We start from the raw sequence: 142,225 nt of genomic DNA on the forward strand, positions 1-142,225 counted from the left end.
TAACAAATTCTGCGAAGTTGCAAACATTCCTAACCAACTATCAAAAAAGCAAAAGAGAAATTGAATTGATATCTTTTTTTTATCTTTTTCCAGGAAGGAAACAAATCTTTCAAAGAATTGAGGCGGATCCTTCCAAGAAGGAAAACATTCTTCAATGATAAGCACTTGGAAAATAAATAAATAAAAAGAGAAAACATTACGCTATTAATAACATATAGTATGTATTTTTTTTTTAATTTTTTTTTTATATATGAAAATGTAAATATGACAAGTGGCGTTTTGCTGCATCTTGGATCAGGGTTAGGTAACCCCGGACGTGAAGTTGGGGCCAACTGGTTGGAAAATGTACACACCATACGGCCCTCGTCAACTATCAAACACCAACAAAATTAGAACAGTGATGCATCATGTCTGCACTACACGTTGAATTGATACACATATTTATTAAGAAGAAGCTTTTACAGATTCCATTCGACCGATCTAATATATATAATAATTAATTTTTCTGTATACATATATTGAATAATTCTATCATTCGAATGGTTTGAATGCGGACTAAAGAAAAAACGATGTTTTTTAAAAAAAAATCACCGTCAATACTATTTCTATGTGAAAAAAAAAATGATAATTTTTTCAAAAACTGTTATCTTTTTTCTTGGTCTGCATCCGGATTTTTCGGATGATAGTCGGATTCTATATATATATATATATATATTATATAAATATACAAAATTTATTTCTTGTTAATTATCTCCTTGATTTAGGAGACATGGTGACATCGATGCTAAAAATTGCACACTTCATAGCAATTTTATTCTTTACCTTTATGAGTTTACTTTCCAATAGTAGATGTTAAATTAAGAAAATAAAAAAATGATAAGATTAATTGTAAAATTAAATGAATTAGTGAATGTGGATTCTAAATTTATTGTCCACATTACCATATGTTCTATATCCAGTTGGAAGATATTTTTAATGTGATCAATAACATATATATATATATATATATATATAGTTTTCATTTTCTAAAGTCATTTTCTATCAAGACTTTTTTTATCAACCATTAAATTACTTTAAAAGTTGATATTTCAAAATATATTAGTAGATTATTTTAACCGATATAGTTTTTAGTATTTTATTAAATATATATAACCTACCAATATATTTTTAAATCTTAATTTAAAAAATAATTCAATTACTAATAAAAGATATCCAAATGATTTTAGGATCCTGGTATCCTAATAGAAGAATGGGTGTATATATATGTGTTGAGAAGTCAAGCTCTAAGTCGAAGATAGTTTTACCATAAAAATTTCCTATATAAATTATTAGGTTGCTTGAATGACTTAGATCAAACAATGCATTAATGATTTATTTGGGTCTAATGGTCTATATATATGGATAGAGTGAATCGTGCATGAACACATATATGCCACTTATGTATTTTTTAAATCTTACATCTTGAAACAAAAAAAAAAAAAAAGAAAAAATGTTAAAAGAAGTTTTCATGAATTTTATCATCAGAATAACATGATTTGATCCCAATTGTATGTATGAATACATCCATCCATACATACATGTATATATATATATAGGTATAAATATATAACAATCATAATTTGATATTTGAGACCTTTTTTTTTATAATATTCTTTAAGAACCTTTTGACATGATAAGTGTTATCTAACAAATTAATAGTTTTAAATTATTAATTAAGTTAACATTATTTAAGCATCTTTAATGACTTTATGGATTACTATCTATGTGGTATAGAGGTTGGAAGGGCTTTGAGTCTTATATGGCATGAACGTTCACTTGATAGACACTCAATCCAAAAATCAATCTTCAATAGTTCTCCAATTAATTAATAATATATATATATTAAAAAAATAATAATAATAATTGATAATGATATATATATTCTTCATAATAATTGTTTTACTAAGTCACGTTGTCTAACAAAACCTCTTCAAATAGAAAGCCTCATTACAATTTTTTTTTTCTCACCCCCCCCCCCCCCCCCAAGTTAGCTAGACAGAATTGTAGAGAAAGTCAAAATTTCTAATGTAGTTAAAAAAAAAAAAAAAAAAAAAGCAATCTACAAGCCATTAAAGATGCTCTTAGTATATTTGCATCTATAGAATTTTTAGATACCATATCAATTTGACAAAATCTGTAAGCAAAAGCAATATTTCTAATATGATAAAAAAAAAATTTACAATCTATAAAGTCATTAAAGATGCTTTTAACATATTTGCATCTTATATTCTCAACATATCATATCCTATATTTTTGAGTGCATAAGAAACAAGCAGCGAGCAAGATAGGAGATATAAATAACCTATATAAATAGTGGTATCTTCATCATCATCGTTGTCGTTTATAGCCAACATATTGAACATTATCTTGGCCACTTTTTACCGAAGAATGAAAGTATAGCTGCTCCTTATTGTGTTCGGTAATTATTCACCATGCATCATTCTTTATATATTTCAACATTCCTCTAAAGGACTTTTTAATTTCATCTTTACTTTTTTTGAAAAAAAACAAAGGTGTATATATATATAAAATTCGATGAAGGTAGTAAATAATTAACAAGGAGAATATATTGATACATTTTGAGGATTAGTGTTTTTTTTATTTATTTTTTGGTCATATGTTTAACGTGCATGGGAAAAAAAATTTATATCCCTTTTATTCTAAACAAAAAAAATTGGTCAAAGTTCTCACAAGCAAAAGGGTCCCCTATTGGAAACGACAGCGTTGGGCCCCATATTTTAGAATGAACGTTGATGCAATACTTGATCCCTTGAATCTTGACTTCCAAGCGTACCAATTTTTATTTTTACTTTTTATTTTTGTTTTATATTATTATTTTGTCCCAAGCCTACCAATTTCAACAAATTCTTGCTAGCAGCTAGCTAGGGTTTCCCTTTTTTTCTTGCACATTGAATTTGGTGGGAGTGTAGTGTTGAACACGGCAGCACAAATAAATACACATAGAGAAAGAGAGAGAGAGAGAGAGAGATATACACACACACATATATATATATATGGTCCAAAAGTAGGCACCGTCTTTTATTGACATGAAAGAGATAGCTTTTGGTTTGTTTAATTTAAATCTTTACCTTGACTTCTTTGGCTTTGCTTTGCCATATATATTTGTGCCTCATTATCCAAAGTTACAAGGCCATATAGCCAAAAAGTTAAACCACAAAAAATTAAAAAAAAGAAGAAGCATGTCCTAGGAATTTGCACACGTTTCACATATAAATGTATTAGTTTACGTCTAAAAGTTAAATCTAATAATTATGCTAAAAACTTAATATGCTTGACATTATATTTTTGACTTGGGATATAACTATGTAGTTTGGAAAAAAAAAAAAAATATATATATATATATATATATATATATATGGTTCTTCCTCGTTTAGAGAACAATCAAAGATTAATATGCCTTCTTTTCCTCTTTTTTGGGTTTAAATTAAGTTTTCTCTTCCTTAGAGGAATGCTCCACATTTAGAACATATATTAAAAAAATATGTTGGAAATATTCCAATTCTTTGATTTTCAATGATAAAATGAATGAAGAATCTTTATTAAAATCGCTCTGTTTCTTCTTTGGGTGATAATTATTCCTATAATCCATGTTTTCTGAATCATTCTTGTGTTTATATGTTTACTTAAATTTAAAAAGTAATAAAATTATTTCATGATGACATCATGTCCTTTGATTTTCAAACTGCTTTAAATTAATCAGTTCCTTTCACCAATTAATAAAGGAGTTTATCATCTTGACTTGTTCTACACATAAAATTAATTCCCAAATCTATAAATATGATTTAATTAAGTTTATATTTATATATAATTTTTCCTTCTATTAATTATCAAAATAAAATTGTATATATTTTTTTTCTGCTAACTAATATCAAAATTTTCTGAGACTGGCAAAATAGGAAAACCTTATATAGTACATATGCCACTTTCATTAATTTGTCATAGAAATTCTTTCTTTCAAAAAATGAAATGAGTACATATAGTATAGCCGATGAAGGAAAAGTCAAAAAGATAATATTAAGCAATAAAGTGATATCATAATAGAAAGGAACATAAGGATAGAAAAGCACAAAAAAAGAACTTGGAAGAAATTCCCATATACATGCAAGCCAATCATAGTATGATTGAATTCCTCAAAACATTATTGCGGCTTGTATAAAATACCAGTCTGATGGTGTTCCAAATTCCGCTTTGTAAATCTAAGACTATACCTTTTCATTTTGAAACAGCTTCTATGAAAATGTTTGATATATTGATATTAATTTTCTACTTTCTAAGCTGTGAACAACATATAATTATAAACAAATTCAACTTTTTTTTTTTTTTTTTAAATCTGCAGGAGAACAAATTCAACTTCAAAAGAGATTGTTCTATCATAACATAAAACTTACTATATACATATATATATGGAGAGTCATATAGATCCTCATCCATTCGATTTGGCTAAAATTATATTAAGTAATCAATATCTAAATATTTCACCAATGGAATTCTTGTAAATCATGTCAGAACATGTAATAAGCTTATATTATGATCGGACAGTCCATCTATATAAATAATAACTAATAATTAATCCTATGGTCTATAAATTAATTCTGAATTTTTATCTGATGATAAGTTTTTAAGAGAAAAAAACCCAAATCAGATGCCAACAGACAGCAGCATATCATATTATACAAAGCAAACAAATAGTAACTAGTGCAGGTTACAGGAAGAAAAAGTCTAACAAATATAATATAAATTCTTCACAAGGGAAAAATATCTGAACCAAGTATGTATTCGTGAACTTGATTCTTCATTAGTGCTTCGTGTGTTATTTTATTCCTAAATTATCATTAATCTGACCAAAACAAAGAAGGAGTACTATACAATAATGAAATAATGAAAAATGAAAAGTATGTTTTAACAGTCCCTTTTACACGGTTACCAAAAAACCAAAAAACAAAAAAAAAGGAAAAAGAAAAAGAAAAAGAAAACGCTTTTTACATACATAAATACAAATATATATACATATACACACACACACAAAAACTTATTGTCTCAAAAGTCTATGGTCTTAGACTCATCAACATTTGCAGGGTTTGCTGCTGGCATATTCACATTGATGAGAACAAGAGGGTAGAATCGTGTCTGCCTGAAATCTAGTGAGAAAGATCAAAAGTCTGAAGTCCCTCTCAGTTTTGCATGATCAACATCGTCGTCATCATCATCATCATCATCAGCAGCAACAACAACAAAATTACAAAATGAAAACTTCTCAGAGAATTGGGGTCAGACAATATAACAAATCTGAGTTTCCACGCTTGCGGTGGACGCCTCAACTTCACCAACTCTTCGTCGAAGCTGTTGAAGGTCTTGGTGGAAAAAATAGTAAGTTTTCCATTTTTATTCTTTGCTGTTCTCAAAACCAAAGTTAACTTGATTGGAAGAATTTGAAGATTTTGTGCAATAAAAAAAAAAAAAAAAAAAAACGAAAAGTTCAGATAATAAGGAATATCTATGCCCTAAATATATGTATTTTGCATATTTTTTTTTTTCACTCACTGCTTTTTGAAAGATCAAGGGAATTAATCCATCATAATTTTTTATTGGATTAATCCAGAAATGTAAGTTTGTTTTAATCAAAAAAAAAAAAAAATGTAATTAAGCATCTGTTTTGCAGAAGCAACTCCAAAACGAATCTTGCAGACAATGAGTGTGAAGGGTCTGAAAATTTCTCATGTCAAAAGCCATCTGCAGGTACACAAATTGATATCTGTTATGAACATCTTCATGTGCTTCTGCCCGAAAGCTTAAATCACTTTTTTTTTTAAAATTTTTTTTTTTCTATCTTCTTTTGCCAAGTCAGATTAGACAAAAAGAAACAACTGAAATAAACCCAAAATCATCCAAAGGAACACAGAACATACACCAAAACAGCATCCTTGTGAACTTCTTTCCCATCAAAATCTATTCACTGAAAATTATACACCATTTTCGAATCTCAGAACGAATTAAAAAAGGTTAAAGAGATTAATCCGTAATTCAAAATTGAAATGGATGTTAAATCACAAATTAACCATTAAAAGTTATACTGTATATAATTTTAAAAGAATTAGAAAAAACTTGAACGGATTCAAGCTTATTTTTTAGAAAAAGGATTCAAGCTTATTTTTCAGCAAAATGATTCAAGCTTATTTTTCAGAAAAAAACAAAGAGGGAGAGAGACAAAAAAAAAAAAAAAAAAAAAAAAGGAAAAAGGAATTAAAAAGAAGACTATATGGTATATTCAAGATGAGGTCCTCCAAAAAGCAGTTTTGCCTTTAAAATGATTATTAATTTTAGTAATAATAATTCTTAATCTTCTCCCTTAAGTTATATCCATGATTAAAACTTATAAATCTGATTTCATCATCAATATTCCTAATTGACTTTCACATATGCGAAATTGCTTTAATACTGCTCTTATAGATCATATAAAATGGAAAATGTATTTGGGGCGGTTCTAACAGACATGCATAAATAATTAATAAATTCTTTATCATATTATCAGTAATCATTACTTTACTTAGCAGTAAACTCTTTACTGTTCTTAAATGGATTTGGGTGTAACACCATTTGTCAGTTTTTGATCATGGATTTGGGTTTAACACCATTTGTCAGTTTTTGTCCATCAATAATATATATTCAACTAGATTAGAGGTTTCAGTTATCGAGATTAGATTTTTGATTAAGTCAAACAGTTTCAAAATACGATAATTTTGTTAAATTACATCTAAAACAGTGGTAAATTAATACATAGTATTACAGTCCAAAATCTTAGACATGTAGATTCAATTCATATTAGTACTCATTAGAAAGAATTAACACTTTTTTTATAACAAAAATAGTTAAAACTTGTAAAGACCAAACTGTCCAATAAATGAAGAAAAGAAAAAATGACATAGCTTTAAATATATATCTATATTATAGTTATATATATATATATATATATTAGTTAATTATTAGGAATGCATGCAGTATATGTGAAAGGAAATACCAATATTAATTATTTGTATATATAGTATATCAGTTTGCAGATAAGAATGGAATGAAGTTCCTGTACTTACAGTACCATAAACAATGTCCCAAGGAGACAAGGTTTTGAGATCCAATCTCTATTTTCAATCTATATATACAAACCAATTTACACCCATTTTTATGTTGATAATGATTAATTGTATGTTAGTTTGTGTAAAATTACTATCATTACTTAAAATTTAAATTCATAGAAAGTGAATTTAATATTCACATAAAATATCAATGGTCAGCCATTATTATATCTATTTTTTTTATCAGTTTAAAATTTTAAAATAGATATTAATTTAATATAATATCATAATTCACTAAACTATGACAATATATATATGTTTAAGTTTATGCACTTTACACATGAGGAATGTCGATCGCCACACTATTTATATACTTTTTTAGTCTTACTCTCTGTTCTTCTCATTTTGCCATGACGGCTCTTGGTTTTTAATTTTTGGTATATGGTCCGAAATTGATTTTAATTTAGATTGTTAAATCTCCTTTTCTTTTTTTCCCTGAATGTAGATTTTTTAAAATTAATAAGTCTGGTTTTTGATGCCGAATATCATAGGCATGAAATTAATTAATTTGTTACAAATTAATCTGTTCCTAGCTGTACAGTAGGCTTGGCTAACCAGCCTCTGTGGCCTGTATACATAGGATGGGCATCTGCTTTTCTAACTAGGGTTAGGGTTAGGATATTGTACCAAAATTAAAGGACGACAAACAAGGCATATTGTTATTAAAAGTAGAAAAAGGGAATTGGCTTTGTAACTTTTGCGAGCGAAAGTGTTATATGGTTAACCATCTAAATTAAGCAAACCTGCCATTTTGCTTCTATATTCATTTCTTATTTTTTGTTTTTATCAAAAAAGTGCTTTTCAGTTTTTGGGCAAGTGCTTTTCAATTAGGCAACACTTTATTGGAGCTCCGAACAGTAAACAGTCTTTTCTGAATGATGATGTATCTACTTTTCTTTCTTAAGGAAGTTTATTTCGAGAAAAAAAAAAAGAAGTTGTTATTAGTCAACTTCAAATATATCCCATTGATCCTCTAAATTAAACTCCATTTTGTTTTCATAATGAATTATCCTTTGTTTTGAAAAAAAAAAAAAGAAAAAAAGAAAGAAAACAAAAAAGAAGCTGCCACATTTTGTTTCGATATTGGTGTTTGGATAATATATATCTTCTTCAAATGAATTTATAATTAAGAACATGATATCCTTTTCGATGACCATGACCATTAGTAATGAACATTAATAATTAGTAATAACCCTTTATATTTAACGTATTTAATTATAGAGTTTGTTATATTTGTGATAATTTGAGTTCTAATTTTTTTGTTATTTATTTTATTTTTTGATGTTTTAGATGTATAGAAGCGGGAAAGATCATGATCAGAATGATGTTCTTGTACCCACAAAGCATTTCTCCAGGAAACACTTGCATCACATACATTTTGCAGATAATCTTGGAGTCCTCTCCAATATTTTCTCCCCTCTAAGGTATGGATCACCATTAGAAGTTCTACTCGTGCTGCTTCTCTCTCTCTCTCTCTCTCTCTCTCTCTCTCTCTCTCTCTCTAATAATATACATATATAATAAGTATTTTTTTCATTTTTGTTTTAAGTTTTCTTTAATTTATTTCTTTGACATGCATGGATATATAATATATCATAATATATCACCATATATAAAACATGTAGACGCTACAAAATAAGTTATTATTTATTAATTTGGCTATTATATATGGTGACATATTATATAAACTGCCAATATGGTACAACGGTTGTAGCAAACGATTTTTCTTTTCTTTGATTAATGAAAGTATTTTAAGCTTGATTTATTTAAATATTTACCATTAACAACTAGGCATATCTCTCTCTTACTCTCTTCCCCCGGGCCTCTATGCTTCTCCTTCAATCTCCTAATATATATTTAGATGAATAATACTACAGATATACCAACTTTGTTTGCCAATTTATCAACAATATTCTGATCATCCTTGAGTCCAGCTTATGACTATTAATTGCAACTTCAAATTCAAGTTCGTGTTGATTCTTGACCAGATATAGAAATACACTGATAAAGAGTATCATATTTTATCCAGAGGGACCAATACACTCATTGTAATTATTATAATTTAGTTCATTAATTTATGTAAAAATGGCATTATTCTTTAATTTAATTGCAGGCTACAAGAAAATGGGCTAGTATGTCAAAGAAGTGACGCTTTGGAACATGAACATGAGATTCTGCAAACAAAGGAGGAAACCAGCTGTGAGCAGCATCAAGCACTAGTATTTCTTGAGGTTAATTTATATTTCTACAGTTTATACCACCAAGTGTGATATACTGATTCCTTACGAAATTTTCCTTTTGGGAGATTCCGAATCACAACCAATAAAATAACAAGGAAAATTTTATTTATTTTTAATTTTCTGGGAACTATTTTCTAGATTATACATAGTTTATTTATTTACTTTTTGGATGATCATATATTCCTTATAATTAATATTTTCAATTTGCAGGAAAGTACGTCCTTAGGTAATAGAATGGCTACGGAAGAAGAAACTTCCGGTGCTGGCCCGCTAAATGAATTTTGTGAGCTCTCACTGTCATTCAATACTCCACCACTGACGCAATGTGTAGAAGAAAGAGAGTTTTGGGTTTCAAATGACAATCACAGTACTTCTCAATCAAGTTCAACTGATAACTTTAGCAGCTCAGATTTCCACTCTCATCAGAGAAGAAATCACATAATAAACTTGGACTTAACCATCTAAACATATTGTGACCGTTTGTTGATTACCTAAAAATAGAAATATTGTTACTGAGATTCAGATTTATATATGAATTCTCGGATTTATTTTTATTTTTGTAGAAAATTAAATTAGTTAAGTCTTTGAGTTGTCCTTATTGATTAAGAAAACAAAAGATTAGATTCTACTGTAATATCAACCTCTAAATGTTTAACCAAGTAAATACCTTCAAACCAAAAACTTGTTTAGTAAGAAAGTACAGTGCTACTGTATGTGATATATATATATATATATATATATACGGTTTTGTTTATGGAATTATGTAATATTTTTTGGTTCCTTTTCATGTACCAGTAAAATTGTTGTTGTTTATAGGACATGTGTCAGTCTCTCAGTCTTTCATTCGGTTGGTTTCTCTCTTTTGGACTTTTCGTTTTTTAACTGAGAAGCTTCTCTCTTTTGGACTTTTGATTTCTCAAACGTACGTCCTACATAGATTGGAGATAGCCTAAAACTCAGGTATAACATGGGTCTAAGAATTTAGGGACACGTTAAAATTGTTCACGGACCTAGGTTTCCCTTTTCTTTTCTTTGCTTTTTTTCTTTTAATTTTATGAATAATCTGGGCTAGATAAAATCTTGAATTAATGATCTTATATTATTAAACGTGGCTGATGATAAGTGATAAAAACAACATATATTACCTAGATGATGATGACTTTTGGTGTTTAACCTTAAGATATACCCATTTTTTGGGACTATAAAAACTTGTATATAATGATGGTGCCACATCATCCTTTTTCATTTTTATTAATCCTGTGTCATATAAATTTAATTATTTATAATTATACATAATAATACAATTAAAAAATAAAATATGTGAATCCTACAAAATATTTATTAAATATTTGCTTATAAGCGGTTCATTGAACCACATCACCCATATAATGATTGTATATCAGTTTTTACCCTTTGCGATAGCTTAAATGATGACATATGATAACCCTTTATAACCTTCTTGGATTATATTTGAGTGTTATAAAAAAAAATAAATAAACCCTTGATAAATTGATTTTATCAGGCATTTGATCGCAATCCATCTTCTCCAACTCCAGGTATGTCCGGTTTTGTTGGCTTAATTTTTCTCCATTTTTCTCTTTTTTGTAGAGTTTCTATAATTTTGTTTTAAGTGCAGTGAAGTCAAGGTTTCCATGGAAGCGTATATGAGAACAGAAAAATGAACGACACATTTCATGATTAATTTGCAGGTAAAACGTTGTAGCTTACTAATAAATATATAGTGTTATATTTTTTGGGATAAGTAAAATATCCATACCATATAATTTTCGAGATATATAGTGCTTAAATTACATATAAATTACATAATTACTATTGTCAAGATATTCGTTCTATGTTCATTAGTTTATAAGCTCTGAAATAGTAGGCCAATCATAACCAAGAATATGAATGTCAAATATGGATTCTCTCAATTCATGGTTTAATAATTGAGCCATTGGAGATGGCGTGCATGTGCGTACAGACAAGACATATAAATATATATATATATATAAAATTAGATATTGACCAAAAATATAGAACATGCTTATTATTAGATAAGCTACTAGTCAATTTTTGAAAATTTCTAGCCACATCTTGGGATATGTGGCTCAAGTGTGCTAAAAAGGTCGGCTAACTAGGACAGAGGAAAAATAAATTCCTACTAGCATGAGATTTTGATTTCAGGCGTGGCATAAGGATTGAGAAAAAATGTCAGTATCAGTCAATTCGTTCGGTGAACCAATCTAATGAATCCAATCTAATCCAATTAAACCCACATGCAAACACGGATGACCGAAAGTTATACAAATGTATATGAAATTTATTTAACAGCAACTGGTGATCACATCGAAATTTCCTAATTTATTTTCAAACAAAATTAATAAATCAGTGGTGTTAAGGTACTAAAGTTTTTATTAAAAAATGACATGCTAGTTTTATTGACAGATATATATATACATATATATATAATATATATGTAATGAATATTTAACGGATAAATCATACTCTAAACAAGGAAACAAAACAATTATTGTTTATTTTGCCCATCAGTTAGTAAACAATTTGTAATTATATATATATATATATATATACATATATATAAATAAAAGGTTCTAATTATTATTTTGCTTTTTTCAAAATCCCTTAGCATTATTGATTATTATGTTAATATATACATATATATATATATATATATATATGTATATCACATGTAACGTCAACTACATATAGGACACATGGGAAATTCACAGTAATATCTCATAGATAAATCTGGGTAGGGAATAGGAAGATCTTGCTTAAAAGTCCGCAATCATATTAATTTATAAGACAAATTATAATACTGTTACAATACTGTTTTCTTTTTTGTCTTCCACTAAGATAAGATTCTCAAATTCATTGAACTCCTTTTTTACTAAACCAGCCATTAAAGCTTGTCTCAATGAATGCACACCAAACTTTTGATCATATAAATATTTGATTTGTGATTTAAAACAGTTTTAATATGACTTTTGAAAGGACATAATAAAGAAATATATTACATTATTTAGAGGAGAGAAAATTTTGTTGAAACAACAAAAGGAGATCGAGATAATAAAAAAAATAAAAAAAGTACATATATATATATATATATATACATATGAAGTAATTCTTCAAGGTGGACTGCTCGCACGCAAAACTACATAAAAAATCGATGCTTTTTAAAAAAAAAACATCGACATACAGTGTATACATACACACATACACAGTAAAATTGACATTTTTTTTCATCGGATTTGATGCAAATCTGCATGTGAATGGTGCAGAAAAAAATATCAGCTTTGGTGCGGATCCACATGCAGACGATCCACACTATAGAATATCTTTATATATATATATATAGTCTTTCTACAGTAAAGTCTGTCCAGATGGAATTGCATGCGGACTCATAAAAAAAATACAAAAAAAAAAAAAAATGTTGACTTTTTTTTCAGGAAAAAAGCAGACACTACACAAAAAAAATATCTGACTTTTCTAAAAAATGCTGATTTTGCATCGATTTTGCTTCTGGTTCGCATGATACTCCATCCGATCAGTCCTGACTATAAAATCTATATATATATATATATACATTTACATATAGGACGATTCTATTATCAGCACCCTCTGAATAGAATTATGTGCGGACCAGAAGCAAAACCTATGCAAAATCGATGTTTTTAAAAAAAATCGATATTTTTTTTTATGTAGCATCTGTTTTTATCCTAAGAAAAAAGCCAACGTTTTTTTCTTATATAGCGTCTGCTTTTTGCGGATCCACACGCAATTCTATCCGGACTGTCTTGACTGTAAAAGGACTCTATATATATATATATATTTTTTTTTTTCAGAAGAAAAATTCAAATCTAAACCAAACAGACTACGATACAGTATGTTGTCAGGAACAAGGAACCTTACTCATAAGAAAATTATAATTCATCCCATAGTTTCATAATCTAATGTACATAGCACAGTTGTTGTAGAACAGACTTCCTCAAACTTCTATATTTAATATTCACAGTAAAATCAAAGATTATGTTCATGTAAACATTAACTGATCTATATTTAACTCTATGCCAACTACCCAAAAAAAAAAAAAAAAAAAAAGGTGGGTGAGCGGATTTACTTTTTACACTTGGTTTTCTACCGACATGTCCTTTCATTGTCTCTTTGCTAATGTCTTTTTCAATCCCTTGAAGATCCTCCAAAACCACATCAAGTTCATCACAGATAATAGCAATGGAACCACAATTACTAAAAGTAACCCATATGTGTGCATCTGCTTAACCTGTTGCGCGATAGAAAAACAGAAGTCATATAGTGGTAACTTAGTAAGTAACGATTTCCACAAGAAAACAGGAAAAACCTCCTAGAAATCAAAATTTTCATTTGACAAGCCTTGCAACACATTTATTATGCTGCTAGAATTTCATATTCAATGTCTTCCAGTTATAATGTTAGACAAACAAACATAATTTGATTTTCCAATATATCCGTAACCACATAATGACCATTTTTGATCTAAAACTTAGCTTTCCACTTTTTCCTGATACATTTGTACAACCAGCTTTCAAATTGAGGGAAAAACTGTTCTTGAAGAAGCGTGACCATCCAGTTGAATCTCGTTACCCTCCTGTGTGGTTATGGGGGACGTATGAGGCTATACTACATTATTTAGGTTCCTTAAAAGTGGAACACTTATACATGTAAAAGTGTAAAGCTAACCTTGTGGAAAATTATTAAGCATTCATCTATACAAAGTTTTGCAAGAATTTATAAAGAGAATCACAGGCATATGTTATTACCTCATCATAATGCAGGTAGACATGATAAAACAGGTATATGAACAAGAGTATTCTGGCAACCTGTACAAAGTTTTAAAAGTATGTTTAAGAATTATGCTGAAAAGTTAAGCCACAAGCCGAAATCAACTTGATAAAGGTATCCCATGACAGAATAAAAAGTAAAAAAGTATGGGAGCCTCTGAAAGTTGTGAACATATATAGACCCACCAGCCAAGAAAAGAATATTACAACCCCATTTATGACATAAGCTCTAGACCGCTTCATACCAGCTGTGTCAAGATACCTTCACAAGCACATTATTAATGTTATATGCAAAGGAAAATATGAAACGATGCAGAATTTTAAAGTGATTTTAGGAATAGTACATACCATCTTAAGTTGATCCCAGGGGTGGTTGTCTCAGAAATAAGAACCATGTACGTATAGAGCTGTCCCTCCCCAGTCAACATTGCATACGTTAATGCTGCTACAGAAAGAAGATGATGAACCACCTGAAATATTAATGCCATTACCATTAAAACTTTATTATTATATGCTTCAAGAACAGCAATGAAGAAAGGCTTGGACTAGGTTGTGTTGTCGCTGTTGTCATCATAATGGTTCAATTTTAAATCGTATTTAAGAAAAACAAAATGCACTTACATACTCCAACCCACCAAGAGCAGGATAAAACCAAAAGATCATGCCAATGTCCGCTAGAAAATAACCAATTGAAACCTGTCACTTACGGGAAAGAACAAAATGAAAGATTCATTTATAAGATAAATATCAGTTACAGGAAAGAACAACATGTAAGATTTATTTATAAGATAAACACGGCAATAGGTGATACAGATCACATGAAACCATCAGAAAACAAAAGTAAAGATGCTATATATAAAACACTGCAGACCACTTTCGCACTTCAACAATGAATATATATATATATATATAATAATGCCAAAAAACCAAAAAAATAAAAAATAAAAAAATAAAAAAAAATAAAAAAAAAAAGAAAGAAAGAAAGAAAAGAAAAAAGGAAAGCAGTGTAGCACGTTTCAGCATCAAGAACTCACTTCCTCTTGCATATGTATGTCTGGTAAAAGGAGAATGTTTGTAAGTTAAATGAACCTTTTTATATAAGTTAGATTTAAGGAAAAATACAAGTACTACAAACACAAGGTTTCTCACACTGTTTTACCTATAAGTAGGGCTGGAAAAGTATATTTGTATCAACCTGTGTCCACCCATTTGGATGCAATAAATAAAATGACGTTTCACTTGCCAGATTGCTGAGAAATGGTACAGCATTATAGGAGTAGCATACATTTTCTAAGAAATTTATTATTACACTGTTATTTTGTAATTTCTATACCATTTGGTTCTCATTCTTGGAAAACGAAGAAACAAAAATAGCTAATCAATATACTTACCATCATAGTTTCACAAAAAACACATATCATCAGGCAGCCACCTGCTTAATTCTCTAGTGGTTGTCATGTCTGACAGGATATGTCCATATTTTGGAACACAGCGTTCATGAGTGATTATTCTATCCCTATTTTTCATGGTCATCTTAGAATATCCATGTTCACATCCACCGGTAATGAACCATATGAAAGTTTGTTTTCTTTCAATGGAAAAACTTGAAATCCATGATACAAGGAACAAGAAATAAGCACTTTAAAAGAGCTTCAAAAAGTCCTAAAATAATATATATATATATATATGTATTTATGGAAGCAGAAGCAAGTTATGTATCCTTACCCCCAATACAAACGTAGATAGTGGAGAAGTTCGCAATGTAACAAGGCCACCAAGTTGATAGTCAGAAAAGAGATCCGACCAAAAGACAAAATACAATGACAAGACTGTGATAAAAACAGCATGAATAGTTGATATGGCCCTGTTTGGAAAAACAACAAGGTAAACACTAATGGTAAATGAAGGGAATAGGGATTAAATGATAACTTGTTACATACTAGATCACCTGTTATTCCACTCAACACCTTGCATTCTTGAAAGGTTAGAGTAGCTCTTGAAGTAAATAGAACTAATCAATTGAGTAAGATCATAGACCTGAATAAGGAGTAAAAATCCTTAGAATAAGAAGTAGAGAATAAAATAGTAGCTTTTACTGTAGAACGAAGATATGAGGAGAACATGATGAACATCATGTAGTAACTTTAATTTTTAACATATATGAAAATACAATTTAAATGGACACCCTAACAAAATTATCCCACATGTCAAAATGAATCCACTGGAAGCAATGCTGTAAACATACCATTTTGCAAGCAAGTATGCCACCAACTACAGAAATGTACGGCACAAAAGAGTCTGCTAGGACATATTCCTTTAGTAGCTGTTCAGCCTGATCTTGGTAAGCTTTGATTGCCATGGTTGATTGTTCAGAAACCAACATTACGCATCTATTGATAGGGCTTTCAGGACTCCCTTTCTTTTGCAGCTTAATTATGTTCTCTTTTTTTCTGTAAGTTCCCTGTTTACCTTTTCTGAGAATAAATAAGGTGAAAGAGTACACAAATAACAATAAATATTAGATAAATTGTCAACCACGAGGGAAAGAGAGAGCAAACACTAAAGACAATGTAAGCACAAAATTGCTGAGTTCCAAAAGTAGTCATGTGACATATAATTGGTAATATGCATAATTTCAAAATTTTTTCTATAAATTTACTTATCACAATATTAAACCTCCGATGAGAAAAACTTGAGAATCTGGTAATTTTGAACCAAAAGGTTTATACACCTTATAGCCATTACCTTCTCCAACAGCAAATTCAATTTTTATAAAACCCAATGAATCTCACCAAGGCTTCACAGCTAATTATGTCTGTTCAAACTCTAATTTATAGGTGATGGTACTTGGTTTGCATGCATGGATCAATTTTAAAAACCTTATTGAACAAAGCTATTTCTTACCTCCATAGGCCTACTTTATGATAGAAAATATATCTATTTCCATCATTGGATTTTCACAATAAGAAAACTTATCCTGACAGCTAGTTACTTAAGTTTGTTATTCTGAAAATTCAAATTCATCACAAAATTTGATGAAAAATGGAAAAATACTGCTTACTTTCAGCCTTAGGCCTATAACAACATGATATACAATCAATGTTCTAGAATTACAAGACTAAAACCAAATGTATTCACTTGATACAGTTATCCAAAAAAAAACTCCAAGTAAGCATACGCAGAGAGATTAATTTAGTCTTGTTAGGAGAGAAAACATTCCTATAAAAATTAACCACAGCTTATGCTGGAAATGAAAGCCACTACAAATTCCAATAAATGGACCAATAATTTCTTCAAGCCAATCCAGCCAAACTTCTAAATTAAATTACAGAGGACGTCAAACATTTACCCATTCAACAAGGAACACCAATGTTCCAAATGGGAGACTTAATTCAAAAACAATCCAACAAATACCATCAAAACACCCACTGCCTTAAAAGTTTCTATCAATGCTTCACTGGGCTAGAACCTTATCCCGTTTTTTATTTTCTTTTTCTTATTTGTCCTTTTCCAATTATTTCTTCTTCCATTACACGAAAGCTTCAATTATTACTTAAAAAAAGATGGAAACAAGATAACATCAACCTCAATAACTCTCATATTTATTTAAGTTACACATTTCACAATAATAATAATAATAATAATCAGTTTTCAGAGCACAAACCCATTTTTGCTTACATAAGCTAATAAAACCTAACTACTTGAGCTGAAACCAAATTTTTTCAAACAAACAAAAACACATAAACATATAATTCGAAATTCGCAGACTCATTCTCCATCGACTTTTTTTTTTTTTTTTCGTTGCAAAAGCAGAGCAGTGTGCCGAAACCTCTGAATACAACATCTTTCAGAATCACAAACTGCGAAATTATTCGGTATTGAATAATAAGAAAACATTCACTAAAGCACCGGGAAAAAAAAAAAAAAAAAGAGAGAGGAAAAATGCTAATTTCCTTTTCGTTTTCCAAGAAAATGCTTCAAAAGCAATCCAAACTTGAAAAAATTGATCATGCAAACGCTAATGCAAAACCAGAGTCTGTTATATCCATAAAAATTCAAATAGGAAAAAAAAATGATTAAGCAAAACAATACAATACAACTAAAAGATTATGAACCAAAAAAAAAAAACACAGAGCGAGAAAATAAAGGAAGAAAACAGAAAATGCTAGAAAACAGAAAATCGTAAAGGAGAAGATCAGAAAAAACAAGACGAGAAATAAAAATGAATAATAAAAATTAAAAACAACAAAGGCGGAGGAGAAAGGGTTGGATTGGGAATTTTACCGGAAATGGTGAATAGAGCTGGCCGGAAGTTTCAGGAAACAGATGAAATCCAAAGTTACGGAAAGCTAAAAACACAGTAATATATATATATATATATATTATAGTGATATTAATTAAGAGAGAGAGAGAGATGGGCAGTTATAGATAAATAAATAAATGTAATAGAAGCAAAAACACATAAATAATTGAAATAGAAACATAAAATGGTGTTGTGATGGGGAAGCGAAAGGTGACAGAAACGCAAAAGACTAGGCATATATTTATATATATATATATATATATGAGGCAAAAATGAAATAATTAAAAAAATAAAATAAAATTCAGATGATCTCGTAATCATTTATTTTTACATTGCTTTCGATAAATTCTTAATAGGTTATTAAAAAAATAATTAATATAATTTTAAAATATTTAATATTTGATTTTTTTATTGCATTAAAAAAATTTTAATAAAAAAATCATATAAAAATATTATCGCATTGGAATGGGCAATTGGGGGCAGTGTGCAAATATAGACAAGTGTGACGTGTGCTTACCCTTCAGGCTTCTATTGGTCAATATTCCTTGCGCTGCTTCTCCCTTGAACCTTCTAGACCTACAAGTAACGCACCATTTTATTTTATTTTATTTTATTTTTATTTTATTTTTTATTTTTAGAAATTTTTATTTTTTATTTTTTAAAAAAAAGTATTAAGTTATGGTTTTTACAATTTTTATCTATCATGGTCATCGGTCACCAGAACTTATTAGCAATTTAGCATTCCCTTGTTTCCCTATCGAAATACTTGTTATTTTTTTAATATTTAGCATTGAGATTAGCTTTTCATCATAAATGCTAATATGAATGTTAAATTTTTAGGATTGATATTTCAATAAAAAATAATAATAATAATAATAATAATGGCAATATCAAATTATTATTATTTTTTATTAGATTGTGAAAAGGTCCACTTTTTACTAACCAAATATAAAATAATAATAATATTAATTAATTAATTAAAAAGATTATGGGAATCATATTCTTTATTGTCATGGGACGTAATGCCAAATTTGGATCAAAATTTACCATCCCCATTGGAGATACCAAATAGAAGAACAATGCTATATTGTGGCCATACCAGTTTCTAATGATTGGAGACGCTGTTATAGATACATTTTAGCACTTGAATTTCTAATGATTATTATCATATTCATATATATATATATATATATATATATATATATCCCTAGAGAAAAAAAATTTGTTATCATGTCGATGCCAAATTGTTGCATTATGTTACCTTTGGACTTGTTTCAATTACTGGCCCCAGATTGTAACTTGTTGGTTACTTTTAGTAGGAAAAGATTCCTACTTGGGCTCCAAGGAAAGTCCTAAATATCACAATCTTTTTTTTTTTTTTTAATAAATTAAATATCACAATTTGTTATCTCTGCGTTGTACCGTTAAAAATTTAATAATAATAATAATACAAAAAGTTTAATCTAAGTGTAATAGTTAAGGTATAGGATTCAGTTCTAAGTAAACACCATTAACAACATTTCCTTAAACAGATACCATTCACAACTAAAGTATACAAGAATCTATTCACCAAAAAAATATATATATATTACATAAAAATCTATTTCCTTTTAGCTTGAACTTTGAACATGATATAAAATTGCAGAAAAATCACTAAAAAAAAAAAAAAAAAAAAAAAAAGGGAAGAAGTTGCAGTAAGATCACTGTGTTACTTTAAAAGCCAGGCGCTATAGCCCACGCATACGCGTTGGGCATTTAAACAAAGGAAAGGTATCCCCCTTTTTTTTCTCTTTCTTTTTTTTTTTTCTTTTTTTTTTGTTTTTTTTTACTCTTTTGGGTACACAACTTATTTGTGTATTTGTCCCACTTATTATTTGAGTTTGTCTTTTTTTTTTTTTAAACATTTTTGTGGTCTTTTAATCTTTTTTTTTTTTTTTGTTGGGCATTTTAATCCCCATACATATTTTTTTTTGATAACTTGAATCGTTAAATTATTTTTAATCTAATTATATTTTATTATTTTTGATGACTTGAATCCTTAAATTATTTTTAATTTAATTTTTAGGAACTTTAAAACATACAATACATTTAAACAACAAAATCACAATATTAAAGAACTTCACAAGACTCCTACATATTTCATCAACCATACCATACATCTTAAAACTATTAAAAATTTGACCAAAAATTGTGTTAAGGACAAAAATGCATTAAAAACTAAAGTTTAAGAATAAAAGTGAAATATATATATATATATATATATTCAAACAACAAAGTACAACTATGGAAATGATTTAGGGACTAATAAAGCTAACAACCCTTTCTTTTTTTATATGAAAGCAAGAATGGAAGCTTCATACTAAGAATTTATTGTTTTAAAAAATAATATTTATGTTATGTCCATTTAAAAATTAAAATTATCAAATAGTTTGATTAAGCAGAAAATTAGTATCTTAAGAATTTATTGTTTTAAAAAATAATATTTATGTTATGTCCATTTAAAAATTTAAATTATCAAATAGTTTGATTAAGCAGAAAATTAGTATCTACAATATATTTATTTGCATTTAGTATTTTAGGCTTTGTTTGACATAGCTTTTGTTTCTGCTTGCTTAAAAATATATTATGAAAAAGCCATATTTTACTGATTTTGATTATCAATACTTTTAGATGTCATAAAAACTTTCCAAAACTATTCAAACACTTCATAGACAGCTTTTGAATATTGAACCCTGCCCAACATAGCCTTATTCAACGTTGAGCATAGATATATCATCAATTTTTTTTTTATTATTATTATTATTAATGGAGAAGAAGGAATTTGAACTTAGATTTTGTCCAATAAAATATTAAATCTAATAAAATAGTAGGTCTACCATTACATTAACAAAACAAAAAAGAAAAATTATTATTAATATTAAACGGGCCAACAAGCCTTACAAAATGGGAGAAGAAACACCTGCTTGTTTATAGGTATTTATTGGTTCAACCTTTTTTTCCCCCCTAATTAAATGGATTGGTGTGGTAACAACTAACTAGTTTAATTAAATAAAAAGCAGTTCATAAAGCTGATATTTCACAAGTTAAAACCATAAAAGAGCAAAATATGTTTCCAAATTTATCAGTTGTACAATTGACATTGCGTACACTCATCTTCACATAAATAGTTAAAAGCAGAGCAACAACAAAACAGCTACCAAAGACCAACTACTAGCATGACAACATTTGAACGGCTTCACATCCCTGGCCATAAGATGCTGACAATCTTTTCACAAATTTTTATAATTTTCTTTCTGGCGGAAAATTTGAACTGAGAGAGCTTTTTTTTTTTTTTTTTTTTTTTTTTTTTTTTTTTTTAATGAGAAAAATAAAGGTTTTATCATTGAATTATAACATAGGAGACAATATACATTAAGTTTCAAACAACTTAAACTTGCATGAAAGAAACCCAATCTGGTTTATGAGATTCTTATCAATTTTGGAGGGTGGAAAGAAATATATATACATATATATATATATATATATATATATATGTATATTATATAAATATATAATTAAAAGAAAAGCATAAATGCATGTTTTCTAAGGTGTTTGGATTGTGTTTTCTTAAGCTTAACATCCTATTCCCATGAGTATCCCAAAACTTAATGTATTTACCTCCTCTGTTGTATCTAAAATTCTATCTTTTTGGTTTTTGCATTAAATTACAGGCCAATATATAAAATGATATAAAATAACAGTGTAGTTCATTACATCTTTGCTGTTTCACAGAAAAGCCAGAATAACAGTGTAGTTCATTACATCTTTGCTGTTTCACAGAAAAGCCAGAATAACAGTGTAGTTCATTACATCTTTGCTATTTCACAGAAAAGCCAGAATAACAGTGTAGTTCATTACATCTTTGCTAGTCTCCGGACCCTGTAATTGACACCCTCCTTTGGAGAAGAGGTGCATGAGGAGGAGGAGGTGGTAGACAATCCTGACCAGTTCTTCTCAGCCATGTCCTTGTAGAATGCCTTCTGCACATCTTCTTTGAGTTCCATGTACCGCATTTTCTTCAACCTTTGCTCGTCCGGAGTTCCCTTTTCGAGGAAGTAAACATCAGGCATATCATCATCGTCCAAAAATTTATCAAGCACTTCTGAGCAATGGGGGAAATATCGCCGGCCCTTTTCCACTGCCACCACAATTAGTAGCTTCATAAATATTGCTCATATAGAATAATCTCGATCAAAGTACAAGTTTCCTAAGCTAGTTCCAGTTGAATTCCAGTCGTATAGTGTTTAATTAAAAGAGTTATAATCTCATAATACTCCTCAATGGTGGGACAGAAAGAAATAAGAGTAAATGGCTAACATAATATTTAGTACTCTAAACCCGCCGTGCTACTAATTGAAGGGGTAAAAAAAAGAAAAAAGAAAAAGGAAAAAGGATGCACAACTTCAAACATATTATTTTCAATTTAAATTAGGTTCAGCACATAAGTTCCCTTCAACATTCACCAAAACTGTTTTCATGTTTGTTTCCATTTTCGGGACTATTATAAAAATTTCAATAATAATAATAAGAATAATTGCATAGTTTCAGATAAATAGAGAGAACCTGTTTTCATCAGGGCTTGTACTCGTTCTTGGAGTTTTTTCTTCTGTACGGAAGGTGTTTCGTTCAAATCAACCTCTGTTAAGTTTTCATTCAATCCTTTCAATTCTGAGAGGCCAGTGTACGTTGAGGTGGAATGAGCATCTGCCTCCATAACTATCCTGGCTTCGGCCGGAAACAACAGCCTTGCATAGGCCACTGCCACATTTTATACATAAAATGTCATTTAGAGGAGCTGACCACTACTCAAAATGTATCTTTTAAGAACATTACTGGTCCTCCTTTCAATATCCGAAAATTTCTACACTATGGAACTCACAGGTATGAACAAGATGACTAGCATAAAAGGATGATCGAGACGGGTCAGTACACTCAACTTTATGCATAGGGAACGTAAGAAAAATGATTCTTCAGGAAATATAAAGAAACCTTACAAAGATAGCATAAGATGTATGTCAAACATAAAGTCTTTCAAAACAACACAAATGGCTGAAGAGATGAAAGCTCGGTGCACTTGTTATTGGTAAGATAAATCAGAAAAAAACAGGAACATGTACAAAAGGATCAAAATGACAAAATCTGATTCTTGAACAGAGATATATACTTGAAAACGTTATGAAAGCATGCAATTTGGTGAGATAGATGCCAGAAACAGACGCTGATAATTAAAATAAGTGAAGCAGAAGATAGAGATAGATGGTAGATCCATACTAGTATTGAAATTGAACCCTTAAGGCAATTTTTTTTTCGAAAAATCACAATACTGTAGTTTGATAAAATGTAAACACTTTTAATTACACTCCATTTAAGCTACGGTAAGCATCTGACACAATCCTGACAATATCATCCAAAAAGATAACCATAAAATGTAGCCAATCTTAGGTGAATTCAAAATTACAGTACAGAAAAAGAGTAACACCAAAGGGAGGACCTTGAAATTACTCTATAATTATGGTGGAAATGGAAGACATTGGTTTATTTCTTATCGGGAAAGAAAAAGAAAAAAAAAAAAAAAAAGTGACATAAACATACAGCCTAAAGTTAATTATACCTTAAATGGATTATTCTAATTGATGTCCATAAATAAATAGTAAAGTTAATAGGTAATCTCACCTCTATCTTCCAGGAGGTTCAGCATCACATGCAAATCATCAGCCATTACCTGTGATTTCATTATCATATTACTTGAGCTTAAATCTCAATTTTCAAATCAGTTTGCGATATCCACAAAAATTTCCAAGCGAAAATAATTATAATAATAATAGTAAGCAAAACAGTAGAATAAAAAAAAGGGAGAAAATGCAGGAAGAAAAAGAAAATGCTAGAAAACCGAAAATCGTTAAGGAGATGATCAGAAAAACATGAAGAGAAAACTACAAAAAGAAAACGGAGGAGAAGAGGTGGTTTACGAATTTACCGGAAACGGAGAATAGAGGCGGACTAGGTTTCATGAAAAAATTGAAATCCAAAGACACGGAAGCTAAAGCACAATAATTATATTAATAATAATATTAATTTAAGAGAGAGAGGGGGGGGGGGGGGGGGGGGGGGGAGAGAGAGAGAGAGAGAGAGAGAGGTTGTATTATTATTATTATTATTTTGTTTTTTTTTTTCTGGGGGTCTAAAGAGAGGGGTAGTGAAGTGTCCTTATCCTCAGCCAATTGGTCAACATTTCTTACACTACTTCTCCCCTTAGTCTTCTAAGCCAGATTAAGCCAGCAAGCAATGCACCATTTTTCATTTTACTTTTATAAATTTTATAAATTTCCCTTTTTTATATATATTATATATAAATATATTTTATCAATATAAAACTCATTATAATTATAATTAGAGAAGATTAAATGGTATATGGAGAAATTTTATTCTTGAATTTGACTTATAAATTTTTGACCATTTTATACTGAATTAAACCTATAAATACTTTATATATTATAAATTTCTATTTTTTTATACAATTAAAAAAACAACTTTTATCTGCTAAATTTCTATTTTTTTATACAATTTGTTTGAATTTTTCAACTCCTTTTAAAATTATTCTTTTTGCAATAATCTTTTTAATATACGGATTTCATAAAATATTGACCATATATGATTTATGACACATTTTTCATCACAAATCAGAAACACGCTAACTTGACATATATTCTCAAAAAATAAAAAATAAAAAATAAAAAATTACATATGTTATAATTGGCATATCACTTTTTTTCTTTTTGGCACTCAAACACATCACAAAATTGTCTAAGTGTAAATGCGAAAAATTATTGTATTATATTAATTATGAGCTTATTATAATTTATAAATATCAAATGATGTTAATTTAATGGTTATACCACTCCATCGAAAAATTTTGGATTCAAAATACGAGGTATGGAAAAGTTGTTATAAATAATAAAAAAATAAAAGTAATGCATGCATATGGACAAAAAAGAGGCTTGAAAGAGATTGACCATGGTAAACCTTTTCGGAATTCATTTTGTGATTTAATTACTTGTAGTAGAAAAAAGATTCCTATTTGGGATCCAAGGCCTAAGAATACTCTTGCTTTCTTATCAGGCCATCCTAAAATAACTTTAAAAATTAAAATTATCACAAAATAATTTATAAAATAACTTTAAAAATTAAAATTATCACAAAATAATTTATAAAAAAGGAAGAGAATAAGATATCTCAAATTCACAATTTTATATTGTAAGTGTAAAAGATATGCCAACTAAATTAATCTTAGTTTAACAACTATCTTATATTGATAGTTGAATATGGATGAAATCTCATCATCTAAAATTATTATAACAATTATTAATTTTTAAAATGTTAGAAATGAGGGAATTGAAACTTAAATTTTATTCAGAAAATAGTAGCTTTACCAATATACCGTCTTCATGAGACCCAAAAATACGAAATTTAACATTGTTAAAAAGGCTAACAATCTTTAAGGGAGAAGAAATACCTGTTCGTTTATGGAGTTACTTGTTGGTTGTTCAACAACATTTTTTTATTTTTAATAAAGCTGCCATTTCACAAAGCATTAAAACCATAGAAGAGCAAAATATGGTTCCAATTTTCTCAGTTGTATAGTTGACATTGCGTACAATCATCTTCACATATATAGTTAAAAAGCAGAATAACAACGAAGTTGCTACCATAAGACAAACAACTATTACGACGATATTTGAATGGCTTCGCATCACTGCCATAAAATGCTGACAATCTTTTCACAAATTTTTATAATTTTATTTCTTTACCAGCGGAAAATTCCAACTCTGAGATTTTTTTTTTTTTTTTTTTTTGCATGAGAAAAACATCCACTTTATCATTGAATTATGACATAGGAGACCATATTAAATTTTGCTTCAAACGACTTAAAATTGCATGTGTAAGAAACCCAATTTGGTTTATGAGAAAATATGATACATTCATACCAAATATGAAGTGCGGAAAAAAAAAAAAAAAAGAATATGTAAGGAAAAGCCTATTTGCATGTTTTTAAGGTGTTTTGGTTTGTGTTTTCTTAAGCTTAACATCCTATTCCCATGAGTTACAGCATGTATTTAGGATTTTAATTTTTTTTTCTAATTGTATCTCTTTTTGGTTTTTTTCATTAATTTATGGAAATTTTTTTTTCTTTCTATTGTATCTCTTTTTGTTATTCATTAATTTACACGCCAAATATATGATGATATAACATAGCATGCATTGTAGTTTGTTATATCTTTGCTATTATACAGAAAAGCCAGAATATAGGCTCTTAAGAATTACTCCTGGTGGAAATAGACCCCAAAAAAAAAAAAGAAACATGAAATCCTAAACACTTTTATATAAAACTCATCAGGCATATCATCATCTTCCAAAAACTTATCAAACATTTCTGAACAATGCTCTTGTCCACTGCCACCACAATAAGTAGCTTCATAAATATTGCTCATATAGAATAATCTCAATCAAAGTACAAGTTTCCTAAGCTAGTTCCGGTTGAATTCCAGTCGTATAGTGTTTAATTAAAGCAGTTGAATCGTATAATACTCCTCAATGGTGGGAGCAAAAGAGATAGAGTAAATGGCTAACATAATATTTAGTACTCTAAACCCGCCGTGCTACCAATTGAAGGGGAAAAAAAAATGCACAACTTCGAACTTTATTATTTTCAATTTAAATTAGGTTCAGCACATAAGTTCCCTTCAACATTCACCAAAACTGTTTTCATGTTTGTTTCCATTTTCGGGACTATTATAAAAATTTCAATAATAATGGGAAGAAAAATTGCATGGCTTCAGATAAATAGACAGAACCTGTTTTCATCAGGGCTTGTATTCGTTTTTGGAATTTCTTTTCTTCTGTACGGATGGTGTTTCCTTTGGTCTTAAGCCTTATTTGGCATAGTTTTTGCTTCTATTTATTCAAACGTGCATCATGAAGAAGTCAGACTTCATTGACTTTGATTATCAATGCTTTTAGAGGCCATAAACACTCCCTGAAAACTATCCAAATACTTCATTAACAATTTTTGAATGTTGAACCAGGGCCTTATTGAATATTGAATATAGATACATCATCTATTATTATTATTGTTCTCATCATCATCATCATCATTGGAGAAGAAGGAATTCCAACGTAGATATTATCCACTTAAATATTAAATCCAATAAAATAAAAAGGAAAATTATTATTAATATAAAACGGGCCAATAATCCTTACAAAATGGGAGAAGAAATACCTGTTCATTTATAGGTATTTATTGGTTCAACAACCTGTTTTGTTTTTCGCTAATTAAATGGATTGGTGTGGTAACAACTAATTAGTTTAATTAAATAAAAAGCAGTTCATAAAGCTGACATTTCACAAGGCATTAAAACCATAAAAGAGGAAAATATGTTTCCAAATTTCTCAGTTGTAGAATTGACATTGCGTACACTCATCTTCACATAAATGGTTAAAAGCAAGAGCAACAACAAAACAGCCACCAAAGACCAACTGCTATCATGACAACATTTGAACGGCTTCACATCCCTGGCCATAAGATGCTGACATTCTTTTCACAAATTTTTATAATTTTCTTTCTGGCGGAAAATTTGAACACAGAGAGATTTTTTTTATTATTATTTTTTCATGAGAAAAATAAAGGTTTTATAATTGAATTATAACATGGGAGACAATATGCATTAAGTTTCAAACGACATAAATTTGCATGAAAGAAACCCAATCTGGTTTATGAGATGTATACCAATTTTGGAGGGTGGAAACAAATATATACATATATATATATATATATATAATTAAAAAAAAAGCATAAATGCCTATTTTTAAGGGTTTTGGATTGTGTTTTCTTAAGCTTAACATCCTATTCCCATGAGTATCCCAAAATGTCATGTGTTTACTTCCTCTGTTGTGTCTAAAAATCTATCTTTTTGGTTTTTGCATTCAATTACAGGCCACATATTTAATGATATTATATAAAATAACAGTGTATCATTACATCTGTGCTATTTTCCAGAATAGCGGTGCAGTTCATTACATCTTTACTATTTTCCTGACCCTGTAATTCACACCCTCCTTTGAGTTCCATGAACAGCATTCTCTTCAACCTTTGTTATTCTAGAGTTCCCTTTTCGACCAAGTAAATATCAAGTATATCATGATCCAAAAACTTATCAAGCACTTCCGAGTGCTGTGGTTCTCTGACCACTTTAGAGAAGAAATATGAGAAGAAAAATAAAAAGAATTCTATTACTCTCTTGAAAATAGAATACAAAAAATAAAAACTTCTCTCGTGGAGGATTCTCACGTGAAACCTCTCTCTACATTGTCAAATTCTCTCTGGAATTGCTCACTCTTCTCTCAAGCTCTCTCTGGAACTTAAATACTCTCTCTCTCGGAGTTTACTCTCAATACTCCTCACTTGGGATGATATTGAGCTTGCTCTCTTGGCTTGGCTTGCATGTAACAGGATGGAGCCTATTTATAGGCTTACAAAGTCGGTTGCATGGCCACAATCTTCAACAGCTTCTGACTGTAGCCCACAATTGTTGAGCAAGTTGGAGTTCGGTGTTAAATGCAGCAATGGCCATTGTCAAAGATGGTGGCTGAGCAGTCTTCACACTGTCGGTACAGTGGTGGTGCGGCTGGACTTCACAATTCTCCCCCTCCAGCCGCATTTAAACTGATGGTCATCTGCCATCCATCCAGCTATGTCTCTGCATAGCTTCAACTTCTCTTGAGCAACAATTTTTGTTAGCATATCTGCTGGATTCTCTTTTGTGTGGATCTTATCAGTTTCAGCAACTGTTGATCTATTACTTCGCGTATCCAATGATAACGGATGTCAATGTGCTTTATACAGGAATGATACATTGAGTTTTTGCTCAATTCCACGGCACTTTGGCTATCACAATGTATCTTGTAGTCTTCTTGCTTGATGCCCAATTCTGTGAGAAAACGCTTCAACCACAACATTTCCTTACCCGCTTCTGCTGCGGCAATGTACTCTGCTTCAGTAATGGATAAAGCAACACACTTCTGCAATCTTGACTGCCATGACACAGCTCCCCCCGCAAAAGTGTAGAGATAACCTGATGTAGACTTTCTATTATCAGGGTCTCCGGCCATATCTGCATCTGTATAGCCTTCTAAGATTGGATCACCTCCTCCGTAGCACAAGCACAGCTTCGATGTACCTTTAAGATACCTGAGAATCCATTTGACTGCTTCCCAGTGTTTCTTTCCAGGATTTGAAAGAAATCTGCTCACAACACCTACTGCATGAGCAATGTCTGGTCTGGTACACACCATTGCAGACATCAGACTTCCTACCGCTGAAGAATATGGTACTGAAGCCATCTCCTCTATCTCTTCTTTGGATGAGGGGCACATTCTCTTGCTCAACTTGAAATGATTTGCAAGTGGAATGCTGATCGGTTTAGCTTTGTCCATGATGAATCTCTTTATCACCCATTCAACATACTTCTCTTGAGATAGCCATAACCTTCTATTTTTCCTGTCTCGGATTATTTGCATTCCCAAAATTTGTTGAGCTGGTCCTAAGTCTTTCATATCAAAGGACTTAGACAATTCTTTCTTCAGTTGACTAACTTCATTGCATCTTGTCCAATGATCAACATGTCGTCCACATATAGCAAAAGTGCAATGAAGTTTCCACCTGAAAATTTTTGAATATAAACACACTGGTCTGCTGCAGTCCTTTTATAACCTTGACTCACCATAAACGAGTCAAACTTCTTGTACCATTGTCTTGGTGCTTGCTTAAGGCCATACAAGCTCTTATTCAGCTTGCATACGAGGTTTTCTTTCCCTGAAACCTCAAATTCTTCTTGCTGCTCCATGTAGATTTCTTCATGTAAATCACCGTGAAGAAATGCTGTCTTCACATTCATCTGTTCAAGCTCTAGGTTTAGACTTGCTACTAAACCAAAAATGACTCGAATTGAAATCATTTTTACCACTGGTGAAAAAATCTCATCAAAGTCAATTCCTTTCTTCTGAAGAAATCCTTTAACCACCAATCGAGCTTTGTGTTTCACCACCTTTCTACTGCCATCTTTCTTAAGCTTGAACACCCATTTATTTTTTAGTGCCTTCTTTCCTGTTGGAAGCTCAACCAACTCATAAGTATGATTTTTCTGCAAGGATTCCATCTCATCTTGCATTGTTTGTAGCCATTTTTCCTTCTCTTGATGAGAAACAGCTTCCTGGAAACTCTCTGGCTCCCCTTCTTCAGTAAGCATAATATACTCAGATTCTGAAAATCTCTTTTATGGAATTCGGCCTCACTCAGATCTCCGAACTTGTAAACCACTGGTTTCAAGAGGTGTACCATCATCTGACCGCTGTGATGGCCATGTAGCTACTTGAGAGGATTGAGTCTCCCCCTGCTCAATATCCCCTTTTTCCTCCTGGTCTGCTTCTGGTATATCTTCATGCACCTCATTATCCTCTGTGGCTATTTTTGCTGGTGCTGGATTAGAACTAAAATTCTCGGCACTAGAACTACAATTAGGAGACATTCTGGGCTTTTCAATGTCTTCTATTGTCTGGTTTTCATGGAATACTACATCCCTGCTTCTAATAACCTTCTTTGTTTTCGGGTCCCATAACCTGTATCCGAATTCTTCATCTCCATATCTTATAAAGATACATGAAGTAGATCTTGCATCGAGCTTCTGGCTGAGCTCCTTGGATACATGTACATAAACTAAACAACCAAACACTCTTAAATGAGAGTAAGAGGGAATCTTACCCGCCCATATTTTCTCCGGAATTTCAAAATTCAACGGTACTGATGGTGATCTGTTGATTAAATAGCAAGCGGCACAAACAGCTTCTCCTCAGAATGGCTTTGGCAGCTTAGCCATACTGATCATACTTCTGACCTTTTTCCATAATGGTTCGGTTCATTCTTTCAGCTATTCCATTATGTTGTGGGGTGCGAGGGACCGTCTTTTCATGTCGAATGTCGTGTCTTCTGCAGTAGGCATCGAACTCCTTGGAAGTATACTCGCCTCCATTATCTGAGCGAAGACATTTCAACTTCTTTCCTGTTTCACGCTCTACCATGGTATGAAACAGTTTGAAGTAATCTAATACCTGGTCCTTTGTCTTCAAGAAATATACACACACCTTCAGAGAAGCATCATCAATGAAGGTCAGGAAATACTTGTTGCCACCTAATGATTCCACCTCCATGGGACCACAAACATCAGAGTGCACCAGACTAAGCAACTCTGATCTTCTCAATGCAGAGAAACTGAAGGAGACTCTATGTTGCTTACCAAACAAGCAGTGATTATAAGGATCTAGCGCAGCATCCTTGCAAACAGTGATAAGCTTCTTCCTTGCCAAAGTGGACAATCCTTTTTCACTCATGTGACCGAGTCTCTAGTGCCACAGATTTTGAGACGTCTCTCCTTCTGTAATATTGAGGCTATCTGCACATATCTTCACATGAGTCTTGTACAGCGTTCCACAAATATGTCATCGGGCGACAACTATGGCACCTTTCGTCATTTTCCATGTGCCTTTGCTGAAGTAGTTGTCATAGCCTTGCTTGTCTAAGGCTACTCCCGAAAGTAGATTAAGCCGAAGATCTGGAACATGACGGACATCCTTCAAAGTGATTGTACAACCAACATTCGTTTTTACCTCAATAGCACCAGTTCCCATAATCTTTGCGAAACTGGAATTTCACATCTTTACCGTACCAAAGTCTCCTGCTTTGTACGTTTTGAAGAAATCTCTGTGTGAAGTGACATGGTAGGATGCTGCAGTATCGACTACCCATTCAACATCTTGGGTTGATATATGAAGGCATGTCTCTTCTTCGGTGGAGCAGAGCGCCACTTCTCCTGTAACAGTGACTAGTGTCTCTCCATCCTTCTTCGGCTGATTACCTTGGAGTCTCTGCTCTCTCAACAACTTTCTGCAGTTCTTCTTCATGTGACCCTCCAGGCCACAATGATAGCACTTATATGATGATTTTCTGCCGTCTGTAGATCTGCCTCTACTCTTGCTCCTGCCTCTCCCCCTATCTAGACCACCTTTTTGCTGTCTTCCTCTCTCTGTGACGAGGGCATGTGACTGATCCATGCCAATGTCCTTTCTCCTGGCCTCTTCATTAAATAGGGCATCCTTAACCATTGTCATAGTAAGTTTGCCATTCAGGGTCGAATTGCTGAGAGAGACTACCAATGTTTCCCAACTGTCTGGAAGAGAGCTTAGAAGTAGGAGGGCCTGATCCTCATCCCCTAGTTGGTAATCCAGAGCAGATAGTTGATTTACCAAGCTCTGGAACTCATTGGTATGCTCGGCTACAGAAGTTCCACTCTGTAATTTTAGATTTACCAATCGCTTAAGCAACAGGACTTTGTTCCGAGCAGTCTTGGCCTGGTACATGTCCTCCAATTTTTTTCCAGAGGGCATATGCATCCGTTTCCTTCGCTACATGATGGAAGACACTGTGGTCGATCCATTGCCTGATCTGACCGATCGTTTTCTTGTTTAATTTCTTCCATTCTGCTTCTTTGCTGGGATCGGGGTTTTCTCCTTTAGCTTCTATAGGATCAAACAGATCTTTACAATTGAGGAGATCTTCCATCCGAGATCTCCAAAGTGTATAATTTGTGGCAGTAAGCTTAACCATAGCTCCCGAAGATGATTCTTCCATTGACATTATGGCTTGACCAAAAATGGAACCGAATTTGGCAAAACGGAGTTAACCGTTGCGTCCAGAACGGCCGAAAATGGTGGACTTGACTCTTCCGGGGTCAAAATATAATTACCAAAATTTTTGGGGCAAAAACATAATTTCACAAAAATTCTGGATCAACATGTAAATACAGAAACTACAGGGGTCAATCTGTAAATTCCAACAATTAAGGGGTTGTTCCGTAATTTCAAAAACTTATGATGACGTGGCAGATTGTGTTGACGTGTCAACATGTGGCAGATGATATGTCGATTGCGTGGCTGACGACGTGTCGGGTCCCGTGGCAGATGACGTGGCTGGGTTCGCTAACGTGTCTGCTAACGTGGTCGTCTTCAACCTCTAAACGGCGCATGAGGCGCATGAACTGCTGCAGAAACTTTCAGACGGCGCGTTCTGGCACGTGAAGGTCTGCGTTTCTCTCCGGCGAACTTGGTTATTCTTTTATCATCGAGTACTTTCACCTGGTATTGTTAAATTAATTATTTGAGCAACTTTTCGAAACACCAACTTGAAGAACAGAGGCTCTATTACTTCAAATTTTGAACCCAAGCTCTCGACCTAGAGCTCTGATACCACTTATTGTGGTTCTCTGACCACTTTAGAGAAGAAATATGAGAAAAATAAAAAGAATTCTATTACTCTCTTGGAAATAGAATACAAAAAATAAAAACTTCTCTCGTGGAGGATTCTCACGTGGAACCTCTCTCTACACTGTCAAATTCTCTCTGGAATTGTTCACTCTTCTCTCAAGCTCTTTCTGGAACTTAAATACTCTCTCTCTCGGAGTTTACTCTCAATACTCCTCACTTGGGATGATATTGAGCTTGCCCTCTTGGCTTGGCTTGCATGAAACGGGATGAAGCCTATTTATAAGCTTACAAAGTCGGTTGCATGGCCACAATCTTCAACAGCTTCTGACAGTAGCCCACAATTGTTGAGCAAGTTGGAGTTCGGTGTTAAATGCAGCAATGGCCATTGTCAAAGATGGTGGCTGAGCAGTCTTCACACTGGCAGTGCAGTGGTGGTGCGGTTGGACTTCACACCGAGCAATAGGGAAAGAATCGCCCGCTCCTTTCCACTGCCCACCACAAGTAGTAGCTTCATTCATGAATGCTCATGGAGAATAATCTCAGTAAAAGCAAGTTTGAATCCAGTTGTATAGTGTTTAACTAAAAGAGTTCAATCTCATATTACTCATCAATGTAACTACCATAAAACTTTCTCCATGGGGGGGTAGAGAGAGAGAGAGAGAAAAAGAGAGTAAATAGCTAACATAGTATTCAGCAATCTGAACCTGCCTTGCTACTAATAGAAGAACAAAAGGATGCACAATTTCTAATATATGATTTTTCAATTTAAATTAGGTTAGCACAATCAAATTGCCAAATTCTTTCCAACATTCACCAAAACTGTTTTCCTGTTTGTTCCCAATTTCGGGACTATAGTTTAAAAAGCAAAAAAAAATCAATAATAATAAGAATCTATAAGAATAATTGCATAGTTTCAGATGAATAAACAATACCTGTTTTTAACAGGGCTTGTAATCGTTCTTGGAGTTTTTCCTTATGCATGAATGGTATTTCATTCAAATCAGCCTTTCCTAAGTTTCCATTTGATCCTTTTGATGCTGAGAGACCGATGCACGTTGAAGTTGAATGAGCATCTGCCATCTCCATAGCTATCCTATTCCTCGCTTTAGCCGGATAGAACAACCGTGCAAACGTCACTGCCACATTTATACATAAAACTGTCATTTAGAGGAACTGACCATTATTCAAAATGGCATATTTTACCAACATTAACAGTCCTTTCAATATCCGAAAATTTTCTACTGAGTATGGACCTCACAGATATGAACAAGATGGCTAGCCAAAAAGAATGATCTGGAAGGGTCACCGGACTCATCTTTATGCACAGGAAAAAAGTAAGAAAAATTATTATATACTTGAATAGATGACAGTACAGAAACTGATACTCAGAGTAAGTGAAGCAGAAGGTGAGATAGTCTGATAGATGGTCGATCCATACAAGCATCGAAATTGAACTCTAATGGTGGAAATTTTTTCGAAAAATCACAATCCTGTGGATTGGCGTGAAAAGTAGACACTTCTTATGATTACATTCCATTTAAGCTACAGCAAGAATCTGACAATATTTTGACAAAATCATACAAGAATTGAGACTTAGATCATTATAAAAAGGTAGCCAATCTTAGATGAATTTGAAAAATTACATCAAAGAACAAAGTTGTACACCAAAGGGAGTGCCTTGACATTACTTTGATAAAATGTAATGGAAATGGAAGACATTGTTCTATTTCTTCTAGAAAGACAAAAAAATAAAAATAAAAATTGACATAAACATGCATGATACATCCCTAAAGTTTAATTAAAACTTCGAATGGATTATTATTCACCAAAATAAAATTAAAAAAAAAAGGATTATTCCAATTTATGTCCATAAATAAATGGTAAAGTTAATAAGGAATCTCACCTCTATTTTCCAGGTAGTTCAGCTTCAAATGCAAATCATCATCAGCCATGACCTGTTATTTGGTTATCATTTTTAATTTACACACTTCACATTTTTTTTCTTTTTTTTTTTTGCGATATCCACAAAAATTTCCAATAGAAAATAATTATAATAATAATAATAATAACAATAATCAAAACAATAGGATGCAAAAAAATAATAATAATAAAACAAAAAAAAAAAGAAGGAGAAAATATAGGAAGAAAAAGAAAATGCTAAAAAACAGAAAATCTTTAAGGAGATGATCAGAAAAACATGAAGAGAAAACTAAAAAAAAAAAAAGAAAAGAGGGAGGCGAAGAGATGGTTTACCGGAAACGGAGAATAGAGGCGGCCTAAGTTTCAGGAAACAATGAAATCCGAAGACACGGAAGCGAAAGCACAATAATTATATTAATAATAATATTAATTAGAGAGAGAGAGTATTTTTTTTTTATTTTTTTTGGGGAATAGAGTATTCTTACGCTGCTTCTCCCCCGAATCTTCTAAGAGTATCAGAGAGTATAAACCAAGCACTTAATCGCATTCAAACGGACGCTAAAAGCATTTTAGTGGCATCTCTATTCTGATAAATACTAAAAATCCTTCTAAAATTTAAGATTTGAAGGAACTATCCAATAAATATTAAATGTGTCAAATTTTAGAATTAACTTTTAATGATCGAATGCTAAAATATAATGATGCAAAATTATAAATTTGATTAAATGGTTAAAGGGGTTTACATTTTTACCAACCAAACAAAATGATGATAAATTATTTCAATAAAAGGTTTTAGGATTCACACATTTTATTGTCATGGAATAAAAAATAACAACGTTAACTTTGGCATTTTCAAGTCATTAAATAGCAAATGCCATAGGTGCGCATTTTACCATTTATTTCTAATGAATTTATCGTATATTTATATATATATATATATATATATAGTATATGTGAGCTACCAGTTTATCTTTATATGATTTTTCCTTTAATAAACAAAGGTTTATTATCATGTCAATTTGATAACATTATGATAAGTTTTTTTTTTTTTTCACAACTATTAGATTTCTTTGAATTTGTGTAATTGGGTTCAACTGCTTTTAAAATTATTATTATTATTGCAATGTTTTTAAAATTAAATCTAAATAATTAAATTGATAGATTTTTTTAATATTACCGATTTCGTAAAATATTGACCATATATGAGTTATGGCACATTTTTCATTACAAATTAGAAACATGCTAACCTGACATATATTCTCAAAAAAAGAAAAAAGAAAAATTACATATGTTATAATGGACATATCACTTTTTTTTTTCTCAGGCACATCCAAAATTGTATAAAGTGTAAATGCCAAAAATTGTTGTATTATATTAATATTGAGCTTATTATAATTAATAAACATTGTTAATTTAATTACTTTAAAAAATCAAAATTGTCCCAAAATCGTATATAAAAATGAAAGGGATTAAATATCTGGTATTTACAATTTTATGTTGTGAGTTTAAAAAATATACCAACTAAATCAATTTTACATTGCCAAATATCTTATTGATTGTTGAATATGGATGAAATCTCATCATCTAAAATTATTATAACAATTATTATTTTTGGAAATAATAGAAATGGAAGAACTAAAATTTACATTTTATTCAAAAAAATATTGGTTTTATCAATCAACACTCTTCAAGAGACCCCCAGGAAAAAAAAAAAATTTTCTTTTTTTTTTTCTTTTTTTTTTGGTTTTTATTATTATTATTTTTTAATAGATTGGCGTGGTAACAATTGACTAGTTTAATAAAAAGCAGTTCATAAAGCTGCAATTTCACAAAGCATTTAAACCATAGAAGAGCAAAATATGGTTCCAATTTTCTCAGTCGAACAGTTGACGTTGCGTACACTCATCTTCACATGTATAGTCGTTAAAAGCAGAGTAACAACGAAGTTGCAACAAAAAGACCAACAACTATTACGACAATATTTGAATGGCTTCACATCCCTCCCATAAAATGCTGACAATCTTTTCACAAATTTTTTGCATGAGAAAAATATCCGCTTTATCATTGAACTATAACATAGGAGACCATATTAAATTTTGCTTCAAACGACTTAAATTTGCATGTGTAAGAAACCCAATTTGGTTTATGAGACAATATAATACATTCATACCATATATGAAAAATAAAAAATAAAAAAGGAAAAAAAAAATAAAAAAGAGGAGAGAATATGAAAGGAAAAGCTTATTTGCATGTTTTTAAGGTGTTTTGGCTTGTGTTTTCTTAGGCTTTACATCTTATACCCATGAGTTACAGCATGTTTTTACTTCTTTTTTTTTTTTTTTTTTTCATTACTTTACGGATTTTTATTTTTTATTTTTCTATTGTATCTCTTTTTGGTTTATTCATTAATTTACAGGCCAAATATATAACACAGCATGCATTGTAGTTTGTTATATCTCTGCTATTATACAGAAAAGCCAGAATATAGGCTCTTAAGAATTACTCCTGGTGCAAATAGGCCCCAAAAAAAACAAAAAATGAAAAATGAAATCCAAAACACTTTTAGATAAAACTATTATGGTCTCCTGCCAAAAAAAAAAAAAAAAAAAAAAGAGGATTATGATTAACCTAACCTTTTCCGGACCCTGTAATTGACACCCTCCTTTGGAGAAGAGGTGCATGAGGAGGAGGAGGTGGTAGACAATCCTGACCAGTTCTTCTCAGCCATGTCCTTGTAGAATGCCTTCTGCACATCCTCTTTGAGTTCCATGTACCGCATTTTCTTCAACCTTTGCTCTTCCGGAGTTCCCTTTTCCAGGAAGTAAACATCAGGCATATCATCATCGTCCAAAAACTTATCAAGCACTTCTGAGCAATGGGGGAAAAATCGCCGGCCCTTTTCCACTGCCACCACAATCAGTAGCTTCATAAATATTGCTCATATAGAATAATCTCACTCAAAGTACAATTTTCCTAAGCTGGTTCCAGTTGAATTCCAGTTGTATAGTGTTTAATTAAAAGAGCTGAATCTCATGATACTCCTCGATGGTGGGAGAGAAAGAGACAGAGTAAATGGCTAACATAATATTCAGTACTCTAAACCCGCCATGCTAATAATTGAAGGGGGGAAAAAAAAAGGATGCACTACTTCAAACATATTATTTTCAATTTAAGAGAGCTTCAGCACAATCAGATTGCTAAGTTCCCTTCAACATTCACCAAAACTGTTTTCATGTTTGTTTCCATTTTCGGGACTATTATAAAAAATTCAATAATAATAATAAGAAAAATTGCATAGTTTCAGATAAATAGACAGAACCTGTTTTCATCAGGGCTTGTAGTCGTTCTTGGAGTTTTTTCTTCTGTACGGATGGTGTTTCATTCAAATCAACCTCTCTTAAGTTCCCATTCGATCCTCTCAATGCTGAGAGGCCAGTGTACGTTGAGGTGGAATGAGCATCTGCCCTCTCCATAGCTATCCTGGCTTCAGCCGGAAACAACAACCTTGCATACGCCACTGCCACATTTATACACAAACTGTCATTTAGAGGAGCTGACCATTATTCAAAATGTGTATATTTTAAGAACATTACTGGTCTGTTCAATATCTGAAAATTTCTACAGTATGGACCTCACAGCTATGAACAAGATGGCTAGCCAGACGGTTCAGTATACTCAATTTTATTCATAGGAAGGTAAGAAAAATGATTCTTCAGCAAACATGAAGAAACCTTACAATGATGCTTCAGGAAACATGAAGAAACCATGAAGAAACCTTACAAAGATAGCATAAGCTGTATGTCAAACATAAAGTCTTTCAAAACAACACAAACGGTCGAAGAGATGAAAACTCGGTGCACTTGTTATTGGGAAGACAAGAAGAAGACACATGTATCCTAAAATCAGAAAAAAACAGGAGCATGTACAAAAGGATCAAAATGACAAAATCTGATCCTTGAACAGAGATATATACTTGAAAACATTATGAAAGCATGCAATTTGATGAGATGGATGCCATCATACCAGAACAGATGCTGATACTCAGAATAAGTGAAGCAGAAGATGAGATACATGGTAGATCCATACTAGTATTGAAATTTAACTCTAAGGCAAAATTTTGTCTGAGAAATCAGAATACCGTGGTTTGATATAATGTAAACACTTTTAATGCCCCATTTAAGCTACAATAAGCATCTGACACAATTCTGAGAGAATCATCCAAGAATTTAGACTTAGATAAAAGGTAGCCAATCTTAGGTGAATTTAAAATTACAGTACAGAACAATAGTAACACCAAAGGGAAGACCTTGACATTACTTTATAATTATAATCGAAATGGAAGACATTGGTCTATTTCTTACGGAAAGAAAACAGAAAAGTGACATAAACATCCAACCTAAACTTAATTAAATCTAATTGACGTCCATAAATAAATAGTGAAGTTTGTAAGTAATCTCACCTCTATCTTCCAGGAGGTTCAGCATCACATGCAAATCATCAGCCATGACCTGTGATTTCATTATCATATTCCCAGACATTGAATTTCTTCGCATCTCTCTCTCAAGAACGTCAATGCATATTCGATCCTTGTTAGATTCCTCTCCCTGCTTCGTATCCTCGTTATAGTCCTTTGGCCTAGTTGATCTGCGGCAAATTGCAACAGCTGTTTGCCCATCCAATGTAGTCTCCATTGCAGATGCTCCCTGGTCCAAAAGTGCCACGAGAACTGATGGCTCCTTACGTCTTGCAGCGATGTGAAGCACAGTATGTCCTCGAGGGTTGCGGAGATTTAGATCAGCCAAGTTTATACTAAGGACCTCCTTGACAACCTTAGGATCGCAGTATGCAACAGCATAGTGGAGTGCACAAGCATCATTAAGAGTAATGTCAGATTCACTCAGAAGAAGCTTGACCAGTTCAACATCATCAGAGTCCAATGCTTTGTGGATTCTCTTGATTCTCTTCTCCTGAGTTGGCTCTCTCATTTCTATCCCACTAGATTCTTCCTCTTGCTCAGATGCACGGCGCAATGACTTGATTTCAGTTAGAACTTCATAAGGAAGCTCTTTCTCTAAAGACAAATTGTCAAGATTTGACCTTGCTACCCTCTGGATGCAGTGCGAGCGAAGATGGTTCAGTTGGCAATGGAAGGCAGCCAAGAGAATTGGAATTACATCTTCCACAAGAGCTTTCTCAACAAAGTTTGAAAGCCGCCGCTACATGTATAACACCAGGCATAGGTAAATACAAATGTATAACAGAAGCTAGCTATTATTCTTTCAAAATTATTAACTAGAATGATCTAAACGATTGAATTTAACATTTGAGACTGTCAAAGTCACCGAAAAACTTGGAAATGATGTCTTTCAATGTTGTTTGAATAGCAGAATGCTAGTTTTCGGTCAAACTATTGAATTATCGTTTTTTTAAAATTAAAATTGGATTTGAGGAAACCTCAAATTCCCCCCATTTCCACACTATGAATTACCAGTTTAACAAACAAAAGTTCAAAGCTGGAAGTGAATTTGTATAACTTTTAGAGTGCATGAGTAAAAATTGGCTTTAATTAACTAGAAAAGAGCAACAATCATCGAAAATTCACACCAACTCTGAAAATTTCGGAGATGAAACCAGCTTTGCTGAATTTGGAAGACACTCTAATATAGTATATAAATGCATGGCAATGTTTTCAGGGTATTGTATAGAATACGTAAACAACCATAAATCAAAAGTAAACCCTGATATGAATTTTAGCAAAAAAAAAAAAAAATATATATATATATATATATGGAAGCAAGACCAAACCAACCTGAACAAGAAGAACAAGCTCTTTCATTTGGAAAGTAGCAGAAGCATACATCAATTCCACAGCATAATCAATAGCAGGCCGACACGCATCGTGGGCACAACCATCATCAACACACGTTGATACTTCTGGAGGTGATGGCTTAAGCTTTCCAGTACCAGTATACAAATAATTCAAGAAAACATTGAAAGCTTCAAATCCAACCTTCCCATAAGGTACCAATTCAGACATCAGATATTTTGGTTTACCTTCCATTTTCGAACCCTCATTTGCCTTCTTGAATAGCTCATGGAAAAACTGGCTCCTCGCAGCTAAAATACACCTATGCACTCCCACCACTTTTTCCTCAACAACAATCTCAGCATCACTATAGTCATATTCAGGATCAATCAGTAGCTTCTCTATATTGCTACTGAGTCTGCTCAGACTTAAATTTTCAGGATTTTGCCAAGGTTCAGAACTAGCACAAGCAGATATACTAGATAAATTGTGATCGCTAGACCCATTTGATATATATGAAGATGAGGCAAAGCTCAATGATGAAGAAAGTTCATTGATGTTTTCCATGAATTTTTTTTTTTTTTTTAATGTACTTTTGAATCCCTTAACAAAGGCTATGACTATCAAGAAAAACAGAATATAGTTTTGCAGGAATCCATTGGAAAAACGCTTCCAACTTCTCCCAAATAGCTCATAAACAGTGTAAGAGGAAGAAATTAGCTAACACAAAATTCAGTGCTTCATTTTCACGCACTACCCACTTGTTAAAAATAGTGAACAAAAAAAAAATCATAAATTTTCTTTCTTTCTATAGAAAATCATCTGCCCCCAGAAAATCTAAAACTTCTATAAAAGAAAACCAAGAATCCAATAATCATGAACTTTATTAACTTTAAATCCTGAAAAGATTTCCACAACTTGGAAATTAAAAAACAACATCTAAACCACCATTGACTTAGCTTGAATAGTGAAACGATGCAGCGAAAGGAGATAGTAAAAGCTGCAGCAACAAAGAGGACTAGAGGCTTATGAAAGACCTGGGACGTTGACTGGGAAAAAGAAAGAAACTTCAGGCTTCAAAAAGCTGAGGAATTCAACAAGAATCGGGCAAGAAACAGAGGGAAACCATTCTTCAAAAGAATTATACCCAAAAAAGAAAAAAAAAGAAAAAAAAGAAGCTGGAAAAACAGAAAATTCAGATTTAAGTTATGTGAATGTTATTTTTGACTGAGGAAAAGGAAAACAAGATTTATAGAACTAAAACTATCATACAGAGGACCTCGACATATATTATACTATTTTAACACCAAAGACAAAGATTAGATGATCCAAGAAATTATTTCACCAAAGAAAATAAAATATAATCCGAGAAATAATATAAAAATAAAAATAAAATGATTAAGTTTATTCTATTATTTTAACAACAAAGACAAAGATAAGATAATTCAAGAAATAATATTAAAATAAAATAAAATAAAGTAAGTTTCAGATTGCACGCATCAAAGGGTGGACAGATTTGTGGATAATGGCAACTTTTCTCTCTCTCTCGCTCTCTGGCTCCGCGTCTTTAGTACAGAATAGTTCAGTTGACCCAAAGAAGTCTATCATAAAAAAAATCTATCATACGGATTTTTTAAAAATTGGAAAAAAAAAAAATTACTATTTTGGTTGGTAGTTTCACACTAGAGCCACCAAACTCAATAGGATTTTTTCTGAAAAAAAACAAAAACCAAAAACAAAAAAATTACCATTTTTTAACCTCTCTTTTTCACAAAAAAAATTTTATGACCAAATGTGGATAAGTTTTCAGACAATGGAATGGGGATTTTTTTTCCTCAACAAGTTAGGATCAAAGATAAAGACAGGAGGAAATAAGATTTTTAATTGTTTTATTTACTTTTTTACCAAAAATTGTTTTATTTACTTATTAGTTCCTTTTATTATATATAATATATTTTAATTACCCAATCAAATCAATTGGTCAAAAATATTTATTTTTTTAAGTCTCACTTATTTTAATTTATATGTGCTTAAGTTAAATCTAACATGTATGAATAATATTGCACGAAGATTAATTGCATTTTAATATTTTTAACTTTTAAAATTTACAATTTAATCTCTCAATTTTTTAATTCAACAATTTAAGTTTTCAATTTTTACAGTTATTGTAATTTGATCGTTATTTAACTTTTAAATATCAAATTTAATAATCATTTCACATTATTGGTATTATATAATTTTAATATTTTGCACTTTCATGTCTTTATTTAAAAAAAAATGAAAAACAACAAGCAAAAAATAAAAAGTTGTTGCATGTCATTAGTTCTTGTTAAATCATATCAAATTTTGAACTAGAAATATTATAAATATAAAATTTTAAAACTAGTTTTAAAATTTTATACGTTAATAAATTACAGTTCAAAGTGTTATACAGTTTAATATGAATTGCTTGAAACTTATTGTTAAATTCTATTAATTAAAAGTGAAAAATGCTCAAACGGCAATAAATTAAAAAATCAACAATTTAAATTGTTAAATTAAAAATTTAAAAATATATATTACAAAACCTTAAAAATTAAAGGTATGAAAATATAATCAACCCCTTGCTTTTTAAAAATTTTAATTTGTTATATTAATTCAGTCAAGCACATTGCATTTTGGTATATATTTTTAGGTTGGTTTTCTTCTTACAAGCTTCTTTTTTTTTTTTTTTTTTTTCGAATGATCTTACAAATCATATTTCTTTAATTTAAGAACAGAAGAAATAATAAGGATGCTATTCAGGGTTTATCAGATTTGTGGATAAATAAAAATTTTATGGAAAAATGTGTTTTTATGTTCAACAACATTTTCATATATTGTTCTCAATTAATCATCCTTTTACGGTTAGATTAAAAGTTCCTTTCATTTTTAAAATATGCAATACTCCTATGCATTTTAGTGGAAAATACAATGTTCTAGAAAATTACTGTAATTTTTTTTTTTTTCCTTTTGATGACAACTTGAACAAATTTGTTTTAAATATAATTTTTATTAAAAAAAGAGTATTGATGCATTATTCATAGGATTGATATGGTTTTTATTTTTATTTTTATTACATGCCTTGAGACACCTTCTGCTATTTGATAGACTCGAATCTAGCGTAAAAAACCTAAATGAAATTGCTGTTACCAACTGAGCTGTCATATTCGCCTATAGGATTAATATGGTTAGTAGGCAAATAACGTACATATTATTTTATATGATTGACTTTGAATAACCATCTCTTGTGGGTGATTTGGATGTACACGTACCTGCAATTTTTTATTTTATTTTATTTTATTTTTTGTTATCCTAGAAAAAGATAAAACTAATTGATAGGGAAAAAATAAAAAATAAAAAACAAAAATAAAAAACCAAAAGGAAGATTACAATTTACAAGCGTACACAAAACTTTTTTGTCTTTTTGTCTTTTTTTTTTTTTTTTTTTTTCCCTCCCCCTTGTGGGGCCCAATATTCATGAAAAAGATACTTGATGATGATGAGGGCATTCATGATGAAAGAGCACAATGCGATAGAATGAACTCGACCACACCAGAAACGAGCTCCTCAAAACTAACATCGGCCGTCGTATCCACCACCATCTTAGGTACACCACCCACATCGTACTCCGTACACCCACCGTACCCTTCAAGCAGCCTCTCCATATCACGCCACGTGGATGGTTTATGCCAGCCGGAGCCGGTTTCATTTTCAGCGGCTTGGCTTGGGCTTGGGCTTCCTCGAGACTCAAGCCGCCGACGCCACTCGGCCTCGTCGCTGGGCTTGCATTCGACGATGAGAAGGCGGGCGCCATAAGTGGAAGCCAACTGGACGAGGCGGTCGAGGTGGGCAGGGCGAGAGAGCGGCGAGTCGATGACGAGGCTGAGACCGAGACGGAGCTGAGTGGAGGCGATCTGCCAGATGGCGAGATAGGATAGGTCGTTGAGGAGGGAAGAGGCAGCGTCGGGTGAGGAGGTGAGGAGGAGGAGAGAGCGTTGGAGAGAGAGAGTGGAATCGCGAACGTCGTCTTTGTCTAAAAGAGGGAGTTTGAGAGCTTTGGATATGGACTCCGCCACTGTGCTTTTGCCTGTCCCTGGATGGCCTTTCATGGCTATTATCACTTTTTCCATTTTTTTCCTTTTTTTTTTATTTTTTGGTGGTTCTTCAAAAGCTTTCGGTTTTTATTCATTTTCGGTCTCTGTGTTTTGTTTGGGTTTGAGATAAGATTTTTGTTTCCTTACAACAACTTTTTATTTTTATTTTTATTTTTATTTTATAAATCATTAAGATCATCAATGGGTGAACTTTCTTTTTCCCTTTTTCCTTAATTAACAATTCTACCGAAATTTTTTTTTTTTTTGAAAAAAAATGTATAATTGATTTTGATTTCTAAATAGATCATTCTATAATAATAATTATTGTTATTATTTTGACATAGATAAAATCATTAAGTTGATATGATGTAAAGTGATTTAAATTTGATAGTTATGTATTATGTTTAGAAATTAGATAGTGAACAAGAAAAATAGTGAAAATTTTAAAGGATAAAATTTCATGAGGTTTGACATTGACATTTTTTTTGGTTTTTATTTTTAATAAATGGCTTCAGATTGACATTTTTTTTATTAAAAAAAAAAAATTGGTAAATGGTTTGACATTGACATTGACATTGTAGATAAAATTTCTTGAATATGATAAGGCTTCGAAAGTCTCTTCCTGCAAAAGGTTTTATGACCAAAGTACTGAGGCGTTTCTTCTTTGTGAATCTGATTGTTTGTTTTCTGATTTGTTTGATTAAAGTAATGGCAAAGCTTCCAAGGATGGAGATTCACCTTTTGTTTTATTTTACTTATCTTTATTTTTTTGATAATTAAAAGTGGGGATTCACTTGGTTATATTATCAAATATGGATGTCAAGCATATAGGGAGGAATATGGGTAAGTCCAGCAGCTTTAGAATGCCATGGATGTAACGTGGGATGTGGATTTCTAATTGAGTTGTGTTTTGATGCCTCATGGCCACTTAAAACACAAATGCCATTTACTTGGACAAAATTTACATACAACCATTATACTATATAGATGATGATGATATGATATAATAAACCATTTATTATCAGTGATTCAATAAATAAATATTTTGTAGAATCTATACCATTTAACCCATAAATATTTTATGTTTTTCTCCCTTTACACATTGTTGCCCTGACCTGTTAAATCATAGGCATGTTATATGATAGAAATGGGATAAACAATTGTTTAATCTCTTCTAATCCTTTTCCTTTTGTGAAGCAAATATTGCATTTTAGACAGTAGGGCAACAAAGATAAAGATGAACAATTACAGTTGTCTTGCAGAAGTTCAAAACTTTATGCGTGGAGGGTATCGCATTCCATTTCAAAAAAAGTTTGTTTAACAACAAAACCACATTCCTCGGACCTTCTTTTCTTCTTTTTCTCTTTTTCTATATCAATTTTTTTTTTCTTTTTTTAATCATAACCTCTTGTCATTAATCTAATGGTACAACAAAAACTTCTGCATAATGAAGGATCATCATTGCCCAGCACCATTTCCTCGCAACCGCTTATGTGAGTCTCCAGGAACAAATCGTCCATTAGAACCCCTTCCATGCCCTCCAAAACTCAAGTTTCCTGATAGAGGCATCCCATGTGTGTTAACATAGGCTTGATTAACCGAAACCTGACCATTGTAACTCAATGGGTCCTTCCATATTGCTTGGCTTTGGCTTCTAGTTGTGACGTGATGAGGAACAGTGTTTTGGTATTTTCCACGGTGCAGAAGTGAGCTGAGGTAGGCCATTGAACTCTGATGAGGACTAGCCCTTACTCCTTCGGACTTGTCAATCTCATTATCTTTCTTTGACATCTTAGAATCCAAAGATTCCGAGGGCAAATACATCCCAGACATACCGTCATAAGATAGAATAAGGGCTATAGCGTATGCGGAGGCCGCAAGAAGTGGAGGCAGAGCTTCCGTTGGATGTGTTACCTGCAAGACATCAAACATAAAAACAGACGATGAAACCATAAGGTTTTAGTAAACAAAAAATGTCAAATTTGCATTAGTGCAAACTACAATGCTGAAGTAGCTAGCAAAAGAATGATGAAAGTACTTTGAACAAGATTGCTGCGGCTAATCGCTCTCTCAAGCAATAAATCTGAGCAACATCTAGTGCGGTTGACCCAAAACGAAGCCACCTATCCACAATTACTACAACTGTATTATCAGGAGATGACATAATCTTCTCCTGATGTTTTTCAGCTGACTTATTATCCATGTCCATTGCATCTTCATCACTTCCATCTTCATTGTTATCATCACTTCCATCATCATCATCATCATCATCATCATTGTCATCGTTGTTGTAATCTTCATTATCATCATCACCATTTGTAGTTGGGGCAACAGCAATTTCTGTTGAAAACAATAATAATGGGAGTGGCCCAATAAGTGTACAGTTCCTGATGTTCATACCCCCATCTCCACGTGTAATCTCATCAAATACAACTAAAGCATGAGAATCAGTTTTATTGAACGGCAACTTAGAAATAGTGGATTGATGGTGCAAACGAACTTTATCACCACTATCAGTCTCTATAACAAGACGTTTCATATATTTGTTAGGTAAAAGCAACCTCCCAACCATTGGGTATAAACCAGCTACTAGGACTGCATGGAGTATACCCGAATCACTTGCATTCAAACTATAACTGGAAACATCCCCAGAAATAAATCCAAGACGTATGAGTTCCGTCTGGAGCTGCTTTCGCATACCAGACAACATATGCATGGTACTAGAAGAGACAAAATACTGAGAACAAAAACGTGCCTCTTGGCCCCTTTCCTTTGCATTCTTCCAGCACTCAAATGCAGCTATAACTGCTAGCTGATCACTGTGCCCACCAAACAATAAAGCAAGCTCTGATTTAGCGGCAGCTGCCTTTTTCCTTTCATTAGGCAACATGGGAAGAGTAAATGGATCTCTGTAGTCAGCAGCACATGCCAGAGTCAATGCAGGATCAAGGCAATTCACTAATATGGCAAAGAAAAGCATTTTGCTCGTTAATGGATGAACAGGCAGGGAACCCAGCTTCTCCCCAAGTTCTGTAAGTTTTTCATCAAGAGACAAAGCCCCAATATCTTGAAGAACAACAACTGCATTTCGAATAGACTCAAAAACTGGTGGATCCATTGTCTTCTGCAAGAAATCTTCTATCTTGCAATCTGGATCAACTAACTTCACCTGTCAATGTGAAACACCATCAAGCAGCAGACTAATACATCAGAAAAGTTACTACTTTTACACACAATACTGCAGATGCTATCTTACTCTCCAAAGTTCATCAAGCAAGAAAATTCAAAGGTTTCTAAGAAGTGTGCTTGGAGTTGAGAATCTACTAGAGACAATATTTATAAATAACACACTTGGGATGTTTTATTTAAGGGAAAAATACATAAAACTCCCTTAAACAAATAACTAGTTACAATTGACCACCTAACCTTATGAATAACCCCTAAACTATGTAAAAGTACGAAAAATGACAAACTATTTAGTTTTCAATAACCATAATTTTTAATAACTATATTATCCTTGCAAACAAAATTCCATAATTAAGCAGTTGAAGAACAGCTGTTTTTTTCCTCCTTTGCACAAGACATGCATTTGTAACAGTTTATTATCCATCATTCATAGTCAAAAATTGGCCACGTCATTCTTCAGCTTAAAAGATAATAATATCATTTAAACATGTTGTTGTGCAACCGTTAACAATTGCTTTATTGTTTTTGGATGACAAATTTTCACACTAAAAGTTATGATGTTAAATTCCTAAAATCTTTGTGCTACTTTCCTTCTTTTCTCTTTCCATCAAAGCAAAGTCACATCTATTTATAGGCTCAGCAGAAGGGGGGTCAAAGAGCTGCATTTCATCAGAATCTAGGTCAGAAATTACATTACACAGAGTAGATTACTTAATCTATTCCAAGGTCCAGCAGTCTTGGTTATTTACGCTCAGGCATAGTGAGGAAAAGAGTACCTGCAGACAAAGTTCCTCAATAGGCATCCTCTTAATTTCAGGAACTTGAAATTCTGGAAAAGAGGCAGCTCGAAGTTTGGAATAAAGATGATAACAAATTCCAGGCTGACAGCGACCTGCACGTCCCTCTCGCTGCTTGGCACTAGCCTTTGAGACCCAAGAAGATTGAAGAGTTGATACATTATTATAAGGATCATAGCTTTTTTCTTTCATTCGACCAGTGTCTATAACATAAACAACATCATCAATAGTAACAGCAGTTTCTGCAATGTTGGTAGAAAGAACAATTTTGCGGCAGCCATGAGGTGGCTGCTTGAAAGCCTTCTTTTGCTCTGCTGATGGAACCTTAGAATGAAGCGATATTATGACAAATTTGGATGTATTGTTAAAAAGTGGGTTCATAAGTAATCTCTCACGAATTTTATGTATATCATCCCACCCTGGGAGGAAAACAAGGATAGCTCCATCTTCCGAATCAGTACATATTTTCGCTAATAACTGCTCTATAAGAACATCATCAATGAATTCAGGATTGATCTCTGCAAAATATTTATCAAGTAACTTTTGTTCTTCCATGGAGTTAGAAAAGTGAATTTCCATATGTCTTTTCAATATTTCAGCAGTTTCTAGCTGGCCATCCCGTTCAGCCCCCTCCATTGCAGTTGTCCCATCCTTGGCCCGCAACTGGCAGTCTGCACCAAAAGATAGAAGCATGCAAACATCTCCAACTCTGCCCTTCCGAGCAAACACCATTAATGCTGTAAGTCCAGATGATGAATGCTGGTAATTAAATACTTCTGGTGTTCCCTCAGACGAAACCAATTCTAGAAGAGGATCAAACTCATCATTTGACCATGCCAAATCAATAGCTTCATCTAAAGCAAGTTTATCTTCCTCTGTTAACTTAGATTCTTCACTTGGAACAGATAACATAGTATTACTAAGGTGATTATTTTCTGGTGATCTAAGGATAGAAAGTACATCCTCCAAATAGAAAGTTTTGACCTGAAAAAAGAATTATTGGGATATTAGAATGGGATTTCAACATAGTTCAAACAAGTTTAAAAAAATGCGTTTTTAAAGTCATTACAGGATAAGTGAACCCAGGGACACGGATAATAGGGCAGCCACCAAAATATTGTGAAAACCGCTCAGCATCAAGAGTTGCACTCATTAGTATCTGTTGAAGTATATATCATATGATAAGGACACATCTCATAGCATATATCAAAACAGATAGACTGGAAGCCCAAAAATGAAATTAATATTCCAAATCATAATACAAACAGCATGTAGAGTATCAAACCAACCAGACGTAGATGAGGATATGAAGGAAGCATGTCTCTGCAAATTAGTTGCAAAAAAATTAGAGAAAATTAGTCACAAAAGTTCATATTATTTTCTGTGATTACATCAGTGTGCATTGTAAATAGAAAGCAACTCCCTGCTTAAAGAAAAGTGCATTTCTCAATTTGATACTGAAAACTAATCCTCATAATTAGCTTTCTCCACAGTTAAGAAATTCCAATACATGCTCCTAAACATGCCCTAACCTAGTACATAGCCACTTTAATTAAAGCAAGTACCCAAGCAATTTGACAATTATAGATCAGTTCTAAAGTAGAACATACCTTAAAATTGCAAGCATGAAATCAGAGAAACGATCCCTTTCATGAATCTCATCCTACAAAAGGGAACCATTATTCATAACCAAAGGTACAGTACGAATAAGAAGTACACTATTAAAGTAATTACAAAAAAAATGCAAATAAAGGGTATACAATTATGTAATAAAGATAAAGTAGTATTTGGAATACAATTATCTAATCATTTACATAAACTTTTAAGGGTACAAGACATTATAGATTATGGTCATCAGAAAATACTTAGTTACCTCATTAATCGTAATCAACCCACCCAATGACCACCCACGCCCAAAAACCCCAACTCCACCCCGAAAAAAAAAAAATAATAATAATAATAAATAAATAAAATAAATCCTTCTAAAATAAAATGTTTTTTTTCCCCAGAATGTCATGCGTTTCTCATGAGTCCAATTTAATGTCGGCCAGTTATTGAAGTCACTTCTTTAACCTTTTCTTTGATATTTGAAAAGCCACTTATTTTAGTTATCTCAGCAAAAGTTTCAGGTTCAGACAAAAAGATGCCAAAACTACTTTCAGTTATGTACTCTATATATATGCTAGAATACTTGAAAGGACAACAGGTGATGGTGGTAGGCTTAAGTTAGTTACAGATAAATTATGATCCAGTTAGCTTGTCTCATAATGGACTACACAATGTTGCTTTTTTCCGCCATATAATCAATAAGTGACTTCTTCACGGACCTTGGAAAATATTGAAAAATTCAATGATGTAGGAAGATCCAAAAGGTCCTGGAGGAAAATCCAGAGGATGAATGGATTAACAATCCAATTCTCCCAAAGAGTTTTCACTTAAAATTCTCAACTGAGATTACAATTCCAAAAACTCCCCATCTCTTTTGCTCTCCAAGCTATATACTCAGAATCATTCCTTAAAACACTTGTTTTAAGTAACAGCCATATTAGGGAAATAATAAAACAAAATAAAGCAATGGCATAGTTTCTTAAACTAATGCATAAAAGACCAAAGCCATATATGCTGAGTCAACAACAACACCACTGCACCGTTTAAGATGTTAAGAAATAGTACCACTATAATGTGAGTCATGTCAAAAAGATCAAGTTTTTTATGTTTCTTGGATACTTCTGCCTTGGCACCCTTAGCAATTAGCACCCTCAACAGAACCCCATTTGTGCAGAACACAATTGACGAGTGTCTCCCACCTTTACTCTCCAACCGTATCTAGCATTTAAAAAACATGCAAGTTAATAATAGTGAGTAGTATATTTAGAATATATAGGCAATTTCACCGTCAGCAAACTTTGTTTGCAAATTCACAATGGATGGCAATTAGTATTGTTGACCATTCAGATCTCAGTTATCTAGCCCCAGCTTTAGTACTTCATACTGACGTAGGCACATATCAATTATATTATGGATTTCCATCTTTCACCACTAAATAAAGCTCTAGCAACCAGCATAAAGACTATGGAGCAACAAGATCACATTGGCGAGGATTAAAATATCCCTTTAGTTTTTTTTTCTGTGTCATCAATCACAGAAGTTACATTTCCAAAGAATCAAACAAACCAGAATCATCTGAAAAGGAAGAGAACAGTAAAATGCCCAACACTAACACAAGCAATAAGCATAACTGAAACATACTTTATATTATACCGTGATTAAATGGATTTTTCTGATTCTGATTTGTAATAGTTTTAAGTTCCTTACCATATATCAGATTTGTCAAAGGTTAATTGAAATCTACAAGGCTGTTTATTAAATAATTATTTTCAACTAATGACGTCCAACCAACTCATTTTATGGTTTACTGTATAAAACTTAGAAGAGGCCAAACTAGCCTATTATTACCTTGTATCCAACATCATCTCCAACGTCCTGTCCTCTTTCATTAGAGATCCTCTCAGCAACTAGGCACAAGAGTGCAGAAATTAAAAACTTTGCAAATAAGAAATGATTAACCCATAAAACAAAGAAGTTATCAAGCATAAAAAAGAGTAGAAACCTGATAAGGCTGAGATACGTCGAGGTTGTGTACACACTATCTTACATGCCTTACCCTTACCCCACATATAGTCCAAAAGATATTGTGGGACCTGAATCATATTCAAAACAGCACATGTCAACAATAAATGGCAGTAGAAGTTGCTTAAAATTTTATTAAATGATTAGCCTGCAATCAAATTAATTGAAAGCACTAAGCTAAAATCAAGAAAGTGAAAAGCTTGTTGAACTTTCCCCGATGAAAGACTAACAAGTGCTAGCGTAGCAGCATCATAAGCTTATAACAATAAGCAGTAGTACCACTACAAAGTTAATCAAATTTTCAAAAATGTTGGTACCAAAATGAAGGGACTCATATATATAAGGTAGTATATACAATAAACAGCTCTTCTTATCTTACATGCATTCATCTGTTTACCCCACCCCTTGTACAAACTATAACATATAAATATAATGTCATGTCTGGGCATTTCCATGCAGGAATATACTTTCAATATGCACATAATATCTTTTAGAATACATATATACATTACATAGATGGAGAGATAGAAAGAGAGAGTAAGTTTTGCTTCCAATTATAGGATCTTAACTTTTACCTAACTAGAGGAAGAAAGGCTTCTTTTTTCCATTGTCTTCTTCATGGCAACATTTCACTCATGTAAAAGGATTTTTTAAATAAAAATTCTAATACGTTGTGTGCCAACAGTTTGGAATCCTATTTTCCATAACCACGTCTTTTTTCTTAAAAAATTCATTGAGATAACATGGTTTGAAAATAAGAAATGAAGAGAGGAAAAAAGAAGAAGAATTGGCAAAAAGAGAGCACGAGAGGGAGGGTTCATTAGGGTTTTCTTTTGTATGAGAGAGGAACGAAAGAAAATTTTAAGCAAACAAATTTAGAAAAGGGAGTAAGACATTCACCTACTCAGATAGAAGTCAGAAGTTTTAGCTTTTTCATTCAGATAAAATATTTCAAATTAATCCATAATTCATAAAAACAAACAATGTCAAAGTGTCTTATTAACTTATTATAACTTGTATTAAGACTTCAAAAACAAAAACAAATAGGCAACAACTCCAGAAGTAGTGTTAAGTAGTAAAAGTAAAAAGGTTAGTCTAGATGAAATTGTTTCATCTTAACAATTTCATCATTCAATAATTATTAAACTTTACTTATTTTTAATTTGGACAGCTGGACGTATTTACTACCTATACTATTCAAATAAACAAACAAATAGTGTCTACAATAATTAAACATTTAACAGAAAATTTCAGATAAATAAAATACTGCTTGAATGGACTAATTGGATGAATAATTAGAGAAAAAGAAAAAAAAGAAGAAGCCATTTTGTACATTTTTATACAAGCTTTAAAAAAAATATAGCATAAGGAGAACCAATGAAAAAATAGATGATAACCTGCGTGGTCTTTCCGCATCCAGTCTCACCAGATACAAGTACTACCTGATTAGAAAGCAGAACATCAATTAGTCACATGTACTATGCTGTAAATCTGTTCACCCAATCACGGCATAAATAAGTACATCCAAAGTTTTATGATAACCATACCAAACTCTCCATGCTGATATAACGATATATCTAACTTATATTCATGAACATAAATAATAAATGATGCATAATCATATGAGAATTGAGTAGATAAAAATTTCAAGTAAGAACAAATGACCTGGTGAGATTCAACTGTTGATGTAATCACATCCCTAAAGGACGCAATTGGAAGCTTAGACCTTACTTCATTAATCTGCATGATGCATGAAAGCAAAGAAACCTTCATCCTGAGTACTCAAAAGCTTTTATCAAAAAACTGTTTAGTAACAAAACTAAAGGAACATAATCTAATAATTTATAAACCTGTCTCAAATATAAAACGTTCTCCATTCTAGAAGCAAGTGATTCCAATTTCTTTGCAATTTCTGCCTTGCTCATTAAGGGCTTACAGAACATACCATCTCTCTTCTGGTATAAATCATAAACCTTTTCACCATTTTTTCCATCCATTTCTTTGCCCTCTTCTCCATCATCAGGCGGGTAATGCGTAAATAAATTCCGTAATACCTCTTTTGCCTCATCAGAAAAAGAGAGATTATAGAGATTTTGCGACTCCGTGACCTTCTTTCTAACTTTGTAGACTCTTACATGCCTTTGCTTTGAACCCCTATATAAAATTAACACTCACAATAAGCAATAATTCAGAAAGCATAACTAAACCAAAGCATCCATAAGGTTTTTCTTATTAAAGGTACAAAAACAGAATCAGCATCTAGGATTATGCAAGTTCAAATATAACATAAACAAACTCATATAAAGCCCCAACAACCAGCACTCACCCTGTACTCTTTGATTTCATACCCATTTTTCTACAAAGTAAATGCACAGCAGCACGATCACGTTTTGATAGGTTGGGCTCAAATGCGAACACTGCATGCAAATTCACATATTAATATACAAGTTTCGTTAAAGAAGAAGAAGGAACAAAATTGAAAAAAAAAAAAAAAAACCGAATCTGTCTAATATTTACAACATTACAGCTAAGCAACTACAAAAATACTACAAGTAAAAAAGCATTCAACCCAAAAGGTCAAAACAATGAAAAAAAGCAAGTCAGAACTACCATTATGCCAAAAAAAAAAAAAAAAAAAAAAAACCTACTTCTTTGTATTCCTATACTAACAACCAAACCAAACTAATCCCATTAAATTTTAGCCAAAAAACAAACAACTTTAGGGTTTTACCAATCTAGAATGACACTTTCCAACAAAGTTGTATGCAATTGAATCAGTTACGCAGTTGGCTTCCAAAATTTTTTTTTTTCAAAAATACAATAGTATATAAAATATAGCAAGAAAATCAAAAAACCAAAAAAAATCCCCAATAACCAGAAGATGAAATCATGCAATCCACTCAGAGCATTTACTTAAAAAAGTGGTTACCTTCATCACTGGACTCACGGAACTTTTCCAGCATCTGGGTTATGCGGATCCTCGTGTCTTCGGAAATTTTAGGGACCTTAGGGTACTTCTGCTTTTTCTTTGCCATTTTTCGCTTTCTCTCTGCGTTTTGTTTGGTTGGTTGAACTCTGTTTCCTCCACTTAATCCCTCTTTGTGAGCCCAAAATAGTCTCTGAAGCTTCCGCCAAAATATATGAAGCACAGAGAGGACCTGTGGTACCACTCTCTCTCTCTCTTTGCTTTTAAAAGCTTTCTTCTTGCTTCTACTTTGTGTTTGTGTTTGTGTTTGTGTTGTGTGCGGTCCTATTGCCTTTTGACGTGCACAACTGTTCTATATTGTTTTAGTTAACGTTGCAAATTGGGCCTCCTTTTATTTTCTTGCATGCTCATTTATAAATGTCTTTGCTGTAAATAGGCCCACTAGTCTCGCTCTCTTTTTTTTTTTTTTTTTTTTGAATACACTAGTCTCGCTTTCTATTTGTTGTATAAATCATAGTATATACCATATTAGGGCTTTTGTTCTTGATTCATATTTATGTATTTGTATACATGTCATTTGGGGTTATTTTAAATTATTAAAGTAAAAATAAATAAGTAAATCTTATAAAATAATTATTTTTTTATAAATTTGAGAGGAATGATTTTATTATTATTTAGATTGTCTTAAATAATCTTTATAAAACAATCATTGAATGTTCAATTTATATGTAATTCATGATACTATATTATATATATGTAAGATCATGTAAGGAAAAAATAAAAAATAAAAATCCTTTGAAGGCACTATAGTGAGAAATTTCACTTTTTGAATTCCTTTGAAGGCAATATAGTGAGAATTTTTTTTTTTAAAGTTACAAATTATTTTAAACCCTGTTTGAAAGCAAAATAACATTATTTGGGACAAATTCAATATTTATTTTAAATCATTAAAAAATTTTGTTTATGGAACAAATTGTATAAAAAAAATATAAATTGAACTTTAAAATCCATGCATTTTGGAGAATAACATTAAAGAATAAGTAATTAATAAAAAAATCTAAACTTCAAACCTAACTTATAACAAATGTTTTGTTATTGCAATCAATTAATGATTGATAAAATTATATAATCTAAATATTGATTTGATAAAACAACATTACATTGATATTCAAAATTCAATAAACAAAATTAGCATCTCTCTTATCAAGTTCTCACAACTTTTATATTATCTATATATATATATTATTCTAGAATGATATGTTTTTAAGTTTAAGAAGTTGAAATGTCAATTTTACTATCTTCAAGTGAAATTAGAACTCTTACATTGTGACAAAAATTGAAGGAGATGAATGAGTGTGACATTAAAAAAGCATGAAGAGTACAAATTATCGATTATCACGCAAAATGTGTTTTTGGGATCAACTAGCTAAAATACGGTCTAACATTAAAAACAAAAATCTAGTCCAACAAGTAATCTTGCCGACGGCTTTTCAATCCCGGCGGTGACAATGCTTTATCAAATTAAATAAACAAAATAAATAAAAATAGAAGAAAAAAAAAAAAAAAAAACCTAATGGGTGTCTAAAGCCCAAGAAGAGGCAAGCCCAAAATGAAGTTGCAGTACAAGTTGAAGTGAGAAAAAACCCATCTCTCCTTCAGCTCTCTCTCTCTGTGTCTACATAACCCCATTGAATTAGTTTCCTCCACGCAAAGAGAACTCAGTGTGTTGTGCCCAGAAAGGTACCAAATTCTAGTCTTCATTTTCCAGGATACCAATCGGCAATAGTTGTTTAACCTAATATCAAATTCATAATTTATTTATTTTCTTTTTTTATTTGATTTTCACAGTTTTATTTATTTGTTTGTTTTTTATTTTTATTTTGTTTTCATTTCATCACCTAATCTTGATGCTTGCCCACCTATAAACTTATGTGCCGACAAATGGGAAAAAGAAAGCCTCTTGTTTTGGGTGCTTTAGTCTCCTTTTCATGATGTTCCCCATTGTTGATTATCGGATTCTCAATCGACTTTTGTGTTGGGTTTTTCTTTTGATCGGAATCGGTTCCCCAAAGCCAAAATCGCTTCTTGGGTATTCCAGATTTTTCATTTCTGTTGCCTAATTGTTACTGAAACTTGGTCTAATTTTGAAATTTTTGTGTTAATATTATTTTTTTTTAATCATTTCTTGAACATTCTTTTTGTTGGGGTTTTAGTTTGGTGTTTAATTTATAGCTTCTTTTTATGTATTAATATATTTCTCAAAGATAGTTGGTCCAGATTTATGTTTTCTTCAGTTTTGATTGCTTGGTGTAGCAGGATTCTCCCTCTTGTTGATTGTTACTGATGTGGGTTTTAGTTAATTACTTCATTACTTGTTGATTTTGTATTGCTCTCGCTGAAATCATTATCTTCAGTTTATTCCCCTTTTTGCTTAACCCTTCTCTGCTTTTCTATAGGATGGAGTGATGTTGGTTTTCTTTTGTTGTGTTAAAATATTTACGTCATTAATATATATATTTATATATATTAACTGTTTGGTAAATCATGTACATTATGTTTTATATAACATGTGTGATTTTAATTATGAATTCTTAGTATAAATGGTTTTATTTTTTATAGTTTTAAAATTTAAAGATTAGTATTTTTTTTTTTGAATCTGTTATGTTTTGAGGTGCTGTATTTGTACTATGCCAGTCATTTACTGTAAAAAGTTTATAAAGGTCGTAAAGATCTGTCTGTTATTTAAAGACCTTTTCAATGATGTATTATGAGTAAATTTTGAAGTCCATTTTGCGGTTGTTCTCAATGAGATGTGCACAATGGATTGGCTTATGCTGAAATTGGTCAATAGGAAGATTTATGTTTTGTGTCTGTCCTCGTATGATTGCTAATCAGAATGCATTTTTGTTATGCAATGTGAAATTAGTGTTTAATATGATAAAAGTACATCTTATTTTATTTGCTTTTTGAAAAATGATGACCCCAATTTTTAACCAGCTTAGAAATTAAACTGGATATGGATTTTGGAACTCCACTGGCAAATGAAGTTGTAGTACACTGCCCCTCCATGAATGTAGCTAACTGAGAACAATATTAGTGGATTATTTTGCTATGATATTGGTGGATTATTCTGCTACATAGGCTGCCATCAATTTGTAAAGGAAACTTTGTGGAGTTGTTGGGATTTGCTGGACCTGTCCTAAATATTATTGTTCTTTATTGGTTGGTTGCTTAATTGGTTTTGGTGAAAGTAAACGGTTTTGAGGAGATGTATAGTTTTGGCAATTGTTTAAGTAATTTGATTGAAAGAAATCCTGAGCATTAGATTTTGGAGTGAATCAAGTTATGGGCTTCTTTTCGGACATCCAACTTGAAGGGGAAAAAAAAAAAAAAAAAGGCGATGATTACCTATTAATTATGCTTAACTTATTTGCAAGGGTCTATTTGGTGCATGCTAGTTTGTGTTTTATCTTTTTTGTTTTGTTATGTTTTCATCTAATGAGAGTTTCCCACCCTCAGTTTTATGTAATATATTAAAGATTTGCTTATCAGGAAAAACCTAGAGTTTATTTGTCACATTCAAATTTGTACTTCTAGTCTGCTACTAATATTTGGAATTGTCTGTATATGATTTAGTCAAATGGTACTTTGTTCCAATGGAAACTAGGAACATGAATGTGATTACATAATTTGAGATTCTTGTTGAGGTCATTATTACAGCGTAAGTTGAATGAAAGTCCAAGTATCGGAAGGATTTGTTTCCTGCCTAAGAAAGTGGGAGTAATTCTGCTTTATATATTTGAGAGAATAATAGTAGTTTCAATATTAGCTAAAGCTTATAAATAATTAGTATAAATCTGTATATGTTCTGTAGGATTGGTTGCATTGCATCTGAATTAATATAGTGAAACTTTGGGTTTTAATGCAGTATCTAAAATGTTTTGGTTTGTTGCATATTTTGGTTTTATGATCATAGTTCATAAGCAACTAATATCATTGAAGAGTAATTGTTCTTTCTAAGAATTATGATTATGACAACAATGTAAGAACACTTTTTGCTTTGCTTTAGAGACTTAAAAAGTACAAATTTGATCTAGCAGTAAAGTTTTTGTCTTGCTTTTGTTTGCTTAAAATTTTATCATATTTTGATATTTATGTAAACCATCTTTTATCTCTTACATACAAAATCTAGAGCTTTATGATCTAATCTTTGTCTATATTATGCAGGAATTCATTTGTTATAGTTTGCTTTAGACAGTTTTGAAACAATCTTAATTGTTGTTTTTCTACCCATCTAATTATATATGGGCTGAGGTGTACATTTCATGGGAGGTGTAGAGGATGAAGAACCAGCCTCAAAACGCTTGAAAATATCTTCTAGAGAACTGGGAGGTCTTTCCAACGGTATATCTTCCTTAGAGCCTGTGGCTGGCTCTTCAAGAGACTTAATGGCTCGGCCCCTACCATCTGAAGGGGACGAAGAGGTTGTTGGTTCAAAAGGAGTTATTAAAAGGGTAGAATTTGTCCGAATAATTGCCAAGGCTTTGTATTCACTTGGTTATAAGAAAAGTGGTGCTCGTTTGGAGGAAGAGTCAGGGATACCTTTGCACTCCTCTGTTGTAAATCTGTTCATGCAGCAAATTCTTGATGGAAATTGGGATGAGAGCGTTTCCACATTGCACAAAATTGGTTTACCGGATAACAACATGGTTAAATCAGCCTCCTTTATGATACTGGAGCAGAAGTTTTTTGAACTTTTGGATGGGAAGGATGACAAAGGTGCATTGAAGACATTGAGGGAGGAGATTGTTCCTCTTGACATTAATGCTAAAAGAGTCCGTGGGCTTTCTGCGTGCATGGTTATTCCTTCAATTGTTGGGTCTCCTGGTAAACATATCGCAAGGGCCAAGCCTCGGTCAAAGCTGCTGGAGGAATTGCAGGAACTGCTTCCTCCAACAGTTATGATACCTGAAAGACGGTTGGAACATTTAGTTGAACAGGCCCTTGTCTTGCAACGAGATGCTTGCATTTTTCACAACTCTTTGAATGAGGAAATGTCATTGTATACTGATCATCAGTGTGGGAGAGATCAGATTCCTTCTCGAACATTGCAGGTTAGAAAAGGTTTTTGATTAAAGATTGTAGCTTGTATACATGTTAACTTCGATTATTTGGTGTCCAGCATGGTTTGCATAATAAGTCTTTTTTTATTGGTCAAGCTTTGCGTGGTAGTAGTTCTCAAAATTGAAGTACCTCTGTTTCTGTAAAATCTTTGTCTTCAGAAAATATTTATGCTAGCAGACTGTTACCACATCTGTTGGTACCTAAAAGTTGTTAAAATGATTTGATGACTAGTACATTTGGGGAGTAAATATGTAGTTCAGGGCATGTTCATTCCTTCCATGAGTGGTTAGAGTTGGTGGATGGATTTATGTAAAGAAAGTAATTTCTTTAAATGATCAAATGAACTAAGGAGTCTATCTTGACCAGTGACGATTTAAGATCTAACTACATTGTGGGTATACTTCTCAAAGGCACTTGTCAAACTGGTAATCATGCTTTTTATGATATATTTGTGGTTGGTAGCTTCAGGATATTATTTTATGACTAAATTTGTAATCTGTTTTCTAACTGGGGCTCTATACAAAATGTAATATAGTCTGACATTCTGCCGTACGATTCTTATTTATTGTGGTACTGTGTGTTCTGTAATGGGTATAGTTAGTAATGTGCATATGCGGAAATGAGGCCAGAATTTTGGTTGGGGGAACTCACATGTTAGGTTTTTTGTGCAGAATTGTAGGCTTTCATTTTTTATTTTTTATTTCATAGAGAGAAGGGGGGGGGAGGAGGTGTTTCTTTTCCACGTTCTCTCTTTTTATTCTTTTGATTTTCAAATAAATGGTATTTGCTAAACTGGATACATGCTTCTTCCAATTACTCTTCATACGTTTTCAAATATTATTGGACTTCTATTTAATTTTTCAAATATTATTGGACTTTTGCTTAATCAATCTTGTTGCATCGGATCATACAGATATTACAAGTACACACAGATGAAGTGTGGTTTCTGCAATTTTCACATAATGGGAGGTACTTAGCTTCATCATCTAATGATCGATCGGCAATCATATGGGAGGTAATTCGAAATAAATGTGAAATTGTTCTTCAGTTGTCTTTCTGCTGCCTCATTTCCAGTGCTGCTACATGCTTTGCTGCCAATGTCCTCTTTAAGATATCAGTGAATAAATTTTAGCCCATACATTTTGAGGAAATTAAAGAGCTAGCTGTTGAAAGGGAGTGGTAGAGATCTTAGCCTTTTTTACTTACAAAATGCTTTGTATTGATCTCTAATTATTTTTTTACTGACTGTTGGTTTTGACATTTATATATTATGCCTTTGCTACTTAAAGTTATCTCTTCATTGTTTTTGTTTTTCTTATTTTAATGATGCAAGCGGTAAAAGGTGAACCCTAGTAAACTTTGGGAAATAATTGGAATACAATCTTCATCCATACAGACTATCATGCTTGTAGAAGGTTTTGGCCAAAAAAGACACATGTACTCATGTAGAGGTCAACTAGGGAAGATTGAGGGGTGTTGATGAGAATATTTGAATCCTGTCTAACATTACTTGTCTTTTATTGTTCCATTTCTATTCGAGAATGTAGAGACAGTTAAATGGTTGGCTTGCCTACTTGGATTCCTGTAAAGTTAGCATTATTTCTAATTATATATCATTTTTATTGGCTTGTAATTTCAAGAAATTTTATGCTCTTACATATATTTATATTTTTTTATAGGTTGATGTGAATGGTGAAGTGAGATTAAAACATAGGTTATATGGTCACGTGAAACCTGTATCCTCTGTTTCATGGAGTCCTGATGACCAGCAGCTCCTCACCTGTGGAGTGGAGGATGCTGTCAGGCGTTGGGATGTTTCTTCTGGTGAGTGTCTCCATGTTTATGAAAAACCAGGTCTTGGCTTTGTCTCATGTGGATGGTCTCCTGATGGGAAATGGATATTCTCTGGCGTCAATGACAAGAGTATCTGCATGTGGGAATTAGATGGGAAGGAGTTGGAGTGTTGGAAAGGGCAAAGAACTCTAAAGATATCTGATTTGGAGATAACAAGTGATGGGAAGCAGGTGATAAGTATTTGTAGAGACACTGCAATTTTGCTACTTGACAGGGAAGCTAAAGTTGAGAGATTGATAGAAGAGGATCAAACTATAACTTCATTCTCGTTGTCAAGGGATAATAGGTATTTGTTGGTTAATCTTCTGAACCAAGAAATCCATCTTTGGAATATTCAAGGTGACATAAAGCTCATTGCCAAATACAAAGGTCACAAGCGCACCCGATTTGTCATTCGATCTTGTTTTGGTGGCATTGATCAATCTTTTATTGCTAGTGGTAGTGAAGATTCACAGGTAATGAATTTAGTACAACTCTTCAAGTTTTTAAATTTTCTACATGATTATTGTGTGTTTTTACATCCTTGTGGATTTAAAAATTCAACTTTTGTGTCTGGTTAGATGGCTTGAAAGGAAAAAGAGAATTAGATGCATGCATGTAGGCACTCCTATTTGTTTTTGCTTTAAATTTATTTTGCATATTCTTTTTTTAAGACTTGGGGCAAAACTTTCTTCTTGTAGATTGATTTGTTATGAAACGTTTCTCTACAGAGAGTAGCTTGAAATTATTTCAAACTTGAGGGCACAGATTAACGACCTTTAACCCATGATGAATTTTTTGTCAAATGATGAGAACTCCATGACTTGCTGTTTCACTTTCTCATTGTGTCTCTGTGAAAAGGGCTTTCTATAAAATTTTCTGTAATAGGGAATCTCATTAAGATGCCAGAATTATTTAGGTTGTTTATAGGGCTTGTTAGATTCACCACATTATCGATTAAAGCTAGAGACAAATTAAATATGTCTTCCATATTGTGGTATCTCTTTTCTGCCTTGGTTGTTGGCTGAAACACTTAGGTCATCCGTAAGATATAATTGTTGAGAGGTTGAAAAGAAGGGACAATATGCAGGTTTACGTGTGGCATAGAGGCTCGGGGGAGCTCATAGAGGCATTACCAGGTCATTCAGGAGCTGTTAATTGTGTTAGTTGGAATCCAACGAACCCCCACATGTTAGCCTCAGCCAGTGATGATCGTACCATTCGAATATGGGGCTTAAAGGAGCTAAATGTGAAGCACAAGGATGCACACAGCAATGGTGTCCACTACTGCAATGGGGGAACTTAAAAAGAGACTTGGAAAATCATATCTTTGGCTATAATTTCTTTATCTGACCATTGCTTTTGTGTAAATACCTTATCATTGTCACAATCAGACATTCATATCAAACAAGCATGTGGATTATGCAGCAAGTTTCTGATAATAAGTCTACTTTTCTGTATTTAGTTGAAAGTTGGAGGGTTTTTCTTTTGGTTTGTTTTCGTTTTGACTTTTTTTTTTTTTTTTTTTGGGCCAATTATCTTGCATTACTCTTAGGTCATTTGATACATTGGGGGGCTGATGTTCTTTTAAGACTAGGTATTAGTATTATAATGGTATTTCACGAGGATGCATATGTCCTGTAGGTGTGCCTTTAGGAAGGCATGAGTTAAGATGGATAGCTCTCGACCTTTCCGGGATATAAAACCTTTCCATTCTAGTTTTTCCTTCTTCCCCAGTTTTTACCTGTTAAAATAGTCAAAATCATTTTTTTCTTATAAAAAATTCGAAAATCTAAACTGGTTAGACAATTTTATCCAATTGATGTGCTCATTCCAAACACTCAGTGGCAGGGTAAATGTAAATTAAAACTTACCTCTTGAAGGATTCAAAAAACTGTCAATTATGGAATTAGAAAAAAGAAAAAAGAAAAAGGAAAAAAAAAATAGTGAGAGATAATTTTTGTCCAGTAACTAAAGTGGTTTTGTTAATCTTTTGACAATGTGTGTGAATGTAATTTTTGCATCAATTGGAATTACGGTGGTACTACATGGACTAAGTTGTTTAAAATAATGTGTTTATTTTAGTGGCTGAAAAGTCGATATAAATTAAATACGAATAAATGAAATTCTTTTAAGGGAACTCAATACTACGGCAATTAAATGACACTTATTTAGCTAAATTATATTTTTTTGGTAATTATTCGGCCATATTACTTGGTGAACAAGTTGGTATCCAAATCATAATTATGGATATCAAACCCGACCACAAAAGAAATTGAAATCGAAGTTGTCCTCTCCTTTTAATGATCTTTTCCTGGATTTTCTTCTGAACTGCAAATTAGTGTGTAAATGTTTGTGCTTTGGGCATGAGAGAGTCGGAGAGTTGTGCAAAAGACACTGTTTTTTGTTTTTTTTTTTTTTTGGGGTGTGTGTGTGTGTGCGCGTGCGTGTGAATACAGACACAGTTTTCTCTGTGTCTCTGTGTGTGTGTGTGTGTGTTGTGGGGTTTCTTGAATAGAATACCATGATATTTTTAAGTATGAACAAGATTTACTCCAATCAATTCCCTCTGTAATATATATAATTCTTGAGACAGGAAAATTAAAACAAAAAACAGTCTACAGAAATCAAAACAAACACCATGAATTGATCTTAGAGAGCAAGGTGATTTACATATACAAACTCAGTACATAATGAAACTCTCTTTTAAGCAACACTAAAAGAACTTGCAGTGCTCTCAACATACTTCCGTGCTCCCTTAAACCACCTCTTGTCTCCGGCTTGCGCCTTGCAAATGTAAAGCTTTCCGTCTTTCACTGCGGCAGTGATCAATTGGTGCTTCCCACCTTCATCTCCATCAGCTGTCCTTGTCAACACAGACAAGGTGTAATAGGGTTTCCCACCTATCACTACGCTTGAAGCTTCCAATACGTTCGCTGTTGCCACGGCATCTGGATCGAAACCTCCCTGCCACAACAAAACTCAAATTCTATAAGAATTCACAGCACAACAATGATTTCATACTTTCTAAAAACAAAAAAAATCCTGTTATTGTTGTTTCCTTCATTGGAACCATACACTTTGCCAAGGGACACGATGAGTGCAGTCCGGTTTGACCGCAAGGCTCATTCAGGATTGTAAGACTATACTGGATTGGACTTAACTATTTTAAATTTAGTTCAATCTACAGCAGTGCAGCATCCTTCTTATGGTAATATAAATGTAATATAAACAGCTACAACATAGATATAGGAGTAGTTTTACCTCAGAAGCAGTTTTGCCAGAGTAGGCTTGTTTTCCCAGCAAGAAGTTCACCTAAAAAAATGACCATATTGGAAGCAAAACTTTATTAGCTGATCAAGAAAATCCAATGAGGTATACAAGATCATTACGCGGAAAGAAAGGGGAACAAAGTATGAGCGAAGATAATGCATACATTGGTGAGGAAATCTTCGGGGGAACCATAGTCAGTGATGGATTTCTTGTCGGTAGGGATGATGATGACAGAGACATTGCTGTTTGAGTCGAAGTTGTCCTCGTATCTAAGAACTTGACCTGGGAATTCCCTCTCTTTGCTTGGGTTCCATTTTGAAGGAATGGACAGCTTGAAGCCGTCTCCATCGTATGGCAAAAAGTCCGTGTTTGTCTTTGGCTTTCCAAATACATTGGCTGCGGTTAACCACGATTTTTAACTTATTTAAAAACATCTTGATAAAGCTAGCTCAATTTTGGTGCGTTGTGCTATTTCAGTAGAGTTTTCATACTAGCTGTGAAAAGAATGTTTCCATACATCTTTAGAGCATAGCATATTTGTTTTTGTTCAACTCTTTATCTTTTTCACATACTCTTCTTCGACTTGTATAAAAATATACAGTCGAGGGCCATTTCATGCTTTGAATAAATCAACAACTAATCTGCTTTGAAACTTATGCTCAAATTGCTTGATCGGTTTAAAAAAATGGGAAGCAACACAGAAAGACAAAGAAAACAAAGATTCAAATAGTTATCAGAAATACCGAATTGTGAATGATACAAGATTAATCAAAACCCAAAAGCAAATGCTTGACATCAAAGAATTGTGAATGACAAAGGAAAAGCAAAACCCAATTGTGTGAATGCAAAGACTAAACAAAACCCAAAAGCATATAGATCAGAGAATTGTGAAAGACGAAGAAAAAGCAAAATATTAGAGATTAAAGAATTTTTTGGTAAAGAAAAATGGAAATACCAGCTTCACCATAAGCAGCATCAGCAGGAGAAACCTTAGAGCCAAGAGCAGCAGAGCCAATGAGGACAGTGAGAGCCAAACGACGAGAGATAACACTGCCATCAGTATCCTCAACGGCCTGTTTCTGAGCTCGGCAGACAAGCTGATTGGTGGGCTTGGTGTTACCCAATTGGCGCTGTGATGAAGAAGAAGATCTAGCAGCACTTGTAGTCAGTGCATGGTGGTGAAGAAAACAAGCAGTGGAGGCCATTTTTTTTTTGCTGCTCTCTCTCTCTCTCTCTTTCTTTTGGAAAGTTCTTCGTTTGTGTATTAAAGTGAAGTGGGACAAATGGGCTTGTGTTAGAATTGTGGTTCAGATATGTTAGAGAGAAAGAAAATGAGTCTTCTGGATGCTGTTGGAGGTGATATGTGAATGGAACGGCTTGTAATTGGATATTGGATTGGAGGAATTGGATTACTGAGAAGATTAGATTTTTGATGCGGATAAGGTTGTAGAGGCTTTCATTGGTGCCACCTGGCATTTTTGCAATTCTACTGAATTATTCATCTTTTTTCATATCAGTCATATTCTTTGTTTTTTTTTTTTAACGTGAATTTAGCAAGTCAGATCACTACAACAAGGACTCTTTGTATTTGGCACGTATGTGGAACTAAAAGTACCCACCACACGTGCGTGGATGTGCTTATTTTGTTTTACAATACGATAGATGATCATCAATACCTGCCATAAATTTTTTATTTTTTTTAATTTTTTTTTTAAAAGATGATATGAGATTAAATGCCAACTTAGCTATTTCTAAGTGGACTTATGATTTTTTGGTGAACAGGGGACTTACGATTTGGTTCAAAGAGGATGAATTTTGATTTTATGGGTTTGTATCCTCTGTTTTTCTTCTTTATTTAAATTTTTTCAAATGGGAGTTTTCAAATTCGGATTCAGTGTCCAAGAAAAAGCCACTGAAATGTCCTAAGGGGGTTAAATGGCTATTTTTTACTTGCAAATTGATTATGCAACATAATAAAATAAAACTCTTAAGAGGGATAGAAATAAAAGGTATATACCAAATGGGTTCAACCTTAAGGGGGCGTTTGGTACGCAGGATAGATCCGGATCGGACGGGATCGGACAGGATAGGTTCGGATCGGACAGGATCGGACGGGATCGAATAGTGCAGTACTGTGTTTGGTATAGTTCTGGACTGAATGTTGGACTAGTTGTCCCATGTTTGGTGCAGGATCGGACTGGATTAGATTATTTTATAATTATAGTATTTCTTTTGTTATATATGAAAATATTTAAAATTATATTTATATTTACAAAAAAATTAAATATTATATTTAATTAAAGTTTTATTATTACTTATATTTAATATGTTTTGTATAGATATTTATATGTTCAATTAATTAATAATAAAAATAATTTAATGATATTTATGACACATTTGTAATTTTTTTTTTAACATCCATAAACTACTTAAAATATTGTTTTCAAAACCAATTAAAATAAAATTACTAATCATGAATAACAATTAAATACAAATAAAAAAAATTGACATAATATTTAATTAAGAACTTGTTAATAGCATAAAAATATCCATCTTCAATTCATACATATAGATATATAGATATATAAATAAATGTCACATGTAGTTGCACTTTTAACAAATATGACATCAGTATATATATATTGGATTTTGTCCAATCAGATAGAAGTTCTCTGTGCTGCTGTGCATAATGTTCTTCAGCTTCAAAGCTAATCTTGAGTTTGTTAGCAATAGTCTTAACTTCTGACTGAAGCTTTTGCACGAGGACACTAGACATATCTATTTTACCCATAATGTTTTGTACATCATTTTCAAATTTCTGTTTAATTACAAGATTATCTGATTGTGCTGCATTTAAGGACACTTGAGCCATATCTCTTACACTTCTTTCAGCTTGTAAGTCATCATGCAATGATTGCAAACTTGATTTCAAACCATTAAGCTCCAGTGATAGCTTGGCAGATTCCTCAGTTTTATCCTTTATGGTCATGATTTGAGCTTCCTTTTCCTGTGACAATGCTGCTGTTTCCAGAAGACAATTTTCATGAGTGACATTTTGTAAATTTGCTTCTAAAGCTTGATTATGCAGAGCCAGGCTGTTGCATTTTGTATCACAGGCATTTTTGTATTCCTTGAGATTGTGAACCTCATTGTAGCATCCTGCAGCTTCAGCATCAGTAATTCCTTGGACTCAGTTGAAAGCTCCAGCTGCTGTGTAAGCTTATTAATTTTATCTTTCATCAACCTGAAGTCAGCACTTGCATCAAGCAAAGTTTCCTGTAGAGTTTTTGAGAAAACATCCAAATATACATTTAATAAATGCACTTCATAGACTTCTTCTTCAACCTTTTGGTAAAGTCCCTTCTGCAAGAGGAGAGATCTTTTCAAATCCTCCAAAAATATATCCGCATCTAAATTTTGTTTCTTTTCCTCATGAAATTGATTCTGACACTGCAACAGTCTCGCAGCATGACTTTCCTTTGAATCCAGTTTCTGATTCTGAGCCATTTCTTCATACTCCGGAAAGCTTGGCAGGGAACATTCTGAAAAAGCTTGCTTAATAAGGTTCTCATTAGTTTCATACATGGACAGAACCTGGGAAGAAAGTAATTCGAGGTCCTTCTGCAACTGGTCTACAGCAATGGAGTAATTCAAGCGTGCCCTTTTCAGTGCTGCTTCTGCAGTAGCGGCCCTTCTTTCAAGATCCTTGTTGAGAGAATCCAAATCATGCTATTTCATCAGCATGATTCTGTAACGAGCTCACCTCCAATTTAAGCTCAACAACAGTAATATAATAGTTTATACTTCATATACGGTCCAGACAAGTCAGGTCACATGTGAGACATGTCAGGCATAAGAGAAAGTGATGCATCATTTTTCTATAGAGAAAGGAAACCAATAAATTTTTCAGGGGAACTTACTCAAATACTTCCAATCAGAATTCGCATATGTACCACAAAGGATCAACCATTGTTTGCATCAGAATACACATAAATCTTTCAATACAAAAAAAAAAGTGCAGCCTAGAAAAAAGACTTTGATATATCTATTCTCAATCAAAAAGAATACAGCTGTAAATTATTAATTCAATAACAGTTCATGCATTAATTATAAAAAAAAAGGTTGTTCATTATTTTTTTGTTAGAATTTATGTTAGCAAACAAAGTTCATAAAAAAACCAATATCAATTCATAAGCAATATCATAAAGTTGGAAAATTAAACAAAAATAGTTATAGACCTTGTCCATCTGAGCATTGATGGTATCGTCAGAAAATAATTTTCTACCAGCAGATTCATCACATGTAGTCTGCAGACCTCTCTCTCTGAGCTCCCTTTGCTGCTCAAACTCTCTGAAAGGGATTACAACTACAAATGAGCATGTTAAAATTAGATAACCCATAAACTTTAGATGTTTTAATGCTGTACCTGAAACCAGTTTTAGAAGTTAGCAGCTGAACAGTTACCTGGCATCAGATAAGGTACTATACTGCTGCTTAAAATTGTCAACACACCAACCTCTGCGTAATCCTTTGAGCTATACTGCTGCTTCCTTTTAATCAAAATGGGAGTATAATTTAATTATGAAAAGTACAGTGCACATGCAAGCTTTAAATAACCTGTAGAGAAATAATAATATATAAAATTACACAATTATATAGTTATCGTTATGTCCCCTCATATAGCTTGATTATAGCTGCCACATGCTCTCAGCTTTTTTACAGTCTTTTGTCCTTTTCTTTATTATGAAAATTCATAATTTGTTCATATGTCATTTTAGTATTTTTAGTATGAATAAGTTGCAATCTTTATACAAATTTGTTCGAAGACTAAGTTAAAATCTTTTATAATCATTTTTAAGTTTTCTTTTTGAACTTTTGCAGCAGATTAACAAGAGACTAAGACCAGCAATATCGATGTAAATTGAACAAAATGCCTATGACAAAGCAAAAAACTTATTTCTCATATCTAGATTTATGGAGGTTTTTGGACTGTAAACGAGACACCATATTTACCAGGTGATGATGGCAGATCGATGAAACAGAGGAAGGATGCAGCAGAAGATAAACTCACCGGCCAGAAATGCTTCGAAGGGTAGTTTGCCTCCAAAATCAAGCTTCTTCCTCCTGAATATCAAATCAAGCCCTAACATAAATAGATCAAAGCTTATTTCGCAGATCAATAAATGACATTTCCCAAAAATATTTCATAATTTTTTAGCTAAAAATTAAGGTAAAAAACAAAGAAAAATACAAGATGATGATGATGGAAGATTGCCGAAACAGAAGAAGAAGACATGCTCACCGGCCAGATGCTTCGAAGGGGATGGTGATGCGAGATCGACAATGCTTCGAAGGGGGCGGCCAGAGATGCTTCGAAGAGAGCTCGGTGGGACAAAAGTGACCCAGTCTCCAGATGGGTCAGATTTATCCCCCTCATTTGGGATAAAATGATCTACGGGACAAACCTGTCCCCCTCCCATTTTCACTTTCCAAACACCGGACTGGGACTGGGTCCTGTCCTGACCTGCCCAGTCCGGCGTAACAAACACGCCCTAAGAGGGTCATGCTCCTTGCCCTTTTTGATTTTTTATTAAACTTGTATTTGATTTTTCTCTTTACCATTTTATTATAGTTTAAACTTGTATTTTGTACTTTACATATTTAGTCCTCTCATATTTTATTAATTATACAAAGTTGATGCGTAGGTTTATTTTATTTTTATAATAATTTGATTTTCAATATTAATTTTTTATAAAGGGAAATTTAATTCTCGACCCTTTCACCTTAACATTCCTACCTTTGTCCTTAGCCAACCAAACAAAATGTAATAATTAATAATAAAAAATGTATTAATTGGTGGTGCTATAATAATTTTTCTTTAAAAAATGTTAGGGTTATTAAATTTTTTCATCTAATTTTATTTATCAAATAAAACAATAGGATACTATTGAAAATTTTATTAGATTTGATTTACATGAATCTGTAGTATAATATGTTGTCAACTATTAATCTTCTACCATATTATTTGATAAAACTTAGGAGGTTCTCAATCAGCAATCACAAACATATACACCACCAGCTACTTGATGTGAAGAGTGAAGAGGGTGTTTCATGGAGTAAGTTTTTGATTCGGCTTCTGTAGATATTTTGTAAAGGCTTTTCATGTTTTTGAATCAATTGGTCTCCCGCCCTGTTAGACTCTTCTTCGAGACACATATTCTCTGAACCCTCAGAAACCACGTACACCTGTACAGTGGCCAAAGCAAAATCACTACCTTTGAATATTTTGATATTTTAACTTATAACCATCTTAAAAATATTTTGATATTTTAATTTATAAAATGTTTTTCAACAAAATTTGCTATCTAGGAATAAAATTTTGAAATGATTTATTTGTTTTTCTAAACATCAAAATTTCTAAATATTTATATTAGTTTTTATACTTAAATATTAAAATAAAAAATATATATATACATAAAATTATATTTTTATTTAAATATTTGTCATAATAAATTACTTAATATATCAATATATATGCATCAAATAAATAAGAAAATACAGAATTTTGTATCTAACAATAAATTTATAAATATCAATATAAAAAAATAAATTAGACAACATATGAGGTATTATTGTGTATAATATATATATATATATATATATATATATTGATAAAAGATTCAATCTTTACCATGGCCATATAAGTTTTATTTATTTTTGCATATTTCTGAAACAATCATCAACCACTGTATAATTTATCAAAAATGTCTCTAACCCAAAACATCATGAGTAGGAAGTTATTAATCTAGGTGTGGGAAAACCTTTTTTTTTTTTTTTTTTTACACTTATAGTTGTGTGTAATGTAATTTGATTATTAATGTTTGCAGTATTATTAGTTAGTTAGTAGTTAAAACTTGTTAACCATCTCAAAAATAATTATAAACTTAGAATAAGTAGGTAAAAAAAAAGCCCAAATAACAAATTAAAAAACCATTTCAAAAAGAGAATTAAAAAATCTCTTACTTACATGGCTAAAATCTCTTTTTACACTATTAAATTTTTAAATTTATTTAGTTTCTTACAGCTCAACATTTTAGTCTTGTTCAGTTACATGATACCGAATTTGATATGATATTGAACTTGAAATGTTTAATAGTTTATAAATGAATATCTTTTAAGTGTTCATGATTTAAAAAATTTTGGATGTGCGGATGACAAAAGGTCTAATGATGAATATGTTTTATCCTGGTAATAGAAGTTCTTCTGTGGAATAATATTGGACAAACACTTACAGCTTTATAGATTGTGAAGACAAAGTATATGTGACGAATTTTAAGATTATGATATATGCCTTCAGATGTACATTTATTGTTATATGGCTAATAATATTATTTATGATAATTCCATGGCTATATCATTCCATTGAGAATCTCACTTTATTGTGTACACTTTTGTTACAACATAGTAGTAAACCCACTACTAAGGCTAGCTTATAGATTTGTTTAAGGAGTAATGGGTAGTGTGAGTTTTTAATTTACGATAATGTCCATGTTATATGTTGTACATTGTTAGGTATTATTTTGTGAGCAATACACACATGTGGATCATTGTTGTTTATATACACATATTGTTGTTTCTTTTGAACACAAACCTGCTTAGACATTGTGTACGTATAAATTGATCCACTAATACAATGGTCAGTCCCTATCACTTAGTTTAAGTATGTAGTTACATCCTGTTAATATGCAATTGTTAATATGCAATGTACTTGAATGAAATTGTAGCATATGTCTAGGGGATTGCACGTGATAAGATAAATTTCTATTAACTAAACTGAGTTTATGGTATGCAATGTGCTCAGTTGAAATAGTATATAGTTTTGAAAAATTTATTAAGAGTATCTCTACTATCTAATCTAGTGTATTATTGTGCTCTATCAATATGTAATATAATTAAATTAAATGGTATTTTATTTGAGAGATTCTGCGATAAATGAGTTTTATTTAACATATGTGATGACCATAGAGTCTAAATGAGAGAATGTTTAAGTATTTATGTGTGAACTAGTAATAACCATGTATCCCACTTTTAAAGATTTATTTGTACAGTAATGTGATTGAATTATTTTATTGACTTTGACCTTGAAGCCTTTAAACTCACTCTCCCCGTAATTCTATAAAATCCTATCGTACTACTTCAAAAGGCATCTCAAAATTTCTAACCGTAATATTAGTTTAAAATGAACTTGCGCTGATTTAAACTTGGTTTTTTGAAAGTATAAAAAAATAACTTTTATTTTTCGTATTTTTTTTAGATAAGATTTGTGAGGGTGTCCATGATTCTTTGCACACGTGTATATATATATATATATATCACTATAACCATGTATACATATGGGTGTAAAAACCTATATTAAATTGCTCACCTACTTTCGAATCAAAAGTGACAATAATTCATATCTATTATTTATCAAAATAACTATATATTAAAGTTTCCATCCTTTATTATTTTGTTTTATTTTATCAACGCAATATTCACAAAATCTTCAGTCCAAAACAAAAAATATTGAAAAAATTTGAAAGATATTTTTACTCATCATAAATATTAAAGCAAGAAAACGAAATGACATGATTGTTTTCGACGCCATGAAATTAAAATAATATTCTTGTTGAATCCACTAATTCAATAATTAAAACAAATGGAATATAAAAATACAACAATTATTAAAACTTATCCTTAAAAAAAAAAAATTTACTAAAGATAAAAACTTATATTTCATTAGGTCCACACACGTGATAAGCCAATGCCTAACCGCCAGTCTTCCTCCATATGAATCATGTGGAGAAGGGAGCAAAAAATATATTTTATATCAAAAAAAACAAAAAAATTAGCAATTGATTGTACAATGAAGTGGTCAAAATTATTTCTTTAAATTTTACTTTTTTCAATAATTTTCCTGGAAAATCGAAAAAGCAAAATGAAAAAAAAGGTAGACCCTGTTTTTTGGTTTCTTAATGCAAAGGGTCAGCGAAGGTCTTTGAGAGGTTAATGAAGTAAAGTTTCAAGATTTGCGTGCCAAAAAACAAAAAAAAGTTTTTGCCGGACCAAGCGGCCAAAAACCAACCAATGAAATTCCAACAATTATCAAACTAATGACTAATAATAAAAAAATATTTTTAATAAATAATTAAAAAACTAATTTTAATAGTCAGTTTAGTTGCAGCACGCAATTTTCAATGTCATTTTAAGATTCTTTTTAACTTGTCGTCCATGCGCTTCATTCTGCTGCAGAACAAGACCATATCAACTACCTCTCAAAACCCAAATCTTCCTCAATCTCATCGTCTTGTGGTTCTTCATTTTCTTTGATTTTATCTCTCGCAGACCGATATTTTGATTCTGGTTTGTTCTTTTCTTTATTTCTATAACGTTATTTATTTATTTTTGGTGTTTGCTTCATTCTGCTGTAATTTGTATGTGCTCTGCATGAATGGGTGATGGGGTTAGACTGTTCTTTGCTGTGATTAATGGTCTAATGCTTTAGTTTTTAGTTGTATGTAGAAATAAGTTTCTGGGACAATGGTGTTGTTGTTAAATTTGGCGTTCTCGACTATGAAGATGTGAAATTTGTTTCTGGGTTTTGATTTTGAATTCGTTTGTTTAAGCCTTTTATATTGGGGATTTCATCCTTGCAAAATTTAGTGTCTCTTGCAAGAATATTTTTGAATGGTGATCTTCAAATTTTCGTTTTATCTTCTTTTCCGGGGTATAAGATTGACGTCTTAGAAGGTAAAATGTTTTTACTCATGCAACTTCTTAATTTTCCTTTGAGTTTTGAATTTGATTTGTCTTCGTTTTCCTAAAAGAATTTTTAAGCACTGTTTGTTTGGAGTATGTCTCGTGCAATCTTTTTCCTAACCATTGAGAAATTGAACCTTTATGTAGCTTTCTTATTTTTCCTCATAACAACAAGGTCTACGAGCTTCTATAAAATTTCATGTTAATGATAAATAACTTTTAGTGTTCTGCGGATTGTCACAACCATAAACTTTTTGCATTTGAAAAAAAAAAAAAAAAAAAAAAAAAAACAGAGCTGTTGTAATTCTGTAAACTGAGTGACATGGGACAGAAGTTATACATATTCAGGTTTTTGAATTGACACCTTTAAATGAATAAGCCGTGCCATTAACAGGCTATTTTTCTCACTTTTATCAACTAGAAATTGCCATTACGTGGAGCTCTAAATTGAGTTGTTTTGTCAGTAGTGATGAATGGAGGTCTATTCTTCTCCTAAGGTTTCTGGTTCTTCTGGAAATATGTTGACATAAGCCCGGACAAGGCTTGGTTGGCCACATTCATTATAAGTTAAAGCATAGAATAAAGCTCATATCGACTATGCCCTTTTCATTAAGTAGATTTATTCCTGCAATCGTGATGTTCTTCTTAGATCTATATAAACCCAACTTGTTTCATGCTTATACTTTTGTGTACATGGCATATCTAGAAAATATGCTTGTGTTATCTGTATCTAGAGCTTTATTGTTTTTCCTTGTCTGTAATAATGGTTGATTGTTGAAGCATAGGTAAAATGACTGAGAAGACGACAGCTGCGAATATTTTGAATAATCTTGTGGAGACACTTGCTGAGAGTTCTGGGAAGCAGAAATCTGTGTCCTTTTTTGAGGAAAATAAATCAGACTCCGTCACCTCTCAGATCAATCGGTTGTTTGGCCGCCAGAAGCCTGTTCATCGTATTTTGGGTGGTGGAAAATGTAGGATTATTCTCTTTCTTTTGTTTCTGTAATTCTAATTGATTGTTCTCACTAACTTTTTCTTTGTTTATTGCTCCCCCTGACTTATGTAGCTGCTGATGTGTTGTTATGGAGGAATAAGAAGATATCAGCTAGTGTTTTAACTGGTGCAACCGCTGTCTGGGTGCTCTTTGAATGGCTTAATTATCATCTTTTAACCCTTATAAGCTTTGCATTGGTTCTTGGCATGCTTGCTCAATTTGTTTTGACAAATGCATCAGGCTTACTAAATAGGTAAATTTAATTTGAATCTTTCATCTTTTTACTCATGTGGTTCAGCGACGATGAATAACTTAGCTGAATTTTGTGTTTGTGATAATGTAATCTTCACTGTGGCAGGTCACCTTCAACGGTTCCCCGTCTTGTTCTGCCTGATGATTTATTTGTAAATATTGCTGTGTCAGTTGGTTATGAGTTAAATCGAGCATTAGGGTTTCTTCAGGATGTTGCATGTGGAGGAAATTTGAAGCAACTGCTTGTGGTACGTTTGAGCTATTAACTTCATGTGTATGTGTTTGTCAATTCTCGACCATATAACTCGACCCGATCATTCTAAGTTTCTAAACTTCCATGATTAGTAATTCTTGATACACTTGATCAACACTAGTCTTATATTTCAACTGTTTTAATGCTTGTAGTAATGGTGTGTATCTTTTACTTGTGGACTTCCTGCTGTATGTTAAAAAGAAATATTAAGTCCCAAATAATGAAATTTTGTAATTTTTTAACAAGAAGGTTAGTGAATAAACTTATACATGTGACTCCTGCTTTATGTTAACGAAACATGAAGTCCCAAATAATAAAATTTTATAAGTTTTTGACAAGGTTAGTTAATAATCTTATGTTGTTGTATCTATTGGAAGTGGTACAAAGGATGCCTATCAGATCGGAGGCATATGACTTGGGTTGTTAATGATATTAGTTCCCTAGCTGTAAGTATTTCATGTATGGGACATGAGAATTTTAAGAGTAGAAGAGTTGTAAACTCCATTTATCTTGTTTAATTTGTTACATATATCACTCAAATACTGACTAATGCTGTGGCTAATGCTATAACCAAGATTTCTCCAAGAGACTATTCTGTCTAATGAATATTCTTCCAAACGTAAGTTTGGTAAATGCATTGAATATGCAAATTTTCAAGTGATCTACATAATATTTCTATATTAGCTTGCTGTGCTTCATGGTAAAGATGGCTGCGTGATTGCATCTTTTATACCTGAAATCCCGTTGTTACACTATGGACATTATAGTAACTTTTCAATAAATCCTCACAGGTTATAGCAAGTTTGTGGGCTGCTGCTGTGATAGGAGGCTGGTGCAATTTTCTCACCGTTCTGTATATTGGTGAGAGATCTTACTCTGTGCTATGTGATCTATAGTAAAATATTTTATTTTTTGACTTGGAAAGCACATATTTTTGGCTATATTGTTTATAAAGTTTATATATAAGTGAAAATTATGATTAGTTCAGATTTGGGATTTGGGTATTTAATAAAGAATGCATAGAGTTCAGCCAACTTGTTTTCCAGCTATCCCTTTGGAACTTGGGTCTAAGATAGAGGTTTGGTACAAATTACAAGAAATATCCTTATGGGACTTTGGTGTTCATTCCAGGTGAAGAATTGTAGTTCAAGGATGCATTATGTTGAAGCATGGATTTTATCAAGTTATAGTTGAACATTGTATCAATTAGAACAAGCTATTTATATACTCTAGTTTAGTTTCATAATTATACCTGTAAACTAGAAGTGAAGCCATATTCTTGCATTTTGAAGTGGTGTCAATCATTGTCAACTTAGTATCTTATGTTTTGGAGCTATACTGTGGCATTTCTGTAATACATTAAGGCTAAGCAGCTCAACTTCTTGTGCTATGATTTATCGCTGATAGTTCTGTTCTTGATAAGGTTTTGTTGCGGCACACACATTGCCAGTTCTGTATGAGAAGTATGAAGATGAGGTTGACAGTTTTGTTTACAAAGTTTTCGAGCAGCTGCAGCATAACTACAAGAAGCTTGATGCCGGTGTTCTCAGCAGGATTCCAAAGGGGAAATTCAAGGGAAAGAAAGCTGAATAGATAGATTGTCTAGTAGTAATTTCGAAGGTACGTAACTTTTTACTTCTATGGAATGTATTGTGAATTAGTGATTTAGATCAAGTGGAAAAAGGAATCCCCTGTTTATGGGAAATGAACTGACTGGTTCTTTTCATGTATGCCTATTTGTTGATCACATATTTGTTAATGAAGAACATCATTATTGCTTGTAAATTCGACCACTGTTTCAATCAAACCTCATGTTGATTATCATTAATCCGGTGATAGACAGAGAAACACAAAAATGCCAAGGCGATTGTACCGGGGGTTGTTGAGGCATCAAACAAAAATTTGTCATGTTATTGGAGTGTGTAGGTGGGTTTTGGTGCCCACCATTTGCATAACTATCCTGCTTGAAGATACAGTTCTGGACCTTTAGAAAAGTGGCAATGGCCGTATTTGCCATTGTGTAAACCAGTTTTAAGTTGGTTTTCAAACGGAAGTGGGAAGTAAAACTTTGTCAACAATTTGAATGGTCCTTTTTCATTTTTAATCTTACTGTCTTTGTCTTTTCCTTATTTATTTATTTATTTTAATCTTACTCTCTGTCTCCTATTTTCTTTATTTTATTTTTATGGTGGATTAAAATTGTGCCCCCAAAAAAAAAAAAATGAAGAAATTTGGTCAACTTCAACGGCAGCAGAAAGCAATTCAAAGGCTTTAAATCGCAATCACTACAATATCATTCTTTGCCCAATAATTGAAAAGTACAAGGAAATTGAGTAGATTACAGCTTCATACATAGGTACATATATATATATATATATATATGATAATACTATGGTCATTGTTTCTGGAAAAGCCGTCGTTTTTTTTCTGTCTAAGAAAAAGATATCGGTTTTTCCAAAAATCGTTGTTTTTTTTTTTTTTTTTAATCCACATGTGAATGGTCCTAACTATAGAAAGATTCTATATATATATATATATATATATATAACTTTGATATGTTGAGATCATAATTCTTATCTTAGCTTGTATAATATAATTTTGGGGACAAAATATGATGAATCTTCATACCTTGCAACATGAGAGAATAATGCGAATAACTTCATTTGTAATGTTTCAAAAAATTATAAAAACGATCACAAGTGACCATTGTCATGTGGACTGATCAACCAAGACACCCTGCATATATATATATGGTTAAACACGTCTTGACATCTTCCATTCAAAATATTACTAGTAAACAGGTATAATTGTGGACAATTTGACTTCTTTTTTTTTGGATAAATTATGGACGATTTGATTGATGGAAGAGCTCCTAGCAATGAAAGATAATATATCTTTCGAGGCATTTAGTATTTGTCATAGAGTAGGTATTAAGGACTCATGTGTATCCATTGGATCTACTAAGGAAAAAGTCCATACACAATTCATGAAGCGCCTCAGGCTGATAAACAGTATCCGGGCCGTATTGGCCCAAACAGACTATTTATGCTTATAAATAATATCTGGTTTCTTGTTGATACAAATATCAATTTAATTTAATCATTATATAATTTGGTTATGTGAATATCCTGAGTGTCAGATTGAAGTCAAAGCATAGAGGCTGCCTCCTTGTGTCATGCTTATACAAGCACCTTCCATGGGGAAATTAGGTGAGGGAATGGTAACAAAAAACTTATCAAAAGTGAATCTCAAAAGTCTTTTACAGAAAATTAATATAGTAAACTAAGATGTTTCTTTTAAGAAAGTTTAGAATCTTTTTAATGGATAAATTATACCATCATAAAAATAAGAGAGTCCTTGTAAAATGGGCTAGAGAGCTCTCAACTATTTTGCAATCAGCATGGGGCGAGTTTCATCCTATTGCTGATGATAGGGCAGTAAAAGGCACTTCATTAGTGATAATAGAATGAATTTTAGAAATAAAAAAAATTGTTCGATATTCAAGCGGAAGAAACTAACTAACTATATATGTATATATATGTATATTTTTTATTCACGAAAGACCTAAACAATGATTTTGTTATTTTATTGGCAATTATTTATCATTTGCAAGTTAATTTTATTTGTTCTTTTAAAAGAGGAAGCTGTATAAAATTAGTTTTGAAATAAAAACCAAACAATCTGATCATAAATCCCCCTTTTGGCTACAATTGACGGTAAAAAGAAAGCAAAATAGAAAACAAATAAAAATAGAGAAAAGTTGTTAATAAAATAAAAAACAAACGAACAAACACATAAACTATTAATTGGAGTGGAAACGATCATACTATATGAATATGTATATATAATTAAACGCATCATCGATAGAAATTAAGGGTGAGAAGTGAAAGAAGAAGAAAATGAGATACTAAAGAGAGAAAGAGAGGGTGGACATATATCGACATTGGTGAAGAAAAAGAAAGAGAAATTGGGTTGGTTAGAGAAGAAAAAAAGAAAGAAAAATGAGAAAAAGTAAAAATATATAAAAATGAACACACTATGTATATATATATTAATGCATGGCTAAGCTATGTGGGAGTGTGCAGGGAATGTTGCTTCCATGAAAGGAGTGTGGAAGGCAACCACCTTCCATGAGTTCGGCTCACGTGTGGGTCCCCACGTGCCATTTTCCAATTATGTGGCCATGCCACATACATACATACATGCATACAGAGATTATAGAACTACATATTCCCTTTTTTCCTTTATGGTCAATTTTTTTTTTTAAAATTTTTACTTAAATAGTTGAGAAATATTAAATAAAGGAAATGCATGATAAATGCTTTTTTTTTTTTCTTTGTTTCTTTTTCCTCTTCTTCTTCTTTGACTTAAATAGGTGAGAAATATTAAAGAATGGAAATGCATGATAAATGCATGTTTTGCAATAATCCCTTATAAATCGTATGTATTCATTGCAGCTTGCTTGCCAAAATTATTCATTGTGTATACATACTTGTAAATTTTTTGATATTTCTTCTTTCATAAACAAAATAATGAAGACGGTGGCGATGAATCAGAGCATGCGGTGGTTTGAAAATATTAAGGTGGTGATAGAACTTAGGGTTGTTCCAAACCCTCGACAACCGGGAGCAACTAGAAGCGGTGACCTCTTTAAAGGAGGCTTCCATTTGGGGGTGATATGAGACTCAGAATAGGAGGGTTTGACCACACCACATGCCCACTATGGATGATATGGAACTCCACCCTATGTATACATGTCCTTCCTGGTCGTTTTTCAAATTACACAAAAAGGGAGGTAAGGAATATGAATTTAATAGCAAAAAGTTAACAGAAATTAATATTTATTCCTTAATTTAATGGTATCTATTATTTGACTGGTTTATAGTTATTCAAGTTTTGGTTTAGAAATTTAATTTTAATTGTTGAAAACTACTACTTTTAAAATTGATACTAACCTAACAAGATTATGTTTTGGTTTTATCTTTCTTGAAAAAAAAAAAACAAGAAAATTGGGCGATTTTCTTAATTTGCGTTGTTTGATGTTGTATTACTAGGCTTATATTTCATTTAGACTCGTCAAATTCTTTTTGACAACAATAATTTCTTATTTAATCAGTTTTTACTAGTTAATTTTTATATCTAAATATTATAATTAAATTTTGATAATATTGTTCAAAAATAAAATATTAATTTTTTATTTTTTTTTAATTAACTAATAAAAACTAACAGATAATCTATTTGATATATAACAAGAATTAAAAAAAGATTAATGATAATTTTTCAAAAGTATGGATTTAAGTATAATTGTGACAAAACTGAAAAAGTTTAAATAAAATATGCTTTTGCCACTATGAACATATGATCTTTTTTATTTTTCTTTTTGAAAATTGGCGTTAATATGGTGTAAGCCCCCTTTAATTGTCTAAAAGCTCAAAATAATTATATGAGGTAGATTTTTACATACTTTAATTAATTAATTTAGGAATACCCATTAATTTAATCACATTGGATCATATATGCAATCAAACATTCATAATAAAAACTATGCAAATCTTATGGGTAATATTTAGGTTTTATTTATTTTATTTAAAAAAAAAAAGAAATTTAACATTAAATGAAGTAACATTATTCAGGACTTGGATTTTCTATTCTTTTTTCTTACCTTTTTAATAATTAATATAATTAATATGATAGCATCTCATATAAAAACATCAACTAAGAAATAAATAAATAAAAACTTTTTTAAGGATGAGTTAAGATTCGAGCAACAAGAAGAAGAAGAGGGAAGAAGATCTCCATTCCAAATAACTATAGATATAGGAATCCAAGGTGTCATGAAAAAGGAGAAGAAGGGAGTGTGCATGGGATGTTGAAACCATGTGTGGAATGTGTAATGCATGCAGCTTCCATGAGTAGTCACGTACTCGGTGGTCATCACATGACAAGTTGGAAACACTTATGCGTGGATTCATGCTGCCCATCCATATGTCTCTTCCCCTTTTCAAACCTTTCATTATCATCTCTACATTGCCATCCATCGATGTGCCCTTCCACTGCCTTCGAGAGCCAAACCCAGTTACCGAGACAACACGTATTTATGCTTTCCAGGATTCATTATAAATATAAATGGTACTATTCCTAGCTTTCTACCCTTCACTCAAGCCCCATTGACTCTATCATTAATAAATATATATTCCTTTTAATTATTAATTTACTACATCTTACTTCTCTCTCTCTCTCTCTCTCTCTCTCTCACTATATAAACACATATTGTTCCAAAAATGCTGAGTGCCAAACGCAAGAGACCTGCTGGTTTTACCATGTTTATTGTCACTGAGGATGATCAACTTGCATCTCTCATTCTTCGTGGAGAAAATGATGGAGATGACGATGATGACGACGATGATGATGGGAAGAAGGTGGCGCCTGCAGCATAATATCATTGCCATTGTAGGTTTTTTTCACTACTTCATCATCACTCTCAGCTGATGAAAAGGAATTTTGATATATCTAATGCATGCATATATATATATATATATATATAAAGATATATATAAATACATATATTCTACGCATTCATATTCTAGAGATTCTGTTGTTAAGGATGTTGTAAATTAATAATTTGTAGAAACATGTCACTGTACAATTTAGTATGAATGATCGCGTATTAACACTGGTGTGACATGTTCCCCCAAGTTATTAATTTGCACGATCTTGAATAAGAGAATCTCTGTCATATATATATATATATATATATAAAAGCATTGTCGTGCTGGTGGGACTGTAAAAATGGTCTGGACCAGAGGTCTGACAGCATATATTGATGCCTTATTAATGAAAAATAATGGATACAAATATTAAAAAAAAAAAAAAAAAAAAAAGAAGTAAAATTAAAACCCATGAACGTTCATTCCTGGACAACCAAAATCTTGGAAGAGAAGGAAACGAACTTCGGGGTACGTGCCTATATATAATTTGATTCTACTAGGCTTCATCAACCAGTTTATGCATCGGATTATATATTTATATATGTTCTTTGTTGTACGTTTGGTTATATAATGTACGCATACTTTCTTAATGAAATTTCTTCTGGCGAAAAATCGATGTTTTTACTGCTTTTGAAAGCTATGATACTCTTCATCACTAAGCATGTGTATGTATGAAGATAAATCTCTTCTATTTCGTCCTTTTGGGTAACAAAGTTAAGACTCAGTTTGCATTCAAATAATTAAGCTAACTGTGTATTATTGTATTCCAACTCTTTTACAATACACATATATACAATTTTGATTTATAAGTAACCTAATAACCACCTTATTTTGGGCACCTAATAATTATATATCGCAACTAAAATTTTAATATTAAATTATTAATTGATGTCGCATTTAATATTTGACATATTAGTACATTTTCATTTTATGTTTTGTATATGTATATATGTTTTTTATTGATGTGATCATAGTTTTTTTTTTTTTCCAATAAAGCTATATAAATATTACTTACGGATCAACCTTTTTTAAAGAAATTAAAAAAGAGGGCATATATCTTCTATTTTTCCCTCTATAGGTCTATAAGTTTCTAGCTAGCTAGCAAATCAGTTTAGATCTATATATATATATATATATTTTTCACAATGATATAAATATTGTTTACGGATCAAACTTTTTTTAAAGAAATTAAAAAAGAGGGCATATATCTTCTACTTTTGATATGTGATAAGTTTCTAGCTAGCAAGCAAATTAGTTTTAGATATATATATACATAAATATATATATATATATATATATATATTTATATATATATTATAGTAGTCCTACTACTAAAGGATTTTGTTTTTGTTTTTTTAATTTCTGATAGTGGAAATAGAAGTTTCAAACTCAAGATCATTCAAGATCATTGATTTAGAAAATAATAGCTCTTAAATATTTTCATATGTAGAGTCAATCCTTTGTTAGGGATTTTGACTTTATCTAAATCAAATATATTTATGTGGTAAATTTCAATACTTGAAAATTAAAACCTAGACTAGATGTAGCAATCTTTGTTTTAAAAACCAAAATTTCATGATCAGAAAATTTTTGGTTATATGTAAGCCAAAAATATTTAATAATATTGGAGATGTTAATTTAGCGAGTTCCGTGATAGGATTGTAAGTCCTGACTACTTAATTTGGATTTAAAATAAATTGTGTGATTTCTGTTTCTAAATGCTTATTTGCTGAAATATATCCATTATTATGTTTAGAAAAAAGATTGATTTTGATAATTGAGTTAAAATAAATATCATTTATAAACATTTCAACACAATTTCATAACTCTCATACGGATCACAAATTTATATTACAAAAAGAAAATCTCACAAAAAATTTAAATAAAAAGTTTAATCGACAGCATTAAAATGAAAAAATAATATTCGAGACAATTATTAATTTTGTGTTTGACTCACTAAATAATCAATAAATTATTATTCCTTTGCACAATGCCCGATCTCTCCAATAGTGGTTTTTCGGACAATAGATTTTAAATTGGAATCCCTTCATTCCACATCATATATACATACATATATATATATATATATATATATATATATATTCTCCATGTACACTAACTTGCTATATATGAGGACGACCCTATTTATTTATTCATTTATAAATATATGTTTTCCTGTGGAAGTGTGTCATTTCCATGGAAAAATTTGTAAAAGTATAGAGAGTGGTAAAAACAACTGTTTTTCAAAAATTCATCATCAATTGCGTTTATAAAAAATGATAATTTTTTAAAACACCATCGCATTTATAATTGTTTCTGACTATTTCATTTGATGTGAGAATTATTATTATTATTATATATATATATATATATATATATATATATGTATACAAGTAAAAGATCAATAAAACAGGCAATTAAGAAATAAAAATAAGGCTATTTTCAATAAATAAATAAATAAATAATGGGATCATAGGATCTTTCTAGATATATATATATATATATATATATCTACATGACTAGATGTTATTACTTACTCTGTTTTCCATTATATTAATTATGTCTTCAATATCTCCTAATATTATACTATTTTATATATCCCTAATGGAATAATTATAGAGAAAATTTGGTTTAGATTTATTCAATTTTTTCTAAGTTATAGTTTCATTTAGATTTTATTTGTTATTTTTTAACAGTTAATTTTAATTGTGAAAAATCATAATTATATTTTCATAATATTATTCAATTATAAAATGTTGAATTTTAACTTTTTTATAGTTTAAAAATTAACTAATAGAAGCAAATAAATAGATCGTTTTTGATAAATATTGAAAACTAAAAAAATGTTAATAATGATTTTTCAAAACCGAAAAAGGTCTAAATAAAATTTAACCTAAATAATTATATATGTATTAAATCGTGTTACAATATAATCGTTATATTATTAAGTCGTCATGGATTATATGATCTACATTAGCATTTATAATGAGTTTTTGTTTTTCTCTTTCTACACAGGATTTTACTTAGGATAAATTTTATTTAAGCCTTTTTAATTTTGCTATAATTATATTCAGACCGTTATATGGGCAAGTGTAAGACAATGGCAGACTATTTAATGTCCAATCCTAATTGTTCGGATGTAGATCGGAAGATGATTTAAATGTAATTATAGTTACTTTTATAATACCAAGACATTTTTAGAATGATTAGTTTCAGAGTTAAAAAAAATGTCAAACTTAAGCATTTTAGAATTGATAACCTCTTAAGAAGTTATGAATAAAAAACTCCATATCTTTATAAAATAATCTCATTTATCATTTTTGAAAAATCATCACTAATCTCTTTTTAGTTTTCTATTTTTATAAAATAATCTTATTTATCAATTATCTTAATCTTAATTTTTCATGAACATAAGATACATCCTTTGAAGGTATAAAAATTAATAAAAGAGATGAACATAGTTTCAATACAATTTTAGATAAATTTATATTTCTTGTTACTTTTAATGTAATAATAGGTACTATATGAAAGTAAATTCATTCAAATAGGATTTAGAAAAATTATAACTTATTATTTCAAAAAAGAAAAATTAAAACTTATTAGAATATAAAATTTATTCTTATGTATAATTATTCCTATTTGAAATCATAATTTTATGAGTGCATAAAGGTTATTTCAATACAAAATATCATTACAAAGAACTTTTTTACTTTACATATATGTAGAATGTAGGTGTGGTGCGGATTTGAAAAGGTCAATGTCCTCTGCTACTGCAACCACCATGCCATTAGGTTTATGATATGGGTCCTATTGATGGCCCATGTCTCCTATCCACGTCCACGAGCCTTGAGCATAGACTTAGACATTGCAGTTGCAGCAATTGGTGCGAGTTTTATTTTGACAGATATTATTTTATTATGGTATTATTGTTGGTCCGTGTTCTCCACTTGGTAGATGTAGTTTCTATTTCTTAGGTTGGTGGCAGTTTGGTTAAATATCCAGTCGGTTGTTCCACAGATTAGGGAAATATGAAGTATTTCCTCAGTTCTTCTTCTCTACTTTCTTCTACTTTGTTCTTTCTCTCTCCCTCTCTATCTCTTAATTATTCAGGAATATAAGATTAGATGCCTATCAAAAATCCAAATTATTTATGACCTGTCGAATTCGGTTTTTGTTGTTTATATTATGCGTCGGCATAGCCATAATGATGGGAAGGGCTCGAAATATAGAGTGAAAACAGAAGCGTGATGTCCAGAGATGGACATAGAGAAGCTTCCTCAATATGATTATGTAACCAAAACAACCATTAGTCAGTAGCTGGCTGTGTAATTTTCCTGGAGACCTTCAGTAGATGAAAAGTGCAGATTATTGTCATATTGCAACCACAGTTTTCATGTTCAATGTGCAGATGAATGGCTTCTTCGAACATAGTTGTCCACTCTGTCGAACCTTGTAGATTCTCGAGAAGGAGATGAAAATACAAGCCTAACAACAGACAGCAACAATTTGGGGGTGAGACAGATAGTAGTAGAAGGTAACCAATCCACGTGTGAGAGATTATTCAAACACAGGAAGGTATAGAGTTGAGTGATGTATTTTATTTTATTTTTTTGTCAATAATATAATTGTTGTCTAAAAAGTAAAAACTAGAAGCTTAAGTATATCATATTCAATAAAAGAGTTGATAAATTAATGCTTTATTCCATATGTCAGATGCAACATCGTACAAAAGCCAATGGGTCAAAAGTAAGTTCGTACTTATCACTTTAAAATGATTAGTAATAGCTTCGTCGGTTTACTGACTAGTATATTCAACCAAAATCATATATAAATAATATATATATTTTAAGAAAATAAAAGAAGACCATTTTTTAAAAAACGAATGCTAAAAGTCTGCCTTCTGATTAGTGCAATCTTTACTGGAAATTTATTGTACATGATATATGTGAACTCAGATGAACAACAATTCTCCCTCATGAATTGAAATTTTAGACTTCTCTTTATATTCTTAAAAATTAAAAAAACAACTATATTTTTACATTAAAATTTTATTTTATTTTTAAGCGACTTTTTTAGAAAAAAATTATATTTCAATCCCTTAAGAGTCTCATACATTTCTTATTAACCTTAATTTGGGATTGTAGTTATTAAGCAAGCGCCTTTTAAGGGAAAGTAATTTTATATACATGAGAATCATATACAATAAAAAAATAATAATACTTTTTTTTTTGCTTGAATATAATTAATTATACGATCATATAAATGATAAACCAAAAAATCAAAAATAAGTATTTATCAAAAAAAGAAAGAAAAACAAAAACAAGTATAAATTTCAGAGAATTTGTGAAAAAAATTAATATTGGGAGGAAACAAAAAGATTACATGAGTTATGCAACCTCCAAGTCTCATGCCTTTAAAGAATAGATGGAAAGTTAAGCAGCTACAAGAAGAGGTTTTATTGTTTAGGAACTTCCAGAAGCACCAAAGAAATTCCAATAATCACAGAATGTACCATGATCCCCAGTTCCAAAACCTCTATATATAATAATAATAATGATACCCAACCCAGAAATTGCAGGTAGCCTGACTATATAAAATAAAAAATTTGGAAAGTAAAGCCAAAAACTGACAAACAACCCACTGAATATAAAATCAATAATGACATTCTAGTATCTTGTGAAACATCAGGTATGCACTGGTTCTAATCACCAAATGAGAGTCCAAACTGTATTTTACAATATGTGAATACAACATACACAAGAACAAATCCAAGAGTTTGAAGCATGGAATGAAAAAGGGTAGTAATTTAAAAAATTCAAATTTGTTTCATGTACAAGAGAAAATGACACAAGCTTTCCAAAAGCCAGTCATAGAAAATTTCTTAAAAACTACCACTCTCGCTCTTATTTATTTATTTATTTATTTTTGCGTGAATATAATTAACTTATAGAAAGAGAACCGAATTAATCGATCACTGCAATATACAATGTTATATCTGGTTCTTGGATTCTTAGCAACCAGATTAGAGAAAACTGGTTAATGATTCCTAAAAGATAGAATCAAATTTTCCTAGATTATATGCTCTTAAAGGCTCATTAATAATACCTTGTGGAGCATCAGTCTCAAAATACAGATAATTGAAATGCAATGTGGGCGCAAAAAGTTTCTTGTAGGGATGCAAAACCTGAAAAGGCAAATTTCAGGAAATGGGTATGTCAGAAACCAAACCAGTACAACAAAATAAATGGCAGAGAAAAAAAAGAAAAAAAACAGTCTGAGAATGACAAAGCTAATGGAGAATGGAACAGCAGGACCAGGCTAGTGAGCGGGCAGAAGCAGACTTACCAGCCCTATAAGCCTCCGGAGGCATAACACCATGGACAATAGAGCTATTAACCCCAGCTTTGGTTATGGTTAGAGGGACAGCGGTGTCTCTGTCTCTGTTTCTGTCTGTGGCTGCAGATGGAGTTGTTTTTGGTATTCGCTGTGAAGAAGAAGAAGAAAAAGGAAAGAAGAAGTATTTGGGTTTAAGAAGCAGAGAGAGCAATTTTTGGTTGCATTTTATGTCTGATTTTGGTACAAAAAATCCAATACTTTTGGTACTGAATTCGAAATCCAATTCATATATATATATATATATATATATCTATACACGGAAAACACCATTAGGATTGTCAGCTTCTGGCAAGTAGGTAAGGCACACAAGGCATGCATTTAAAAATATTTATATAAAAATAAAAGGAATAAAGTAGGTAAGGCTGTGAATTGATCATGTTTATGGTTTTTTTTTTTTTTTTGATTTATTATTATTTATTTTCAATTAATTTTTACGTGATCCCTCTGTGAGCATCTTGAGTCTATGTCTTTCCCCCTTCCCTTGGTGATTCCAAATTGTCATCTGCTTATTCCCACCTTTGGTGTGCCTAACTATAAAATGATATATGTCATTATTCTTTTGTATGTTCTATTTAAATAAGGGATGGGATGGCTTTGATCTTCGCTTATAGTTTTTATTTTTATTTGTTCATTATTAATAGTTCTTACTGTGTTTGGGCAGTGGTTGCTTACGTCGTTTTTAGTATTTGAATAATATTGCCTCTTGGTCACCCTTTCTAAATTGGCAGCATTGTAATAAGTTCCTTTTTATTCTCCTTTTCTGTTGCTCTTATGGTGTTTTATCTTTGCCACTATCTTCTCCTTTCACTTCAACCTGCTAGGCTCTTGGCCTGCTTGGCATTATTTTATGTATAATTATATGATTATATAATGAAAAAATTAACATAATATTTCCTTGAACTTTCTTCATTGAAGTTTCAATTTTAATATTTCCTTAAACTTTCTTCATTGAAGTTTCAATTTGTCCTCCAAAACTACTTTATGTTGCGATATCCTCCCTCAACTTAAGCATAATGTCAATTTGCTCCACATTTAATTTTTCTATTTCGATAGAATTTGACAAAATTGACTGGATAATATGGAAAGTATTTGCTTATATTCCTAAATTATATCCAAACCAAAATTTAGTTTTGATCAAATTTAATACAAAATATAATATAATATTGAGAGTATATTGTTTTTGGTTTATATTTTACCAACTTCGTTAAAAAAAAAAATTTGTTTAAAACATATTTTATTAATATAAGCAAGCAATTTCAATATTATAGCCAACCAATTTTGTTAAATTCTAACAAGAAATTTTTAAAATGGAGTAAATTGATACCATATCAAAGTTAACAGGGGGGAGATTGCTATTAAAAAAAAAAAAAAAGGTTTAGGAAGCAAACTGAAACATGAGCGACAGTTTAAAGAAATGTTATGTTTATTTTTACATCATATAAAGAAAAATGTTATCGGTCATATTTGTAATCATCATCTTGTAAAAGTTATCTTTTTTTGGGACAACTTGTATTCGAATCCTCGTTATCTCTGTTGAAAAGCAAATTGAAAACTTAAATGAAGTTATGATTGTTTTATGTTTTTTTTAATTAGTGTGATATGAGTTTTTTTATTCGCTCTTAACTCTTTTTTATTTTAGAAGATTTGTCCAATGGTATGTTTTTGACATTCATATCTTTACAATTACCTCAATAATGAGATATGAATACTTTTATTGATTTGTAATTAGTTTCATCTCTTCTATTAAAAGTTCATTTATTCCTATATATTTTAAATTAATTTATCAAAATTATACATTTTATAAAGCAATAAAATAAAACTTGTCATATTTCCGTATCACTTTGTAAACAATTTATTGTCGGAGCACTATTATCATGCACAATCTCATATTTGAGCTCGTGGGAGTTGGATGTGTCGAGTGTCTTGGATCTCATATTGGACGATAAAAGTGTGCAAGGACTCTTCCCTCCACGTGCATCACGTGCAATGCAGCCAACTGCCATGAGTTTAGGCCACGTGTGCATCTCCAGCTGCAAGCTGGAAAAACGTATGGAGGGTATAGCCCTACAATGTATATCACCCCCGTTTTACTTTTCATATCGATTAAGGGGCGATAAGAAAAGACAAAGAAACGAAAACGATGGGATAAAAATCTGAATATGCCGTTTTATGCTCATTCCCAATTATCATATTTAGAGTTTGCATTCATCTTGAGTTTTCTAATATTGCATCAAAACCCCTCCTTGTTTTAAAACATTTTTAAAAAGCCTCCACTCTTTATATACTAATAACCATCATGTCTATAAAATCCACAAAAATATAAATGTGATTATATATATTGACAAAATGGAGGTGTTTGTATATTTTTCAAAAATAAATAGGGTCATTGTAGAATAAAAGCAAAAATATAAGCAAAGAAACAAGTTTTGCACTATAAATAAGAGACCACCATGCACTGTAGCTTCATCCACTCATCATTTCTGTAGTTCAAGTTAGGTATAGCTTTTGTCATTTTCTTTAAGATTCACCAAAATGGTGATTTTCAATAGAGATAAACTTGGTTTTTCCAAGTTGTTTGTCGGTGAGGAACTTATGGCCATTGTTCCCTACCATGTTTACAGAGAGAACGATGGAGACGATGATGACGATGATGATGGCGCCGACGTTGCACCAGCAGCATAATTATTGTTCACTTTGATTTTGAGAGTCGGTGACTTTCGTCGACTCTCTCAGGGTGGGCGCTATAGTTATCAATGTATTTGCAATATTTTGCAATATTAAGATTTTATTGTGGTAGTTATACAAATTAATTCTAAGCTTGTTCTTTAGAGCAATTAAGTTTAGGACTTTTACGCAGTATCCTCATATATATATATATATATATATATGTGTGTGTGTGTGTGTGTTAGATATATAAATGTTTAATGGAATTTTATTAGGTATGTTTAGATCGGTATGTTCAAATAACTCCAACAATATATAGTTAATGGGATGAAGTGCGTCTTTTTTCTTTTTCTTGTGGTTAATATTATATATAATATTTATGTATATCTGTATATAGGCTTCTAATTAGGTCGGTTTCCTAAATTTTCAAATGCAGTTTGGATTCACTCGATAGCAGTGATGATAAAAAAGATAAGTAGTTCCAATACACGGGAGTGAATACAAAGTCATAAAACCAATTTATCTAGCTATATATATGCAAAATAGCCAAGGTCTGTGGATATGAAGATGTTACCATCGCGTCCTCGTATATTGGAGAATAACTGTGTATGTATGAATATTGTAAGGTACATATCAAAGGTTTATCCCTCTTTTTTGAAAAAAGAAGGTGAAAGAAAGAGTTTCTAAGCCTCCTTAGAAGTTACACCATTATATATATGTCTTGATTCACCACCAAATGTCAGCATGTCTCCTGATTTCAGTGGAGCTTTCTTTGGATTGTCCACATTCTTACTATCTCCAAACAAGAATCTAGCTGCATCACCCACAGAAATGGAGAAAACGGGCAATCCTTTAGAAAGAATTTATATATTTCATTCATAACAATCGGACAAAACAAAAGTAAGTTATACCAACCCTAGCTAGATAGTTAATTAACAGTTGAAAAAGCAAAACAAATCTTTAATTGAATCAAGAAAAACCATTGTTAGCTGTAGAAGTTCGGTAAAGATAACCTGATGAAGACAAAAACCCCCGGCAGATGCAGAGTAAAACCTGACAATTCATGACTTTATAAAAGTTGGAGGAAGTGTGTCTCTAGTCATTTCTGTGTTGAATTCTGTCATAATACACTGTAGAGCAAATTGTTGTGCATCCTGATGAGTTATTATTTATAAATTACAACTAAAGCTTTCACAATCAGCATTAGAGTGACATATCTCAGCTAGTTATACTCTTTTTATATAAGTCACACTCATATCAACTGTTGTGGCCTTCATATCTTTGATAATTCTAAACATTGTTTTCCAGTGAACCACTTTTGGTGCTTCCCTAACTGGACTAACAGAAAAGTCAATTGTCTGGTACAGACACAGTTAAGTATATTACTATTGCAACAAAGCTCATGAACAATAACTTCGCACCATAATTTCATTGTTTGAGCTATCAACCATAAAAATGCACAGGAATGAAACATACCTTGTCAACGTGTTCCTGCAGTTGGATAAAAAAGACATAGCCAGTCTAATGTCTTTGGGGAAAAAAAAGAAATAAAAATAAAAATCCCATTATGAGGAAAGGTTCAAGAACTACTGACCATATATGCAAATATTTTTTTCACTCTAGAAGTATATGATAGCCTACCAAGCAGAGATTTCAAAATGGAAGATTGGAATCAAACTGGAAAAGAGAAAGGATTCTCTAGCAGATTCAATTGTTCACCTAGGGGCAAAACTCAAATTAAAAATTAGATTTATGAAGGTAGACGCTGTGTAATCTAATTATTAGTATGACATCTTAGCCAGACTCATGTTAATTTGTAGAGGAATAATAATATATATATATATATATATATATATATAAATGAAAAAAAAAAAAAAAGACCACCAACCGTTAATATCATAGAACTAAGTTAAATAATCTGAAACAAAATGAAACCACATAGAAAGCAAAAGAAAACACCATAAAGTTAAAAAGCCTACCAAGAAAAAATTTCTATTTAATGGATCTAATCCAGTACATTGCTTGCTCTGTAAATCTTTTACAATCAATTAGATTAGATTAAATCTTGCAAATGATGAAGTTATACAAAAACATATGGTGATGAAGTTATACAAAAACATATGGTGAATATCGAAGATTATGTTATAGTCTTATGTTGTGCAGCATGCCAGCTTATATTTTTACTTGGATCCAGCGATTTAACTCTTTATGCAAACTATATTAACTAACATATTCCATAATTACCACAAAATTCCAAATGTATGAATTTGATCAAACTTCAAAAAACTGACTAAATTTTGAAATGCACACTAAGAAAAATAAAATAAAATAAAGTAAAAATAACCATACTACCAAAATTTGACTTCACTAACATTACAGTATGATAAAACTGGACAACCATTGATCAGCAAGAGATTAAGGTTCAAAAACAAATATTTAAAAAAAAAACAAAAACAAAAAATAACAGCAACCACCACCCAAAAAAAATAAATAAATAAATAAATAATTGGACTTCACTTCAAAAGCACATCCAAAGAGAGCAAAAATTAAACTGAGTACTTCGAAACACGAACAGCGAGCGAGTAGTAATCAAACTGAGTACTTCCAAAGTGGAGCGAGAGCAGTGAATACCGCCAGAGTTGAGCATGCGGCATTAGCCCCATCGATGATCGCAGAGCTCTGTCGTCATATTGAACCCATTCTCGAGCTCTTTTTCTCTCTCTGCTCCATCATTTTCTCTCTCCGTCTGAAACCCTGTAAGTAACTAAATTTTTCATTAACATTATAACTTCCAACCATATTACACTACCACAAAAGATTGATTGCTCCCTGCCTCTCTTTTTTTTTTTTTTTTTTTTTCATACTCTATTTCATGATAGATATTTATTTTAAAAAAAAAAAAATTGACTCGCTAATTTGTAGTATTTTATTAATAATATTATTCTAAAGTATTTAATAATTGAATTTGTTGGATTTGTTTAATTGAAATGGCCCATCTTTTTATTACATAAAGGACATAGATCATTTTCTAATTTAAAGTTCATCTAACCTTTTAAAGATTTAAGGAGAAATAATCATCAATCCATTGAAAGATTTAAAATTCTTTTTCTCTCATTTTAATTTTAAAAAATTTTCATATATAATTAGTTTTTCAATAAATATCTATTAATTATGTAAGTAAATAACGGTCACCTATCTATTAATTACAAATATATATATATATATATATGGAATAATAAAAAGTGTTTTAAAATCTATAGACAGAAGAATTTGAGAAGAAATATTTTCTCAAACTCCTTTTTCATGTATAAATGGTCCTGTAGAAATAGAAGTAAACTGGGTTTAAAAACCTCAAAAAATATTTTTAAATTGAATGAAAAAATTTCTAAAATTTGTCTAAATATTAAAAAATTTGAAAAAAAAAATATAATTTTTAAAAAGAATAAAACTTTAAAAATTTCTACAACACTAAAATAATGTTTCCAACATGATTTGAAAATAATTACTTATAACTAATGTTACTGGTTTTGTTTTATACTTAAGCTTAAATCTATATAATCTTCCAAAAAAAAAACTGTATAAATTTTATTTTCAAGTATTCCATATTAAAGGGAACTTTTATTATAAAAAGATTTTTTTTGTCAGTATAAAATGTTAAGAATTCAAAGTTTTTTATTTTTTTAAAATTTTTATTATATAAGTATATTCAAGAATATTATTATCATATTTTTTGAGAAAAGATTCATGATTATTTTTATTTTCATTTTTATACATGAATTTTTAAAAGAAGCAAAGAAAAAAATTTGCATTAAAGACTAAATTTATACATTTATTATAAAATATCTTTATTTGAAAATCTTAGAAACTAAAATAAAAGAAAAATAATCTTGACCTAAGGGTGGCCAAAAACCCGATCAAACCGAATCGGACCGGTAAAACCGATTGAACCGAACGCCTACGGATCGGATTGGTTGCGCTCGGTTGGGCGGTTCGGTTATTATTTAACAAAGAAGGAGACGGTTCGGTTCGGATGTCGGTTTTTAAACTTAAAATCATCAGACCACCCGATCCAAACCGGATACTTTAGATAGTATAAAAAATATATATAATTACATTTTTATATATATAACAATAATATGTTTATAGTTTTATTAATTTTATATTTGATATTAAACAAAAAATAAAAAAAAATACTCTTTCACTCTGCTCTCTTCTCGAAAGTTCTCTTCTGTCTTCTCCCCCTCTTCTTTCAATCTCTTCTCTTGTCTCTGGTAACCCTAGCTCAGCTGTCACTCTCGGTCACCATTCACCATTTCTCAGGCTGACGAGCACCTGTCCTCTGCCATCTCTCGGACAACGGTAATCTCCCTTATCTTCCATTTTCTCACTCGCAATCTCTCACCATTTAACCCTCTCTTGTAGATCTCTTCACTCCTCTCTCTCCCTCTCTATCTCTTGCTCTAAAATTCAATCTCTCTCTATCTTTTTAACTCTCATCTCACTCTCTCACTCTCCAATCTATCCATTCTCAGCTTGAGGCAGCTGTCCGAAACCCTAGCCTAGACTGTTTGACATTGTTACTTTACGGTGGGCCGGTAGCTGTGAGACCATCAAAAGCCTCGATTACCATCATCTGGTCACCAACGATCACGTTAATTCGAAGGTAATTTTGCAAATTTCTATTTTCCCCCATTTTTTTCCTTTTAGGGTTTAAGTTATAAGAAATCACTATTTCAAAATTATATATTTTTCTTTGATTATCTCCTCAATTCTGAAATCTTAAATGTTTAATGACTGTTGGATTTTAATATTAAAGATAAAATTGGCCATTCAAGTTGAAGGATTGAAGGTGAGGTAGGTCCGTGGTTTGTGGCTGTGTCATTCTCGTGGGTGGCTCTGTGGCCTGTGTTTAAAGCTGTAATAACTTAAGGTAAGTTGTTCTTTTCTCTTAAACTCTCACTGGATGTGGATGGATAAAGTGTGATTGCATAAATAGACTATAGATTTTGTTCTTTCTTTGTAATTTTGTGAAGGAAATAATCAAATTAGCTTTTGTGAGACTGAACTGTCTGTGAAATGTTGAATTGTATCTGTAAATTGTCTTTGAAACTATTTTCTATGAATTTTTGAATTCAAATTGTGAGATTGCTTGCATTTCAGAGTCTTTGTGACTCCAACATTTTTGAAATTGCAATTTTAAACATGTTAACTTACATTTCAAAGTCTTTGTGACCCTGAACTCCTAAAATTGCCAATTTTAAACAAGTTAGCTTTCATTTCAGAGTCTTTGTGACTCTGAATTTCAGAAATTGCTTTTTAATTGTTAGTTTTTTTTTTCTGGAACTATGGAATATTGTGCAATTTCTGAATATTGTGGAGTTGAAATTGTGTAGTTGGAATTGTGCAATTTTTAAATGTTAGCTTACATTTAGAGTCTTTGTAACTCTGAAATTTTGAAATTGCTATTTAATTTGTAGTCTTTGTGGAATTATGGAATTTTTTTAGTTGCTATTTAATTTTGAATCTTTGTGAAATTGTGGAATATTGTATGCTTGGTCTTGAATTTTTTATGTATATTTGGTCATAGTGCATATTTGGTCCTGGATTTTTGATGCAGATATTGTATTAGTGCATATTTGGTCCTGGATTTAAATGGAAAGTTATAATGTGAATAATGCATGTAGTTGGAAAATTTTCATGTGGCTGTGTATGATAGTTTGGTTTAGGAAAAATGTATTTTGTTGGTAGTTGGTATCAATTCCGAAAACATGCTAATTGCTGGTAGGGAAAATGTATATTGTTGGTAGTTGTTGGTAGTTTGGTTTAAGGATTAAAGGGCTTGGACCCGATGGTTCTATGTTATTATTTAAGGAAGCAAAACTATTATTTGCTGTTTAATTTATTGTAATTTAATTTGATTGAGATTATGGAATTTGTGGCCTTGAATTGTTGTGTAATTGCTGTCTTGTTTCTGTTTGTTTCTTCTTATGTAAACAGTGTCCTATTTATGCTTGATATGGACCTAGATTCCCCATCATCAGTTAATGCACCTTCCTCTCAAACCCCAATAGGTCAAAATCCATCACCATCACTGTCAAACCCTACACCTTCCGATGTCAAATCTACATTACCTCCACGACCTCCATTAAGGAAAAAAAAAACCTTCTAGGCCAGCAAGTGATGTATGGGATCACTTTATCATGTGAATGCATTTACTGCCATAAGGATTATGCATGTGGTTCTAAGAAGTGTGGAACTAGTACCCTAAGGAATCATATGAAGCAATGTCAGAAGAATCCTTATAACTCAGATGAAAAGAAGCAAAAGACCTTAACTTTTGATAGGAAATCCGATGGTAGTGGTAGCAATTTGGTAGCTACTATTTTCAACAAAAAGGCATGTAGGATGGCATGTGCCAAAATGATAATTTTGGATGAGTTACCTTTTAGTTTTGTAGAAGGCTGTGGGTTTAGATACTTTTGTAGTGTTGCATGTCCTAAGTTTAATCCTCCATCTAGAAGAACCATTGTGAGGGACATATCAATTGTATTTAGATGAGAAATTGGCTTTAAGATTAATATTTGTTGCAAACCAGCAAAGGGTTAGTCTTACAACTGATACATAGACCTCTATTCAAAATGTTTGTTATATGTCATTGACTGCCCATTATATTGATGATAATTGGATGTTACATAAAAGAATTTTAAATTTTTGTGTAGTTCCTAATCATAAAGGAGAGGCAATTGGAAAGCTAATTGAGGTTTGTTTGCATGATTGGGGTATTGAAAAAGTGTTCACGCTAACTCTTGATAATGCAAGTACAAACAATAATGTAATTGCATATCTTAAGAGGAAAATGGTAAATTGGAAAAATTGTATATTGGATGTTGATTTTTTGCATATTCGATGTAGTGCACATATTGTCAATTTGATTGTGTGTGAGGGTTTGAAAGAATTAGATGAGGCAATTGCTAGCATTTGTAATGCTGTGAGATATGTTAGATCATCTCATTCTCGATTGCAAAAATTTAAGGAGTGTATAAGTCAAGAGAAAATTGATAGCAAATTTTTAGTATGTTTGGATGTTCCAACCAGATGGAATTCCACATACTTAATGTTAGAGTCGGCTTTGAAATTTCAAAAAGCTTTTGAGAGAATGGAGGAGGAAGATGGACATTATGCTTCCTATTTTGAAGAGGATGATAGTGGTAGAAAAAAAGTTGGACCTCCTTTAGCTTGGCATTGGGATGATGCCAAAGTTTTTGTCCAATTTCTTAAGGGCTTTTATGATGTAACTCTTAAATTTAGTGTCTCTTTACATGTTAGCTGCAACATATATTTCCATCAAGTTTCTTCCATACAAAAACAATTGGATGATTTATGTGTTAGTGAGGATGACCAGTTGTGTGTTATGGCAAGGAAAATGAGAGAAAAGTATAATAAATATTGGGGTTCCATGGGAAATGTTAATAAATTGCTTCTAATTGGAACAGTGCTTGATCCAAGATATAAGTTGGATTATGTATCATTTAGCTATGGGATGCTTTATGACAATGATGAAAGCAGGGTTACTGAGTTGACAAATGGTTTGAAAAAGACTTTAATGAGGCTGTATAATTGGTATAATGAAAAAGAAATAGGTTCAGATGGTAATTGTCAATCTTCCACTGGTGTTGAGTCTTCTAAAACTAGTTTGGATAGTAATAACAGTGAATTAGAGCATGCCAAGTATGCTAACCAGGTTTGGATTGCTTATTTAAAGAAGAGAGAACAAAGCCAATGTAATGAGGTAAAAAATGATGTGGATAGGTATCTGGCCGACTCTTGTGAATCTGGTTTAATTAAGGATTTTGATATCTTAAATTGGTGGAGGGTTAATGGAGAGAAATACCCTGTGTTAGAGAAGATTGCAAAGGATGTCTACGCCATTCAAGTCTCCACTATGGCTTCCGAGAGTGCTTTTAGCAATGGAGGTAGGATACTTGATCCTTTTAGGAGCTCTTTGACTGCTAAAATGGTGGAGGCTTTGATATGTTGTCAAAATTGGCTTAATTCTTCTCCAAGTTTTGACAGATTTTTTTTAGAAGAGATGGAGTATTATGAAAGTTTAGATGCAGGTAATATAATATGCAATTGAGATTATTTTCTGTTTGTATGCATATCATTTTTTTTTAAATGTTTTTATAATATTTGCTTATGTTTGCTGTTTGGTGTCACTCCAAGACCTATGCCAAAGCCAAACAGTAGCAGTGAGTCCAGATAGCAGCAACAAAAATGATTGATGGTGCGTTGAGTGGAATCAGTGGATGTACTTGAAACTTGAAAGCTTGTGAGTTTTAACAATGATGAAAGTAACTCTCTTCATTTTTTTTTTTTTCATTTCTTAATAATCATCATATTGTTGAACTAATAATGTATTGGTTTAATTTATTTTGGTGTCCTTTGTGATTATAGGTTTTGTAGCAGTGGCAGTGAAGGATTTGGCAGCTCTAATTGCAGACTGCTTATTAGTTGCTTTGATAGTAGTAGTTATTATTTTTTTCTTTTTTGTTTCTGTCTCTTTAGGAACGGATGGGGATGTGAGATTGTTATTTTGATATTTGTATTTTGTGTTTGCATTTCTGATTCTTAATTTTGGTGAGTGGCAGTGGCATACTGGCATTGCATTTCTCAATTTCAATTTTCCCTTTGATATATATTGAAGTTTTGATCGTTTCATACCTAAAAAGATTTGTCATTTCATACCTAAAAAGTAAAAAATTTGCCATTTCATTTCATACCTAAAAAATTTGACATTTCATTTCCGTTGGATAGTTTTTTGAAAACTTTTAAACCTTCAAAATAATTGAAAAGCAAAACTAATGAATGTAATTTCTAATTGTATATTGGACAGGCCAAAAACTATATGTTCAAAAATAAACCCAGCCTGATTAGCTGAAAGTATGCCCAAAATTGTAAGCCCGAAGATAATTTCTAGCCCACTAGTTCGAAAACAAGCCCAAAATTGAAGGCCCAAATATAAGTCCAAACCGACCAGCCCGAACCCAAACCAAACTGGCCCGTTTATTCGGTTAAATGCTTAGTTTTCCATTGTCTACGGGTCGATTCGGGTTAGTATTTATGGATAACCGAATGATCGGTTCAGTTGGAACTCTCGGATGGAATCGATCCAAACCAAACCGTGTCCACCCCTATCTTGACCATACAATAAATTAATGGTGGCATCTCAATAGACATTTAAAAATTCAAGTGGAGTTTAAATTAAGAAATGATCCATATCCTTAAATTAAATATAGAAAGTTGATTCATTTCATTATATATCTTAGTCTTTTATCAAAGTAATTATAACTGTTAAATATCACTTCATATTTGTATGAATAAAAATTCTCAAAATATTGGAATATATATATATATATATATATATTTGTACAATATCATTACACCACACTATTGCCGTGTGATATCATTCTGAACAATCCCAACAAATGTAGAATTTTACAAAGATTATAAAGCTTTAAGGAATTTGACCAGGACTTTTACATGTTTTAAAGATTTTCAAAAGTGCTCCCTGCACCAAGAAATTTGACAAAAAGTTTTTTGATAAATATTTTTGACAAACATATTCTTTACCTATTATAGTATTGTACATTTAAATCATTTTGTACTAAAAAGCTATATGGAAAAACAAACGCTTCAAAATAACCAATTAATATATGACAAATGAACAAAGATATCACAATACGTATAAAATCTAGCAACATTTGTATTAATGGTCTCTAAATTATAACACGATTTGTACTTTAGTCTTCAAATTTTTTTTTTTTTCCTTTCTTCTAGAATGTGGAACTAATACAATTGCACCTTGCTATAAATAGCATGAACATTTTATTAGATTTGATCGATGTTTTAATACCAATATATTGTTTTGTATATTGCCAAAAAAGGATATATTGTTTTGTAAAATTTTCCCAAATAATAACGATAATTTTGCGAAATGATATTTAATTGAATTGAGGGAGCCAGACTGATTTGACTGTTTCTCTAAAAAGAGAGTGAAGTAATTGAATTGGGCAGGTGTTTTTCCCACTAGAGCTAAGATTTGCTTACAATCAATAGGCTGAAAATTTAAATAAAAAATTTAAAAAAAAATTAAAAAAATTAAAAAAACAAAAAAACAAAAGAGAGAAAAAGAACTGTTATGCATTTTTAACATTATTAAAAGCAGACATTCGACGTGTACACTGTAAGACCAGGTTCTCCACATTTTCCTCAGCCCACCAAAAAGAAAGAAAAAAGAAATTCTTGTATTGTTTTTGTTTTACAATTTCTACCCACCTCTCAATTCTGTGAACACTATTTCCAATTTTTCTTTCTCTATTTTTTTTGGTTTTTTTATCTTCCTGGGGTTTTTATGCACGGAAATTCTGACATTTTCTATCAGTTTCAAGAAGGAACTTTATTAGATTTCAGGAAGCCATTTTTTTTCCTGTTTTTTAAAGATTGGGTTTTGGTGAAACTGTGTGATTCAGAGAGACAGAGACAGAGACCGAGAGAGTAATGGCTATGCTTCATGTTAGCAGTGCATGTTATTGTGTTGTGAGCCAGAGGAGAGCTCACAGAATTAGAGGTGTTGCGTCTGAGGATTTTGCTCGTTTGAAAGTGGAGGAAGAGAAGGTCAAGTTGGGGGGTTCTGATTTGAGGGTTACAAAGCTCGGAATTGGAGCTTGGTCTTGGGGTGACACCAGCTATTGGAATAACTTCGAATGGGATGGTAAGTAAGCTTTTGCTAAAATTCGGTGAAAGAAAGAAGAAATTATTGATAGATTTGAAAAATCCTTTTCTGAATTAATGTTTAAGTTTCTTAATAAATGTGAATACACTGGTTTCTCATAAGAGTAATTATTGGGTTTTACATTTCTTGTATAGCTTTGAGTTTATATCACTTGTGCTGCTGTTTTTTTATTAGTGAAAGGGAAATGGTTAGCTTAGTATTATGGTACTTTCTTGTTACATGTTTGGATAATGATGGAATTTTTCTTAAAATCAAAACTAAAATTTCTAATTTTTTGTTTTGAAAAAAAGTTAGCCAGCACATAACTTTGATGTGCTAGTATTTGTGCATTTTCCAGTTCAACTTGTCTGTACTCTCTGTGCATATAGCACTTTGGTTATTCTGAATTTTGGCTTCAATATAGCAAGTCTTGTGCTCTCCTTATCTGTTTTTATGAAAATGTCCTCCAATTTTGTATGCTATTGAAACTGACTTAAAAGTATTTCCTTTTTAATTTATGACAACTGCAGATAGGAAGCTGAAGGCTGCCAAGGCCGCTTTTGATGCTAGTATTGATTCCGGCATAACCTTCTTTGATACTGCTGAAGTTTATGGCTCAAGGGTGAGAGAAGGGTACTCATTGACTGCTTATTTTCTTCACTGTTTGAAGCCCATGAAATTGTTCTCTCTCCAATAGGAAATCATTCTTATTCGTTCTTGCAGTTCTCAATGGGTGCTATAAACTCGGAAACTCTACTTGGAAGGTATATTCTGGACTTTGGGAATTTAGTGGTGGTTCATATGTAATTCCAGTCATACCAAAAGGATTAACAACTTTTTATGGTTAATACTCCTAGTAAATGTAGTGATTAATTTTCACCATGTTCAATACAGATTTATAAGGGACAGGAAAGAAAAGGATCCGGAACTGGATGTTGCTGTTGCAACCAAGTTTGCAGCTTTGCCATGGAGATTGGGTCGTCAAAGTGTCATCACTGCCCTCAAGGATTCCCTTTGTCGCCTTGGACTTTCTTCGGTTGATCTCTATCAACTTCATTGGTCTGTCGTTCATGAGCATCATCTATGATCTCAATCTAAAAATGTCATTTGTTAATATCTTTCGTTTCCTCCTATCCTGATTATTAGCTGATCGAGCAATTGTGTGACTTTCAGGCCTGGAATATGGGGAAATGAAGGTTGTTTATATGTAACAACACTCTTTCATCTACCTTTACCTGGTTTAGAAAAATAGAAATGGATTTCTAATACCAGTTTGTATTATGTTTCTAAAGTGGCTTAGTTGATTGAGAATTTACTTTTCAGGGTATATTGATGGTCTGGGAGATGCTGTTGAGCAGGGCTTAGTGAAGGCTGTTGGTGTTTCAAATTACAGTGGTGAAGTTCTAACCCTTCAGTTTTTTGTTAAGTTCGGATATTGAACGGTCATGGAAGACTTCCTCCACCAGAAAATATTCTTCTTTTTCTCTTTTCTTCACTTGAATGAAAGTGTCAAATATTATCCTCTTATAACTCTTATTTTGGCAATAATAGCCCTCCTCCAGATCATTGGAACATGATGATTCATATAGTTTCTAATTTCAGAAAAACGACTGCGTGAAGCACATGAGAAACTTATAAAGAGAGGTATCCCGCTGGCTTCAAACCAAGTGAATTACAGTCTCATATACAGGGCACCAGAGGAGAATGGTGTGAAGGCCACCTGTGATGAACTTGGAATAACTTTGATTGCCTATTCTCCTATTGCTCAAGGTGAAACTTGTCAACCTTTCTTTGACAAACTCTTATATATTTCTGTTTGATATGTCAAATTAGGAATTTTTATAACTATATGCTTTGTTATAAGAATTATTTAATCATAACTCCAATATCATTTGTTCTTTCTTTTCCCCTTTTCCATATTCACTTGTTTTGTGTTTCTGGTAAATATTAATTCCAGCTATCAAACTTAAATCGTCATTTTATCACCCTGCCATTTAGACCTTAAGAAGTTTAGAACAAAGAAATTCTTTTTTCATATGCTTTCTTGAACATTTATGTACTAGCATTTCAATATAAATTACTTGTGAGCTGTTAATATGCCATCTTTGTCTCTCTGTTACTGAAGTCAACAACCCAAACAGAAATATCTGACCAAACAGAGGATAGTGACACTTCAATTTTCTATATGAGCAGGTGTTCTCACAGGTAAGTATACACCGGATAATCCACCAACAGGGCCTCGAGGACGGATTTATACTCCCGATTTTCTAACAAGGGTAAATGCAGTTGATAATGTGAAAGCTTTTTACCATTTGTTGCCAACTTCATAGCTGAAAGTATGAATCTGCTATGCAGCTTCAACCTCTGCTGAACAGAATCAAGGAAATAGGAGATAACTACAGCAAATCTCCCACACAGGTTCCTATTATTCTTCAACTAGCAATCATTTGATTTATAGCAGCCCTTATGTTTTGAAATTGAAGATGCTAAAACTTCAGCTTCTCGAAAAAGGTTCATTTGGTTTAATGGTTTTCTCTGCATATTGTATATGAAACAGTTATTTCTGTTGCTTTCTTTATCTTTGTCAACAATCATCGAGTACTTTCATATTGTTTCTCATAGAAGACTTTCATCATATGACAAAAAAGCTCTTCTTTAGTAACATTGCATGCTTCTAGAAATAGGTTTTGGGAATTGGGATTATCCAAATCGCCTAAAAAACTTGTCCCGGTGAGGTTTAATGAGTTATTTTTCTCTCTGCAGGTAGTCCTTAATTGGCTGATAGCCCAGGAAAATGTTGTGCCAATTCCAGGAGCTAAAAATGCAGAGCAGGCTGAAGAATTTGCAGGTGCACTTGGGTGGAGGATCTCCGATGAAGAAATTAGCGAGCTGCGCTCTTTAGCTTCAGAAATCAAACCTGTAGTTGGTTTTCCAGTTGAAAAATTATAAATGTAACGCACATTAAGCTAATTGACAGAAAGAAACAATGCAAAAGTAACTTCTTAACGTTGAAAATGAATGTTCAAGTATATAAGCATAAGCAATGTAATTATCAAACTGTTAATTTTTCGATTATTTCAAAGTTTTCCTTCATTGTTAATTCAGATCTACTTGGCTATGAGAGAAAGTCAGAACTCAGTAATGGATGAGAGCATTCATAGTAACAATTACAGAAGGTGTTTTTTTTTTTTTTTTTTTTTTTTGGGTGATAAATTGATTTACTAAATATTTGGTGCTTGATTACTTGGGGAAAAGGTAATCAAAATAATTCCAAACACTTAAAAGTAAAGTTGGTGTAAAAATAAGAAGCTGATGTCAAAATATTGTCAGAAGGAGAAGGTTCTAAGTTAAACCATAATATTTCTCTTGAACATTATCATATCACCAGCTAGTAGCGGATGGTGGTATGGTTTAACATGGTAGAGGGATGATAGGTTTGAACGTGGTATCAAAGTCTAAAAGATCCTAATCGTCCAATAAATAAAATAAAATAGAATAATCTAAAATTCTCCATCTAAGAATTTTAATCTTGACTTCTATTTTATATTGGTATAGTTGAATATAGTATTAGAATTAAAAGGTCGGTTGTAATTATATTTATTAAAAAAAAAAATCCAGAGATTTTGACCTAATTGTCTGAGTCTAATGCTTCGTCATTGAAAAGAACCTATGACATTGAGAGCGATGTCATTCAAAACTAGAAAAGAACGTCATTTGAAAAAATCTAAGGAGTCGATAATAATTCATGCATTAATTAGGTTCCATATATAACGCGTACACAACCTCTTTGACTACTAGAAAATTCAATTTTGTAAATGACACTGCATGAAAAGAAACCAACAAAGCAACTAATGCATGGAAATGTATAGAAATGTGAAGAACGTTTGTACTGGAAAAACTTTAAAATTAAAAAAAAATAAAAAATTTTGATAATAAATAGAAAACAAAAAATAATTAAAAGAGAATCAAATTAAGTTTCCAGTTTTGCATGAATCATGATGTTCTTCCTCTCTTCCTATTCCAATACAACAACTCAATTATCTGCCCTTAATTCTCTATCTCTGTCATTGCCTTCTAAGTCCCAGATATCATTTCACACCTTATATAAAAAATCTTTGGAAACGAGATATATATATATATATATATATACACACATATATTTTTCCAGAAAGAGAGAGATACTGTTTCAGGCTCGATTAATAATTTAAAAAAAAAAAAAAAACAGATAAATTTATTTACGAGACTCATTAATATTTTGTATGAACTTGGCAAACAAGGGACAACCCATTTTATGAAATACATATATAGGCATTGCCTCATGTCTCTTAATATAAAACCAGTTAACATAAAATTATTTATCTTCTTCTTAAACCCAACTATACATTACGTATGAAATTTTTATCTCATCTGGAAAATTTCCGGACAAATTTTTATCTGGGAATCCATCCAATTAATTGTAATAGGTAGCGCATCAAATTTTTATCCGGGAATTACCGACTAAGTGAACCACTATGTAGATATAATCTTTGTCTCACTTTTATTAAAACATTATACTACTTTACTTTAAATGTTTTAAAAACTTTAATATGTTAATAAAATTTCTTTTCCTTTTCATTTAATAATATATATCCTCTGGATGGTGCTAAAATAAACTTTCTCTTTGTATATACATATATTAAGGGCGAGAGGAAACTTTTGCTAGAGGAATTTATAGCTTTTGCGAGAGCTGAAGAAATAATAATTGCCACTAAGCACCTGTTTCCAAAATAAAGAAAATAGATTTGCAACGGAAATTGTAATTAATCTTCTTACTGAATATGATATGATGTCAATAATACATGAAACAGAATGTTACTATACAAAGTACTGGATTAATTTTTTTACATGTTCTAGCTACCCTACATGCTATATATCTGGAATTTGTTTTTCACCCAGAATTTTTCGAAGTACTGGATTTGTTTGTTGGTTTGTCGTTTTGAAAACATTTTTCATATGATCCATTGAATATATTCAAAAACAACATTGGTCATGCATACGATTGTCGTTTTCATTCATTTATATGCACATGAAGGACAAGTGGAAAATATTGATGGCAGACACGATATAAAAATATATAATATATATAATAAATATTGGTTTTATTTTTTCTCTCCATTCATCCATATCCAACAATAATTAGATTAACATCTCATTTTATAAAATTATTTATTTTTTAAAATTTTTAAATGAGATGATATCGTATTAACATTGAAGAAGAATATAAATGAAAATAATATTCTACAAGCATGATGTTGGATATGATATATTGTTCAATAATATTTTAACATAAAATATTTAAAACATAAATTAAAATACTATCAAACAACATACCATGCCAACATTGCCTAATAAAATATATGGTATTCATAATTTTCTAGGCTATGCCCTAGCTAGCTATTGATCAACTTGGGCATTGATAAGTTCAACTAAGGAGCACTATAAAAGCACATATATTGATAATCGTTGTCATAGCAGTCTATGTCAAAGTTTCTGATTCCACACAATTATAAGGATCCACTTGACCTTGTACTATCAAACGGGCTTTAATCAAGTTGATATGTTCTTTAGGTTTTATTTCTTAACTAGGCATGTAAAAATGAAATTACCATTAACCCCCGATTAGAAATTGTACAAAAAGATGTAAAGTTATTTATCTTTTACGTATTCTCTTCGTAAAGAAAGACTAAAGTAAATAAGTTATGAGTTGCCTTTTTATGTATTTGTATGCTTTTGATAAAAACCAGCTTTCTGTAATTCCTATAATTACCAAAAAAGCTTTTCTATAGTTCCTATGAACAAAGGGTTTTTTAATTACACCACTTAGGTCAGACTAAAAGGAGAAGAGAGTTTACCAACCTGCCATAGTAGCGATTGTTATCTCCGTCTTGAATCGAGTTTGGGATAAAATGAAAATGACAACAGAAATTGAAATACTTATATATTTTCATAATTTCACCCAAAAAAAAAAATACTTATATACTTTCATAAAAACTCATGCATAAAGTTTAATTAATAAACTTTAATATATTTTTATTAAAAATTTATGACCATTAATATATGGCAATTGCTAATTGACTTAAATCTTAGTTTAGAAAAATGATTTCTTTTAGATATCATATGGATCTCACAAGTAGTATTTTTGTTAATTCATATTAAACATTGCATATAATATATATTGTTCTTATTTTTATATTTTTCATCAAACAAACAATCAAAATCAATCAAAAAAAAATATTTCTTATATCAAGCATAATTATATATATATATATATATAAGTGAATGGATGATTTTTTTATCTTCGAAATAAAAAATTATTTTATTAAGGAGCAAAATAATTGACTATCATATGTAAAACGGATGACACAATTATAAAGATAAAACATGAAGAGCAAGACATTATCTACATGATTTATCTTGTCTACGAAAAAACAACTATTACCTAAACAAAGAGTATTACTTTGAATAAGAGAAACTACCCCATAGGATCACTAAAAATTTCACTTGAATGATAACCCTGTAAAAAAATCAACGCTTCATTAATTGCCATCGGCTCCCCCGTTCAGGGATTATAAAGATTCATAAAAGGTTTCAATGCTTCCTTAATTGCCATTAGCTCTACTATTAAGTGATTATAAAGATTCATAAAAGGGTTTTGAAAGATTAGCTCTCAAATTTCCTTCGTTATAAATTCCAAATATTCATAATTTAATTGCTACTTATTTATCGGTCCATTGACAAATTATCTTTTCAAAAATTATTAAAAATGTTCCACTAAAATTGTTTTTCCATCACATGAATAACCTTTTTCACACCGCTCAGCCATATCCCTTTCTAAGGGTAATTTAGTTATAAGTTTTATAGGAATTGGACATTCCTATTTAATCAAATGTAATTCAATGATAGGCTCTATGGGAATTAGACAATCCTATTTGGTCAAATAGCTGCCGACAAACTCTTATCTTTCTAAAAAAGAACACCCACTCCTATTTCCATTGGCTCTTCGTTGACAACATAAGCATCCATGGATAATTTTTTGTTGAGAGAACAATACAACATTCGATCACGATAGCCATAAAATGACAAATTATAATTATGAATAATTTTATCCAATAAATCAAGCATTGCACCATAACGCAACAAGTATGCAATAAGCATTTAAAACATGTATATTCTACAAAATAAAATAAAATGTAACTGATTATTACTGATTTATTTTTCGCATTACACATTCAATAATCGTATATACAAAAAAATAAAAAAAATAAAAAAAAATAATTGATATAGACTTTACACATCTCTCACTAAGCTGACAAGTCTAACCTTAAAGTAGGAGGATGATTCCCTTGCCAAGTGAACAGTTGGTCCAATCCAGTTAAGCGTGGTCCATTACTTCTACTTGCATTTCTCATTTCTTGGAGGCCATTTCTCATCTTTATCTCTAACACCTACAATTTTCCTCAAATGTAGTTTCCATAAAACAATCAATTTCCTCATCACCTTACCTTTTTAAACCCAACTTTCAATTTCCAACATCAAGATGGATAAAAAAGCAAATAAACCTTCCAATCGTTTTGGGAATAAAGCAATATTATATTTATTCTTTTTTTATTTTTTTTTTAGTAAAATAAATGGTTACTTTTAAAGCTTATGGAGCAACCATTTAAAACAATAATAAAATTTATCAATATTTAAATTTTAATTTTTAAATATGTGAATATGAAAATAAATCAATTTCCTTTCTATAAACTACCATAATTTTTAAAACTTGAAAGCCACAAACAATATTTTAGAACCATGCTCAACAGGTTTTTAAATTAACTTGAGAAAGATAAGCTCAATATCCCCAAATGCCATGATGCAAAAGATGGGTGTTGTAATTGGCCAGTCTGTGAATAGGTTGTCAAAAACATTTTCTTTGTGTTCGTATTGTTCCTCTCATCATTGTCCAATAAAATACTTCCCACAAATGCCAACGTGTCACAACCCTCGCTCATTTTCAGATCACACCGCTGTAGAATTCAACTTGTAGATTTTCTTTGTCTTTTAAAAAAATTATAAAAATTAAAATTAAAAATAAAAAAAAAATTGAAAACCGAAACAACCACTGCCCCAGTCAGCAATTCCAGACCATGTATAAAACAAAACACAACCGAAAAGATCCAATAGTCAAAGTCTAAGCACATTGTTCAATGCCACGTGGAAGACTGCTATGTGTTTCTGTACGCAAACACAAAACACAGTGTTAGTAGCGAATCCTTTGCTCTGAGTCTCCCCTGCGAAGTCTCTGTCATTCCAATCGGTCTTAAAGACGCTCTGGTCCTTTCCTCAGTTCCCACATTGCTCTCTTCTCCAAGTCTTTTTAGCTCACACAGCGACCACAGAGTCAGAGACACAGAGAAAGAAAGAGAAAGAGAGAAAATTTGGGGTTTTTTTTTTTTTTTTGTTTTTTTATCTTATTCAACCTAAAGGCTTTGTAGATTGGAGGGTGTTTTATCAGTTTGGCTTTGAAGGTAGGCTTTCCTTCTATTTTTTTTTTTTCCTTTTTCTGGTACTGGGTATGACAATTCTTTTTTACTTAATTTGGGTTTTTAGTTTTTTTAAACCAAAATTATTATTATTTTCTTATAGGTGGAAAAGAAAGGAGCTTCTTTTCCAAAAGAGGGAGTCTTATTTTATGCTTTTTGGTAAATACGTCTTTATTTTATGCTTGCTTGCTTTTTCTTCAAGATATCGTTTTTTCAAAGTGTTTTTTGATTGTTTTGAGTTTCTGAATTTGTTTTTTTTTTTTTTTGGGGGGGGGGAGGAATTTGTTTTTGGTGTCATAAAAAGAGTCTTAATGAAAGAAATAAACAAATAAAAAATTGGCAGTCTTTTATTAAGACTTCTTCTTACTTTTTATAAAGCAAGTTTTGTAATTTACTTAATAGATAGAGCAAACTTGTTGCTTCATTCATTCCATTTCTTAGAAAAAGTTTCAAATGGGTTGTACCCAAAAGTTTAATTTTTTTAAATTAACAAAGAGTTAAACTAATCAATTGCTTTTATTTTTTTCCGAATTAAGTATTATTATCTTTTGAGATTATGACAGAGAAGCTTTTTTTTATTCTAAATTATGATTAAGAATATTTTATATTATCTAAAAGCTGTTTTCTTGCTTTTGTTTTTCAGACATTTTATCTGTCTGGTCTGCCATGAATCACTGTATTTCTGATTGGAATTTTGAAGGTATTCAACCTGTGATCAACCAAAAGAAACCAGCCGGGTCTGTATTCTTTTTTTTTTTTTTTTCCTTCTCGGAATTATCGCTATGTTGCTTTCGGCTTTCCAAATCTCTTGGTTGAAGAACAATTATTGAAAAAAAAAATTGAAAACCCAAAAAAAAAAAAAAAAAAGTTTATTTTTCAAATGAAAAAAAAAAAAAAAAATTAGACTTAGCCTGCTAAACGTGCTAAAATTTGATTCCATTTTTGGATTAAAAAAAAAACCAAAAAAAATAAAATAAAATTTGCAGGCCAGAAAATGAGCTTGTAGAGCTTTTATGGCGAAATGGGCAAGTGGTTTTGCAGAGCCAAACACAGAGAAAACCGAGCTTCAATCCAACTGATCAGCCAAGACAAATCCACAAACATGATCAAGAAGGTATAAGAGCTGGTGGCTCATTTGGGAATTCAAGCAATTTGATTCACGACGATGAGGCGGTCTCTTGGATCCAATACCCACTTGAAGATTCTTTCGAAAAAGAATTCTGTTCCAATTTCTTCACTGAATTGCCTTCCTGTGATCCAAGCCATGTTGAAACACCACCCATCAGACAATTCGGAGAAGAACCCAAAACCAAACCCACTAACAATGGGGTTTCATTTCCTGAAAACCAAATGCCTCCTCCAAGATTTCACTACAATTCATCTCAGCAGAATCAAAACCTTAGTGGGTTGGAGAAAATGGTCAATTTGCCTCAGATTCCGGACGCCGCAAAGGGTGGTGATTTGAGATCTTCAAGTGGGCAATTTGGGGGGAAAGATTCTGGGGGTTTTGCTCAAGGTGAAGTTCGAGAAGGTTCGGTTGTGACGGTGGGATTGAGTCACTGTGGAAGCAATCAGCTTCTTGGTGAGCTTGATGTTAGCAGGGTGTCCAGCAATGGCGATGGGACTACTGGTTTATCTGCAGGACACTCCAAAGAAGATGTGCAGAAGAAGCACATGGCTCAGAGTGATAGAGGGAAAACTGAGCCTTCGACTGAGCCGGTCACTTCGTCTTCCGGAGGATCAGGAAGTAGTTTTGGAAGAACTTGCAAGCAATCAAAAGGTGGAGGCAATCAGAAAAGAAAGAGTAGAGATGTAGAAGAATCAGAGTGCCAGAGTGGGGTAAAAATATTTTCTGTCTCTGATGCATTTTGGTAGTAATTAATTCTTTTTGTTTGTTTTGATGTTGTCTGAGAGAATATATTATGCAATGATATTTTAGGCCGGTGAGCTCGAATCGGCAGCGGCGAACAAGCCGAGTCAACGGTCGGGTTCAACCCGCCGGAGCCGTGCTGCCGAAGTTCATAATCTCTCAGAAAGGGTAGGAACTTTGAGGTCCTTATTGTTTGTTTCAAAATTTACAGTTTGTAATTTTATTTTATTTTTTTATTATTATTATTATTATTTTTTTTTTGAACTTTTTTTTATTGATGTAGAGAAGGAGAGATCGGATCAACGAGAAGATGAAAGCATTGCAAGAGCTCATACCTCACTGTAACAAGGTTTACTACTTTCTTACTATTTTTTCACCATAGTTGCTTTTCCTTTTTCAATATATTTTTTTTTTTTTTATTCACTAATTTTTCTTCACGGTTTTTCAGTTAACGTGTAATTATAAAATTATATAAGAAAAATAAGGATGCTTTTGTTAAGTAGAAGGATTGGATGATGTAACTTTGCAGTTTTATATTCTTGATGAGAACAAGTATCTAAAATAAAATTGTGAAGTAGAGAACGGCATAGTTAGGTAATCTTGGTCAAAATGAAAGTTTTAGGACAAAGTTGTGGCAAGAGTGTCTAGGAAAATATAGACAGAAAGGCATGCATTGGAAGTTAGAGATAACAGTAGGAATATTATTAAGATGCTTAATTAGTTACACTTTATGCTGCTGAGAATTGATGATTGCTACGCTGGCAATGACTACTGAAACAAGAAGTGTGAAATGAAGAAAAACAGGTTCAGAAAGAGAAGGATATATCAGCAAAGGCTGATAGAGAAAGTAAACCAAGATTCTTCTAATTTTTGCGTAATCATTGGCATATGAACATACATTTCATTAGCTAACTAAAGTTCCCATCTCTTTCATATTGTGTTTTCATTTCCATAAAATCCTAGGATTGTTATTCTGACAGAATTGATCTGTGTTTTTCTGCAGACAGATAAAGCATCGATGTTGGATGAGGCAATTGAGTACCTGAAGTCGCTTAAGTTACAACTTCAGGTTTATTTAACAGTAGAATTCCTATAACCGAATTTTATTTCACTGTTTATATAATTCAACTCACTAAGGAAAGTTTCTTGGTTTTTAACCTTTTAGGTTATGTGGATGGGAAGTGGGATGGCACCAATGATGTTTCCAGGGGTCCAGCACTACATTTCTCGGATGAATATGGGAATGGGCCCGTCTGCATTGCCTTCTATGCACAATCCAATGCATTTAACGAGGGTCCCCCTTGTTGATCAATCTGTAGCAGTTTCTTCTACAACAAACCAGCCTGTTCTGTGCCAGACACCAGTTTTAAATCCGATTAATTTCCAAAACCAGATGCAAAATGCCTCTTTCCCTGAGCAATATGCACGTTTCATGGGCTTCCATCCTATGCAAACTGTATCTCAGGTTTGTGTTTTAGTCGGCTTTCCACACCTGCAAGTAGGTCAATAGTTTCTTTAATCTGAACCAGTTTTTAATCTGTTTTATGAAATTTGGCTGCAGCCCATGAATGTATTCAGATTCGGTTCCCAAGCAGTGCAACAAAACCAATCAATAGCGCAGCAAGGCGTTGCCAGTGGATCATTCAGTGGCAGAGGCCCAGCTGATGAATGTTTAAGTGGCAAGATGCGTGAGTCATTCGATCTTCTTTGTCCTTTTCCCCTAGTAGCATACAGTTACAACACTGCTTGTGGGTGTGTTGATGCATCATTGACCCGATTATCCATTCGTGAAATCATTAACCGTGGTAGAAGCTAGAGCATTCATGAATCCTCAATCTTTATTCCATCAAGAAATGATTGGACTATTCATGGTGTGCATCCTATCAATTTTTTCCACACCTATATGGCTGTCCAAATTGTGGGCGATTATCCAAATTTTTTCCACATCTTATCTTGATTGCGTGTTTCCCTCAAAACACTTAATGGTCCTGCATGTTTGCCCTGTAGTAGGGGTTAAGCCACATAGGGTCCTTGTTCTTCATATTTCATCCAGCTAGGTTATAGACCATTATAAATGATTTCTTTAATTTAATGGCTTACAATGATTCATCTTTCTGGTTGGCTGTCATTGATCTTTACTGTGATTTTGGTCAAGATGATCATAGACAATGGGTTTTAAATATTTTTAACATTTCTGTTGGTAACTTTTCTTGAGGTTGAAAGCTCGCCAATGCCATAAGTGTCGCCATCACATAATTTAATGTGACAGGCACTGATTTTCCCTATCTGATGTTAACAGGTTGATGATAAAATCAGCAAATATGGAGGGCTTCTTATCTTGTTGCTACCATGGTCCCCCCCCTCCCCCCTTGATTTTAAGTTAACAAGATCGTTCCAAATTGCAACATGGCAAAAGCCATCAACTTCTCGAGGTATTCGAATCTCTTCTTGCTTGCACAGCTTCGTTCGTTCGTTCGTTCGTGCATGCCCGATAAAAAAAGCCATTTATAACCAGATAATGTTTCTTCCTGTTGAAGGGTCAATTCTGCTGGAAGAGTTGAAACATCTCAATCAGGGATTGGATTTCTTATTGTAACCCCATGATCAGATGGAAATTTAGTTTGTCTGGTCATAAATATTGCTAGCTGGAAGTTAGAAGATGAAGACAAAAAAGACTAAAATTTGTGTGACTTCTCTGCTTTATATTTTATATATATATATATATATATATATTTTTTTTTTTTGACAGTCAAAAATTAAGATAGCTATTGATCTCGAAATTGTATTTTTGATGTTATTTATAAATGGTAGGTCATAATTCATATATTTACCAAAAAAATAAAAATAAAAAATAAAAAATAACAGGGTCATAATTCATATGTTTGTTTTTAAGGAAAAAATTGCCCTGCCTTTCTTAGTGGGATATTCATAGATGCTGCTGCACTGTCTCTCCCTGCATGTTTCAATCATGTCATTCCATGGTGGGGAGTGTAGATTTTGCCTCTTGCCATTTAGTAATTTTAGTTTCCAGAAAAAATATAAAATCAAAATCTGCTTTAAAATGTCTCAAAAGTTTTTTTTTTACCCCCTCCCTCTCTCTCTCTCTCTCTCAAGGGTTAACTTTTAAGGGAAATCTACACTAACATAGAAATATTGTGGAAATGTATATATTTCACATTTCATTTTTATTGCAATATCACTCCTTTTGTTCATAATCTTTTTCAACATTTTATATGTAAATTGAAATGTTGCAATGTAAATTATAGTTTAATTAATAGTATTTACATAAAAACGTGGCAATCTATAGGTGAAGAATAAAAATAAAAATAAAAAAAATTGAAAAATTATATGTGACAAAAGGGTTATATTGCAATAAAAGCTGAAATGTTTCTGTAATTTTAAAAAAGCAAATATTATTGATTGTAATTTTTCTTTTTAACCATGGATAACTCGAAGTAAAACAAGATAGGATAAAATAGCCAATACCTAATTTCCACAAATATACTTGTTTATGCAATCGCAAAATGTTATGTTTAGGCTGTGGCGCCTAGGAAAAGCTTAAAATTGAGTTTGTTTTTTTTAAAAAAATTTCAATTATTTGGGAGTTCTTTTGGTTTGAAATAATAATTTTGAGTTTGAAATGTTTTAGGAGATATGTAGTGGTGTAAAAGTGAGCTGTGAACTTTCAAAGTTGAGCATGATTGATGAATTTATGTACCACTCAAGTCTTTATAATGGGGCTTTATCTTGTTCTTTAGTCAAGCTTCAAGCCTCCGACATTAATTAATACTGTCAGTAGTGGTCACGGAATCAAAATTATAGAACCAAATACATGAGGCACATGCCTCGTGGTTGTAGGACGACTGGCCTTTAATGCATTTACACTTATTTGTTTATCAATTACATTGGAGATACCAAATTGGTTTTTACTACCTTACTAAATAATTTACAGAAAGTGAGAATTATGTTTTTAATAGGTCAAAATTAATATATATATATATATATATATACACACACATATGAATGTAAGTTCTGGAAGTCTTTCTCCAAATGGGGCGGATATAGCTGATAAAACTCTCTCTAATTGCAACAAGGTAAAAACGTAAACGTACGTATTGGTGTGTCAAATTAAGAAGATTAATAATTTAATACTTAAATTTTAATTGGATAAATATTAAATTTTAGGACTTATCACATTATCAAATGTATAATTTAGGAGATATGTTTTCCATTTTTTATATAATAACAAACTTATAAAAACATATTATAACTAACAACATCATAATTTTTAGATTGAAAGAATTTATATAATCTGATACCTATAGATGACTGTTTTTCATAATTTTTCTTCATAAACCTATGACTATATCAAACTTAATTCATAATAGATTAAAACAAATTTATATATATATATATATATATATAGAGAGAGAGAGAGAAATAGATAGATATGTAAGAGTCAAGTAAAGTTTATTTAAATTATCCAAAAAAAGAAGGAAAAGTCATCTTAATTTAGAAATTAAAAAGTATGAACTTTATCCATTTAGATTCGTTTAATATTGATGATCAAGAACCAATATGGAGGCTTACTATTTATATTAAGGATTTACTTATTCATTTTTGAATTATATTAAAAACCAATCTTAATGGAAATCAATTATTTATATTATTTGCTTATATTTAAGATTTACTTATTTATATTAAAATTTCAACAAATAAATTAAAAAAAAAAGTCGTAATTTATCATCTTACTAAATATTTTGGTAAACTAACTAGTACTTTTAACATTATTCTTATATATAAAATATATTTCTTTAATAAGATAATATATCCATGGATAAAACCAATTCCCCTCATTAAGCAAAAATAATAACCATAAAATATATATATATATATATATATATATATATATATAGATATATATATATATATATATATATTCTACGCATTTCTTCTCCTCCATCAACATGACGATGATTATATTTTTAAGGCATAACTACTACTTTTCTAAATTTTCACTCAAGTTTTAATTTGCTCCCCAATCTTTTTCTTTATTTTTCTTTTTAAGGAAATGTGCCCATCAACTTTAACATAATATGAATTTGCTCTCTTTTCAAAATTTCTATTAGAATTTAGCAAAATTAAAGTTTAACTGTATTTTAATTTTTTCAACTTTAAGAATTTTACAATTTAAATTCATAACTTTTTCATTTAAACCATCAATTTTTTAATTTATTATAATTTGGATCTTATTTGATTTTTAACTATATTATTTAATGGCAATCTCATGTAACAATTATTTAACTATATCAAATTTTAAACTAAAAGATATTAAAATTATTTTTAAGATTTTGCACTTTGGTACCTTTTATTATTTAAAAAAAAAATTGTATAGGTCATCTCATTAGTATTAAAATATATTAAATTTCATACTAAAAAATATTAAAAATAAAGTATTTTTATTTCAAAATTTAATACGATTTAATATTAATTATATAAGAAGACTGTTAGATCCTGTTAATCAAAAGCTAAAAACAATTCAAATTGTAATAAATAGAAGAATTGAGAGTCTAAATAACTAAATCAAAAAGTTAAAGATCTTACTGCAAAACCCTGAAAGTCAAAATTTATAAAAATACACAATTAACCCCAAAATTAATTAACTAATATTGTAATTGCATGCTTATATTAATAAAACATGTTTTTAACAATATTATTTTTTAACAAAGTTGCTAAAAAAACAAGAACAGTATACTCTTAGTATTATCTTTTATTTTTTTAATCAAATTTGAAAAGATTTTGTTTTCAGACATATTTAGCCAATCAATTTTGACAGATGCTGACAATAAATAAACAAATAAAGGGGGAGCGAATTGATATTATGTCAAACAAAAAAAAAAGGGAAAAACAGCGGGGAGCAAATTGAAATTTTAGTAGAAATTTAGGGTTGTGTTATGCGTTTTCCCTTTTTCAATAGTGGTGCAACAAATGAGTAAACCATTATATATTTTATCTTATTTTATTATTATTATTATTATTTTTTTTTTTTGGTGTCCCTTGAAAGTAGAATAATAACAGGCGTCACGATGGTCCTTTTTCCATCGAAAACTCTATAACACTGTAAATATGAGCAACACATATATCTTATGCGAAAATAATCTGAAGGCTAGACATGTAATTAAGTATATTAACAATATGCAGATAATTATAAGTATTCTCCTTAATCCAAATTCATTTTTTTAATAATAAATTAATCAACCCAAAAGTGTCATTTGCTGTCTCCAAAATGCATCATATATAATAAAAATTTATTTAGTTCTTAAGTGGGCGCCAAAAAAAAGGGGGGGTGGGGGAGATGTCGGCTGTCATCTTTCCAAGGAGCATGGAGATAATGAAAATTTTAAGACTGCCTTCTTAATTATTAATCAACATATACAGGTGCCCTATATATAAATTTAAAACTAAACTAGTCTCTTATCAATTTCTCATATCAAATTGATATGATCTTATTAATTAAATTCCTTATAACTAATATTTTCTAAAATTTGTTTAATTAGGATGAATTTATATATATATATATATATATATATATTAAAGATAGATCTTTAAAATATAATCATATCCATCTCATGATCTCATAAGAAATTGATTGTATGCGTGTTTGTATATACATATATATCTTTAGTTTTGTATTACAGTGTCCTTTCTAGCCTACCTTCTAGGCAGTTTCAGAGATCAATTCAAACAATGTGGTAAACATATAAATCTTTTATTCTCTCTTTTCTTCCTTAAGATGTCACTTTTATTTTCCTTCCCGCTTTTTTTATTTTTTGTCATTTCATTTTGGTCAGATTCCCCCAAGTTGTATCTCAAGTATTATAAAAGGAATCATAGATATGATCATCACCAGTCCCTTTCCTTCTTACATATTCTCCATTGACATTATCATATTATATATACATACGTATACATTAATTCTGCTTCGATATAAATATTTCTATAATCTCTTCTCTTTTTGGACTTAAATATCCAGCATTTCTGGCTAAAACATATGTAAATATGCATAAAATTATTTTGTTGTCAAAATTGTTAACGAAAAAAGAGAGAGAGAGAGATGAAGCAATAAGAAAATCATAGCATATATTTGAAAAGATAGCATATCTAACAAGAGCCATTCAAAATAGTGCGTATTGGCTGCTTTCTATATCTTCTGCATATAATTTTCTTGATGTTGGAGGATGGAAACAGATTGATGTCTCTGGCTGGTCCCATCCTTTCTAATTAAACTTGCCTTATATATTCATAGACAGATTTTCTCTTAGCATTTTCCATGCCCACAAGTTGGAATTTTTAATCTGGCTGTCCAGTCACGATCACCAATTCTTTCAGCACTCTTTTTTTAACCTTTTATACCCCACTTGTAAGAGTAGGGGCAGCCAAATGTCGATGTCTTTTGAGAAGTAGAAAAGTCTGCTCCTCTTCTCAATCATTACCATTCTTTTTACTCTTCTAATCTAGCTTTCATCAATTACTAATCAATCTATAATCATTCAGCCTCACACACTCATAGATATATACATAAAGTTAATTTTGACTATGTTGGTAATATGTTTCCAACTTACATTGACATGAAAAGTGCTACTGTTGGTACTTGCCAGCCATTTAGGTTGTTAGTTTATATAATTAATTAGTCTTATAAATTTGATTAACATGAATGTTTTTATCTATGGTCCACATATTTTAAGTGTTTTCCTTTTCTTTTTTTTTAATATATTTAAAGTGAAAAAAATTTGAATTGTGAACTTTTATCAAATTTAATAAATTAAGACTAGGTTGTCCCTATAGAATTGACTGCACATTATTATTAAATTATCCCTATAAGATTGAATGTACATTATTTTGAGTGATAAACAAGGAGAAAATTTGTGTAACACTTCCCAAGTACATACTCCCAGACACACATACACACGCACATGTGGAATCCATCTCAATGTGAGTCATAGGATTTAGTAGATTTTTCAACAAAGAAGACAGAAAAGTGAAGCATGTTTTTATAATGTGAACCATTATTGTCATTAAAAATAATTGTTCGAGTCGGTCAAGTGGGCTCCTCTATCATTTGGTTTCCTCTTAAAATTGTTTACTTTCAACAATTGCTTATGTTAGGTACAAGTCTTTTGTAGTTCTCATTTATTTCACCGTACCCAGAATCAAACTATAAGTTGGACATAATTGAATTATATATTGCTAAAGATCATGTGGTTCTACATTTTCACCATTTAACAAGTGTGGCTTAATTCAGATGAACATTTGGAACTCATCTTGGCCCAAAATATATTTACCAAAAAGGCTTGGCCCAAAAGTGTGACTGAATTTGGACATGAGAAGGCCCATAAGCTGGTTGTCCTAAGTTATTGGTGTTTTAGGCGGCAACGTCGTCATAAGTTGTGATTTCTAAATTTGCTACATGACTGCGACAAATAGTTTTACAATGGACAAGTAATGTCTGCTTGAATTGGAAAATATCAACAATTTAATACGTCAATCTATTAGTGACAATGATTTGATAAGACATTATACCTAAACCACTTTTACTTTATTTTTCAAACCCAAAACACTTTTAGCCGAAGAAAAAATGAAACATTATACCGAAACACAATATATATAAAAATAAAAAATAAAAAATAATTACAAAAATAATACTAAATAAATAACATTAAATGAGGATAGCATAATTCCTTATGTTTAAAATATTAAAATAAAAAATTACTATAATGATAAAAATATATATAAGCAATGATTATGAATTTAAATTATCACAAAATCAATAAATATGTATATATGTATATATTTAAAGAAATATTGCAGTATGAAAGATGAGAAATATATATGGTACAGCGTGTTTTGAATTTTCTCTAACATAATAAGTATGTACGTATATATTTATTTTTTTTTATATACATTTGAACAAATTAATATGTTGTTATTTCTAAAACCTGATATCACTTTGAAGACTTTTAAATCATCCAAAAATGCATAAATAGTAAAGTCTATTCATTACATCATTAGCAAGATTTCTAACTTTGATCAATAAATTAATGATATTAATTCCTAAATGAAAAATGGTATTATAGATATCAAGATTTATTTCACACCAATAGACACAATGATTACAAAGTAAAAAGAAGCATTATTTTGGAACATTGTGGACATGATATGCCAACTTCAGGTATTAAGTTTTGAATGAAAAAAAAACTGAAGAAACTACTTTTGTTTCTTCACTACTATCCATCATTACATTTACTTAAATTTTAAAAAAAATAATAATAATAATAAAAAATCTCACATTTCACAGCCACATTTTTCACTCTTTCTCATCTTTTGCTTGCTTTCCTCAATAAACCTGGTCCACGTTTTTTCAATTTACTTATAAATAATATATATATATATATATATATATATATGTATATAGATATGGGATGTATGGCCCTAATGTCTCTTCCATTTGCAATTCATATACCTAATTAACTAGTAAATACAATTTCAAGTTTTTCTCCATGTCTATCATAAGCTTAATTGGGGTGTGTATGTGTTTAGGTATCTGAATGGCCTACCTAGCTCCTCTAGTGTTATATATGGAGGCTATTGATTATCTACATCTAGCTGATTTTCAAGTTGATGGAGTCATGTTTCCTTAAACAGGGGACAAAAAGTAAATAGAATGATGAAATTGTTATATTATATTAATTTATCATTATATATCAAAATATTTTTAGTAAATATTATTACAAATGACTAATTAAAGTATATAAGTGATTCGTAATTAATTTTATTAAAATTATTATTTGAATCTGTTATTATAACAGTTTGGGATTCTTGTACTGGATAATTTTAAATTTGACCGAATAACATTTTAGAAAAAAAATAAAAAATCCAGTCCAATTCTATGTTAAATGTCTGCATAATAGTAAAACGACATTTGAAGCTTGAAATCCGTCTGTGTAAGAAAATACAGGATAAAAACAAACAAATTTTGTAGTAATTAAGCATGCTTTACCACAAATCAAAACTAAAACTTTAACAATATATATTTGTCGTTTAAATATAAAAGAAAATGTAAAAATAAAAAAAAAAGAAAAAAAAAAGCTATTCTAAATTTTTTTTAAGATAAGTTTAAGTCTCTTCCCTGCCCCTTTCCCTCGTAAATGTGAATGAAAATAGTTTGAGAGATATGTAGTACAAGAAAATCCAAGTTCTAGCTATTTTGTATAGCACATGGATTTCTAGCTGGCTGGCATGCAGATCACGTACAATTATTCGCCCAAATAAAAAAGAAAGGCAGAACCAAAAATAAATAAATAAAAAGGCCAATTCTGTGCAATTCCTTAATCAAGTCAGATCCTTGAAACCTGAGTCGTTCAAAGATGTTCTGTTTTCTACTTCATCCACTTGAGCAAGCAAAAAGGTTTTGTTTTTAATTTTTTGACCATTTACAAACTCATATATATTATATATATATATATATAATATAGTAGGAATTTATAAAGAAAAACCATAAGGAATACCTGTTCAAATAACATATATATATATATATATATATAATGGCGAGCCACGTTGAAAAGTAGCCCCTGAAATTGATTAAATATTTTCCATGTATGGGATTGTTTTAAAAAAAGTAAGAAAAAATCTTTTTACATAGAATTGCCCCCAAATCAAAGATTTATTTTATTTTTATACCATTATTATTTGTGTAAGTATTTATAAATGTAAACAATTAAATTTAATTTTTTTAATATAAAATAAACAATTAATTTAATTAGCGGATATTAATTTAATTATGCATTAAGTTTAGTTTTTAATTATTACTAGAATTTTTATTTCAGTTGTACCTATAGTGTATTAATGTTTGATTTTTGCGGGCGTCTTCCATTTGGCTAAAAATAAATACATCCTTTAATGTTATCGCTTCTGTTTTAATAATTCATTCAAAATATATAACTCATACGATATCCATAAAGAAAAAATATTTATTTAAAAGATTTATACGAAATTAAAATAAAAATCATGTTAAAAATTCTTCTGATTCATTAATTATTTCAACTATTAGTAATAATATTGGGTAATATGTTTTACTTTTTAAAGCATAAACATTGCTTAAATTTATTACTTTATTTTCATATGACTTCCTCGAAGAGACATTTCCTGCTTCCCTCCTATAATATGGAACAAGCACTAAGGGTTGTGCTTTCATTTTTATCCAAAGAGTGCTTAATTTCTTCCAAGTACTATGGAGGACTCGACGACAAACTTACTATATGTTATACAGTGTAGTTAATATTGATTGAAAGCTCTAGGACTGTGTGTGCCTGTGTTCTGGTCCCTCTTATTGTGAATTTGTAATTAAAATTGGATAATATATATATATATATATATATATTATCCAATTTGTTTGACATAACATAACTAAACATGATATGGTAGAGCTTGTTTGGTGCTATTGCTACTAACACGTGGTTGGTTTCCTGGTAGTCCTTTTCCACGATATTTTCTTTTTGCACGAAAAAGCTCCCTTTTCATCTTTTTTGAATCAGCGGTCCACAAAACGTGGGCGGTGGTAGGTGACTTGTTGCTGCCACTATTTTTTTTTTTCTTTGTTAAATTAATAATTTATTCCTTTCCTGGATTAGGATACACTACAATTCATATTTATATATAATTCATTACCAAAATAAAAACATTGTATTATATAATATAATTTATGTGATCCTAACTCGTTTTTGTTGACAGGAATATATCGACCTAATTAACACTTCTCTTTTCTTTTCTTTTTTTTCATTTTTTTTCAAGGACAGTTTAATAGTAAAAGTGATTGCTTTTCGGATAATGATTTGGTTTGGGTACTTCATTTTCAGAATAAAAAAAAAAAACTATATATATATATATATAGGTATATAACTCTTTTTTAAACTTTATTTTTTTGTTAATATCTACCTAATAACTCATTTGTTTTACAAACTAACCTTCTAAGATTGTTCACAAAAAAAAAAAAAGAAAAAAGAAAAAAACCACTAATCTTTAAGTGTTGTTTGTTAGTCTGGTTGGTTTTTAATTTTTGTTTTAAAACTTTTTTCTATTTATTATGTTCAATTTGTTTATTTCAAATATTAGTCAGTGATAGTTAATGTTTATTATGCAAAATGAACTATAAAGCTAAAGAAAAATTACATAAAAATTAAATTAAACACAATTTCAAATTGTGTTCGCTTTTGTTTTATTCTGTTTTTAAATTTACGGTGGTTTAAAATGTCTAATAAATTATAATTATCAATAACTAACATTTGAAATAAATTTTAAAAAAAACTATAATCAACAATGTTACCAAATAACATCTTAATAGTGAAAGCAAAAAGGATAAGCATTTAATATGAGATATAGAGTTTTTTTAAAAAAAATAAATAAATATTGGATGGAAGGTTCGAATTTTGAACATTATCAAAAAAAATATATATATCCTTATATATATTGGTTAGAAAATTCGAATTTGGAACATTAGCCCCCGAAAAAAAAAAAAAAAAAAAAAACTCTTTTATAGAAAGTAGTAGAGTTAAATTTTGAATATGTATAAGATCATTGCTATTACAAGTAAATTTATAGATATTGAGGAGGCAAAGAACTGAAATGACATTAGATTTGAAAATAATTGATAAGATTATTTATTATTTTCAATATGCAAGCATACATTTTATAAAATAATTGTATAATTTGTTTTCATTTATGTACTCTCTCCTTTCTCTTCTATCTAATTTTAGTATAATTTGCATGTATGCCGACTGTTTTTTTTTTTTTTTTTTTTTGAACAATTAATGGATCTAAAATAAACTTATAAATTTGAAGATATTTATATTGTATAAATGACTTTTGGTTGTTAGCAAAAGAAGTAAACTTATTTTATCTTTTCACGTGTTATATATAAAATGAAACCCTACCACATTTCATGCATGTCCAATTCTCTTTAATTATTCACGAAGGCATAATGGTGGTCGATGTTAATTCTTTATGAAAAACTATAATATTAAAAGAACAAAAAATAAAGTAAGGAAACAAGAAAAAGTTGTTGCCACGAGTCATTAAGAATTAGTGTTTTGAATTTCCAATTTTGCCCTTTAACCCTCCTGTTCATTTCTTAAATATTTGGTTAGAAGTCAGGTGGAGATGATGGTACGGAGGAAGGAGAACAGAGGAGTAAAGTTTGGAATCATAGCAAAATTATACATATATATATATATATATATATTTATTTATATTATATATAAGAGATTTATTGTACAGATTGTAAAGTCAGGAAGAGATGATGGCATGGAGGAAGGAGAACAGAGGGGTAAAGCTTGGAATCATAGCAAAATTAGACATACATGTATATATATATATATATATATGCATATGTGGATTTGATATAGTAAAATATTTATGATAAAAATTATGAAGAATAGTTATTCAAAACCATTAGATATGTGAATGTTATTTTTTATAGTTTCTATCGCTTGTTATATATAAATATATATCATAGTTATTTTTTTTCCATTTTATATTTATGTTAAAATCTATTGATACAGTACATGCTAAGAATGATTATTTGCATTTAAACTGTTTTTTCATTTTAAATTATTAATTAATATAACACCATAAATATATGCTACCAAGATTATATTACTACTATAATATATCATTGCTTGATAAAATACGAAATGGAATCAATTGTTTCAAGATTTTCAAATTTCATTTGAACGGAACCAGAATTATAGAATATTAAGTAGGCCTGCATTGGAGTGCTGTGAGCTTTAAACGATGAAACTTTACCAACAACCCACATGGAAAGTTAGGAAGCTTTTTGGGAACGGTGGGCTCGTTTTGGTTCAGAAAGAGGGTTTTTCTTTCTGATCCACTCACTCAGATGCGTTGCCCATTGCATCTTTACCACGTCTCTGTTTTGTGTCAAAATAGCAGTTAAAATGGACAAAGCCTGAATGATATCTTTAGTGCAATTTGAACTCGAGCTATAAACCTAACTAAATAAATTCCACCAAAAAAATAAAATAAAAAAATACTCCTACTATAATGCTCTATTTAAATTTGATAAAACATGTGGTCCAAACAGTTATATGACACGTTTTTGTTGGACCCATCAAAATACAGCCAAAATTATCACTATAAATTAAAGCATTTTTGTTTTTACAAGATACTTCAATAGTCAATTACTGTTTTTTTTTTTTTTTTTTTCAACAATAATTTTGACTCTCATCGAAAGGGAAATAGTTAAAATTTTTAATTTTACCCGTACACTTATTTTCCGCGTCACAACATGGTCCACTCAAAAATATGAAAATAGAATAAAATAAACTTTTCATACCCCTAAATTTGTTACGAAATAAACTAATAAGAAGTTTAGCCCCAAAAAAAGGTTAATAATTAGTGCAAATTATTTTACCTGCTCGTTTATTGTATATATGTATATTTACAGTTTTGATTTAGTTAGAATATTATCGTTCAAATCAGTTAAGAGAAATTGATTTTTTTATTTTAACCAAATTTTTTTTATCTTGTATTCCTAACTAAATAATTAGTTTTATATATATATGTACGTATATATTTTCATGCATCTTCTTCTTTTTCGGAAAATTTTCTAATTACTTTATATAGTGAAATAATTTTTTTAAAAAGAAAAATTACTTACATAAGGAAGACAGCAACTTGCTAGTTCATGCTTTTTTGGCCTTTTATGATCGGTTTTGAAATTTTTTACCGACTTAATCAAATTTGTAGTTAATGGAAGACCCTTAAAAAAGAGAGAATAATTAATTTCAATGGAAGTCCTCCGTGTAGCACTGAAATAAAAATTATTAAGCATCCAATTTGTGGAAAATAAGTGGACTAATTACATGATTGTAAAAGTCATCATCAAGTGGGAGATAAGGTAAAGAACCACTTATTTCCGTTTAAAATACGTGTATATTGTTGTTGAGTAGTGCAATATTGCATGAAAAGTGATATACATTTATATTTCAAAAAGCGATTTCTCAAAGTGTGGTGATAAATATTTTTGCATATAATTAGCGAAGCAGATCATGATGGAGATCGATAAACTTTATGTATACAAGTGACTTTCATAGTTAAATCTTCTATCAATTTTGATAATATTAATATAATTCCAACTCATTATTTGAGAATCTGTTTGACATAAAATAAGTTGATGACAATCCTTGTAAGCCATTTACATATTCATGTCCGGATTAGCGTGTATGTACATGCGTTTGATTAGAGGATTTGGTCATAGTCCAATTTGACAAATTATAGTCCAATTTGGCAAACTATGCACCGACTTTGTGTACTGGAAACTATAGGATAAAGTTTTTAATTTAAAAATAAAATAAAGTTAATAAATTTTCAAAGCATTTGCTGGAACATGCTTAGCCTTTGATATGTAGAGTTTTTCAAGGACACAAATCAAGCTAATACTGCTTACTGATTAGGGAATTTAGCATGTTTAATGTGATTTAATAATATAATTAAGGAATTAGCATCACAATGTAATTGCAGGGGCAATTAGCAAACAGTCTATAATACTGGTCATCTGGAAATTAACAAAGCTAAGATTCACCACATAAGTCAATAGAAAATTATGACGAAAGATTCACCAAAAGTCAATAGAAAATCATGCAAAAAAGATTCACATGGAAATCGCTTTTTAAATTAAGGATAAAAAAAAGTTTAAAATTTTCTTTTTCTTCTTCCTTTTGTTTGATGAAAAGTAATATTGAAAAGGCAATCTTCATAGCAAGCAACATGGTGTTTAATTAGTTGCTCCTTTGGATAGTCTGAAGAGCAATGATCTTTGCTATGAACCTTCAAATTCTCAATTAATTGATCATTGTTGTATAAAAATCCCTTAATTATGCCCCAATTTAACATATATATGTCCAAAAACAAATGGCTTTTAACTAGTTGAGCTGTCCAATTAAAATCTCCATCATGTACGTGTAGAACTTGGAAAAATATACTGTCACTGTCCTATAGGATTAAAAGTTGCTGAGCAATCCATGCAGTTGTCACCATTTGGATTAAATGTCATGAATTATTATTATTATTTATTTTCTTTTGGTATTTTGAAATTATATTTGTGGATCATGCTTTTTCTTTAAATATATTTCTTCAAAAATGCTATGTTCCACGTTGCCAAAAAGGTCATTAATAAAGTAGTTTTTAATTATGTAGAAAATAAATCCATGAAATTGACCTGACAGTCCCACTCTGGACAATAAACATGTGATAAAAGGGCGGCTCTTGTGAATAGCTAATCTTATAAATAGTTCTAACCACCATTAACTAACCTTTTATTTAAATAAATAATATCCACTTAACTAGAGAAAAATGAAAAAAAAAATTAAAAACTAAAATGGTATCTAATCTTTCATCTTGTTCCAATTTCCATTCTCATACAGATTTTATTATTAGGGAAGCTATCTTTTCCGATTAATACCAAAAAATGAGTTATTTTGATTAGTCTGACAATTACGTTGCTTTGGTACCAATTCATTTATAGGACAGTGCTTGTTGATTAAGAAACATCTTATCATCATGCATAAATGCAAGGATCATGATATATTTGGCTCTCTACAGGCCCATTATCTTCTTAATTAATTCACAAATATTATCCTTTTTTACATCATCTTATTGATGTGTATATAAATTATTTTACCCAAATCTCATAGTTTTAAATCATTATCTTATCCTTTTAGGATAATTCGATAGGTGATGATCACTAATAATATTTTTAAATTTTGAGTTTAAGGCCATTCATAGTTTTAAATCAAGAAATATTTTATTTGTCCCAAACTGCTAATTGACATCTAAAATTGAAATATGATTCAATTTATTGATATATGATTCATTTTGTCCATGATGCATTTTTAAACCTCAGTTACTTTAACTCATGTAGGTAGGATATATAGCTCAATGATGAAAACTATTATTTTGTAGGACAATAACCAAAGTTCATATCAAAAAAAGTTATGAGTAAAACTATGATGTTGGTCACAAAACTTAGGAAAACGTATACAAAGGGTTGTTCAAGTTCATACATATATTGGAAATTAGGCTAAAATTTCAATGTTCTATTATGTATGTTTTTGGTTTCAACTTTCAACAAAAAATTGTCTTTTATATTCTTGTTTTTCTTTTCAAAAAATGTAATTAAAAAAAAAAAAGACTTTTGAAAGAACAATTTTGCATTTCTAAAATTGTTAAAGGAAAAATTTTTTAACTCTTAAATTATAAATTTATTACCATAATTAGTACATGATCAAGTGAACTCTCGTTTGTGCTTTTGGAGGTGATTTTGAAGTACTTAATATCACTGTACTAAGAAGGTAAAAATATTATATTTAATCAATAATTAAATAAAAATTTAGAAACAAAGATATTATTGTGATTAAAATTGATCGTTGTTATTTGAATAAGGTTTACATTTTTATTTTTAGTTTTCCATTTTTTTCTTAAAGCTTTTACGATTTATGTATAAATTGACTCTCTTGTTTTTTTTTTTTTTCCAAATAAAAATCATGATTGAAAAGCATAAACTGCTTATGAAACCAATTAAGCTCATTTTCATTATAAACTTTTGATTTTCTTTTTGTTACTATACAAAATAGTAACTACTAATTGTTTTTTTTTTTTTTAAATTCAAATTAATGATTATCGTTCTATTACATATTTGTCATTCATGTATACTTAATTTTTTTTTATAAATGTCATTCATTGTGGCTTAAAGTTATTATAGAAACTATTTTTTTTTTAAATTATTATAAAAAATATTATGTTGATTCACAACTTCTCTTAGACCATTTGCTCTTGTGGGGGCCTTTATTTCTTATTTTTTGAAAGAAAGAAAGAAATATTTCATTAACAAAGAGCATAAACACCATTGCCAAGTGAACTTTGATCCAGAAAGGGCCCTCTTCAATCCAAGTACAATAACCACTAACTGCCTTTTATGGGAGTTTAATTTTGTTTCAATTAGCTTCATGCATTACTGCAAGGTAGTAGTTATGTGTTCCTTCCCTTATAGTTTTATATTTAATTCTGAATAGTTTAAATATTGTTTTGCTATTGACTAACAAAATCAAAGGGAAAAAAAGGAAAACCGAGAACATATTATTTTTAGAACCAATAGAAGATGATTAATTTTGTTTCAATTAGCTTCATGCATTACGGCAAGGTAGTAGTTATGTGTTCCTTCCCTTATAGTTTTATATTTAATTCTGAAGAGTTTAAATATTGTTTTGCTATTCACAAATAAAATCAAAGGGGAAAAAAAGGTAAACCGAGAACATATTATTTTTAGAACCAATAGAAGATGATTAATTGAATTTACCCAAGACATATAAATATTATATAGATTTTAAGATTCTAAATGTAACATCCCATACCATCCCATACCAATAATACTTAATTGTACAACTTTGGTCTCCCACCAAAACAAAAAAAAAATATATATTGTACAAATTTGGTTATGTTTGGCTAGTTGGATTCCATGTGGGTCTAATGGTTGATTTTTCATGTAGACAAGTTTTGGTTTTGACTATTATGCTATTATGTACAGCCCATCAATATATTTTCATAAACTAGCAGCACAACAAGTTTATTTTTGATTTACAATTTAAAAGTTATAAAGTTGATAAATTTTATACGTTATTATTTTATCAATGTCAAAACCAGTACTAGTATTGTTTTAAAAATATCCATTTTGCTCTTGAAAACTTTGGAACTTGAATTTTTACCCCCACCCCATCGAAACCTGCAGACCACAACCACCTTTCACCAAATTTCATTGAAATCGACCCAAACCCAGTTGAAATATATATATATATATATATACATTTAAGTTCAAATAAGGTTTTTAATATGAAAACTAACCTAATATCTTTCTCTTTTAACTCTTAGAGCAGGATTCATTTTATTAAATATAATTTTTCTATATCAATAAACTCATTTTTTATTACTTTTTGAATTTTAAATCTTAACCTTTAATGTGATCTAATAATAATCCAAAATAGATTTTAATTTAATAATATAAATGGATTTTATTTTATACTGACTATATATATATATATATACTTAATCGGATTTTATATTTATAGTCAGGCTCATATCAAAATGATATAATGATTTTAATATCAAATCTTCTTTTATTAATTCTTAAATCACATAAACAACTAAGATTTAAATTTAAAAAGTGGTCAACTATAGGTTTAGTGATATAACAAAGTACTATGTAGCAAAAGTGAACTCTATTAAGATCCACTAATTAATAAATATAATTTTAAATTTTAGCATTTAATACGATTTAAAAGTTAAAAAAATAAAATATTAACATTAGTTTTGATATTAAAATTTTAATTTAAGCCTAACTGCAAATATATTTTGTGGTAATATATATATTAGAGTATATTTTCATTTATAGAACAAATTTTAGGCTGTTTAAAGGAAGTTTTGTTAGAAAATTATTTGTTAGAACTTTCCTTAGGATGATTTGAATCTTTTCCAAGAACTTATAATAGGGTGGATCTTGTCACCAAAAGTGTTTTTTTTTTTTTTTTTTTTTAATTTTTATAAGTAACTGATATTGTGATCAACTTTGTTTCAAATCGAAACATACATTTTGTTTTTTACGAAAATAAATAAAATAAAAAGCAATTAAATTAAATTAATTCCCCTTAAAACAAAGTTTTTATTAATTATTATTTTCCCCTATACACCAAAAAAAAAAAAAAAAAAACTTTTTTCCTTTGAGAATTAAACGGGGAAGATCATCTTGAGCTAGAGGTACAAAAAAGAATCGCAATCATTCTTTGTTTCGGTACATAGCACATGTGTGCCTTGCGGGAAAGCAAAAAAAGAAAAAAGAAAAATTTAAAAAAAAAAAGAGGATACCGAAAAGAGACATAAAATGTGACAAAATTACGATGTACACTTCATAAATTTAAAACAAATTACAAAAATAAGATCTTATCCTAGTTATATGATATTTTTTTTGATCATTAGTTATATGATATTTGAATGTTTTTAAAAAAAAATAATATTTGGATGTATAATTTTTAATGTACATTTGGATTGAAGTAACAAATAAAAAAATAATAAGTACACAATACAAGATTTTAGTAGCTATAGTTTGGTAAAATGTTTTTTTACCCTTTTTAATATTTATAATATTTAATAATAATACCAAACGTCACTCACAATAATTAAAAAAAACAAAAAAAAAAACCTATTGATTACTTTATTGACTAATTTATTATTCATTCATACGGATTCATGTATGTAGTGCTACAATCATTGATGATTATTTTAAAATGTTAGCAAGATGATACGTATTGAATTATTATTTATTAATATATTTATATAATTTAAATATGAAAAAATAAAATTTTAAATAAATAAATAAATTGAAAAATAAAACAATTAAATATTATAATATTATTTTTTATATTATTTAATAGATAAATTAATGACTATTTTAGTAAGTCTAGTATCATTGTAAAATATATATATATATATATATATATACCTATTTAATATTGTGAGACCTATGAACCAATCAATTTTCCCCTACAGAAACGAAATCACATTAAGTTTGTGTAGACTTTTTTATTATTATTATTATTATTTGATCATAAATTTGTGTAGACTTAATACCATAGAGGAACCTAATTCGGATACTAAATTTTAACAAAGTAACATAATTTATTTGCAGCTATTTATTATACATTTAATATTATTTTTATATTACTTTTAAGTAAAATCTTACTTTTGTATAAATTAGGAAATATAATTTTAGCACCAAACCTAATATAATCCAATTAGAAAGTTATTATTAATGATTATTGTTAACTATATTTTACAAAATAGATTAAAAAAATAATGGTTTAATAAAATCATTTTAACTAGAGAAATAAAATATTCACAAGTTGTAATTTGATCATTATAGATTACTTTGTAAAAATTAATGTAGTTATCATTAAATTCACAAAATGAAATGCCTCAAAAAGACTACTAACAGTAAATGGTTCTTTAACATACATTTAGAAAAAAAAAAAAAAAAAATAGACCTAGTAATGGGTATTACCGATTCAAAAGTTACTTAAATGAAAATGTCATTGATTCATTCTTTGTAGTTTTGTAGAAGTTCAAATCAACAATATACAGCTTTTATAGCCTCTCCGTCAACTGCAATTTAAACATATTAACATACACAGAAGATGCTCATGGGATATATCAAGAATTAAACTAGCAATTTTAGACTCACAAAATGATTAGTAGTACAAATTTCTTCCATGGCAAAGAGATTTTTTTTTAAAATTTTATTTTATTAAAGATGAAAGCATTCAAAAAAAAAAAAAAAAATCTTACCCGGTCAGCAAAGAACTTAACAAAGACAAAATAGAAAAAGAAAAAGAAAAAGAAAAAGAAAAAAGAGAGATATAGAGAGCAATTAAATTGCGAAAATTTGAAGAAAAGAAATGGAAGGAAAACAATATTTTTTCTAGGAGGAAATGAAATAAATTAAAAAAAAAAGGTTGAGATATTATAAAGTAGATAGGTTATAATGGGATTTGATGTGATACGGCAATTTACAGCTCGACAGCAAAATTGCCAACACAACTCTCCCCAACGTCACATATATTCACCCTCCACTTGCGACTTTACGTACAAAACCCCAGCTTTGGGTGTCTAATATTGGAATTTCACATCCTTTATTAAATTTCCAAAATTGTCCCCCAAGCATACGTGTCCCAATGGATCGAGCGAGTACAAGAGGGTTTGAATGAAGTCGCGCGTGAAGATATAACAGTCCTCTCTGTCATAAGCAACTATAAATCCAAAAGCCAACCCCCCGCGAAGCAGATCGAGAAATACAAAAACGATTCGTCGTTCTTTCTACTTTTTTGCGCTTTCTTTCTTTCTTCTGCATTTATTTGCATTTTTCTTTCATTTTCTTTTTCTTTTTCATACCAACCGAACTCTCAGACTGCCAATCTCTCTCTCTCTCTCTCTAGGATCCTCTTTTTCTCTCTCTTGATTTCCCTTCTGTTTTCTCTCCTGCCAAACAGAAAATCGCTTTTGTGTGTTTGAGGGATTTGTTGTCGTTGTCCTTCCGGAACCCCTAGATTTTTGCTTCCAAACTCGGCAAACAAAGACTGGAATTCCGAATTCTCGGCCTGATTTCTCAGAATCGCGCTTGAGTTTTTTGTCTTTCTTTTCGGTTTCTGGGAATTGATTTCCGAATTTTTTTTTATTTTTTATTTTTTTTTGCCTTTTTGGTTGAAGAATCGAAGAAGTGGAAGAAGAAAAGAGAAGCGCATGAGCTGGTTGGGAAATCTGGGGTTTATAAACTTATTGAATTCCAATTCCAACCATTTCATTACGTGTCTCTTAATTTTTATTCTCCATTATTTGCCTCAATCATCACCTTCCCTCTTAAAATTCGAAAAGAAGCCCCTTGACCCGTTATTATCCTTTATTAATTTTAATTTTAGTAGTAATTGTAATTATAATTATAATTACTATCATCATAATAATAAGAATACAACTTATAGTAACCCATTATATATAGAGTATGGAGTCTCGAAACAGGAGTAATCCCCAGTTGCGTAGAGGTTGGTCTTTTTATATTTTTTGTTTTAATTATTGATATTTTTTGGGCTGTTTTGTGTTTTCTGGCGGGGTGATTGATTTAAGTTCTAAATAATTAAATTTTATGGGCAGTTTTATGTTAGTTAGTTTTAATTAATTTAATCGGATCAGACAGGAAATATATATGTGAACATAAAGCAATTATTTTGAATTATTTATTAAATGATACTTTTTTGATTGTGTCGGTGGTCGGGGTTGTCTTGTAGCTCTTTGCTATTCAAATGTTGGGGGAAGCCAAACGACGTCACCATCTGCAATTGTGGTAGGTGGTGGTATGGCTGGAATTGCAGCCGCTCGTGCTCTTCACGATGCATCATTTCAGGTATTTGAAATAAATACGATATTTTTTGTAAAAAAAAAAAATTCCTTGTGTTCTTACTTGATCAAAGTTTATACTTTGTAGCTTTATGGTGATTCAGTGGAAAAAAAATTGTTGGGAGAATAAATGATACATGGATTGGTCGATTTTTGTGACTAGAAATACAAAAGAGAGTTGGGTTTTTCTGATTGTAGTGAATTTTGTATCTGTGAGTATTTTGGGGGCATTTTATATCTTTTAATGTGTTAAGAGTGGCAGTATTTGTTTTCTATTAGTCTCTGTAATATGGTTCACTGATTTTTTTTTTTTGGGGGGGGGGGGGGGGTTCTACTTAGTGCTAATCATATGTAGTTTTGAGAAATTCCCGTCATGTCTATCTCTTTTAAAGTGGGTATGATGTTGTTCAGGTTGTCCTGTTGGAATCACGGGATAGAATCGGTGGTCGGGTTCACACGGATTACTCCTTTGGTTTCCCTGTCGACCTGGGTGCTTCTTGGTAAGCTTATCCTTTAACTATTTTTTTCCCTCTCATGCTAAGATATTTGAATCTCCACTTTGCTATTTACTTATTTATTTATTTATCTTATTTTGTATGCTTTAGGTTGCATGGAGTTTGCCAAGAGAATCCCTTAGCACCTTTGATTGGTAGACTTGGTTTACCCCTCTACCGTACTAGTGGGGATAACTCTGTGCTGTATGATCATGATTTGGAAAGGTATGTACATGTGTTCCTTGTTGTTTTAAACGTCAGAAATTTTTTAGTTTTCAGCCTTTCTATATATTATCAATATCAAAACATGGAAAGTTTCTTAGTGCATGTGAATCTTATATTGATTTATTGACCTTCATTCCTAATTATGAACTATTTTAATTTTTAAATAATCTAGGTTCTTATTCATTTTTTGAAAGTTTTTAGTAAGACTCAACCTATCTGTAATATATTGAAATTCTTAACAACTGTTGTATATCTAGTGCTACGTTGGAGACTTCTTGAAGTAGTTAATCTCCGATCCTCTATCTTCTATGGATTTTTATAGTTTTGGTTTGTATCAGCATCATGTATTTTTACACTATGTGTTGGATGTAGATAAACGTGTCTCTTTATGAAGTTGAATTCTTTTCCACCTCTAAATTAATGGCATTGATGGACGGTTGTGAATTGGTATTGTCTGTGCAGTTATGCACTCTTCGATATGGATGGAAATCAAGTACCTCAAGAGTTGGTGACAAAAGTTGGTGAAGCATTTGAGAGCATTTTAAAAGAGGCAAGTTGTCTTCTCACTTTTCTGTTGATGTTTTTTCCTTTATTCTTTGCTCAGTTGCATTGTGATCAAAGACAAAAGTTTTTGAAACACTGCTTCTTGCTTGGTCGGTGGACTTGTTTCCAACAATTGGGCCTTAAATTTTATTCTGTCAGTCCAGTCTTTGAGTTGGTTTTTGTGTCCTTAATGCAGACAGAAAAAGTAAGACAAGAAATTAGTGAGGACATGTCCATACTCCGTGCTTTCTCAATTGTTTCTGAAAGGAGACCAGACCTAAGGTTTAATGAAATGAACTGCACTAAAATGTTTTATTAGCTTAATATTTTGACAACATAGTGGTAACCGATGTTGGTCTTTGTACACAGGTTGGAGGGGCTTGCCCATAAGGTGCTCCAGTGGTATTTGTGTAGAATGGAAGGTTGGTTTGCTGCAGATTCTGAGACCATCTCACTTAAATGCTGGGATCAGGCAAGCTTCTAATCAATCTTAAAAAACCTAATATGCGTGATTTCTGATATTTATGGTGAATTACAACGGTATTATTGGTATTTAATGACCTATAAATAGATTTTTCTTTATCAAGCCCATGCAACCTCTTGCTTGATACAGTTATTTTGATAGACAATTCCTTTATCATAATATGTAAATAATTTCACAATTACAAGTTGTTTCTTTTTCATTTGAGTATTACACTGTTTTTAACTCTTTCCAGCATATCAACATTATATTAAATGCTTTTGCTAAATTGATTTTTTTTTTCTTTTCTGTTCATCAGAAAAATATAGAAATCTCCTTTTGTCTTGCGGGAACTGAAAACTAGTTCAAATTTTGGGGGTGTTGATGGGCAAACTAAGCCCAGTTAGAGGGCTGTGGATTTTATTTTATCTGAATTATCGAAGAAAATATGGTAACGAAAAGCTATTTTCACTGAAAGAATAAAGAAGTTAACAACTTAATGAATAATGTTTTAACGACCTTTATGCTCTCAAAAACTTTCAGTTTCTAGCAGGGTTTTATTTCTATTTTTTAAGTTATGGTGTTAGGATAAATAGGTGATCTTCGTTGCATAAAGTTTTGTTGCAATAGTTACTATTGATTGTGTGAAGTAACTATTTCTTTTCCATTTTGTATACAGGAAGAACTGCTTCCTGGTGGTCACGGGCTTATGGTGAGAGGTTACCATCCTGTTGTAAACACGCTGGCCAAGGGTCTTGATATCCGCTTGGGCCATAGGTATAAATTTGCTTCTGATCCCTCTTGACTGAGGTTTTTTTTTCCTGTAATTGGTCTGTGACTTACCGAGCAAACTCCTATCTTCAGGGTTACAAAGATAGTAAGGCGTTTTAATGGAGTCAAGGTAACAGTAGAAGATGGGAGAACTTTTGTGGCAGATGCTGCTGTCGTTGCTGTTCCTCTTGGTGTGCTGAAAGCAAAAACAATAAAGTTTGAGCCGAAGCTTCCAGATTGGAAGGAATCAGCCATTTCTGAGCTTGGAGTTGGGATTGAGAATAAGATAGTGTTGCACTTTGAAAAGGTATTTTGGCCAAATGTGGAGTTCTTGGGAGTGGTTGCAGAAACATCTTATGAATGCAGCTATTTTCTAAATCTTCACAAAGCAACTGGTCATTCTGTCCTTGTTTATATGCCTGCTGGGCAGCTGGCTAGAGACATTGAGAAAATGTCTGATGAAGAGGCTGCTAATTTTGCTTATGTGCAACTCAAGAAGATCCTTCCTGATGCTTCTGCACCGGTAATCCTTCTATTATTTTTCACTTTCTGCTTTACTGCCTCAAATATTTCATTCAAATTTAATAGATCTTAAGCATATGGGGCCTGTCCTATTCCTTATATTTTACACTAACAATTTAAAGTTTTAAATTTTATGCTTTTTGGTTTATGCAGAGTCAGTATCTCGTGTCTCATTGGGGCACAGATGTTAATTCACTTGGATCCTATAGCTATGATACAGTAGGCAAACCCCATGATCTGTATGAGAGGCTAAGGGTCCCAGTAGATAACCTATTCTTTGCCGGGGAGGCTACAAGCATGAACTACCCAGGGTCTGTGCATGGTGCATTCTCAACAGGACTGATGGCTGCTGAGGACTGCAGGATGCGCATCTTGGAACGCTATGGGGAGTTGGATTTGTTCCAGCCGGTCATGGGGGAAGAGGCTGCCGTCTCGGTACCGCTCTTGATCTCCCGTTTGTAACTGCCTACCCCTTATTTAGGTATAAAAGTACGTAATTAAAGAATGTTAGCATGGGGATATGGCTAACACATTACTGCTAATTTTGATTGGCCTGTCTGGGAAATTAGTGGAAAATTGCCATTTTCCCATGGATAAATCAGTCAAAAGGTAATGGTAAATATGTGCATAGTCTTCTTCTATGTGGGATGCTTGTTATGTTTTTTTCTGGACAATTTATCTGAATGTAAGACTAGCAGTTGTATGTTAAAATGGACAATAGACGGTGTTGGCTTGCCATCCCATTATCAAATAGTTAGAATAATTACCTTATGCCTGATATTTCAAATTTTGATACTGTTTGAAGATATGAAGTTATCTTTTGTGCATCTATGCATGTCTATGTTAGACGAGAGTTCATTTTCATATTATTTAAAGTTACGATAGTTCATTTCCATATCATTTAAAGTTAACTTTGCGATATATATATGTATATATATATAATGGAATACCTTTAATACCACGATTTAATACCTTTAAACAATGGAATAATAAATTTTTATCACCAAAATTTCAAGAATCAAATTTTAAAAATCAATTCTCTGACAATTCTGATAAATTATACGAATGGAATATAGATGGATTAAAAGAACAAGAAATATTAAACAAATTACATCACATGTCCATGGTTGCTAATAGTTATTTCGCAATCAAAATCTTCTCCAACCTGAAATTGTTGAATTATTTTCACAATCAAAATCTTTCCCAACCTAAAATTGTTGAATTATTAGTCATAGGTTTTATCGGTATTTTACATTATTGGTGGGGAAAACATTTAACAGATCAATCTAAATCATCAATTATTTATGCTAATAAATTAGATGAAGAAGGATTCCTAATATTTAATGAATCAATAGGTCAAGATGTCTCAGATGGTGTCAATACCTTGTTAGGCACAATAATCAGACATTTTATAGGAATCCCTACAGCTGTCATAGAACGAATTCATAGTCAATTAACCAATTTACATTGTCCAACCCTTAGTGATTTCGAATGGTATGTACAAACATTT

At 31.1% G+C, this 142,225-nt stretch overlaps 13 protein-coding genes and 1 long non-coding RNA gene across 27 annotated transcripts; 7 read left to right on the forward strand and 7 right to left on the reverse strand.

Moving 5' to 3' along the window:
- The first annotated feature begins 5,079 nt into the window (after positions 1–5,079).
- On the forward strand, positions 5,080–10,196 carry LOC107416622 (putative Myb family transcription factor At1g14600). The gene is made up of 5 exons (XM_016025135.4): positions 5,080–5,427; positions 5,720–5,796; positions 8,478–8,611; positions 9,301–9,418; positions 9,638–10,196. Exons 1-5 carry the CDS (start codon positions 5,304–5,306, stop codon positions 9,890–9,892), a joined length of 708 nt encoding a protein of 235 aa, XP_015880621.1. The 5' UTR covers positions 5,080–5,303; the 3' UTR covers positions 9,893–10,196.
- A 2,322-nt stretch (positions 10,197–12,518) lies between these two features.
- On the reverse strand, positions 12,519–18,795 carry LOC107416620 (uncharacterized). 3 transcript variants are annotated; one of them, XM_016025133.4, is made up of 9 exons: positions 18,553–18,790; positions 16,514–16,742; positions 16,217–16,305; positions 15,994–16,132; positions 14,890–14,964; positions 14,617–14,738; positions 14,455–14,530; positions 14,248–14,307; positions 12,519–13,730 (listed from the first exon to the last, which is right to left on the reverse strand). In XM_016025133.4, exons 2-9 carry the CDS (start codon positions 16,649–16,651, stop codon positions 13,602–13,604), a joined length of 828 nt encoding a protein of 275 aa, XP_015880619.2. In that variant the 5' UTR covers positions 16,652–16,742; positions 18,553–18,790; the 3' UTR covers positions 12,519–13,601. The 3 variants fall into 3 exon arrangements, with proteins under 3 accessions (XP_015880619.2, XP_015880620.2, XP_048328274.1); XM_016025134.4 differs by lacking the exon at positions 12,519–13,730 and adding an exon at positions 13,810–14,075 and having other exon boundaries at positions 18,553–18,791; XM_048472317.2 differs by lacking the exons at positions 12,519–13,730; positions 14,455–14,530 and adding an exon at positions 13,810–14,075 and having other exon boundaries at positions 18,553–18,795.
- Positions 18,796–22,288: 3,493 nt separating this feature from the next.
- Positions 22,289–24,703, reverse strand: LOC132803402 (BTB/POZ domain and ankyrin repeat-containing protein NPR1-like). The gene is made up of 4 exons (XM_060816305.1): positions 24,588–24,703; positions 24,284–24,332; positions 23,174–23,368; positions 22,289–22,748 (listed from the first exon to the last, which is right to left on the reverse strand). The coding sequence occupies exons 2-4, from the start codon at positions 24,327–24,329 to the stop codon at positions 22,465–22,467; spliced, it is 525 nt and encodes a 174-aa protein (XP_060672288.1). The 5' UTR covers positions 24,330–24,332; positions 24,588–24,703; the 3' UTR covers positions 22,289–22,464.
- An 8,007-nt stretch (positions 24,704–32,710) lies between these two features.
- LOC132803403 (BTB/POZ domain and ankyrin repeat-containing protein NPR2-like) lies at positions 32,711–36,756 on the reverse strand. 2 transcript variants are annotated; one of them, XM_060816306.1, is made up of 4 exons: positions 36,233–36,756; positions 35,883–35,934; positions 34,912–35,115; positions 32,711–34,467 (listed from the first exon to the last, which is right to left on the reverse strand). In XM_060816306.1, exons 2-4 carry the CDS (start codon positions 35,929–35,931, stop codon positions 34,427–34,429), a joined length of 294 nt encoding a protein of 97 aa, XP_060672289.1. In that variant the 5' UTR covers positions 35,932–35,934; positions 36,233–36,756; the 3' UTR covers positions 32,711–34,426. The 2 variants fall into 2 exon arrangements, with proteins under 2 accessions (XP_060672289.1, XP_060672290.1); XM_060816307.1 differs by having other exon boundaries at positions 35,883–35,981.
- Positions 36,757–38,321: 1,565 nt separating this feature from the next.
- On the reverse strand, positions 38,322–43,266 carry LOC107416624 (BTB/POZ domain and ankyrin repeat-containing protein NPR1). The gene is made up of 5 exons (XM_048472295.2): positions 41,709–43,266; positions 40,359–41,115; positions 39,219–39,416; positions 38,533–38,803; positions 38,322–38,404 (listed from the first exon to the last, which is right to left on the reverse strand). The coding sequence occupies exons 1-5, from the start codon at positions 42,270–42,272 to the stop codon at positions 38,392–38,394; spliced, it is 1,803 nt and encodes a 600-aa protein (XP_048328252.1). The 5' UTR covers positions 42,273–43,266; the 3' UTR covers positions 38,322–38,391.
- Positions 43,267–47,071: 3,805 nt separating this feature from the next.
- LOC107416626 (DExH-box ATP-dependent RNA helicase DExH6) lies at positions 47,072–56,690 on the reverse strand. Of its 2 annotated transcripts, XM_016025141.4 has the most exons (14): positions 56,363–56,690; positions 55,760–55,850; positions 55,284–55,587; positions 55,099–55,173; positions 54,831–54,875; positions 53,414–53,504; positions 53,260–53,318; positions 52,477–52,629; positions 51,414–51,466; positions 51,093–51,126; positions 50,873–50,962; positions 49,783–50,787; positions 47,859–48,989; positions 47,072–47,734 (listed from the first exon to the last, which is right to left on the reverse strand). In XM_016025141.4, exons 1-14 carry the CDS (start codon positions 56,466–56,468, stop codon positions 47,279–47,281), a joined length of 3,693 nt encoding a protein of 1,230 aa, XP_015880627.3. In that variant the 5' UTR covers positions 56,469–56,690; the 3' UTR covers positions 47,072–47,278. The 2 variants fall into 2 exon arrangements, with proteins under 2 accessions (XP_015880627.3, XP_048328234.2); XM_048472277.2 differs by lacking the exon at positions 52,477–52,629 and having other exon boundaries at positions 56,363–56,688.
- A 1,249-nt stretch (positions 56,691–57,939) lies between these two features.
- Positions 57,940–64,787, forward strand: LOC107416627 (WD repeat-containing protein 26 homolog). 2 transcript variants are annotated; one of them, XM_016025142.4, is made up of 5 exons: positions 57,940–58,099; positions 60,587–61,473; positions 62,397–62,498; positions 63,163–63,792; positions 64,407–64,787. In XM_016025142.4, exons 2-5 carry the CDS (start codon positions 60,685–60,687, stop codon positions 64,620–64,622), a joined length of 1,737 nt encoding a protein of 578 aa, XP_015880628.1. In that variant the 5' UTR covers positions 57,940–58,099; positions 60,587–60,684; the 3' UTR covers positions 64,623–64,787. The 2 variants fall into 2 exon arrangements, with proteins under 2 accessions (XP_015880628.1, XP_015880629.1); XM_016025143.4 differs by lacking the exon at positions 57,940–58,099 and adding an exon at positions 58,128–58,448.
- Positions 64,788–65,865: 1,078 nt separating this feature from the next.
- Positions 65,866–67,939, reverse strand: LOC107416619 (oxygen-evolving enhancer protein 2, chloroplastic). The gene is made up of 4 exons (XM_016025132.4): positions 67,545–67,939; positions 66,753–66,985; positions 66,581–66,631; positions 65,866–66,283 (listed from the first exon to the last, which is right to left on the reverse strand). The coding sequence occupies exons 1-4, from the start codon at positions 67,792–67,794 to the stop codon at positions 66,023–66,025; spliced, it is 795 nt and encodes a 264-aa protein (XP_015880618.1). The 5' UTR covers positions 67,795–67,939; the 3' UTR covers positions 65,866–66,022.
- A 1,185-nt stretch (positions 67,940–69,124) lies between these two features.
- On the reverse strand, positions 69,125–72,140 carry LOC107417222 (uncharacterized). 2 transcript variants are annotated; one of them, XM_048472309.2, is made up of 5 exons: positions 71,892–72,140; positions 71,661–71,713; positions 71,054–71,132; positions 70,828–70,955; positions 69,125–70,294 (listed from the first exon to the last, which is right to left on the reverse strand). In XM_048472309.2, the coding sequence occupies exons 1-5, from the start codon at positions 72,067–72,069 to the stop codon at positions 69,659–69,661; spliced, it is 1,074 nt and encodes a 357-aa protein (XP_048328266.1). In that variant the 5' UTR covers positions 72,070–72,140; the 3' UTR covers positions 69,125–69,658. The 2 variants fall into 2 exon arrangements, with proteins under 2 accessions (XP_048328266.1, XP_015881307.2); XM_016025821.4 differs by having other exon boundaries at positions 71,054–71,139; positions 71,603–71,732.
- A 3,689-nt stretch (positions 72,141–75,829) lies between these two features.
- On the forward strand, positions 75,830–80,038 carry LOC107416628 (reticulon-like protein B8). 5 transcript variants are annotated; one of them, XM_025072646.3, is made up of 7 exons: positions 75,831–75,991; positions 77,173–77,361; positions 77,454–77,634; positions 77,740–77,881; positions 78,678–78,747; positions 79,310–79,506; positions 79,651–80,038. In XM_025072646.3, exons 2-6 carry the CDS (start codon positions 77,178–77,180, stop codon positions 79,477–79,479), a joined length of 747 nt encoding a protein of 248 aa, XP_024928414.1. In that variant the 5' UTR covers positions 75,831–75,991; positions 77,173–77,177; the 3' UTR covers positions 79,480–79,506; positions 79,651–80,038. The 5 variants fall into 5 exon arrangements, with proteins under 5 accessions (XP_024928415.1, XP_024928414.1, XP_015880630.1 ...); XM_016025144.4 differs by having other exon boundaries at positions 79,726–80,038; XM_016025146.4 differs by having other exon boundaries at positions 79,730–80,038.
- An 18,256-nt stretch (positions 80,039–98,294) lies between these two features.
- LOC132803377 (uncharacterized) lies at positions 98,295–101,927 on the forward strand. Of its 2 annotated transcripts, XR_009638565.1 has the most exons (4): positions 98,295–98,364; positions 101,508–101,551; positions 101,658–101,763; positions 101,889–101,927. It is a non-coding gene; the product is annotated as an uncharacterized LOC132803377 (long non-coding RNA). The 2 variants fall into 2 exon arrangements; XR_009638564.1 differs by lacking the exon at positions 98,295–98,364 and having other exon boundaries at positions 101,230–101,551.
- A 1,741-nt stretch (positions 101,928–103,668) lies between these two features.
- LOC107416617 (uncharacterized oxidoreductase At1g06690, chloroplastic) lies at positions 103,669–107,280 on the forward strand. The gene is made up of 10 exons (XM_016025129.4): positions 103,669–104,205; positions 104,736–104,827; positions 104,929–104,969; positions 105,100–105,264; positions 105,379–105,401; positions 105,529–105,600; positions 105,808–105,975; positions 106,399–106,481; positions 106,561–106,623; positions 106,969–107,280. The coding sequence occupies exons 1-10, from the start codon at positions 103,992–103,994 to the stop codon at positions 107,152–107,154; spliced, it is 1,107 nt and encodes a 368-aa protein (XP_015880615.2). The 5' UTR covers positions 103,669–103,991; the 3' UTR covers positions 107,155–107,280.
- A 5,316-nt stretch (positions 107,281–112,596) lies between these two features.
- Positions 112,597–117,380, forward strand: LOC107416596 (transcription factor PIF4). 3 transcript variants are annotated; one of them, XR_007240445.2, is made up of 11 exons: positions 112,613–112,754; positions 112,873–112,928; positions 113,413–113,506; positions 113,756–114,608; positions 114,709–114,807; positions 114,923–114,988; positions 115,643–115,708; positions 115,805–116,104; positions 116,201–116,327; positions 116,939–117,071; positions 117,177–117,380. XR_007240445.2 is itself a non-coding variant. In XM_048472299.2 (10 exons), exons 2-10 carry the CDS (start codon positions 112,919–112,921, stop codon positions 116,941–116,943), a joined length of 1,620 nt encoding a protein of 539 aa, XP_048328256.2. In that variant the 5' UTR covers positions 112,613–112,754; positions 112,873–112,918; the 3' UTR covers positions 116,944–117,380. The 3 variants fall into 3 exon arrangements, 2 of the variants coding, with proteins under 2 accessions (XP_048328257.2, XP_048328256.2); XM_048472299.2 differs by having other exon boundaries at positions 116,939–117,380; XM_048472300.2 differs by lacking the exon at positions 112,873–112,928 and having other exon boundaries at positions 112,597–112,754; positions 116,939–117,380.
- A 19,208-nt stretch (positions 117,381–136,588) lies between these two features.
- LOC107416625 (polyamine oxidase 2) lies at positions 136,589–141,486 on the forward strand. The gene is made up of 10 exons (XM_060816516.1): positions 136,589–137,348; positions 137,592–137,707; positions 138,112–138,200; positions 138,306–138,419; positions 138,882–138,973; positions 139,163–139,244; positions 139,332–139,434; positions 140,102–140,199; positions 140,287–140,716; positions 140,869–141,486. Exons 1-10 carry the CDS (start codon positions 137,309–137,311, stop codon positions 141,175–141,177), a joined length of 1,473 nt encoding a protein of 490 aa, XP_060672499.1. The 5' UTR covers positions 136,589–137,308; the 3' UTR covers positions 141,178–141,486.
- Positions 141,487–142,225: the final 739 nt, after the last annotated feature.

Source organism: Ziziphus jujuba, chromosome 4 (genome assembly GCF_031755915.1).
Source record: "Ziziphus jujuba cultivar Dongzao chromosome 4, ASM3175591v1".
NCBI classification, from domain to species: domain Eukaryota; kingdom Viridiplantae; phylum Streptophyta; class Magnoliopsida; order Rosales; family Rhamnaceae; genus Ziziphus; species Ziziphus jujuba.

What these genes read in the sequence shown, in the direction of transcription:
- LOC107416619 (XM_016025132.4), bottom strand. Translation starts at nt 67,794, where the DNA reads ATGGCCTCCACTGCTTGTTTTCTTCACCACCATGCACTGACTACAAGT. An exon ending in CCGAAGATTTCCTCACCAAT is followed by an intron (nt 66,632 to 66,752) that starts GTATGCATTATC and finishes TCATTTTTTTAG; the next exon opens with GTGAACTTCTTGCTGGGAAA. An exon ending in CTGGCAAAACTGCTTCTGAG is followed by an intron (nt 66,284 to 66,580) that starts GTAAAACTACTC and finishes TTGTTGTGGCAG; the next exon opens with GGAGGTTTCGATCCAGATGC.
- LOC107417222 (XM_016025821.4), bottom strand. Translation starts at nt 72,069, where the DNA reads ATGGGAGGGGGACAGGTTTGTCCCGTAGATCATTTTATCCCAAATGAG. An exon ending in CCCTTCGAAGCATCTGGCCG is followed by an intron (nt 71,733 to 71,891) that starts GTGAGCATGTCT and finishes TATTTATGTTAG; the next exon opens with GGCTTGATTTGATATTCAGG. An exon ending in CGATCTGCCATCATCACCTG is followed by an intron (nt 71,140 to 71,602) that starts GTAAATATGGTG and finishes TTTGATTAAAAG; the next exon opens with GAAGCAGCAGTATAGCTCAA.
- LOC107416617 (XM_016025129.4), top strand. Translation starts at nt 103,992, where the DNA reads ATGGCTATGCTTCATGTTAGCAGTGCATGTTATTGTGTTGTGAGCCAG. An exon ending in GAATAACTTCGAATGGGATG is followed by an intron (nt 104,206 to 104,735) that starts GTAAGTAAGCTT and finishes TGACAACTGCAG; the next exon opens with ATAGGAAGCTGAAGGCTGCC. An exon ending in TGGTGTTTCAAATTACAGTG is followed by an intron (nt 105,601 to 105,807) that starts GTGAAGTTCTAA and finishes TTCTAATTTCAG; the next exon opens with AAAAACGACTGCGTGAAGCA.
- LOC107416596 (XM_048472299.2), top strand. An exon ending in CGCTTAAGTTACAACTTCAG is followed by an intron (nt 115,709 to 115,804) that starts GTTTATTTAACA and finishes TTAACCTTTTAG; the next exon opens with GTTATGTGGATGGGAAGTGG. An exon ending in CTATGCAAACTGTATCTCAG is followed by an intron (nt 116,105 to 116,200) that starts GTTTGTGTTTTA and finishes ATTTGGCTGCAG; the next exon opens with CCCATGAATGTATTCAGATT.
- LOC107416628 (XM_025072647.3), top strand. Translation starts at nt 77,178, where the DNA reads ATGACTGAGAAGACGACAGCTGCGAATATTTTGAATAATCTTGTGGAG. An exon ending in GCATCAGGCTTACTAAATAG is followed by an intron (nt 77,635 to 77,739) that starts GTAAATTTAATT and finishes TCACTGTGGCAG; the next exon opens with GTCACCTTCAACGGTTCCCC. An exon ending in ATTTGAAGCAACTGCTTGTG is followed by an intron (nt 77,882 to 78,677) that starts GTACGTTTGAGC and finishes AAATCCTCACAG; the next exon opens with GTTATAGCAAGTTTGTGGGC.
- LOC107416627 (XM_016025142.4), top strand. Translation starts at nt 60,685, where the DNA reads ATGGGAGGTGTAGAGGATGAAGAACCAGCCTCAAAACGCTTGAAAATA. An exon ending in TTCCTTCTCGAACATTGCAG is followed by an intron (nt 61,474 to 62,396) that starts GTTAGAAAAGGT and finishes CGGATCATACAG; the next exon opens with ATATTACAAGTACACACAGA. An exon ending in GATCGGCAATCATATGGGAG is followed by an intron (nt 62,499 to 63,162) that starts GTAATTCGAAAT and finishes ATTTTTTTATAG; the next exon opens with GTTGATGTGAATGGTGAAGT.
- LOC107416626 (XM_016025141.4), bottom strand. Translation starts at nt 56,468, where the DNA reads ATGGCAAAGAAAAAGCAGAAGTACCCTAAGGTCCCTAAAATTTCCGAA. An exon ending in GATGCGGAAAGACCACGCAG is followed by an intron (nt 53,505 to 54,830) that starts GTTATCATCTAT and finishes AATATGATTCAG; the next exon opens with GTCCCACAATATCTTTTGGA. An exon ending in TCCCTGGGTTCACTTATCCT is followed by an intron (nt 50,788 to 50,872) that starts GTAATGACTTTA and finishes TTCTTTTTTCAG; the next exon opens with GTCAAAACTTTCTATTTGGA.
- LOC107416622 (XM_016025135.4), top strand. Translation starts at nt 5,304, where the DNA reads ATGAAAACTTCTCAGAGAATTGGGGTCAGACAATATAACAAATCTGAG. An exon ending in AATATTTTCTCCCCTCTAAG is followed by an intron (nt 8,612 to 9,300) that starts GTATGGATCACC and finishes ATTTAATTGCAG; the next exon opens with GCTACAAGAAAATGGGCTAG. An exon ending in AAGCACTAGTATTTCTTGAG is followed by an intron (nt 9,419 to 9,637) that starts GTTAATTTATAT and finishes TTCAATTTGCAG; the next exon opens with GAAAGTACGTCCTTAGGTAA.
- LOC132803403 (XM_060816306.1), bottom strand. Translation starts at nt 35,931, where the DNA reads ATGGCTGATGATGATTTGCATTTGAAGCTGAACTACCTGGAAAATAGA. An exon ending in GAACTACCTGGAAAATAGAG is followed by an intron (nt 35,116 to 35,882) that starts GTGAGATTCCTT and finishes TAAATGTGGCAG; the next exon opens with TGACGTTTGCACGGTTGTTC. An exon ending in ACAAGCCCTGTTAAAAACAG is followed by an intron (nt 34,468 to 34,911) that starts GTATTGTTTATT and finishes TGTGGTGGGCAG; the next exon opens with TGGAAAGGAGCGGGCGATTC.
- LOC132803402 (XM_060816305.1), bottom strand. Translation starts at nt 24,329, where the DNA reads ATGGCTGATGATTTGCATGTGATGCTGAACCTCCTGGAAGATAGAG. An exon ending in GAACCTCCTGGAAGATAGAG is followed by an intron (nt 23,369 to 24,283) that starts GTGAGATTACCT and finishes AAAATGTGGCAG; the next exon opens with TGGCCTATGCAAGGCTGTTG. An exon ending in ACAAGCCCTGATGAAAACAG is followed by an intron (nt 22,749 to 23,173) that starts GTTCTCTCTATT and finishes TTGTGGTGGCAG; the next exon opens with TGGAAAAGGGCCGGCGATAT.
- LOC107416624 (XM_048472295.2), bottom strand. Translation starts at nt 42,272, where the DNA reads ATGGAAAACATCAATGAACTTTCTTCATCATTGAGCTTTGCCTCATCT. An exon ending in AGCTTGTTCTTCTTGTTCAG is followed by an intron (nt 41,116 to 41,708) that starts GTTGGTTTGGTC and finishes TTATACATGTAG; the next exon opens with CGGCGGCTTTCAAACTTTGT. An exon ending in ACAAGCCCTGATGAAAACAG is followed by an intron (nt 38,804 to 39,218) that starts GTTCTGTCTATT and finishes TTGTGGTGGCAG; the next exon opens with TGGAAAAGGGCCGGCGATTT.
- LOC107416625 (XM_060816516.1), top strand. Translation starts at nt 137,309, where the DNA reads ATGGAGTCTCGAAACAGGAGTAATCCCCAGTTGCGTAGAG. An exon ending in TATGATCATGATTTGGAAAG is followed by an intron (nt 138,420 to 138,881) that starts GTATGTACATGT and finishes TTGTCTGTGCAG; the next exon opens with TTATGCACTCTTCGATATGG. An exon ending in TTCCTGATGCTTCTGCACCG is followed by an intron (nt 140,717 to 140,868) that starts GTAATCCTTCTA and finishes TGGTTTATGCAG; the next exon opens with AGTCAGTATCTCGTGTCTCA.
- LOC107416620 (XM_016025133.4), bottom strand. Translation starts at nt 16,651, where the DNA reads ATGTTGGTTTCTGAACAATCAACCATGGCAATCAAAGCTTACCAAGAT. An exon ending in GGTGTTGAGTGGAATAACAG is followed by an intron (nt 16,133 to 16,216) that starts GTGATCTAGTAT and finishes TTTTCCAAACAG; the next exon opens with GGCCATATCAACTATTCATG. An exon ending in TCTACCTGCATTATGATGAG is followed by an intron (nt 13,731 to 14,247) that starts GTAATAACATAT and finishes ATCGCGCAACAG; the next exon opens with GTTAAGCAGATGCACACATA.